Raw genomic sequence first — 144,179 nt, forward strand, 5'->3', positions numbered from 1 at the left:
TATTTGTCAACATTTGGTACCTTGGTGGTTTATGTCTATCTTGCACTCTTAGTTGCATTTTATATCATGGTTGCTACCCAAATATTCCTAATAGTGGAAACTTTGTATTTTGATATTTTTCCTACTACAATAGCACATTCATTTACTGCAATTTTATGGATAGCCATATAGAAATTCGATTTTGAGTAGTTTTTTGAGAGTAGATCTTGTCTTGCACACTCTAAAGCTTTTAGCTTGTGAATAGCAGTGTATTAGCTCAAACTTTCTCTTATTGCACACATTTTGGCTTAATTTTGGGATTGATTTACTATTATTATGGTAGCTTACACTCTCTTTGGTTGGCAAACATAATGGAAGTGTTTCAAATGCATCCAATGATAGTACTATCTTTAACATGGAAAAGTTGGATCATAATAACTTTTAGTATTGGAAGTCTTAGATTTGGCAAGTATTGGTGCAAAAAAGGTGAGGCCTTTAAAGACCAAGGGTATAAAGCCAAAGGATTATAATAGTGATGATTGGGAAGAGCTTGATGAGCTATGCATGTCCACCATTATATTGTCTTTGTCTAAAAAAGTGTACTTCAACATTATTGTGGACTAATGGTGGTGCTTATGATTTATGGAAAAAGATATGTGATATTTATGGAAACCAAAGTCCTCCTTCATAGTTGTATTAGTTGAATAAGCTTGTGGACCTTTGCATAAAGGAGGACACTCCTATGTCCACTCATTTGAATGAGTTTCACTCCATTTTCAACCAACTTATCTCGTAGGAGATTCAATTTCAAGATAATATAAAGTCTTTATTCTTGCTTGTTACACTACCAGAGTCTCAAGATACATTCTGTACTATTATGAGTGGTAATCCTCTTGAAGAGAGTGCTTTGCTTATAGAAGAAGTGAATAGGAAGAATATTCATGTAGTATGTTCTTCTCATGCACTTATAGTTAGAGGTAGACATGATAGTAAATGAACAACTGATGTGGTAGAGACTCACAACCCAATAGGGGTAAGTCTAAGTCTTGCAAGCAATCATGCAGTAAGTCTCACGGTCCTTAGTTCTCTCTACCAGTCATTATTGCAAGCAACATGATCACATAAGGCTACAATGCCATAAATGCACAGTGATACGTGTGAAAAAGGCAAAGAAAAAGTGCAAGATAATGCCAAGTCTTGTGATGATCACAATATTGTTGAGTCCACTCTTAAGATTGAGGAGATAAATGCCTTGGAGTATAGTTTAGATGATTACATACTTGTTGCTTCTTCACTTGATGCTACTTAGCTTGCTTGATGCTCAGTTTGTTTACTCACAGTATTGGCTTCTTGATTTGGGGGCTTTCTTTCATATTACCTCACATCATCATTGGTTTTATATCTGCTGCATTATCATAGGTTCAATTAGACTAGGATAATGTACATCATGTCTTACCTTTGACTAAAACCTTGTCTTAGTTGGATATTTGGATGATGATAGATATCATATATCTTTTGGTGATTTTGCATGGAAGATGACATGTGGCAACCTCATTTTTGCTAAAGATGCAAAGGTTGCAGCCTATATCCCTTGCTTGTATTTGGATCTATTGATCATGTGACCAACCTTTTTCATGTATCTCTTTGGCATCACTGTCTTGGGTATACAACCCTTAAAGGAATGAAAATCCTAATTCATTTGCAATATTTACTACATCATGACTACTCATGTATTGACTCATGTGATCATTGTTTATGTGGTGGTAGGAAGACTCGTAACTTGCATTAAGGGGTTGGCTCTACATGCATGGGTGAGCTGTTGACTCTTGTGCATTCACATGTTTGTAGTCCCATGCCTAGTCAATCATTAGGTGGTGCAATGTATTTTGTTACATTCATTGATGATTATTCAAGTATAAGGTCTAGGCATATCCCATAAAGCAAAAGTTAGAAGTTTTGCGTACATTTTAGTGCTTTCTTGCTATGGTTGATAACAAATCTGGGCATAGGCTTGAACATCTATGATCTGACAATGGGGGTGAATGTGTCTCTAAGGCATTTGAGTAGTTTTGTGATGAGAGAGATATTAAGTGTTAGTTGATTGCCTTGTACACCCCACCCCAGAATGTTGTTGCAAAGTGCATGAATATGACTATTCAAGAAAGAGTCTGCACTATGCTTAGTTAGGTAAGCTTACCACAACATTTCTAGGCTAAGGCGGTTGCTACTATAGTTCATCTAATTAATAGATCCCCATACATTGCTATTTTTAGTGGTAGAGTTGCAAACGAAGTATGGTCTACACGTGTGAGACTTTTTGCCATATTTCCAAAGACAAACACAACAAGCTAAATTCGAAGTCCATTAGATGTATCTTTCTTGGATATGGTGCTGCAAGTGAGATGGGCTATCGCTTTTGGAATCTACATGCTCAAAAGTTTATCTACAGTCATGACATTGTATTTCATGAGGAAAAGATGCATATGAGACCAAAGCAGGTAGTTGAGGTATAGAAGGTGATCTTTTGGTGGGAGTCTCATGTTGTATTACAACCAGCCCCAGCTAGACAGCATGTAGAGCTATTGATGATATAGTTATCCAGGATCTAGCTATTGTACAAGATCATGATATTAGACAAAGAGGATGGATAGTATAGGTCCCACATCTAGTTTTGAGATGCTCTACTAGAACCTCACGTCCTCCTAATCATTTTGAGCCCTCTATGCATTATGTCTTGATGATAGATTCTCATAAGCTCCTTACTTAAGAAGGCTATGCATAGAGTTGATAGTCACTCTTGGGCAAGGCTATGCAAACTGATTTTGATTCACTATAGAAAAGCATCCCTGGTTGCCCTAAGCCAACATACAAGGTCCATTTGGTTAAATAGGGTTTTAAATAGGAAAAGGAAGTTGATTTTGAGGAGATATTTTTCTTAATGGTGGTCAAGATGACAATCCTTCACTTGGTTTTGGTCTTACTTGTGCAGTCAAATCTAGAGATTTATCAAATTAATGTGAAAATAGGTTTCTTTTATGGAAACATGCACGATAACATTTATATGTAGCAAGCTAAGGGCTTGGTGGACAAGGGTAGGGAATACCTAGTGTGCAATTTGAGAAAGATACTCTATGAACTTAAGCAGGTACCTAGGGAATGATACCACAAGTTTTATACTTTAATGCATTCATAGGATTATTCCCATACCTCTATGGATTCGTGTCTTTACATGAAGAATGCTCGTGATGGTAGCCTTGTCATGAAGGACATGGGGCATGCCTCTCACATACTTGGTATGCGAGTACACACAATCACTTTAAGTGACTTCTCTATTTGTCCCAATAAGAGTACATCTATAGAGTACTTGAGTGATTCCATATGTAAGGTGGTAAGCCTATTCCTTGCTCGTTACCTTCTCATGTGAAGGTCAATCAAGCTAATTGTCTCTAGTTAGATTATGAGAATTCTGGAATGGGCAAAACCTCACATGCATGTGTAGTGGATAGCTTGATGTATACCATGATAGCCACTAAACCTAATATAGCATTTGCATTGGGAGTTATGGCTCATTCTATAGAGACACTTGGACGGTAACATTGGGACATCGTGAAGGGTATCATGAGATACCTTATGGGCCTTATAGGTATGTACATTCGTTATGGTGGCTAGGATACTAGAGTTATGGGCTACAAAAACTCAAAATATGCAAGGCATGCATGTAGTAAGAAGTCCACCTCTAGCTATCTTCACTTTAGTTAGAGGTGATGTTTCTTAGATATCCAAGATGTCAAAATGCATGGCATTGTCTACTACTGAGGTTGAGTACATTGCAGCCACCCATTGAGGCTTGTAAGGAGGCCCTATGGTTAGGCTGTTTGGTTTTGTAGACCTTGGTATGACTATGACTCCTACTTATTTGGACTTTGCGAGTGCCATCTAGTTGGCAATAATCCGATCTTTTTTATGTGAAGACAATAGCTCATTATCACTTCATCAATGAGATGATCGAGGACAAGTAGATAGAGCTTGTCAAGATCTTAAGTGATGAGAATCCTATAGATCTGCTCACTAAAAGTCTCCCTTAGAAAGTTGATAGGTGGAGGCTGAGATGACATCTATTTGTTGTACTTATATGTATATATTGTAGATTGTCACTTTTTTCTTCTTTTCTTCTTACTCAAGCACATTCGCCTTTAAGTGGGAGATTGTTGTGGATTAAAGACCACCTATGCCTAGATGCCTACTTTACTTTGTACACAGTGCTTGCACACTTGTACATTGTAAGTGGCAGCTGCCCATCACTATTACCGTATTCTTTATTCTTTGTGTGACAATATAATAAGGAAAGATAGGTCATACATTGTGACTATTGGAGTTTCCACATATTGTTTTGCTATCTTTTACTTGAACCTCCATAGCTCTTACATCCTCTTGCTTCCCTTTGTGCTCTCATCTTTTGCTTCACCTTTCACTTCCTGATAAATACATATTGCTAGGTTATGTATTAAATTGTCACTAATTGCAATGTACATGGTCCATATGAAGTGATTTCAATCAAAGAATTCCTTACATGATGGATGGTTGGTGTATAACTACAAGTACGATTGATTAAACTGGTTAGCCTCTATACAGATATTGAGAGGATGGAAAAATGCATAATGCTAAGGATAACATCTTAGATAACTGATAGATAGTGCCTTACAATCCTTATTTAAGTTTTAATGCTTATGTAAATGTTGAGATATGCTCGATAATTGTATTAGTAAAATATTTGTATAAGTATATATATAAGGGCCAACTATTTGATTTACAAATATGCATGATTCCAAGTTCAATGAAATTGGTCTGCAAATTATTGACAAGATCGAGAGTTACTTGGATGCATGATGTATTTCTGCTTTAGAAGCATCTTGCTAGATATCCAAATACAAACTTCATGATGTGAAATTCAATATTCAATGGTTACAAATACATTTTTCCAAAGAGAATAATGTTTTCTTTCAAGACTTACATAATATTTATGATGTGTTGCAAAATGAAAATGCTCAAAAAATAACTCCCATAGAATGATTTACTTTTGCAACCGTCTACATCTTGAGGCTAATACAGTTTTGTATCAAGACTTTCTAATGGATTGGGCTTGGAATACACAAAAGTGAATGTGGACAAAGAGAAAGCAAGGAAATACAGGTGATCAAATATATTTTATTTCTCTTATGTGTGGAGAAAAAATATTACTTCCATCTACTTCTCATTATATGTAGGGGTATACATTCTTTGAGGCATTGCTGATGCCAGGAGGCATATTTCACAGTGGATTCTGTGAGGTTTTATGGTGGATTCTGTAAACTTTGTTTACTGAGGCTCATACACAAAGTGGATTCTTTGTGTGAGAAGTCAATGGGGACGCCTATCCTTTTCGGGCATTTCATTAATTTAGTGTGTACATGGGTGATTCCATAGCGGGTGATTCCGCAAAATACATATTAAATTAATAAACGTTTATAAGTTTAGAGTGCACACTCATGATAAATTAAGATTAGGATTGATTTCTAACCAACTGATTTATTTATGTAGGTGAAGACTGCTAGGTATTCACTTTTGTCGGTTTAATTATATTATTTTACTAATGATTGTGAATGCTTCAGTTGATGTGTAGAGATAGCAGCAATGGCGGTGGAAAGCATTGGAGGATAGCGTGTATTCGAGTTATCACTTATATTTTGATGGGCGCATACCTTAGGCATGGCACCTATATTTTGTCGCACCTATTTATTAAGGCGTTGGATATTTATTTATTATTTTGTATGTGCATGGGCACACGATTATGATATTTGTATTTGGACATTGTATTGGGTATGCATGACTCTTTGGGCACATGTCCATTAGCTTTATTTCTATTTAGCACTAAAGTAAATTCAAAAGCCAAAAGCGTGCTATTTTGTAATTTGGGCTATTATTTGAGCTTGAAGATGATTAATACATAAAATACATGCTTTGTGGATCGCACCCAATTGGTCTCTTGTTCATGTCATGCATGCTTTCTACCTTGAGTTTTGTGCAAAAAGTAGAGTTCTTTTGTTCTTGGGGACCTTCCGGCGCTCACTACGCGAGCATACAGCATTCGATCTGTGCACCAGTGGTATCAGAGCGAAGCTGAGATCGAGAGCTTCCAATCGCTACCCATCTTGCACGAAGGCGGAGCTCCTGGAACGATCGAGCTCTACAGTCAATTTCATCCCGAACGGTCGATACGGGTGGATTCCTGGCGGTCAAGAACTTCTGTCTACAGCCTCTAATCGCGAAGGACCTAAGGAAGCGGAGGACCATGTCAATATCTCTTTCTCCAAGTCGTTTTTTTCTCAAACAAAACAAAGATAAGCTTCATATCTAATCTTCAAAGTTTAACCTAAAGCTTAAAACTAAGCTTCTAAAAAGCTTAGTGATTGAAATCATCAAATCGACGGCATCAGTAGATCCTGGTCGTGATTTTCGGCGCATAAAAAATGCCCCCCCTAAAATTCGTCGTCTGTTAGCAGACTAGTTAAAAGATTAAGTCCCATAAGCTTTACAATGGCTTAATCACTTAAGTCCTCCTAGTTGAATTACTCTGCAAGTCCAGCAAGTTTCCACAAGTCATTACAGACTAATTCCAATTACTCCTATAAGGGCTGTTCCTGCACAGAAGCACAGAACTGCAAAGTTGTTCCATGGAAGACTTTGTTCGCATACGCAGACTTGCTGAACCAGTTTCAGCACACGCAGAAGGTCATACGTAGATTTTACGAAGACTTCAAATTCCGCAACCGCAAAAGTCGAAGACCGTGAAAGCCAAACAAAAATCTACAAGCCTTGTATACCCGACTTTGAGCTACGCTCATCCCACTAATTGGATTTTGAGAGTGTGAGGTCTTTTGAATTTTTACAGGATGACGGAACAAAATATGGACGATTTAATGGCTGAAGGCGATCTTCCTGAACCTACGATGGAATAAAAATTGGATTTAATTATGATGCAGCTGGATGAAGAACGAAGAGCCCGACAAGCTTTGCAAGTCCAATTGGCCAATTTGCAACGATTGACTACCGACAAAGATGGATCACAACCCAAAGATCTTATTCGACGTACCATCGATGCGACGCTCGAAGCTCAATCCATCCGCAAAGAAACAAAGATAAGTAAAAGAAATTTCAAATTCCGTACTTTCAATGGAACTCGAGATGAAAAGACTGTCCTTGCATTCATCAGTCAGTTTGATGATTACTTTCATGAAGAGACATATGCTGAAAAAGATAAAATTAAATGTGTCACTAATCACTTAGTCGATCGAGCATCTCTTTGGTGGACCATGGTTCGTAAGAGCATAGATTGTCCCACTACATGGGAGAGTTTCAAAAAGAAGTTTATGCAGAATTTCCTTTCTCCTCAATTCCATGAAAAAGCCATAAAGCAATGGGATCTTCTACAGTAAAGAGATCGTGAGCCTATTTCCTAGTACATCGAACATTTTTGGAATGCCTTACTGCAACTACGCATGCTTGAAGACGTACCTGAAGCGACTCACAAGCGCAAGTTTATGTCTGGATTACTTGGACATTACTACGCTGAAGTCAATATGTTCAAGCCTGCAACCCTTGAAGATGCAATTTCTTTGGCTCATGACACTGAAGACAAGATTCGAGGAAGAGACAAACATCCACGACAATTTCAAGCAAATAGTAACTATGGTTCCAAGCAATTCAATTCAAATTTTAGAAGGTTCAATCAAAGTCGTTTTCCTTCATCATTTTTCCGTAAGTCTTGGACAAAACCACCTGCTTTGCCATCAAATACTAATCAAAACCCTAAGCCATCCTCACAGCCAAATCCTAATATTCCTAGACTTCCTGCCATTACCAACAATGTATCTAAAGCCAAACCTATAGTTTGTTACAAATGCCATCAACCTGGACATCTAACAATGAAGAACATGAGGAAATGCCTAACTTTACGGAAGATGAGGACGACATTGCTACTCCTTCAGATACTTTACCAGGTATGCCAACTCCACATTCTTTGTTAACAATGAAATGTTTAATGCATGGAAAATAAAATATTATTTTGCATGATGATGGTAGTACGCATGATTTTATTTCTGCAAAGTTAGTGAAAGAATTGAAATTACAAACTGTTCCTACACATTATCGCATTAAAGTAGCATTCTTAGGCACAATATATAATGGAACACAAGAGGTGCATGACTTAGAAATTAAAATTGATGAATACACTGAACGTAGGAATTTCCTAGTTGTACCTTTACAGTCTAGTGATATTATCCTAGGTATGCCTTGGCGTCATCAGCATAATCCTGACATAGATTATTCCACGCATTCAATTAAAATTCATTTTCAAGAAAAACAAATTACATTGCGTGGTATGCACGCATCCAATAATTTTCCACATCTTACTCATACTCGAGCTAAATGTGCATTACGTAAAAGTAGTAAATCTTATCTAATTTGGGTGAATGAACTTCAAGCTAAAGAAAAACATATGCACCCTAGGCATAAAGAATTCCTTGCTCAATTTAAAGATTGTTTTGCTGAAGATTTACCACCTGGACTACCTCCTTCACGTCGTCCTGAAGATCACAAAATAGATTTAATTCCTGGTACACAACCACCCTGTAAAGCATCATATAGGCATAACCAAATTGAACAAAAAGAAATTCAAAATCAAGTTGAGGAATTATTAAACAGAGGATTAATTAGACCTAGTAGTTCTCCATTTGGCGCACCTGTTTTATTGGTAAAGAAGAAGAATAATACTTATCGCATGTGCATTGATTATCGTGCCTTAAATAAGATTACTGTAAAGAATAGATATCCAATTCCTAGGGTAGATGATCTTATGGATAAACTACAAGGTTCTGCTATATTCAGTAAAATAGATCTGGTTATCATCAAGTGAGATTAGATAAATCTGATATATTCAAAACTGCATTTAGAACACAATTTGGACATTATGAATTTCTTGTGATGCCTTTTGGATTGACTAATGCACCTGCTACATTTAGCCGAATGATGAATCGCATATTTTTGAAATATCAACATTGTATTATAGTATTCTTTGATGATATCTTGGTATTCAGTAAAAATGAGAAAGAGCATTATGAACATCTGTCTTTGGTTTTCAAGTTGTTGAAAGATAATAAATTGTATGCTAATCCAGAAAAGAGTGAGTTCTTTCAAATAGAAATTGAATATTTAGGTCATATTGTGTCATTAGAAGGTATTAAGGTTGACCCTAAGAAGATAGAAGCAATATTAAACTGGCCTATACCCAAAAATGTGCATGAGTTACGTTCTTTTCTTGGTCTTGCTAGTTTTTACAAGAAGTTTGTGCGAAATTTTTCATTACTTGCTTTGCCTTTGACTAAACTTTTAAAGAAAGGTATTGTTTATCATTGGTCTGATAATTAACAAAAATCTTTTGATTTATTGAAACATGCATTAACCCATGCTCCTGTATTACAACTACCTGATTTCAATAGACCATTCTTTTTAGTAGTTACTGACGCTAGCGGATCTGGAATAGGAGCTGTACTTATGCAAGATAATCATCCCATAGCATATTCTAGCTGTAAACTGAAATCATCCGAACTTAAATATTCTACATATGATAAAGAATTGTTAGTTGTTGTACAAGCCTTAAGACAATGGAAACATTACTTAATGGGTTCTGAGTTTATGATTAAGACTGACCAACAAAGCATTAGACATCTCCTTAGTCAACCCCAAATCTCTGATCAACATATCAAATGGGCAGCTTTCATTTAGAGTTTTAATCCCCTTATCCAATATCAACCAGGTAAAGAAAATGTAGTAGCCGATGCTTTAAGTAGAAGACCGACTATTCATAATATTTCAGTCATATCATTTGATTCTTTAACCCCTATGAAAGATACTTATCATCAGGATATTACTTTTCAATCTGATTGGAATAAATTAGTTGGAAATAACTGGATTCCTATTGATTCACTGTCTTACAATGATGGATTCATGTTTTATGAAAAGAGATTATGTGTTACAGTTCCATTTAGATCTTTTGTTTTGAATGAGATTCATTGTCCTCCATATCAAGGTCATAGAGGTATTATATCTAAGTTGCGTACATTGGCTGAAGATTTTTATTGGCCACATATGGACACTGATGTATCTAACTTTGTTTCTGAATGTTTAGTTTGTCAAAGAGTTAAGAGACATAATGGTAAACAATATGCTTTACTAATGCCTTTATCTATTCCATCACGACCATGGGAATAGATTTCTATGGATTTTATTACTGGTTTACCTAATACTAAAGCTAACCATGATATGATTTGGACTGTTGTAGACAGGTTTAGTAAATATGCATATTTCATTCCATGCAAGAAAACTTTAACAGCATCTCAAGCAGCTCAGTTGTTTTTTAAAACTGTTTTCACTAATCATGGTTTACCAAAAGTTATTATTTCTGATCGTGATTCTAGATTCTATAATAATTTTTGGATTACTTTGTTTGCTAACCTAGGAACAAAGATTGATTTTTCATCTGCATTTCATCCTGAAACTAATGGTCAAACAGAAGCTACTACCAGTACTATTTTAGATCTTTTATGTGCTTACACTATTTCAAAACCACATACATGGGATACACATCTACATTTACTTCAGTTTGCATATAACAATACACCATACACAACTACAAAGAAAGCACCGTTTGAAGTGATTTATGGTTATAGATTGCCTACACCTATTGCATCTTTATCAAATAAAATTCAGAGTGCTGATGATATTGCTAACATACACGCTACTATTTTTGATGAGGTTAAAGACATGATTGCCAAAGCCCAGCAATCATATACAAAGCAAGCCAATAAGAAAAGACAGGCCATGAATTTCAAAGTGATGACTATGTTTGGTTAAGAATAGAGAAACGTAGATTACAAAAGTGTAGATAAACACCCAGTTGTGAAATTAGCACCTAGATTCTATGGACCATTTAAAATCATTTACAAAATCAATGACAATGCATTTAAGTTAGAACTACCATCACACTGGAAAATTCACAACACATTTCACATTAGTTTATTACGACCCTTTAGAGGCCAATTACCTGTACACCCTGTTTATGAAAACTCACCTTTGCTAGATGAAGAGACTGAAATCCTTGAGCCTGAAGCTATCATAGATACTGACTTCATGACCACTAGAACTGGCCGTAGATATTCTAGATATTTGGTCAAGTTTAAAAACCATCCTATTGAAGAGGCCCAATGGATGCACGTTAGAGACTTAAATGCTTTTCCCACTCTGTTAGCTCCACATTGAGCTAATAGCAATTGAGGACAATTGCTATTCCACCTTGGGGGTATGATGCCAGGAGGCATATTTCACGGTGGATTCCGTAAGGTTTTACGGTGGATTCCGTAAACTTTGTTTACCGGGGATCATACACAAAGTGGATTCTTTGTGCGAGAAGTCGATGGAGACGCCTATCCTTTTCGGGCGTTTCGTTAATTTAGTGTGTACATGGGTGATTCCATAGCGGGTGATTCCGCAAAATACATATTAAATTAATAAACGTTTATGAGTTTAGAGTGCGCACTCGTGATAAATTAAGGTTAGGATTGATTTCTAACCAATTGATTTATTTATGTAGCTGAAGACTGCTAGGTATTCACTTTTGTTGGTTTAATTATATTATTTTACTAACGATTGTGAATGCTTCAGTTGATGTGTAGAGATAGCAGCAGTGGTGGTGGAAAGCATTGGAGGATAGCGTGTATTCGAGTTATCACTTATATTTTGATGGGTGCATACCTTAGGCATGGCGCCTATATTTTGTCGCGCCTATTTATTAAGGCGTTGGATATTTATTTATTATTTTGTATGTGCATGGGCACACGATTATGATATTTGTATTTGGACATTGTATTGGGTATGCCTGACTCTTTGGGTGCCCGTCCATTAGCTTTATTTCTATTTAGCACTAAAGCAAACTCAAAAGCCAAAAACGTGCTATTTTGTCATTTGGGCTATTATTTGAGCTTGAAGATGATTAATACATAAAATACATGCTTTGTGGAACGCTCACACAAGGCATGGGGGGAGATTGCACCCAATTGGTCTCTTGTTCATGTCGTGCATGCTTTCTACCTTGAGTTTTGTGCAAAAAGTAGAGTTCTTTTGTTCTTGGGGACCTTCCGGCGCTCACTACGTGAGCATACATCATCCGATCTGTGCACCAATTGCAATTAATGATGTTACATAATCAACTTTTAAGGAGGCTTGCATAGTAAATGGAATGTTGGACATAGATGTAGAATGGTAAATGTGCTTAATGAAGCTGTACTAATGCAAATAGATGTAGAATGGTAAATGTGCTTAGTGAAGCTGTACTAATGCAAATAGGTGCTCAATTGAGAACTTTATCTACATCAATGTGGGTATTTTGTTCAGTTGCCCAACGTAGGGCACTTTGGGATGAGTTTTTAGTGCTACTAATAGAAGATATAGCACATTGACTATCTTTGCACACTAAAAAAATGTTAAGATGCAATATGAGGCCAATAATCAAGCTTTGATACATATTCAAGATTTTTTATATCGATATGAACACAAATTAGCAAACTTTCATAAACTACCTAAGGGGATAATGTATAACTATTTAAACCCTTTGGTCCTCGATGAATGAGTTTATGATAGGGTAGAACAAGAGAAAACTTTCTTAGATATAAAAGTTATGTTGAATGATGGACAAAAGAATTCCTTTATGGCAGTAATGAATGCTATTGATAGTAGTTTAGGAAAATCATTTTTCTTAGATGGTCTAGGCCATTCCAAAAAACATTACTAGATAAATGTTTACTTATTACAAAGCTTCACAATCAAGCTCGCATTGCTATAGGTACAATATCCTCTAGTACATTCAAAATACCATTGTAACCAAATAATCATTCTACGTGCAATATACCTATTCAGAGTCACCTTGTAGCATTGTTAAAAGAGGCTAATCTTATTTGTGGGATGAAGCTCCAATGATGTATTGTTACACTTTTGGAGCACTTGGCAGAACTTTAAAGGATATAATGCAGTGTGATATGCCATTTGGTGGTAAGGTTGTTCTACTGGAGATTTTAGGTAAATTCTATAGTTTGCACCAAAGGGTACTTGTAAGGATATTGTTGGTATGACTATAGGTTGTTCCAATTTGTGGTAATATTTCAACTTTAAAGGATATAATGCAGTGTGATATGCCATTTGGTGGTAAGGTTGTTCTGAACTTCTTCCTCTACTTCATGGAATATCTTAACTCCTTTAACCTCATTGAAGGTATTTCTCCTCATATCTAATTATAGATCATGATTGTAGGTTAGTGAATGTGCTATTCTTGCACCTTGAAGCAATGAGGTGGAAATTTTAAACAACCATGTATAGCAATTGATGCGGAAGAGGTTAAACCATACCTTAATATTGATTCTATTGATAAGAAATATGAGAACTTCTTCCTCTGCTTCATGGAATATCTTAACCCCTTTAACCTCGATGAAGGTATTTCTCCTCATATCTTGCTACTTAAAGTAAATGCTTTAATACTATCGATTAAGGATTTGAATCCTTTTAAAGGTTTACTCAATAGCATGAAGTTTATATGCAAGGCTTTTAATAACAAGGTCATTGACACAAAGATAATAATGAGGGTCAATATTGGGGAGAGAGTATTTATTTCAGGAATATCTTTCATCCCAAATGTACTACAACTGCCTTTCTCAATGAAACATTAATCATTCCCTATCGATTTAGTGTTTGCAAAAATGACAATCAAATAGCTAAATATGACAATCAACAAATCTCAAGGGCAAACAATATCATGTTTGGGATTATATCTACAAACCCTAGTCTTTGCTCATTATCAACTCTATGTTGCATTCTCAAGAGTAAAGTCTCCAAACAAATTGAAAGTCTCACTCGATGAGAAAGTGTATCTGGTAAATACTACCATCAACATTGTCTATAAATAAGTTTTATAGAAAGTATTATAACCTCTCATTCTCTTCTTCTACGTAAAGTTATTTGAATATACTACCACAAGTGTAATATTTATTTACTTGCTCTAAGTACTTATTTTTTCTTAGATTATTACTCACATAAAGTTTTGATTTTAGCACCATCAAATGTTTTTCTTTTATTATTTGTTCACATGTGTAAAAAGGGAAGTATTATAAGCTCTCATGCTCTTTCTCAACATGAAGTTACTCGAATAATTTATCATCTTAAGTTTCTAATTTCATGACCGTCAAACTTATTTTCTTTGTATCAAAGAGATATTCAGAATTCATGGGATGCCACGAAGGATAGTAAGTGATTGAGATGATAAATTCATTTCTAAGTTTTGGCAAGCTTTCTTTGAAGCAATTGGAACCCAATTAAATATGAGCATGGCATACCATCCTGAAATGGATGGCTAAACATAGAGAGTAAATCAAGTAGTTGAGGATATGTTAAGAGCCTATTGTGCTAGCGAGCCACATAAGTGGCACCATTACTTGACCTTGGTTGAGTTTTTGTATAATTCTTCACATCAAAGGTCAATTGAAATGAGCCCATTTAAAATTAAAGCTACAAGTTTGTACTTTGGACATAGGGCATCAAAGATTTTTCAATTAAAAATAATTGGAGCAAAGCTTTGGGGTCTCTCAAGGTTGGCTTGTATGTGCATCTACCATCCATTGCTCTTATGGATGCTCGCCCAACAAGATACTAAACAGTTTGTAACGACCAAGAGGGCATATAATGTAAATTTATATGTAAGCCATAGAACCATTGTATGAACCCTCTTGCCCCCATGAGAAGTCTGTGTCAAGATGTGAAGTGCCCTATTTGTTACTTACATCAATGCAAAGCATCGACATAATCATGGAACTCCTTGTTAATCTTCTCAAATTTAATGTGGTAGAGAGTTCCGGTTGCATAAAAGGCTTTACAAGGCTGAAATGTATAGTAAGAAATTTTTTTGAATGCTTTTGTTTCGATTTTCCTTTCACAATGACAACTTTTGCACTAGGATAAGTTAAGGTTCTCTTCCCACGAAGAGTTTTGCACCGACAAAATATATTGTTTTTAAACAGTTAGTGCTTTTTCAAAAACTTAAAGTAGGCCCTAAAAATAGGTTCTTTTTCCCAAGCCCCTTGAAGGCTACAAGCACTTCTTCCTTAAATCTCATTACATTACAACAGTTGGTTGTGGCTGAAGTACATAATTTCACATATCAATATTATTCTCGCATTAAAAAAAATATTGTTTTTGATATTCCCCATGGAAAGTTTCCAAATTTTGTGAGACTGCATGCATTTGAGGAAACTTCACAACTTTGTTTCAAACCTATGCAAAAACACCGCTGTGACGTACGGGAAGGGGAGCCCAATCAGAGGGGGATAGTTTGGGGAGTTTGAGAAGGCGTTCTCACAGTGCCTGTGGGAAGTTGCTCTAAAGTGTGCTTGAGTCATGAGACGAACTCTCCATACAGAGAATTGTTACTAAAAGCCAGTGGACCGTCGTTTTTTTCTTTGGCGCGCCTTAGCCTTGTGTATGTATTATGTGATTGGATCGAGAAATCTCTTTCGTTGGGACCTTGGGGTCAAAAGAATTTTGGACATGCTACCGTTATGACACCACACCACAGGGGAGGGGACCTCTTTAAAGACACCGGATATAAAACGCGTCTTGGCTCTTGCCTACCTCACTTCCAAACTCCCGGGTTTTGAACCGTACTATGCATTATTCCCCATCAGTCATTGTCCATTATCTCACACCGGTAGCGACCCAAAGCTATCGCTTTCTGCACACAGTTTTTGATCTTGTTGCTTCACTATCTGAGACCTCCAACCACTACAGTCTCTCCCTTCCGAGACAGGGATTTCGACAGAACGCGAATCTCTAGCTGCTGGTCATTCCATGTTCAAAGGTGCGCGCCTTAACAGTAGAATTACAAACACTGCATGCTGGTAGATCTGTTTAAGTGTCTTGCTGCTGTTTATATCTTCAAGTTTCTCCCAGGGTCCTTCTTCTTGTTGCAAAACTTTGAAACATGCATTATACGTGTTCTCAGTTTGACGACCTATATCGCTTCCCACACCTCTGTAATTGCCTCTTGATGGCTATCAATGGAATTCGAAAGGCTGGTTGATTGCGTGCTTTGATTTGGAAAAATATTGCTGCAAGGCCGACTCACAGGTTTTTGTACGACAGGATCAAGTGCCTTCAGAATGGGGCATCATGCCGAAGACTTTGTTTCAGAAATGAAAATTCCTGAATACATGCTGGATTCTGCATCGGATCCTCCGCCAGATCCCCACAATCACCACACCCCAAGCTGCCCAGTACTAGTTTTCATCAATTCAAGAAGTGGTGGCCAGCTGGGTTCTCAGCTTCTTAAATCGTACCAAAAAGTCCTCTCCCACAAGCAGGTGCAGAACTGGGGAAATTTTAGGGATGTATCATTGGTTTTTAATATATCATTGAGTGAATTTCTTGACAGTTTTTACCTAGTTCTTGAAATGTGCAATCCCATTATTCTGACTTTCTATAACATGCATTTGTATTGCCCACACCTGTGCACAATTGTTGGCTTTTTGTCACTATCGCAACTCAATATGAATCAAAACTGGTGTTCTGAAGCACCAATAGTGGTACTTGGAATGCTATCTACCAATATTGGAAGAGGTAATGATATGGCAACTCTATGAATTGTATGAACACAAATTATGCACGGGAAAGCTGTATTGAGATGAAGGGAAAGGTTGCTAAAATGGGAAAAACGAACCGCCTTGGAGTCTCCTTTTTGACTATTTTCTCCCGTATACCCACCAGTTATTCTCAGCTTCTTGTATTTCTACTGATTCAGAGGTTGATGAGCAAAAGAGGACTTTTGATGATGAGTCTGGCACGGCACATGTTTAAGTGCTGTGTTTGATATGGAAGCTATCGGTGATGTATGTCATATGCTACTTATGGTCACATTTTAGAGGATTGTATTACACGTGATGGTCACATTACAAAGGATGCCTGTGAATCGTGATTAGATCTCAGCATGATGTGAGTCCATAAGGATGATTGTTCGCTCCGTGATCAGATTGTGATGTTATCTACTTAGCTGATGTTTACTAGTGGTTTGGAGAATATACTACTTGATTCATAGATTTGAACATTAAAGGATGTACAATCTGTCTATTTTAGGGCTTGCACTTAATCTGAATTATGGTGCATTAACCCCTCCCCCCAGAATAGCCCCAAAAAGCTATTAATGCTAATTACCAAAAATAAATGGCTTATTTTTGATAGTATGACAAACGTGTCCTTGATCCTTTATAACTATGAGCTTGTGCTCAGTGCATCATTAATCCACTCATTCTAGCCAGCCAGCCTTCAGCACTCTTACCTTCTACTGCTGCCCACACCCCTTCTGTAGGGTCTCAGTTTGCTGAGCCTTCATAAATGTTGCCACTGCTGTCTATGTGGTCCCTACATGCAGGTGACCTCATTTGGAGTGCTTCTATTGTATCGATTTCATCATCCACACCTGGCCCTGCTGCCCACGTGTTGTCTACATGATTGTGACCTGTTCCAGGTCAGTCTTCATCTGTGTTTTTATTCAGATTGCAGGCCGCCCAGCTGACCGAGTTCTTCCATGGCAGATCTGCCCCTGTGCTTGCTGCATATACTGGTTGCCGAGCACTTAAACATCATCAGGGAGCTGTTGCCCTCACCTACAGCATCTGTATTTGCTGCAGCCGGCCTGTTCAAGTGCATGCACGCGCATTTTCCATGATAGCAGTCTGCCTTGTTGTTTGCCAGCCTTTTGGAGCACTCTTGGATTGCTGACATCATCCTTGTCTCACTCAGGTTTGCATTTTATTGTTTGGCTGTTGCCTACATTGCTTCTGCCTTCTTCAGACATCTTTAGAGATTTTTGGATTGCTGTTGCTGCTTTTGAGGATCTGGATGGAACACAACACATTTTCGGAGCTGACATCAGTGTCTTTGTTGTTCCCTTCAGCTCACCTCATCCTTGGTCCTAGAGACATGGAGGTTTGTGGTCCATTGTAGCATATTCAGCATATAGTTTTGATTCGTTCATTCATTCACTTTCTAAGCTATCTTCATCTTGAGTTCTACTATTCACTTTGTGTTTGCTGCATGTTTCTCTTTCTCTATCCAAGCATTTCTTCACATGGTATTAGAGCTAAGTACATGACTGTTCTGGACAGTCACAAAGATTTGCGTACAGAATTTTCTGTTCTCATTCTAATGGAGAAGTTGATAGGTCATTTGGAAGATGGCATTGGACCTTTGATTTGAACCAAAAAACTTAGCATTTGGACATCGGAGTTAAAAGATATAGACATTTTAGTGACTATAGGTCCAGTGGAAAATACATAAGATACCCAAGCCAGCTTGACATTGAAGAGTAGTGAGAATGCAAAAGAAAAGAATATTTTAGCTACACTCACTAAAGCAGTCACATCTAGGTCCAATTTCTTTGGTGCTGCCTCCTACCCCACGGGAGTAGCATTACACTTCTGAAACACAAAATCCTCTCAATGCCTTTTTAGATATTCCACCAAGAAATTGAACTAACAAGCTAGATTTACTCAAAAATGCCTCTGAACATATGTGACCATGGATTCCTTGCCTCTGGCAAAGACCGCCAAAGTGTCTTCTCATGTGAACTCAGACGAGGATTCAATCTCGCTCTCTATCAAAGAAACAACCCACCATGAACTTGGATGTCAATCCCAGCTCTAAGATTTGAACTTGCTAGACTTCGGTTGATACATCAGAGACGTCCCCTCCTTTGGCCAAGATTGCCAAAGTGTTTTCTCATGTGAGCTCGGATGAGGAGCCAATCCCGTTCTCTATGAAAGAAATAGCCCATCGTGAACCTAGATGTCAATCTCATCTCCAAGATTTGAATCTGCCAAACTTCAGTTGATGCATCAGGGACGTCCCTCTCTAGAAACTTTGCACTTGTATACTTGTATAGATGAGGCTCAATCACCACCCTCTCACACTCCCTCTTTGGTACTGGAGAGTCCTGAGGGATGACTACATTAAACTTGGACTAGAAAGCAGTAGAGGAGGGGGTAGTTAAGCCCTTCCCTTGGTTTGAAGAAGTGGATCTCTTTCACACCTTGGACTTCTCCTTGGTCGGAGGGCGGAGTCAAAGTTTGAGGAAGAGAATGACCTGTCGGAGGAGTTACATCTTGCTACTTCTTCTTCTCCTTCTTCCGTGAGGCTGCTAGCTCCTTGTAGTCCTCTTGCAAGTATCCTTTCTTACCTAAGTGATAACATTGAGCCTTCGACTTCTTTTTCTTGTCACCCCTCTCTGAAGCTTTAAAGGCCTCATTGAAACTTCCATAATTAGATGGAAGCCTCCCAATCGTGGCTCCAAGATTTGAACCTGCTAGACTTCGGTTGATGCATTAGAGACGTCCCTCTCTAGAACTTGTGCACCTCCAAATCTTACCACCCTCTCACACACCCTCTTTGGCACTGGAGAGTCCTGAGGGATGATTGTATCACACTTGGACTAGAAAGCAGTAGAGGAAGAGGTAGTCAAGCCCTTTCCTTGGTTTGAAGAAGTGGACCCATTTTACACCTTGGGCTTCTCCTTGGTCGGAGGAGCGAAGTCAGAGTCTAAGGAAGAGGATGACTTGTTGGAGGAGTCCACATCTTGTTGCTTCTTCTTCTCCTTCTTCCGTGAGGTTGCTAGCTCCTTGCAGTCCCTTTGCAAGTATTCCTTCTTACATAAGTGATAACACTGGGCCTTCGATTTCTTTTTCTTGTTACCCCTCTCTAAAGCTGTAAAGGCCTCATTGGAATCTCCATAATTAGATGGAAGCCTCCCTTGTAAACGCAAAGATGCCTTATTCTCAAGCAACGACAAGGACATATGTGTAAAGCTCACAAGTGTAGAAGATGTTTGCATCCGTAAAGCATTGGCCACTCCATCAAACTCTGGGGGTAGCTTGTAGAGTACTGTTCCCACTAGATGTGGCTGTGGAAGGACATATTGCATGTATTGAAGTTGGTCCTATACTTGTGTAACACCGAGGTCCTATACTTGTGTAACACGGAGTAAAAATAATTGAATGGTGTCCTTTGGCTCAAACTTCATATGTTGAAGTTATCCATAAAGGGTCACGACACATATGGTGGAAGGTGCCTCGTACAACATTTGAAGCTTCGACCATATGTTGGGAGATGTTCTGCAGGAGGTAACTATCAGTAGAACTTCTTTAGAAATACACCAAAGTAGTGCAAAATACGCATGTATTGTCCGAATCCCATGTAAGCACAGCTTCCTTATGGTTGCTCTCATCAAAATCTTCATGAAGAGGAAAATGATGTTGAGGTTGAGGAATAGCGCCCCATATGATGTACCAAATCTGCTTCTGCACAAACCAGGCTTTCATCACAACACTCCATGTAAGATGGCCAGGTCCATGTAACTTATCATTTGTAGAGGTGTGGAGTCGTCGTTTGGAGCTAGATATACTCTTGTGGTTGGATTAGGGATGTGGTGTTGAGCTAAAATATGCATTACTTGCTGATTAGCCTCTTAAACAGCCCCAAAATGCACTACTAAAAAATGCTCTTTTAGAGTAAAAACCTTAAAACATGGAGCGGTTCGAGAGAGTTTAGTGGAAACCCTAAAACGGGAGTGGTTCGAGAGAGTTCAGTGGAAACCCTAATTTTTGGGGTACCCTTCCACATCTATAAATAGACAGGTTGCCACCATTTAGCCTCATTCCGTCTGTGCAGGTTTCTCACTCCATGTGCAGATTTCAGCCATCAGCCTCCTCCCACGTGGTTGTCTAGCCCTCAAGACTGCTGCCACTTTATCTGTGTTTGCTCTTGCTGTTGGCGCCTTCATCCATGCTGACGTCTGTGCAGGTTTCTCACTCCATGTGCAGATTTCAGCCATCAGTCTCCTCCCACGTGGTTGTCTAGCCCTCAAGACTGCTGCCACTCCATCCGTGTTTGCTCCTGCTGTTGGTGCCTTTATCCATGCTAACGTCAACTGTTGGCAACATTATCATTTTTTGCGATCGGATCATCTAGTCATCACCAGCCACATTAGACACTGTTTTAGCTTGCTGTTTACAGCAGACTGTGCGCAGTTTCCAGTCTTCGATTGGCGGTACACTGCTGAGTTTACCAGTCTCCAGCCTCCAGACTGCTGCGTTTTGATGACCAGCCTGCTGCCATTCACTATTCAGCACTCCCACACTCCGACTGGTGGTCATAGACTTGGGATCCATCTCTAGTGGACATCACACTCCAATATTGCTCTGCCCTTGAGCACACTGTACACTCTCACATTCATTTACAGCATTCATTCACTTCAGAGTTGTGTTCTCTCTCTCCCTTCCTCTGTTTGTGTTTGAGTTTCTGTGTTTGAGTTTTGAGTTCTGCATTTAGGTTTTGAGTTTTGAGTTTTGCTTTTAGGGTTTGAGTTTTGCCCTCTGTGTCTGTGTCTGTCTCTTTGTGTTTTTGTTGTGGTTGTACACTCTGTGTCCTCAGTGCAAAGCCTAGCAGGTTTCTTCACATGGTATCAAAGCTGGTGCTCTACTAAAGAGTATCCTGCGGATATTGTGGAGAGCTAGTGTGGGAGCTTTCACTCAACCGCCAAGACCCACGGACCGCTTATTGTTTCAAGCGTTCCAAGCCGAGCACTAATGGCTATCTCTCACATAACCGACGCGCCATCCATATCTACGGGTGTAGTGAGCTTACCTCCGTGCCGTTCGAGTTACCTCCTCTCCTGCGCACTCCAGTAGCTCTACGATCCAAGTGCAAGCTTCAAGCAAGCTCGATCCTCAAGCTCCACGCTCCAAGCTCCATTGCCGCGAGCAAGAGGAGAAGAGAAGAGAAGAGAAGAGAAGAGAAGAGAAGAGAGGAGAAGATGGAGAGCTTCTCCTCCTCGGTCCCTCACCCTCACACACTCACTTCCTCACACTCTCACACTCCCTCTCTCAAGCACAAGCTCAAGCAAGCAAGAAGAAGAAGAAGAAGAAGAAGAGGAGAGCTACTTTTGGCCACACACAAGAATGAGCTTCTCATTCACTTTTCAACTTTATATACAAAACCCTAAATCCCTTTTCGGCGGTCATCCCCTTTTTCCCCTTTTTACATGGTCGGCCATAGCCTAGGCCCTTTTTCCCATTGTCCTTCTATTTTCCTAGCTTCCTTTCCACCGCCCGTCTACATTTACAAATTGCACGGGTGAGAGCCCGGCGCTCTTTTACAAGATTTCAGGGTGCGCCTTTTTATTTTAAAACGCGTCTTTCTCCTTTTGCCTTTGCCTTGGACTTTTAAGGTTGCCCTTGCGCTTTTGGCCTTTTCTCCTTTTCTTTCTTCAGTCGGGCTACCTTTTTCCGCCTTTGCCCTGCATCTTTTCCACTTCTTTTTTGCTTTCTTCGTGTTGGGGTTAACAGCTAGACTGTGTGCAAGGCGCATAATACGACTTGTATCCGAATCACAATGTTCTAGACACCTTCTTCTTTAATTCCTATGATGTCTATTAGGCTTCTCCATCATTGGAGGCCCTGAGACGGCATTATGGACTCGGTGAGGAGGACGACACTCCACCTTCACCAGATTTCATTAACATGATAGAGGAGGACTTTGAGAAGTACTATCGCAACAAGTACAGTGATGTTTATACCCCTCCTACCAGTTTTGCTACCACATTCGGACCGGTTGATGAGGCTGGCCACCTGTCCGATCATGGAGGACATATGGCATTCGGAATGTTTGGCGATCCATCTTCATCATCTCAGCCAGGTTCAATGTCAGGTTTGTACAATTCTTTTGTGTTGCATGAATCAAAACCCTCGCCTGTTTCTTCTTTTGAGGTACAGGATCTGGATAGCTTTGCGTATGTGAATTTCAATAGAGGGGGCTCCCGAAGCAGACATAATTCAAGTATATCTATAGCTTCTATTTCATTTGAGCATATCACACACACTTCTCACTTTCCTCCCATTCCACCCTCTTCTATATCACACCTTGATCACCTCTCATTATCTTTTCAAAACCTTGGATTACATTCCACATCTGCATCACACACCCTGGGGGTTGGATCTTCCATCTCCGTTCCTTGTACCTTTTTCTTCTCCACCCCATTCTCTACCTCTTTGCACCATCGTACTTCATTAGGGGGAATGCCACCCTTTAACACAGTGCCTCTCATCTTTCAGCAAATGAGCACACCTATAACTCCTGGGTCGACTGTGATGGGCATCCCCCTCACTATCCCCAGCTTCACATCTCCCATGACTTCTCATATACAGGGGTTTCCATCCTCAGCTTATGGTGCGTCTTCACACTCTCCTTGGGTTACACCTACGCAGGGAATCCCATCTGCTTTCCATGTGCCCATTCCACCTCCTTGGGTTCATAATGTGACTACCATGTCCATGCCTAGTCAGCCCATCCCTACCTATGGATCCACCTTGCACACTACCCTCATGCCTGGTGGGCACCCTGGGGCCCATTTCCAAGTGTACTCCACTCCCCCATCTTACCTACACTGCACTTTTTCACACTTCCATCTCCGAGCACTACCGCTCATGTTGCAATGGCCAAGAATGCCTTCACGGATAAGACACATTTTAACGGGTCAAATTTCACCACTTGGTCTAATTTCATGCAACAAGTGCTTGAGTCTCAGGGTCTTTGGGACCTCATCATTGGTCTAGAGTCTATACCGAACCCTCGACTAGCTCACCCTGATTACATTCGTCAATGGAGAGCCCGCAATGCCACAACCAATGTTGAGCTAATGTAGGGATTGCTTCCCGAGTTTCACTCTCAGTTGCAGCACTTCCCACTCGCGTCAGAGGGTTGGAGTCACCTTCTTGACTGCTATGCGGCTTGCGATTGTACTTGGCGCATTAATCTCGACTTTGAGCTTCAAGAGTTCTCTATTAAGGAAGGGGATGATTTGAAAGTCAAGCTGGCTGAATATAGGCGGTTACTTGCCGAGTTCGCCGGTATTGGCTCTCCAAAGTCAGATGATGATCAGGTTACATTCTTCTTGAATAAGTTGCCTAAAAAATACTTTAATTTCATTCAATACATTATCTCCCAACCTCAATTGCCAACCTTCTACGAGTTTGAGTGCCAGTTCTTGCGTTACGCGAGGTTGCATAATCAAGTCCACAAGAAATCCTTTCACAGCCTTATTCAGAGTAGAGGGGGTTGGCTGCGTCTTCTTCGGGAGGGAAAACCACTAGTGACAAGAACTTGCAAGATGCGAAGGCAAGCCAATCAAAGAGTGACTCCTCTTTCTCAGATGGAACCAAAGAATCTAGATCTATCTGGTAGCAACTCCCTAAGAAAAATTGGTTTTGAACATTGCCAGAGAGAAGGCCATGTGGACGAAGAGTGTTGCTCCAAGGTCCAAGGTCTTCCACCTAAAAAGCCGTAGCAGACCGTTACGAGTGCACAATCCAGTGGAGCCATGCCTTCCGCTCCTGCTTCATCTGCTCTTTCACCTGCCGTTGCTGCTGGACATGTGGCTCGAGTACAGCCTCAGCTGCCCATCTCTTTCACTACCCTTGAGGGACTGGCTAATTGGTCTGCAGGTTCCGATCCCGTTGCACTTCATGCATCCATCTCACCTTTCTCTCCACCTCATCAGCTGTTCCCTTGGCAAAGCCCTGCTACCGAACATACGCGATGGTGGCCACCTTCTTAGACTAGCATGTCTCTAGGTCCTTTCGGATACCCTAGGTCAGTCTAGCAATCATTTTTTGCACTCTTATTGTTGGGCCCATAGGAATCATTGTCCTTAGCTTTTCCATTCTTTTGACTTCCGTTGCATTTACTCATATACATACACATTCATTGCATTTATTTTGAGTTAGATTTCCTTTCTGTTATGTTTTGCTTTGGAGCATCTCACCACTAACCTCTGTGTTTGTAGATTCTCATCTCTTTTGCAGGGTTTTGTCTTTCAGTGTAGGGCTAACTTGCAGATTGCTTTGATCCTACTTGGGCTAGAGACATGGGGATGCGTGCCGTCACCGTTCCTTTCATGGTTTCATCATCCTAGGAGTGCTTGCTCTTCTTCTAGCATGACGGTTTCCCCTCTCGAGGTGGATCATGTAGCATCTCTCTCGATGCTATCATGGCGATGAACCTTACTCTTCTAGCGGGATGCTTCATCCACTTCATCCACTTTATCTCCTTTTATTTCTTATGGTTCTCGGCACCATATGATGACCGACATCAGGCTCCTCTTTCTTCTTCGGCATCTACATCCAGGCTGAGAGGGGGTTCCTACCCTTCTTGGTATTCTATAGGCTTCAACACTTTGTCTTCAACATTGGCTTTTTTCCCCTGTTGTACCTTACCCTTTGGATCGCATAATTTCATCATCTTTGTAGTAGGGCGCTTGGGCAAGTGAACAATTTCGCCATGAGGGACATTGTCCAAGTGGCACCTGCTGCATGAGTATTCTTCAGCATGTAGCATACTTTGCATCTCATTGTGTAGAGCACCACTTGAGCGGATCCTAAGCTGTTTCCACCGGCGGGAGATGTTACCACACCATCCTCCTTCATCACATGGATACTGTCACGGGGACGTGAAATTTTGAGATGCTTTAATCTTGCTAGTAATATTTGATTAATTTATTAATCAAATGTGCAAGGTTGTTCAGCACATGTGATGCATATGGTAGTTTTTTCATGGGAACGGGCCAAGGACCCTGAGGATGCAGTGGGTGTTAAAGGCAAAAGTTGTGTTAAGTTATGCCAACTAGGTTTTGGTGGTCAGTTGGTGCCAGGTTGGACCCTAGGACAATTGTTTGGCCATTAAGTGTCAATGGTGACACTAGGAACTAGCATTAATTAATTAATTAATGCTAGTCTAAAGGTCAACAAAGGTTGGAAACCACTCCAAGTTGCAAATGGCCTAGCCAATTTCATTACAGATGGGCATGTTTAATTTTGGGCAGGGTCAAAAGGGCTGAAATTAATTTTTAGAATTAATTAATTCTGAAAAATTAATTTAATGGCTGAAATTGCATTAGGAAGGCTGCCACTTGGTCAAACTTTCCCATGCAATTAGAGAGAAGGCTGTTGGAGGGTGGTGGAAGCTGAATTGCAGCCATTCTGAGCTTGGTGGAGGGAGAGGAGGTGATCAAATTTGGCTCTGAGAGGCGGCGACGCGACTGATCGCGCGCCGTGACAGGACAAGGGAAAGCAAGTTTTCTCTTCCGCCTCAAGAGAGGCGGCGGTAGAAGAGGAGGGCTTGCCAGTTGAGCTGGTGTCTTACCCCCCCTTTTGAAGCTGTTGGTGCCATCAAATTTGTCATCAGAGCTACGAATCAAAAGATACATTTCAGCTGATTTTCTCTCTCTCTATAGCATTCTCTCATCTCCTCTAGTCTATGCGCAAGCATTCTCAGTAGTTCTCAGCCATTGGTAGCAGAGTACAGCTAAATTTGGTGGACAACAGAGAGTTTACTGCTGTAAACCCTAAATTATAGCAGTAATTAGGGTTTTGCAGCCACCTTGGGTCCCGTGCCATGAGTCAAAGGCATTGTACACTGAAATCAACACCGGAAATTCGTGGAATTGTGAGGATTTCAGATGCCAGTCCATCTATTGTGAATTTGGGGCAGCATTTGACCAGTTGGGGTTCCATTAGAGCAAGTCCTGGGTGAAAATCAAGGGGCAATTTGCCCGAATGCGTTGCTGATCATTGGAACAGCAAGGGGCTTTTGAATCAGCCAAGGAGATCGTGAAATCTCGGCTTGTAATTTACCCATTAGCAATTGAAATTAAAGAAATACCGAAAGGGGTGCCAGTTTTGGGGCCAACAAGGTGTCCACTGTCCAAGTTTATGAAGGTAAAGTGAGCATTTCAGTTTATGTTCATTTGCTGATTGCTGTAATTAAGTGCTTAATCAGGTTAAGCCACCCTATCCGAGAAGATAGGCTGGTTTCATGGTTCCATTGCTGGGACAATCACTCAATCTCTTGATTTGGTGAGCCCGAGGCACCTGATTGCAAGCCAAAGCTTTGTGCTAGTGCTGATTTTTGTGCTCAGCTGAGAAATTACAGCAACATGTCTTCATACAGTGAGATGGAATCAAGCAGTGATGATGCCTCTCAGTATGGACATTCTCATGGGAATGAAGGAAATGCAATGCCTAATCTTGGACAAGGCTCTCATGATGGACAACAAGTTGAAAATGTTGCTGTTGGGCAAGATGCAAGGCCTTCAAGTTGTCATGAGGTAGATGACCATCAAAGTGAAGAGGAATTTGATGACCAGTTCAAGAATCAGATGAGGACAGCAGCAAATCTCTTTGTTGAATTGGCAAAGGATCCTCAGTTCACCCGATTTTTGAATGCTTTGAAGAAGGACAGCAAGGGCAAGAAGAAGAAGTCAACTTCTACACCTTCAGGACAGCAAGGTGCACCGAAGGTAGTGCCAAATCCTTGACTTGAAGCTCCTAAAGAGGCCAATGAAGCTAAACAGTTGGTACCTATGGGGCAAGGAATGCAAATGCCAGGTCATTATGGAAGTGCCAATCCAATGGATTTTGGACAGCCGGGCATGTATGCTATGATGGGGCAGCTAGGATACTTTGGTGGTAGCACTATTTTTCATGCAATGGTTGGCCAAGGGCTGCATACAGGAATGCATGGCACAAATCCCTATGGTATGCAGCAGCCAATGCATGGTGTGCAAGGCCCATTGTATCCGGGTATGGCTGGAAATGTGCAAAACCCTATGTATGGTAGCATTGGCTTGATGCCTGGGGCATAAAGTGGAATGTTTGGCAATGCATCTGCACCCCCGAATGCTTATGGTGCTCAAGGAATGATTGCTGGTAATCCAAATGCTTCATTTGGGCTTGGTCATGATGTAAATACAGCAAATGCACCCTTTTTGCAGCAGCCAGTGTATGACAACTTGATTCCCAAAGGGGAAGCAAAAGACTATGATGAGGGTGGAAAGGCAGTGAAGTTTGAGTCTTTCGGTGGTGCACAAGATAGGCTGAAAGCTTTGACCTTCATTCAGCAGTTTGATGCAGCCTAATCAGTGGGAAACTTCATCGAATCCTCTAAGATTCGAAAGGCAGCCACTTTCTTGAAGGGGAATGCATTGTAGTGGTGGTCCACGCTCTTGATGCAAGGTAGAGCACCGTCAACATGGGTACAATTCAAGCAAATGTTTGCATCGAATTGGTTGACTAGTACCTTTGAGGTGGACATCATGACAGCTTGGAACAAGCTTGATGCAAAGGAATACAAGAATTTAGAGCCATACAATAAGAAGTTTTGGGATGCATTGCTGCCCGTCACTTCTTATCGTGCCGTACCCCTTCATGAGCAAGTGGAAAAATATGTATGTGGGCTGCCCAAAAGAATCGGGGATTTTTGCATAAAATCCACTGTGTCTAGCATGTCTCAGTTCATAGAGACTGCTGCTATAGCCGATGCTTTGCTGCGTGGAAACGATTCGGGCTTCCAAGGGAGCGGGGAGAAGCTGAATAAAAAGTTGTTTAAGGCTGAGAAAAGGGGCATATTTGAAAATCAGCCTGAAAAAAGGCCAAAACAGCAAAGAAAGGGCTCGAAAACATTGGCACAACGTAGGGAATTGATGGTTGCAAATAAATGCTTTATTTGTGAACAGGAGGGTCATATTGCAAAGAACTATCCTAATAGGCAGCAAGCTGCAAAATCAGAAAATCAAGGAGATCCTAAGGGTAAAAGGCCCAAAACATCAATGGGATTGGTATCTGATGTTGTTAATGATCAGCCCAATGATAATGCTACTGAGTTGTGCAGAGCATGGGGTAAAATTAGGGATCAGCATGCGTTGATCTTCTTTGATAATGATGCAGGAGCCAACTTCATCTCTATTAACATGGCAGCCCGTCTAGGTATCAAAGAGGATAAGATGGGAGCCATGGGAGAAGTTGGAATGGCATGTAAGGGTCATGCAGAACCTGTTACACCACTCATTGGAAAGCTTCTGTTGCACATACAGGGATATGTGGACAGTGAAGAGTTTTACATTGCTCCACTTGAGGGTTGTGATGTGTTGTTTGGTATGCCGTGGTGCCACCGTATGCATGCAGTGATTGATTCGTATGCAAAAGAGATCACTATTTAACATAAGGGAAAGACACGCACACTTGATGTAAAGTTAAAAGGGGAATCTGTCCCTACTGTATCTGCAATTGCTATTTCTAAAGTAATGAAAAATAATCTTTTAGCATATTTGGTTTTTGCTAAGGATAAGGATGATAGTGAGAATGTTGGGAATATGTCTAAATTAGAGAAGGATCGCATGTCATTTTTGAAAATGTATGTTGATTGCTTCTCTCAGTCACTTCCAGGGCAGCTACCACACGTGAAAGACCCGAAGATCATGGCGTAGACCTTATCCTTGGAAGTAGCTCTCCTAATAAACCACCCTATAGAGAGTGCAGCCCAACAGGAGATTATGAGTCAGGTAAATGAGCTGTTAGAAAAAGGGCTGATTCAGCCTAGCTCATCTCCTTTTTGTTCTCCAGTGCTTTTGGTGCAGAAAAAGGATGGTTCATGGCGTACGTGCATTGACTATCGTGCTCTGAACAAGATCACGATAAAGAACCGCTTTCCGATCCCTCGGATTGATAATGTTATGGATAGATTGCAGGGGGCAACAATATTCAGTCGTATAGATTTGAAAAGTGGGTATCATTAGATATACATTAGACCGGAGGATGTGCCTAAGACAGCTTTCAGGACATCTTTTGGGTTATATGAATTTCTTGTCATGCCTTTTGGACTTACGAATGCTCCTGCCACTTTTAATCGGATGATGGATCGCATTTTTCGGCCACATAGATCATTTGTGGGTACTTTTTTTGATGACACGATTGTCTATTTAAAGAATCAGACAGAGCATAAAAAGCACTGGGACATTGTTTTCAATGAGCTATGTAAGCATAGACTGATTATCAATAACAAGAAGAGTGAATTCTTTTTGCATGAAATCCACTTCTTGGGACATATTGTGTCGGCTGATGGTATTCGTATGGACCTTACTAAGGTTGAAGCAATACGTTCATGGCCAACTTTGAAGAACGTTCATGAGATCCGCAGCTTCTTGGGTTTATGTTCTTACTATAGGAAGTATGTACCTGAGTTTGCTGAAATTGCATCTCCATTGTATGCTTTGCAAAAGAAAGTTGTGCTATTTAGATAGATAACGGGTGGAAATTTCAGCATTTGAAAAGTTGAAGGAAAAGATGACTTCAGATCCTGTGCTTGTGTTGCTTGATCTAAGGAAGTCATTTGTGGTTAAGTGTGATGCATGTGGTAACAACATTGGGACTGTCCTTATGCAAGATGACCGAGTTGTGGCTTATGAGAGCTGAATTCTCCACGGTGCAGAGAGGAATTTACAGGTTTATGAGAAAGAGCTCTTGGCTGTAATTCATGCACTGTCTACGTGGAAACATTATTTGTTGGGTGCTGATTTTACAGTGCAGACAGACCATCAGACTTTGAGGTACTTTCTGACGCAAACAAAGTTGTCAGAGAAGCATATGAGATGGGCACATTTTCTCTCTATGTTTTATTTTTAGATTGTACACATTGATGGTAAAAAGAATGTTGTGGCTGATGCACTGTTATGTAAGCCACAAATTTCAACTGTCACTATGGTTTATCACACTGAGTTGGATGCCATGAAAGAGCAATATGTTGCTGATTCGGACTTTGCTAATGTTTATGATCAGCTTTGCAATGGCCAAAGGTATGAGCATTTTATGCTAAGAGATGGATCTCTGACGATGTATAGATGATTGTGGGTCACAAAGCAGTTGAGGCCTAGAGCGATCATTGAAAGTCATACTCCGTATGCAGGACATAGAGGTATTGATGCCACAGTCAAGGCAGTGGAGCATTTTTTTAATTGTCCAGCTTTGAGACATGATGTAGAGCAGTATGTTAGGGCATGCATCATATGTCAGAAGATAAAGCATGATAGGCAAAAGATGCCGGGCTTGTTGCAGCCCTTGACTATTCTAGATAGGCCTTGGTAGAGCATCACTATGGACTTTATCTTTGAGCTTTCTAGGACATCTACAGGGAATGATGGGATATGGACTATTATTTGCAGGTTTAGCAAACAAGCCCATTTCATTCCGGTGAGGAAGAAGATAAAGACTGATCATATGGAACGATTATTTATGTAGCACATTTTTAAGTATCATGGTATGCCTGAGTCGATCATCAGTGATTGAGACCCTCAGATGACTAGTCTATTTTGAAAGGGTTTGTTTGAGAATATGGGTACCACGCTGAAATTCTCATCATTATTCCATTTGCAGACAGATGGTCAGTTTGAGGAAGCAAATTTCATAGTATTGGATCTTTTGAGGTGCTATGTTTCAGACCATAAGACACAGTGGGAGCAGTATTTGCCATTGATTGAGTTTGCATACAACAATAGGGTGCATAGTTCCACTGGCAAGGCTCCATTTGAGGTGGTTGAGGGTGGCAAGAAGGTTCTAGCTATTTTGCACAGCAATATTTGCCATTGGTTGAGTTTGCATACAACAATAGGATGCATAGTTCCACTGGCAAGGCTCCATTTGAGGTGGTTGAGGGTGGCAAGAAGGTTCCACTTATTTTGCACACTAAGGATAAGATCTTTGAGGCTAATCGCTTTGTGGAAAGCTTGGATGCAGCCTATGCAAAGATAAAGTATGCACTTCAGAGATCACATGACAAGTAAAAGCGGGCAGCTGATCGCCATAGACGTGCTTTGCAGTTTGCAAAGGGCGATTATGTATTGTTGCGTTTCGAAAAGGCAAGGCTGAAAAAGATGAAGGGAAGAGAGAGGTTGTATCCGAAGTTAAGCATGAGATACTATGGGCTCTTTTAAGTGTTGAAAAAGATCAGCGATATTGCATATCGGCTGAAATTACCTCCACATTGACGGATACACAATGCCTTTCATGTCAGTTTGTTGAGACCTTTTCGTGGTGATATGCCAAAAGATGTATTTGTTGAAATTCAGCAGAGGTTGAGGAACTAGATGAGATCTTGGTACCCGAGTAGATTTTGGCACATAAGGAAAGGAAGGTTAGAGGTAAAGTTTCCAGAAGATATTTGGTGAAGTTTCAAAACTATTCACCAATGGATGCAAAATGGATGGAAGAGAATGACTTAGCAGACCATCCTCAGTTGTTGCAACTTTATCTCGATGCCTTTCAGTTAGAGCTGACTTTGGATTGGGCTTACTCATGTTCTGCAGAGGGGGGGTCCGGAGCATTGCCTGATGCTCAAGGGGGAGGTAGCACTTCCATTCCACCGGTTTTGGACAGCTCTCGTATGTAGTGGATCTCGGATGTATTCAGCATGCATCCAAGGTACTTTGCTGAGAGCATGTCTGCCATGAGGTCACTACTCGGTGTACTAGTCACTGTGAGATACATGTATATGAGTATGGTTGTCACCGCGGCTCTAAGACTATACTTATGCATGAGTTTTTAGACTAGTTTGGCATGAGTTTTTGCCTCAGTTTTGAGATCAATTTTTGATTAGTTTCAGCTCAGTTTTTGATTAGTTTGAGAACCGTTTATGATCACTTTGGGATTAGTTTTTGCATCAGTTTTTGATAAGTTTTTTTACCATCAGCTTGTGATCAGTTTGGAGTCACATTTGCAGCCATTTGTGATCAGTTCTCATATCAGTCCATGATCAATTTATGATCAGGTCATGCTCAGTTTTTAATGGTTTACAATTGATTCCATGGACAGCCCCATATAAACGAATGTTGTTGACAATTTCAGCCATGGTTTATGTTGAGAATATGCTTTACTGTGGTTTTGAAGTTAGCACGGTTAAGAAACATGAGTTATGGATGCATCCAATGGTTTCTAGCAACAGTTTTGGACTGTTTTTCAGTTTTCTATTATGTTTTGCTGGCTGGAAATTTGCAATAAGTTTTGCGCATATGCAACGGTTCGACAATAGCGGCCAATGTTGTGGTGAATGTCATGCCAAATTGAAATTTCAGTGCTATATACTTTTGCTTTGGCCCAATGCACTGCAATCGAGGACGATTGCAAGGTTTTCAAGGGGGAGGTCACGGGGATGTGAAATTTTGAGATACTTTAATCTTGCTAGTAACATTTGATTAAGTTATTAATCAAATGTGCAAGGTTGTTTAGCACATGTGATGCACATGGCAGTTATTTCATGGGAACGGGCCAAGGACCCCGAGGATGCAGTGGGTGTTAAAGGCAAAAGTTGTGTTAAGTTATGCCAATTGGGTTTTGGTGGTCAGTTGGTGCCAGGTTGGCCCCTAGGACAATTGTTTGGCCATTAAGTGTCAGTGATGACACTAGGGACTAGCATTAATTGATTAATTAATGCTAGTCTAAGGGTCAACAGAGGTTGGGAACCACTCCAAGCTGATCGCGTGCCGCGATAGAACAAGGGGCAGCAAGTTTTCTCTTCCGCCTCAAGAGAGGCGGCGGTGGAAGAGGAGAGCTCGCCAGCTGAGCTGGTGTTTTACCCCCCCTTTTGAAGCTGTTGGTGTACCGTGCCATTAGATTTGTCATCATAGCTACGAATCAAAAGATACATTTCAGCTGATTTTCTCTCTCTCTATAGCATTCTCTCATCTCCTCTAGTCTATGCGCAAGCATTCTCAGTAGTTCTCAGCCATTGGTAGCAGAGTACAGCTAAATTTGGTGGACAACAGAGAGTTTACTGCTGTAAACCCTAAATTATAGCAGTAATTAGGGTTTTGCAGCCACCTTGGTCCCGTGCCATGAGTCAAAGGCATTGTACACTGAAATCAACACCGGAAATTTGTGGAATTGTGAGGATTTCAGATGCCAGTCCATCTATTGTGAATTTGGGGCAGCATTTGACCAGTTGGGGTTCCATTAGAGCAAGTCCTGGGTGAAAATCAAGGGGCAATTTGCCCGAATGCGTTGCTGATCATTGGAACAGCAAGGGGCTTTTGAATCAGCCAAGGAGATCGTGAAATCTCGGCTTGTAATTTACCCATTAGCAATTGAAATTAAAGAAATACCGAAAGAGGTGCTAGTTTTGGGGCTAACAGGGTGTCCATTGTCCAAGTTTATGAAGGTAAAGTGAGCATTTCAGTTTATGTTCATTTGCTGATTGCTGTAATTAAGCGCTTAATCAGACCCTATCCGAGAAGATAGGCTGGTTTCAGATACCTCATCACTTATTTTTCCTCGTCATCAACCCTTTGAGTGGATGGGTTAGCTTATTTTGTTTTATGATGTGTTGGGTGTACTACCCTCCTTGTTTTCTGGGTCACTATTATTTAATCGGCCGCATCCCATAAAATTTACCTCACTTATTCAAAGAAAAAAAAAAGTTCCATGTAGTTCCATCCGCCTTTGTAGGGCTTATGCCTTGTCCTCTCTGGGGTGACTACTTGGATTCCCTTGGTAAGATAACCATCACTTCTGTAGTCTTGGTAGGCCATTGGGTAGTCGACGTGCACCCTTTGTCCGATGCCCTGGTTGCTTTGGGGTGGGACGCCTTAGGGTAAATAAACATCATAGTGGTTGGCCTAACCTTTCAGCTCAGTTTTGGACCTGAGAGGGGGTGTTGAGCTAAAATATGCATTACTTGTTGATTAGCCTCTTAAACAGCCCCAAAACGCACTAGAAAATGCTCTTTTAGAGTAAAAATCCTAAAACAAGGAGTGGTTCGAGAGAGTTCAGTGGAAACCCTAATTTTTGGGGCGCCCTTCCACATCTATAAATAGACAGGTTGCCCCCATTAGCCTCATTCCGTCTGTGCAGGTTTCTCACTCCACGTGCAGATTTCAGCCATCAGTCTCCTCCCATATGGTTGTGCAACCCTCGAGACTGTTGCCACTCCATTCGTGTTTGCTCTTGTTGCTGGCGCCTTCATCCATGCTAACGTCAGCTGCTGGCGACATCATCATCTGCTACGATTTGATCATCCAGTCATCGCTAGCCACATCAGACACTTTTTCAGCCTGCTGTTTACAGCAGCTTGTGCACAGTTCCCAGCCTCCGATTGGTAGTTCATTGTTGCGTTTGCTAGTTTCCAGCCTCCAAACTGTTGTGTTTTGGTGATCAGCCTGCTGCCATTCACTTTTTCAATACTCCTACACTCCGACTGGTGGTCACAGACTTGGGATCTGTCTCCGGTGGACGTCACACTCCGACATTGCTCTGCCCTTGAGCACATTGTACACTCTTACATTCATTTACAGCATTCATTCACTTCTGAGTTGTGTTCTCTCTCTCTCTTCTTGTTTGTCTCTTTGTGTTTCTGTCGTGGTCGTACACTCTGTGTGTCCTCATTGCAAAGCCTAGCAATTTTCTTCACATGTGGCTTATCCATGGCTGATTGGGTACATTTGTGTGTGTAAAGAAATACTCTTGCATAAAAGATATCACAAGTGTGCGACAAAACTAAAGTGATCAATAATAGAACTCAAAGGTAAGGACTAGCTTGGAGATAAGGCAAGAATGAATCAATGCTAAAGGCTGTAAACACACTATGCAAGGGTGAATGCAAAACTTGGAACCTCCATGTCTCAAAATGGACAAGGGTAGAGACGAATTGAAGATTGTATTGTATTTTGAATGCATCTCGAATTGTAACAGGTAGCATCTGTATGCAATCAGCAGCTGCAAACACAGATCAAGATGTTTGGATCAACCCGATTGAAGGTAGTGTCAGCAAGGTCGCTTGCACAAGAGCAAAAATTCTAGGGAAGCAGCTTGGAAACAGTGTGTAGAAGGCTGAAGATGAAGAAAATGATGCAGGCAGCTATAAGAACAGCAAAACACAGCCTCTTGCTGCTGAACTGGGGCTGGCAACTACACAATTAATGACATCAGCTACCTGCCAGGTCTGTACAATTGTAAAAGCAGCCTTCAGGGCTGGTGATTTCTGGCTGGTCGTGCCAAGAGGGTAGCAGAGAAGATGCCTGCAGCAAACTCAGCAGTTTGGCCGGACTGATCACAAGGAGCTGATGGATGGCTGGCTGCACCACGAATTAAGGTATCTGCCAAGAAGGGGTATGGACAGCAGTGAACTGGCACCAACTGATGGAGGATCTCCAAAACAAGGATGAAACAAAGTGGCTGGGCAGCCTCCTATTTATAAATGCGGATCCTCCCAAAGTTTGGGTGTTTGCTTATAGACTCAAGAGATACATCACAATCCAAGCACAAGGGAAGTAGACAGACTAGAGTGGGGCAGAAGAAACTACAGCGTGCTAAGAAAGCAAATCTTGTCTAGGGAGAATATCTGCCAACACAATCAAGTCAAGCTGCCAATGAAAAAGTCCTTTCAAGTGGACTATATGACTTTGCACTTTTGATGAAGCATCAAAGATGAAGGCACTCCTCATAGTCCATATATGACTCTCTCTCTCTCTCTCTCTCTCTCTCTCTCTGTGATTTATCTTTTTATTTGGAAATTGGCACATGATATCTGTTATGATTTATCTAAAAGTGGTTTTAAAGATGCTTGCAAGGTTAGTACTTTTCTCATAATTTGTTTAAATATGCTAACAAATTAGAGTCACGTATGATTTAGGTCTAGGGTTCAAATCATACTTTCATACGTGTTTGCATTTGTTGTTTGATTCGCGTATGAAAAAACTATATATGAAAGTTGATACTTGGAATGTGCGCAACATCTGGTCGTGCAACAAGCAACATGACGTGTGTTGCATCTTGCACTAGAATCAATGGGATGTCATTTGCCCTTGAACACAAAAGCACAGTGAAGTAGGATTTAGGAAAGATTGTGGATTGTCATGGTTTTTGTTTGTTCTATGCTATGGGCTGTGGATGACATTACTCTCTTGTCTTCATGGTGGTTCATAAGAGGTTTCATCCGGGCCATGTCAAAAATGATGTGTATGGTTGCTTTGTGGTGATTGAAATTGTGCTTTATGGAGGTCCTGTGGTTGGTCGGTCTCTATGCTCCGAATGATCCCTTGTCTAGACATGATCTACAGAGTAGATTGACAGCCTCTTTGACACTTGGCAGACTAGGGTTGCTAATAGGAGACTTCAATATGTGCGTGGATTCCTTCGCATCAGTTTATTCCGGCTTGTTTGTAGTGTCATGTCCAGCCAGCTTTGAAGGTGCGTTTTCAACAGTTTGTGGTCACTAAATGATCCAATTTTAGATGCACATAGTTCCACATGGCTATCGTGGGTGGCAGCATTTTACTTGGCAGACTAGGGTTGCTAATGGGAGACTTCAATGTGCATGGATTCCTTCGCATCAGTTTATTCCGGCTTGTTTGTAGTGTCATGTCCAGCCAGCTTTGAAGGTGCATTTTCAACAGTTTGTGGTCACTAAATGATCCCATTTTAGATGCACATAGTTCCACATGGCTATCGTGGGTGGCAGCATTTTCTGCATTATTTATTGTAGGTCAAACAACATTTTTGATTAATTTATGCTTGGTTGGACAGTTTTCAGCATTTTGCCACTTATGGAGGCAGGTCAGCTAATTTAAGTGCGGCTGTGTGACTTTTGGGACCACTAACATTGCTAGATTCAGCTGCATACATTCTCTCTTTCAACAACTGCATTCTCCATCTCGTCTGCCACATTCTAGTGCCCGGACTGATACAGTCCAGCAGTGTGCAGGGGCTGACTGTAGTAGCCTTGTATTCAACATTTTCATTCTGATTAGTGTAGATTTCTTCATTCTCTCTCTCTCTCCCCCCTATATATATTTTCTTTCTTCTTTTACTGTTCATGTACATTCATTATGTTATTGGACAGTTGTATCACCTTGGTCTTTTAGTTGTAACTGTTGATCTCATAGGCTATTTTCAATTTTGGCCGCTTGTATATGCTAATAAAGCATTTCTTCCCTTCTCTCTCTGTATTCTTGATTTGTGTTTTTTCTGCACTTTTACAGAAACCAGCCTGGTTGAATTTGTCTACAATTAGCTGAAGCTGTTTTGGAGCTTTTTGAGCAGTTTTGAGATTGTTTCTAGTAGTTTTGCTGAGGTTTGGGGCTTTTTGGAAAGTTTTGTTGTGAGAGATTTTGTTAGATCAGGTTTTTTTGACAGGATTTGGTATTTGGGATTTGGTATTTGGCAGGCTAATTTTCTCATGCCTTTGCGGAATCTCAGCCAATTTGGTTTAATTTTGGTGGTTAGTGATAAAGAAATAGGGCAAGGGGTGCCAAGCTTGCTAATGTTTCTTCATTTTTTGGTGTAGGCATTAGCTTCATTGTTTTTTTTGGTGCTGAATTTTTGTGTTTAGATTAAGTGCTTGCAAGTAAAGGTTGATTGCCCTTTGATTCACTAAAGGCTGGTTTGACACATTTTCGGCACAAAAATTGGCAAGAACAGCTGGCGAACATGTTGAATGCTAGCAAGCCTGGGGAATGTGATCAGCAGTCAAAATGCAGCATTTATGGCACTGATTTGGGCACAAAATGTCAATGAATGGACTACAAGTTTTTTGACAATAATAACTTATGGCGATCAACAAAGTTGGCACAGAAGCAGGGAACTGAAGGTGGTTGGCGAAATATGGCAATGGCATGTAAGGTAGGATGGACTTGGTCACACATGCACACATACAGCCTTCATTGGCTGGTCAAGGGCCATCTCTATATAGATTCACTTGTCTAGACTCTTGACTTGTTGTGCAAGTACCTAGACAGGCAGGCAAACCATTTATCTAAACTAGTGGAGCAGCTACTTACCTTGAGTTGTCTACCATCTAAGAGTATCGTTTACGAAAGGTTTAAATTGACAAGGTTTTTGATCCCCACTCAAAATTTGAACTGTTAGAAGGCCCAACTCAGAGCAAGGCAGTTACAATGGTGACTTGATCAATCGCTCAATTTCTAGCCTAGCCACCATACACCAGAACTCCAGTCACCTGTCTCACTGTGCCTAACCAGCAACAAGGCTCCTGAGAACTTGCAACTTAAGCTATCCAGGCATGTTATGTGATGTGGGTGTGCACGAGATCGATCTTTAGTATCAGTTTGCTATATCTGCTCCAGAATGAGTCCAGTTCAAACTGCTCCATGATGCTGCCAGTGTTTTGGCCTTTGCAATTTGCAGCCTGCATCTTCACCATTAGGTGTGCATCACAATGCTGTGATACTTCTGATAAAATTATGTGGTTATCCAATTTAAGGCTGGTGTACGGCGTCATGAGAGTATGTTCTGAGAGGAGACACTGATCTTGTTGCAAGTGCACCAAAAGTGGATATATAGGGACAGCCACAGTTTTAATGGGAATGTTATGACCCTCCTACTTGTATGGAAAAAAAGGTTTATGGGACAGGTTGTGTGCATGCAAGGATAATTCTCTCCAGATATTGCAAGATGGTGGCAGCTTTGTGTGGAATAGGGATGACTAGGCAGGATCAGGTTAAGACTGTGCTGGTAGCAATTACGCCACATTGCAACAGGGAAGGGCGGCCGTTTCACAGGGTGGTACTGCTCAGATTAGCACCCTGATTAGTGCAACTACTTGCTGGTTTTATTGACTGCTATGGGGCTGGCTTGTGCTTGTTAAACAGACATCTGGATCCTTTTGTGTTATTTCATGCTCTTCCTGTTGTTGAGCAGCATTGCATCTTAGCCTTGTCCTCGATTACTGTTTTGGTGCATTCCTTGCATGCTGTTTGTCTGTAATTCTCTGAAAACTCCGCTTGTCTGTGGAGAGGGAGGTAGTATGAGAGTGAGCATTTCATTTTACATGCCTTTTACTGTATCAAATGTGAAAGATGTTGCTTTGTTTGAACAATTTCACTTGGTTGATGTTCTCTTTATAAACTTTTTCTCACAAGTGTTTGCACTTTTACATTTCAAATCTTGATTGTGCAATTGTTAACCATTTTTTCTTGTTAGGTATTTGACTTGAGTGAAGATGAACCTGACAAGGTACTACACAGGTTCTTGATTCGCCTGGGGAAGCTTGAAGAAGAAGGTGTCAAATCTGCTGGACGAGTTCGAATGAACTTTAAAATAATTGTATGAAACCTTCTGCCATTTAATATATACTATTTATCTTTCATTTAAGAATGCCTTTTGCCTTTCTTCTGAGGATTGTGTTCCATTTGTTAGGAGGCAGGAGGAGATGGCACTGCAGGATGGATTCTTGGGGTAGTGGGGGACTTAAAGCTTTCCCATCCTCCACCTATTGCTACTGTTCCACTTGGCACTGGCAATAACTTACCCTATTCTTTTGGATGGGTAAGTTATACTGAATGTGCATTCACTTTGACCAGGATTTAAAGAAAAGTATTTGTGTCTTTTCCGGGATAGACCAAAGTTATGATAGGCATGTTGCATGTTTTTTTGTGATTCTGCACAATCAACATTTTGAAATTGATCTAATGTGGTCTTCTAGTACAGATGTGGCATCTTTTGTGGTCAGGATAATTATTTTTGAGGCATGGTTAGGATTGTATTACTGGACTGATTTATGCATCAATATTCTCATAAGTGATTGCTGCAAACTATGGTTTAGACATTTTTCATCTTTGGCTTTCTGTTGTGGTGTGTCTTGTGCTGCTTTTCATTGATAAATTTCAATATGCAGTTATTTAGCCTGTCCTGACCAAGGTGTTCCCATTTGCCATTCTTCCAATTCCTTCTATTCATGCATTGAATTTAGCAACCTCTCTAGAAATTTTGATGCTTCGTCTGTGAGTCTGACTGGATTACATTTCTGACAGGGTAAGAAAAATCCAGGGACAGATGTACAATCTGTAAGAAAGTTCCTCTATGATGTTTATCATGCCAAGCCTATGAACATTGACAGGTATCATGTGCATGACGTTTACAAACAAATCTAAATCATAATTTTCTAAAAGAGCTGTAAATATTTCCCAGAGTTGATAGTCTTTATTTTTGGTTTTATTGTTTGAATATTGAGTGCTATGGTTAATTTACTATTTCTTGTAAACATGAGGCTCCAATTCTGGTTGTGAAGGCTGATTGCTGAAGTTTTACTGTCTCTGGATGCCAATCCCATCCATAGTTGCCACCCTTCATGGCCGGGCCCTGGCCTTCATAAAATTGATAAAGAACCCATCCTTTCTGGCATCAAGTTCCTTTGTTGTAAAAAGTATATACTTTCCTAAGTCCTTGGCATTGTCATTAGGTATCTTGGAAAAGCTGTACCTCTCATGCTTAGCGGGAACAAAAGTTACCATGCTGCAGCAGCTCTGTGCTTTATAAACTATCATATAGCCCATCTCCTGCAGCCTTTAACTTCCTCTATTCTACACATGTGCAGTTGTTCCTTGACCACTGCCCAGTTTGCAGTTGTTCTGTGTCTCCCATTCTCATTTTTGGGATGCATTCATCATCAAACTTGCAGCGGAGGCTAGAAAGGTCATAGAACATTAAAGAGAGAATGTGAGGCACATTCTCAGGAGCCAAGCACAAAGGTGACGCTTTGGTCTCCATATCACAAGGGACTGGACACGGCAAGAGTCAAGATTTGGTTGAGGTTTTCAGGCTCTTTTTGAAGGTATTTGGTTGCCCATTTTCTTGGATATTAACTTTTAAGAACTGGATTTGTAATGCTTGCATTTGAGAGTTGTTATTGCTTCTTGTTTGCTCACTTTTGTTGGTCCTCATGCCATTCAGCTTTTGCCATTTCAGATGGACTTGTACATTCAGTGGGTACATGCCTAACTGAACCAAGGATTGGCTAGTGTCGAGGGCATAGATTTGCAAAAGCTTGGTCTTATCCTAGGAAGGCATATGTTTGTGTGAAATACACTTTCTGGGAAATGAATTTCGAGGACAGCTTGTATTCATTTTCAGTAAGCCCTGAAATTAGAATACACATGCAAATAATCAGTGTTCTTAGATTCTTGAGTCCTTGCACAAGATGACAAATTAGATTGTACCATTACAATTGTTAAATATACCTTGTGTTTTCCTTTGAGTCATTTTGGTGTGAATGCACCCTATCCATGGGCACTTTTTATCCTCTTTCGTGGGAGGGGTTTTTTCCCTGTGTGAACACACTTCAGTGTGTAGGTCAATATAACCTTAGGGTTGTATCTTGTATTCTCATTCTTGTGATTTATTTTAGTGAAGGTACTCTTGCACAGTTCTTTGTGTGTCTTCTCTCACTCTCACTCTCTACTTCACTTCTTGTCTATCGAGCTATCCATTTGATTCAATAGAGGTGTTAGAGCCATTGTGTTGCTGGCCTCAACGCCATTGTTGCATCAGTTCTGTTGCCAGCTCTAATGCATGGAGTTCCTCATAGCATTGTTGCCTGCAGCTGTTGTCACCTTAGGTGTGACATTTTCTGCTGAGTTTTCTCTCTATGCAGCCTGCATGCAGTTTCACGTGCAGTTTTGCACACAGCCCCTTCACATGACCTCTTCAACCTTGCACATAGCCTCTCTCAGCCTTGCCTGCCATTTTCTGCAGATCTTAAAAGAAAAGTTAGAAGGCATAATTTTCGAATTTGGCAATTGTCTGAAATTTTTGCAATCTTTGGTCCATCTTGCATGCATATGCCCATCTCTGCCATTTTTTGCTCCATGTAAAATCTTAGAACCCCTAAAAGTGCAGAAACCCTGACTTTTGAACTCAGGGGTTTTCATAAATTTTTGCAATTTCTGATTTGTCTTGTGTCATCCTCCATTTTCAAGAAAATTTCAATTTCACGTGCTCGGCGCTCAGAAATTTGGGGGTTTTTATTTGACCCACCCAGTTTTTGCAATTTCCTGAAATTTCCACCATAAAATTCGGGGCTTTTGCTGAATTCACCTTCCATTGTGTGGACTTCATCGAATCTGTGTAAACTCAGCAAATTCTCCAATATTCAGGTGCAAATTTGGGGATTTTGACACATTTAAGCTTTGGTGCCCCAAATATTTGTGTGTGCAAATGCCCTAACAACATCTACATCAACAATGGCATTGATTGTAAGCTCTTTTTCATCTCATTTTACTTTAAACCAATTTTTTTTTCATGCACAAGAATTGGGACAATAACTACCTTGTCCATTTTTGGACAACTTTAAGCACTTGCCTCAATTGCATTTGTATATTCAGCATGTGCCAAGATGGCACATAATCAGAATGAGTTGTTTGGGATGCTTTCTGTTGATGACAAGTGGATGAAAGCAACTATTGCACTTGGGCATACATGATGAAACATATATTGGTTGTGAAAAGCCTTTGCGTGGTTTAGGACACACATGATGATGATGGATTATCATCATTGGTACTTTTTGCTGTGGCTTGTACAGACTTGATGTTTGTGATAGGCACCTTGTTCAGATGCTATGATTGTGGATGCTTCCGTCTCATCTATTACTGAATTATGGTATGCTTAGTTTGGGCACTTGGATTTTAACAGCTCGTCTTGGTGTATGATTTGTCTAAAATGTGTATGCCTTGTAAGCATATATGTGAGGGGTATGTGCTTGGCAAAATGCATAGATTCAACTTTTCCAAGGATGGGAGTATGGATGTCACACGGAAATTGCAGCTTGTGCATAGTGATGTATGTGGTCCTATGCGTATTCCTAGTGGATGTGTCTACTTTGTTACCTTCATTGACGACTAGACACGTCACACTTGGGTGGTTGGCTTGAAGTCCAACTTAGATGTATTCTCATGCTTTCAACATTTTATTGCCATGGTTGCAAATTCTAGTGGCTGTAAATTGGTTACTCTCCACATTGACAAAGGGGGGCAATACATATCAAAGGAGTTCGCAACATTTCTTTTTTCTAGGGGCATTATTCATAAGTGCACTAGGCCTTATACATCGCAACAGAATAGTCTTGTTGAGCGCAAGAACATATCTATTATGGAGATGGCTAGATGTATGCCTAAAGGAAAGTCTTTGTTCGATAAGTTTTGGTTGGATGCAATTTATACAGCTTACTATGTGCTGAATCATTCACCTACGGGGGCATTAAAGACTACTAGGCCTTTTGAGGCATCGAATGGTAGAAAGCCAGTGGTTGTACAAATGCGTAGTTTTGGATGTCTTGCCTACACTCATGTTCCGTCTCAAAAGAGACACAAGTTGCAGGACGAAGCGATTGAATGCATTTTTATTGGTTACAATATTGAGAGTAAAGGCTATCGGTTGTATCAATTGGTTATAGGCAAAGTGTCTATTAGTAGAGATGTTGCCTTTCCTGAAAATTCAGAAATGCCTTTGTGTGATTGCAAAAATTAACCAATTGTTGACCCCAAATATGTGTTTGATTCGCTTATGCCATTCTGCTCAATTGCATGCACCATTGCAGCAAATTCAGCAACCACCCATGCTGATTTTCAACTTGATTTTCCCTCCATTGAGGCAACAAGTCATGATTATGCAGAGACCATAGAGAGGGATGCTATTTGGGAAGCAAAGACAATGCCTAGGCCCTAAATGGCTGTTGGATGCCTTACAGGACAAGTCCCTCTTCTTTGATGTACTAGAGCAGCTTCTCGTCAGGCATCAGGGAACTTTACATGTGCTTTATTGGCCACTACTTGTGGTGAAGAGCCTCTTTGTGTTGAGGATGCTTTGGAGGATACACATTGGTTGAATGCTATGCAATTAGAGTTGTAGAGCATTGAAGATAATAGTACTTGGAAGTTATGTGACTTGCCTAAAGGCAAGCATGCATGGGCACTAAGTGGATCTTTAAGCTTAAACATCATGCAAATGATAGCATTGATTGCTACAAAGCTAGACTTGTGGCAAATGGTTATGCTTAGAGGCAAGGCATTGATTATGAAGAGACCTTTGCACCCTTGTCACATATGACAACCCTTTGTATAGTCATTGCTTTGGCTGCACATCATGGCTGGAATGTACATTAGCTTGACATTAAGACAACTTTCTTACATGGTGAGTTGAATGAGGAAGGCTATGTTAGTTAGCCATTGGGGTTTGTAAGGGGGGGCATGGAAAGGAAAGTCCGCCATTTGGGGAAAGCCTTGTATGGGCTGAAGTAGGCACATATGCATGGTACGAGAAGATTCATTCTTACTTGATTGACCTAGGCTTTGAGAATAGCCTAATTGAGAGCACCCTTTATAGTAGATAGGAGGGACATGCTCTCCTTATTCTGATCTTTTATGTTGATGATATGCTCTTGACTAGGGGTGATGAGCAGAAAATTTCAGTGTTTAAGGCTGCTTTACAGCAAGCATTTGCTATGATAGATCTTGGCCACTAAGCACTTGCACTTCTATCTTGGTATTCGGTTTGATACCATTGAAGGAGGTGTTGTTTCGAGGCAGTCCAAGCACATTGGACAGTCATTGCAATGCTTTCAATTTGAAGATTGCAAACTTGTCTCTACTCCAATTGAGTTAGGCTCCCATTTTTCTTAGGATGTTGGTGATCCTTTTGACACCTCTCTTTAGCAGCAGGCAGTTTGATGCTTGATCTATTTGTGCAATACACAACCAAACATTCAGTATGTTGTATCCAAGTTGAGTTGATTTATGAATAGCCTAGGCTCATGGCATTGGCACAAGCAGTTAAGTGTGTCTTCCAATACTTAAAGGCATATGTAGTTTTTGGGGCTGTTTTACCCTTGGAGCACCTCTACTTCCTTACATGCTTTTATAGATAGTGATTGGGTAGGATGTTTTGATACGCGAGTGCACTAGTGGTAACTGTTTCTTACTTGGCGATGCCTGCATGTCTTGGCTTAGCAAGAAGCAACCTATAGTGACCACTTTGAGTTGTGAAGCTGAATACAGGGCAGCTTTTACATCTATAGTTGAGTACGTTTAGCTTAGATGCCTTTTATTAAACCTGCATATTGCACTTCCATCAGCTACATGTACCTATAGTGATAGTTAGAGCGCATTGGCAGTAGCACGAAATCCAGTATTTCATGTAGGAGTAAAGCACATTGAGGTGTATTATCACTATGCTAGAGAGAGACTCCATGTAGGGGAGATTGATTTGGTTTATTTGCTTACACAGGATAATATAGCAGACATATTTGCCATGGCTCTATCTAGAGAAAGTTTGAAGTTTTTTGCGAAGATTTAGGCTTACTTACATTTGGGGATTGCTCTGTTACATCCCTATTTTGTTTGCATCATTCACTTCAAGGGGGTTTGTTAAATACACCTTGTATTTTCCTCTAAGTCTTTTTGGTATGAATACATCCTATCCGTCGAGACTTTTTACTCTCTCACGTGGGAAGGGTTTTTCCCCCCTGTGAACACACTTCAGTTTGCATATAAACCTTAGGGTTGTATCTCGTATTCTCATTCTTGTGATTCATTTTAGTGAAGGTACTGTTGAATGTTTCTTTGTGTGTCTACTCTCACTCTTAGTTTGTACTTTATTTCTCATCTATTGAGTTGTCCTTTTGATCCAACAACAAACTCTTGATGTCATCTAGGATGATACATAGGAAAATCACTATGCCTTTCCATACTATCCAAGTTGATTCTCCACAAAGCAAATGTGCGCCTGTATGTGAGTAGACTATGCAAGGGAGAGATTACAGATTTCTGATATTATCTACGATGATACATAGCAAAGCCCTTCCCTCATGTATGCATGGAATACCATTGTCTCCCTAGATTGGCACTGGAGTCATCTAGAAGACAAGCTGTTGTGGAAATGCAAGTGTGTGTTGAGAACATAATAGGTGTCAAGTCAAGAACCAAGATGTCAAGAGTTTTAGAAATGAAGAAAAAAAATCAAGTTCTAACCACCATCACATGAAAAAGAATGCAAAAGATAAATGAGTATAAATGATTCAATCATTATAGAAATTTCAACTTCAACTAAACATTTGTTCTAAATCGGTTATTATGAGCCATAAAACGTTTCGAGTGTTTATCAAAGATTATGGAAGCTATTCTAGTAAGAATCAATTGAATTCAAGAATGGAAAGATACTTGTGTAAGCAAAAGACATTGATTGGTTTTAAAAATAATTAAACTGCGCATGCCAAAGAACATATAAGGAAAGAGATAGGTTGAGACGTTATGCATTGACTAAATTACAAGAATGCTATGTTAATGAACTTTTAGTCATTAGAATGATTGGTTATAAATTTGGAGATTCAGCAATTGATTGAACTGAATGCATTATATGTGATACATATTCATGCACATGATTAAGTCAATTTCCAAAATCCAACTAAGAGGTATTTTTTTCTTATATATGGATAGTAAATAGGGAGCACTTTTGTAAGGGCTTGGTTCTATAAGGCACTTTGGGGAATGAATCTCATCATTGTACACTTCGGCATGGTTAGGCGGCCTTGGTTTTTCATCTAATATCTAGAGTGGGGATGGTGAGTGCAAGTGAGTGATGTGAGTGGAGAGACAACCTCATTAGGGTTGGGGTGAGTAGGTAAGTAGGTGTTGTGCTGTGATTGAAGGTTTCGACCCCCTATGCTTATGTGAGCTAGAAATTACATTGTTTTGAGTTGTGGACTCCTTGCCCCTAGGTGGAGGTGTTAACATGGATTGTGGCAATGTAATGGCTTGTGATATGAGTGCACAAGGTAGTTCATAGTCTGTTAGGGGAGTGTGGTGCCAAGGCTAGATGCTGCAAGACGTGATAGGTAAGAACATGTCCAAGGGGGATCCATGACACTTGGTATTTGAGCCTAACCGTTGGCATGTGAGGGAGTTGTCTAGTGGCAAGGGGAGGCTAATCCGTGGTTTGAGGATGGAAAATAAGAAGATGGCCAAGGCTTGAAATGGGAATGTAAGATTGATGCTTGGTATGGTGAGAAGTGAGATATTCTTTGAAAGTTGAATGAGTTAGAATGAGAAAAGGATGAATTGAGACAAAAGATCAAGTGGGCAAACATAAAAAGTGAGCCTTTGCAAGGCAAAATCATGATTGGATCAAGTTAACACAATGGATCATGGGGATCCAAGAGGGGCTGAGGATGCAACTATGGATGTTGGATGATCAAATTGAGACATGGTGTGATGAAAAACAGGATTGGGAGAAAATGAGTTATGAGTGTGAGGGAAGAGATTAGAGCAATGTTCGGACTCCATGTGATGATTGACATAATGTTTGATGAATGGAACTTGTATGAAGAGTATGTGAGGATGCTACTATTGTTAGTAGGATTGTTAAGCTCATGTGTGGGTCTATGCATGCCAATTGGCTAGGCACACTAGTCATTATTTAGGCATTATTTTAGTGATCTTTGTATGGCATTTATGGCATTTTATGCCAATTAGCTAGCATTAAATGCTGGCCGACCAGCTGCCATATTTGGCATATTTTAAGCCTATTTATTTTGTGGCTCCTCCTCCTCCCACTCAGTCATCATCATTCTTCAGGTGGTCATTCTATTGGAGAGAGGAGGCGGTGCCAATGCCCATGCAACTAGTGACTCATTGTTGTATGCGTCATTCTCGTGTTTGGTATATGGATTCCATTTCGAGAGCACATTTCTAAGTTCTCTTCCTTTGCAGTGTTCTTCTGTTTTCTTTCTCTTTTGTCTTGTGTACAACAGTTTATTTTAGTACTTGTCTATGCTTCCATTGTTGCACCACTTTTGACATGGTATTAGAGTGTAGGATCTAGGTTCCTGCTGCGATTTTTCTACTGATTACAAGTCTTTCTCCCCCTTCTTGATCATGCCTGTGCTCTTCAGACCAGCAACCTGCATTTTCAGCTTGTGCTTGGATTCCAGCATGCAATTGTCAGTTTGCTGCATCAAATGCTCAGCCAGCTTGCATTTTTCATTTTCTACCCCTAACCATGGCTGGGTGACTGTTTGTATAGGCCGTTTTTGCTGTTTTTGGCAGTTTTTGATTGGTTTTTCTTCATTTTCCAATAGTAGGCCTTCGTTTCTGATCGGATTTTTGGTTCCATTGCATGTTAACTCTCATTTTGAGAAGTCTTTGTTGTTGGTTTGGTTGTATTCCCTCTCCATATACCCTCTTTCCTCTATTTTCTCTTCTTCTCTTCTCCAGATGACTTCTCCATCCACTTCTACAAATGATAAGTGACGTGGACCCAATTATCTTACATGGAGTGCTGTGATAAAAGCTTGGTTTGTGCAGAAGTGGATTTGGTACATTGTTAGTGGAGCTATTCCTTGGTCTCAACGTCCTTTTCCTTTTCACAAAGATTTTGATGAGGACAACCATAAGGAAGCTATGCTTACATGGGATTCAGACGATGCACGTGCATATTCTGCACTGCTTCAGTGTATTTCTTAAGAAGTTCTATTGGCGGTCACTTCTTGCAGGACATCTCCATAAATATTGTCAAAGCTTCAGATGTTGTACGAGGCACCTTCTCCTATGCGTGTCATGACCCTTTATGGAAAACTTTAGTAAATGAAGTTTGAGCTGAAGGATACCATTTAGTCATTTTTGCTCCGTATTACATAGGTATAGGATCAGCTTCGATACATGCACTCTGCCCCTTTAGAGGCACATCTAGTCGGAACGATACTGTATAAGCTTTCCCCAGAGTTTGATGGAGTGACGAATGCTTTGAGGGCATAGACATCCTTTACATCTATGAGCTTTACACAAATGTTATTGATGCTACTTGAGCATGAGGCATCTTTGCGTTTATAGAGGAGGCTTCCGTTTCATGTTGGAGGTTCCAGTGAGGCCTTTACAAGTTTAGAGAGGGGTGACAGGAAGAAGAAGTTGAAGGCTCAGTGTTATCACTGTGGTAAGAAGGGACATTTGTGGAATGACTGTAGGGAGTTAGTAGCCTCATGAAAGAAGGAGAAGAAGAAGAAGCAGGATGTGGACTCCTCCACTGAGTCATCCTCTTTCTCAGACTCCAACTCCGAGCCTTCGGCCATGGGGATGTCTAAGGCGCGGTAGGGATCAATTTCTTTAGACGGAGGGAAGGGCTTGACTACCTCTTTCTCTATTGCTTTCTAGTCGAGGTGATGCAGTCATCCCTCATGACTCTCCAGTGCCAAAGAGGGAGTGTGAGAGGATAGTGAGATGGGGCAGCCGAGCCTCATCTATATAGGTATATAGGTTTCAGCGAGGGATGCTTTTGATGCGTAAATCAAAGTTTGACAGGTTCAAATCTTGGAGCTGGGATTGACATCTAGGTTCACGATAGGCTATTTCTTTTGATAGAGAGTGGGATTGGCTTATAGTTCGAACACACATGAAGGCACACTTTGGCGGTCTTGGCCAAAGGCGGGGAATCCATTTCATATATGTTTAGAGGCATTTTTGATAGTGTGGTCTTGTATGCTACTGCGAGATACATTGTGGATAGACACAAGTATCTGTTATGACTATTATCTATTTTTCGGGACTAGTACAATCAACATCGATATCAAGTTCTCTCTCTGAGGCACCTTGGTGGTGTCACCCACTGCTTGGGTATCCATGGTTCTACTCTGGTGGTTCTATGTTGTATGGATTGTGATGAATCATTCTCATTGAATTGTATTAGATCACCTATGATTTGAGAGAGGGTGCTACATAGTTGTCAGGTACGAAAGATACGATATAGTACGATACGATAAAATACGATACTAAATGGTAGCTTATGACTTTATAAGGTACGGTACGATATTAGTATGAAAAAAAAAGATGATTTTTGAAATAACAAAAGATATAAATCATTAAATGATAGATCGTAAAATACATGTTTAAAGTGGAAATAGCCATTTCATTACAGAATAAGATGAATATATGAGGATGACCATCGCGGTCGCATGGGCCGTGCAAAACATGCGATACAACTATAATCTAGTATATCTGATATAAAAAAAAAAGAGAGACCTATGTCATATGAATCTATGGTGAGGCATCATTATCATCATCATCAGAACCATCTGAATGCTCATCAAGAGAGTTTGAAGATGACTTCTCGGCACTCGATGACGAGACACACTCATACTCATCCTCACTGATGAGGTTACCATCATCATCAAATGATGGCTCCCAAGGTGGTGACTGTGTAGGCAAGGGGGGGATGTCATCATGAGGCACAAGATGTGAGCTACTAGAGCCCCGCCTTACATATGTCTGCAAGCCACTCGAACCACCCCTCCTTGATGATGGAGGGCGTCGAATGACCATACCCTTGCTACCATCTACTCAAACTCCTCGTCTACGAGTATGCTAATTGCGAGTGTCATGAGCATCTGCTACTATAAGCTCTCTATAGAGCTCTACAAAAATCATCTCCTCCTCCTCATCTAGCTCCTTATGTATACTCGAAAGAGTGTCGCCCGTCAACTTGAATGTATCAACATTCACCTACACAATGCAGTGATGCACGTTGTAAAGTATAAACTTCAAAGTTGAAAGTTTAAAAGTTAAAACAACAAATTTTAAATGTTATGGTTAAGTGTTTAAACTTTACCTGCTTCAGACTACCCATGCTCATCATAGCACTCATCCTGCGTAAGTTAGTGCGGCAATAGACTAGCCGCTCGAACTGTTGTGTGCTAAGACGATTGCGAATCTTTGTGTGAATGAGAGAATAGACACTCCAATTTCTCTCACATGCATCCGAAGAGCAATCCTAGGCAAGGACCCTCATGGCTAAGGGCTGAAGGGTCTCCAGTGTGTATCCAAAGTTTTGCCACCAAAATAAAGGCTTCACAAGTGACTCTCTCCTCCAACAAGTGGAAGAAGCAAAAGCCATATACCCTCTCTGATATGCATAGCATCCTTGCTCCTCTAGCACTGCATTGTGGTCATCCACAGGGACCACACGAGTCAAATAAGCAAGCTGGTCCGAATGGAACTCTCTATCATCCATGACTGCCAGTGACTTGTAGGCCAGGTGTACCAATGCAGCAAAACCATGGATCCACGCCCATCTTCTCTCTGCTATCTCTAAAACATGTGCACGTTGTCTTTGTGATCACTGTACAAGCATGTGCCTCCACCAATGCTGCTCTAAAGAAGTGAACGAGAAGGCCCATGGTGGACCCCTCGCAATCACTCATACGTAACACCCTATAAAAGGGAGTCACGACAATGACAACGGTATGGATTTTTTGCCAAAACTGCTCATTAAGGCACAAGCACTGCATGGCTTTGGCCTCCTCTGTCTCATGCTCATCCCACTCATTCCATAGAGTCCATGGATACCACTGTGTGGCGCAAGGTGGTACCGCACCTCTAAAGGCACTCTAGCAATAACCACATGTAAGCAAAGTGAGTTGAAGAAGGCTTCTTCAACTCCGGTGTGCTATCCTGACGATACATCGCAAGCACCTTTTCCTTTACCATGAAGAATGTGACAATTGATGTAGCTTTGCGGACCACCCTCTTCACCCACTTGAGCTTCCCAATGTCCTCCATGAGCAAGTTGAAACAATGACTTGCACATGGAGTCCACACATTCGTAGGGAACTTGGCCTCAAGCAAACGGCCCATGCGCCGACAATTCAATGCATTGTCGGTAACAACTTGCACCACATTTGAGGGGCCCACCTACAACCACAATTTACAAATTACAAGTATACTTATTACTAACAATACTAGTATACTTATTACTGACAATACTAGTATACTTATTACTAACAATACTTGGAAATTGGAGGTTAGAGAGAGAAAGAGTCTAGAGAAAGTTTAAACTTGAGCGTTTCAAGTTTCAAGTTTCAACTTTCAAGATTCAAGAATGAAGAGAGATGAGACCCGGGGGTTGGGGGCCTTGCGGCCTGGGAGGAAAGAGAGAATCGAGATAGATCATAGATACTAGAGAGAAATTAATTTTTAGAATAGGGAGATATATAGTTATTCGTAAATCAAATTTCAATTATGAATCATGATATTATCATAATGAAAGACAATGAAACAAATTTAAAAGGCAAATTGCGATGTATATCTCAATGATAGCTTGTTGAATGTTGCGGTAGATGAATGCGGCCGTTGTTTTTCTCCCGCTCTTGCCGGTATCAATGGCCCGCAAAAAGCAAGTGCCGAGTGGACATGAGATGAGTATGTTGATGATGCCCCATTTTTTACGATCACTCCATCCGTTGGTGAGAATGGAGCAACCATATTTTATCCATGCGGCCCGAATAGGAGCAATGGCTCTATCAATCCTCTCCTTCTTTTCATCAATCTTTTTCGTCCTCATGTCATTGTATGTAACACCCGTCCATCCTTCACATGGACCCACATTGGCAATGGCTTTTATCATTTCCATTGCTCTTGCTTTAGGACATTGAATGCAAGATTGTACTTAATCTCCGTGCGTGCAATTTCAATGTCTGCAAGTCGTTGCCTTTTTCCAAGAAAGGAAACCGATCCACGCACATGACCAGGAGCTTGAGAGAGAGAGGATTGTCTCTCCGGCACTGCATGAGCCTCCACTGAGGCCTCTCTCGCATCGGTTGAAGATACGCTCACATTGGATGCTTCCTTGTTAGTAGGCATAGGAGTTGGTGCCGATAAGCCACTTCCTCCTCCTCTTGTGGATCCCCCTCTCATCTTGGTGAGAATCCTCCGCAATGTTTTGAGGGATCTCCTTACATGGAGCAACTTGTCCCCTCGTCTTGGAAAGATGTTGGAGAAGCCAAGTTGCACCACTTATATAGCGCTTCTCGCAATACTTGCATATCCAATGGTGGGAGTTGGACTTCTTTGTGTCCCTCTCCACATGGATTGCATGCAAATTGAAGGCCTCGTGCTTCTTATGAGTCATGGTGTCGATGACGGATAAAGAGGCCAGAGAGAGAGAGAGAGAGAGAGAGTTATATTAACATCTACGAAAGGCCAAATTGGCCTATGAGACCAAAACATTACATACAAAATGTCTAGGAAATTTTCCAGGTCCCAGTAAAGCAACCATCTAATGCTATGATAAACTAATTGAGTAGGTACAAAATGGTATATAGACTGGGTACAATTCATATGTGTTCCATGAGTGGTGTGGAACTGCTCATGGAGCTTGGTCATCCTAAAATGTCCCACATGAGCCTATCTAACATCGAGAGGCTGAATTGGCAGGGCAGGGCAGGGCCCCCTGGTGGTGGCGTAGTATCCCTTGTATCCTCGACACGTGCCTCTTGTAGGGGCAGGGGCCGGTTGGGCGTGGGCGCCGGGCTTTACTTCTTGCCGTGGCTATGACTAGGGTGGTCCCCCGCAGCCAGGAGGTCAGTGGGGCTGGTTGGGGCTCAGGGGTGGGGATGGTAGTTGGCTCTTGGTAGAATTCTGTGAGCTGGCGTTGAGCGGCTCCCTGTCTCTGCTCCAAGGTTCGGAGGAGGTGGTCTCTGTGGCGCCGTATTTCCAACAGGAAGAGCCCAAGGCATCTTTGATCCTTGAAATCCATCAATCTGGAGAGTGGCCCGAATCCTTCTCTGAACAGGGATGGAAGCATCCCTAGATCTCGTAGTACGTTAGGCACCTGCATATGTAGTGTTCTTCTATCTCCGGCTCGAGCTGGCAGATTTGGCAGATTTGATCTTCTAGGGGGAGGGGGTGGGCCCTGTATCTACCTGTCTCGACCCGTAGCTGGTATGAAGATGTACGGCTTTGTCCAATGGGGCTTCTGACTCCATGGGACAAGTACACGTGTGTCCATGTAGCTTGGGTGGGTAATGAAGCCGTTCGGAGATATGTGCAAGAAGTACTCCCAATAGAAAGCCTTCTTTGTCCCTAGGTCTTCTGTAGGAGTCACCCATGTCTTGGCTGTGTGTAGCTGAATGATGTCCATTCTGATGATACGGTTCACCTCCTCCTGGCTGAGCTCTAGGTGGGGGCAATCTAGGCTGTATTGTAGTGGGGGGAGGTGGTCCATGTGTAGGCCATGTGGCCGTAGCTAGGTCTGTGTTCGGGCATACCGACATTCAGTGTCCCCTTGCAGTGCTAGTTGTTTGGATGACTCTAGCACGAGTTTGGGGTACCGATGCCGGGGCAAGTCCCATAGTCGGTGTAAGAAGGCCATTGTTTGGAAGAGGGCCTCAACTACGAGGGGGTGGTGCCCCCATCTTTGCTCCGATGATCTGGTTGGCACAAAGGGCTTGCTCCGGATCATCCGTGAGATCATAAGTACCAAGGGTCTCTCCAGCTGCTCCCATCCCTCATAGGTGGCCTCCTCTTGAGGCAGTGGCTGGTCCTGTGTGGCCCTCATGTGGTAGAGACTGGATCCCCATATGGGAGCCCCGTACAAGAGTGCTGGTGGACTAGAGTGTCAAATAGCCAGAGCTCTGTACAGGGCTCCGGAATTGTATCTGGGCGCATTGGTTCTCCATGGATCCGAGGGCTGCATAGCCTTGTGTCAATCTATCTTCTGTTGCCTTTCTCAAAGTGAATCTCAGTCCTGAAAATGTAATCCCCAAATGGACGTACCTTTGGACCACTTCCACGGTTTCCCTGTTGTATGTGAAGGGGGGGATTGACCATCGAATCCATTGGGTTGAAGTGTTGAATACCATGACCTTGGTCTTCCCCAGGTTCACGGTGAGGTGTTTATCCTGGCAGAAGGCCCGTAGTGCCTCCAATTGGCACTGTAGCCCTTCAGGCGTGCTGGAGATAAGAACTATGTCATCCACATACAGTAAGATGGGTATCAATATCCCTCCTAGGCTAGATCCCTCCCCTCCCAATCTATCCATGTACTCTGATATCTCATCAATGTAGAGACCAAATAAAGTAGGTGAGAGTGGGTATTCTTGTTTAACTCCAATGGTGCTGGTTATCTCCTTTGACAGCCCCCCCTGGTGTTTGGACTCGGCCCGTGACTGATTCGTATAGTGCCAGTATCCCCCAACGCATTTTGGGCAGAACCTCCAGTTCTTGTAGTCTTTGCACGAGCTTGGCTCGTGGTACTGTGTCGAAGGGCCTTGTGGAAGTCCACGAAGCAGTAGTATACCTGCCTCTAGTGTGCCTTGCCCTCCTCTATAATGGCTCTAAGTGTGAGGATATGGTCAAGAGTGGAGTACCCTCTCCCGAACCCTGCTTGTCCAGTCGCCCGATGCTAGTGTTGCTTTGCCCACTTGCTCAGCTCATGGTCGAGGATGGATCCGTAGAGCTTGGCTAGTACATGACCAACCATGACTGTTCGGTAGTTCGTGGGGGCCATGGGATCTCCAGCCTTCAGGATAGGTATTATGGTGTTGGCCGACCAGCTAGCCGGGAAGCCCTCACATAAGGCTTTGTTGAACATGTGGGCCAGAAGGGGTGCAAGTACGTCCTGGGCATGGGTCAGGTGCTTTGCTACTAAGCCTTCATGGTCTTGGGCTCGGCCATTTTGTAGTCTGTCAATGGCGTCCCAAACCCCCTTTGTGCTAAAGAATGTAGATGACTCGGATCTGCTCGGTGGTGCTCAGGGCAGCGGGGCTTGCTCAAGTATTTGGTACAGTGAGGTCGTATATGCATGCCATGTGTCCGGGGAGGTAATGGGTGTCTGAGCACGGGGCTCCTGGAATGCCTCCCACGCCTCCTTGCTATCCTGTCCCAAGAATAGCTGGTAGAATTCGCGTTCCACTTTGGATAGGTAGGCCCGTTTCTTCCTTCGTACGAGTCGTGCATGTTAATGCGTGTGTACTCCTCGTGCTTCGTCCTATTGGAGATAGGTTTCCTTGCACTCTGCGTCGTACCAACTATTTTGTGGGACATTCTTGTTTGGAGGGGAGGGATGGGGGGGATGTGTGGGGGAAGTACTTGGCCACTGAGGTGTGGAGTGTTCCCGCCAGTTGTGCTGTGATCTCCTCCAAGGGTGAGTGGGGGTTCGTTTCCCGCAAGCTCCAATAGAGGTGGTTGGAATAAGCGCTCGTAGATAACTTGGTGAAGTGGTACCTGGGGAATCTTGGGAGGCTGCTTGTTGGGGGCGTTGGGTTATATCTACAGGCAATGTCAAACTGTAGGTAGGCATGGTCGGCGGCCAATGCGAGCGGGTGGGTTGATATTCTGAAGGACTGGATATCAGGGATAAGTGATAGGGGCCCGAGTATGTAATCCACTATGCTTGCTCTCAGTTTCTGTGTAGGTGCTCTTGGTGCCCCTCCTCGTTTGTTGCAATTAGCCGCATGCTTATGTGGGAAGCATGTGAGGGCGTCCCAATCCTGGCCATTTGTCCAGCCCATTGAGGATGACTAATTTGTGTGCGCCCCCTAGCACCAGTAGGTGGTCGCCATACTCGGTGCATTCAACTGTATCTTGTGATGTACGGTTGAGCCCTCTCTCCTCCGGTGCTATCTTTTTGTATATGTGGTCTTCACTCTTGAAGAAGGGAGTTTGTCTGTGTGTTGTGCGGGCATTGAAGTCTCCGGCCAACATGACATCCCCCAAGTTGGAGTAGTGCATGATGTCCTCGTACAGTGGTAGGTATGGTGACTCCCCCTTCTGTGGCGCGTATGGGGAGTGTGTTGGGGGGAAATAGCACACCACCAAGTAGATGTCTCGAGGGCGATTTGTGTGTATCTGGATCCACATGAACCGGGCCTCCTCATATTTCTGCATGACTTGCACCATGGGCTATAACTCCTCTGTGTACAACACTACGACTCCTCCAAACCCTCGGGTCTCTCCTTTTGTTAGGGCTCTAGGGCCACATGCCGTCTCCCACTTGTATCCCCTCACTTCAGGTAGGTGTGTGCTTGGGCTCTGGTGGGTTTTTGTGTATAGGATGATATCCTTGTCGGTGAAGGTCTCTTGGAATAGTCCTGTGTTTGCTTCATTGCTCCGCTGCAATTTCATACTGCAAACCTTAAGCGGGTCTCATAGGTTGCGCCCCGTCATTGGCGTTTATTTGTGATGATGACACGGCCGCCTTGTTATAGAAATGCTTGAGTCTCGACTCTTGAAACTTGAGTCTTGAAAGTTGAAAGGGAGGGAGACTCCAGAGGCTTGAGGGTTGGGGTAAAGTTGAAAGAGCAAGAGTGAGAGAGAGGGGATGGAAGATGAGAATGGCAAATGGTTTGATAGGCTGCGGGATAGAGGGGATGGGAGATGAGATTTGAGAATGGCAAATGCTTCGATAGGGTGTGGGAAAGAGGGGATGGGAGGTGAGATTCGAGAATGACAAATCACAACTCCATTCAAGAATCAAGATCCAAGAGAGGAAAATGAGAATGGTAAGTGCTTGCTGAATTGGTGTGGAAGCATGGAGTAGAGGAGCACCTTTTGTAGATGAGAGAAGGGTCAAAGTTCAAACAGCCAAAGAGGGGTCAATGGTCAAAGAGAGGGCTGCCAGCTGGAAGGAATCCAAATAGGGCTTGGGGGGTGGGGGGGGGGGGGGGAAGTGCATGGCTGGAAAAGGGGGTGGGATGAGGTATCCAAGGCTTCCCACCCCCCCAAAAAGTGCCACGTAGGTAGGCGGAACGTGCAGGAAACGTGGGACTCGTAGCTTATGTGTGGGTTTGTGCATGCTAGTTGGGCTTGGCACACTAGTCATTATTTAGGCATTATTTTAGTGATTTTTGTATGGCACTTGTGGCATTTTATGCTAGTCGGCCAACATTAAATGCTGGCCGACTAGCTGCCATATTTGGCATATTTTGAGCCTATTTATTATGTGGCTTCTCCTCCTCCCATTCAGTCATCATCATTCTTCAGGTGGTCATTCTACTGGAGAGAGGAGCCGGTGCCAATGCCCATGCAGGCAGTGACTCATTGTTGTATGCGTCATTCGCGTGTTTGGTATATGGATTCTATTTCCCGAGCACATCTCTAAGTTCTTTTCCTTTGTAGTGTTCTTCTATTTTCTCTCTTTTGTCTTGTGTTCAACAATTTATTTCAACACTTGTCTATGCTTCCATTGTTGTGCCACTTTTGACAACTACGACTTACAAAATTCCAAATGTACAATCAAATGTTGAAACAATGAGGAGGTGGCCTCAAACGTGCTCCTAGGTTCCGATCTACAATCGAGATAGGACACATGCTAAACCGATGCCATAGAACATAAAGGGAATGGACATCAAACTCACCTCCCAAGTGTAGAGCCAAACAAGTTCACCCTCCAGCCTAGGCCTAGCGGCATATTGGGTCATGACCATGCCCCAAGAGGTGGGTCCCATATACCACCAGTCTAAATCATCTTAGTGTATAGATGTGCTAGCCAATGAGCCTAAAGTCCAAGAGTGGTGATCATACCATGATATAGACAAATGGGTCTTGAGTTTGAAAATAGGACTTGGCTGCCCTAACCCTAGAGTGTCCCTAGTGCATTTATGCTAGGTCACTTTATTGACTCAAGCTATGTGTGTAATACTTCTCCCCTTACGAATGATTCCTGTTGTGAGTAATATTCTCAAGGACAAAGTGGGAAACACGACTTAAACAAGCATATCGATCGCCAAGTTGCTTGTGCCTCTTCGTGACTTTTTCGCTTGACTAGACATCTGAGATAAATGGTTCAGTGTGATCATTTAGTCCAACACTCAAGAACCAATTCTAGTTTTAGTGGAATCTAACGGGAAGTATCTTTGAGTATTGGACTTCCTCAATTTGGACAATCAATTCACCTTTTTGAAGTTGTTTCTTCAAATGACTTGTATGAACACGAGATGAACTCGAATGTCAGCCAACTAGTAAGATATGCTATCAATCATCTTGGTAATCGGAGGGGTTGGCAATCCCTTAGAGATAAGTCATACCATGTGCCGATAGCCATTGAATTGGAATCCTTTAGGACCTCAAGATACTCGGGGTAAATGGTTCAATGTGATCATTTAGTCCTATACTGAAGAACCAATTTGGGTTCCAACGGAATGTGATGAGAAGTATCTTTGAGTTGTCGACTTCCTCAATGAGGATGATCAATTCACCTTGTCCTGGCTGTTTCTTCCAATGACTCGCATGAACACCTGATGAACTTGGATGTTGGGACATGATCCAATTAGTTAGGGATGTTATCGGTCTTCTTGCTAATTTGGAAGGGTAGGAAATCCCTTAATTTATAGCATGTGCTGGTAGCCATTGAATTGGAGTCCTTTGGGACTTTAAGATAAACCTGCAAGCCTTCTTGGAGATTTGGAGGGGTATGGTTTGGTTAGCATTAAAGGTAGCATGAACTTGGTTTGTTTTAATGTTCTCCTTTGCCATTGTTAGCATTTTCCACATTTTGTGCAGGAAGTTAACTACGAATTGCATCCTTACTCTGAGGCCAATGACAATTGGTGGTTTAGGCTAATAATCCTACATCAATATAAATTTTTTATACTCCATAGCTCAATGCTTAGTACTATTTTAAGCAAACTCAATCTAGGAAAGATAACACTCCAAATCAATGATATTTAGTTAATATTGAAGAAGAGTCTTTACATGAACTTGTGACCCACCTGTGTGATCAACGAGGCTGTCACAAACCAGCACTCTTTTAGCTAATGATGCACCACATGCCTAGCTCTTCAATGGACTAGATTTGCTCCAATTACTATGTCTGCAATTTCTCTCACCAACCTTGACCAATGAGCTTTGAATTTGTCTCTATTATACACTCAAATAAGTGTGTCTTCAAGCATACAGAGCTGCAATCACTCTAATGTTGACCAACACGACAATTAAAAGTGCATCCATGGTCTCTCACTACTGCCACACTGGAATTATAAGGAATTTGCATGAATCTTAGTCCTAAACAATCCGATTCATCCAATGAGGCCTTAGCCCTGATTGTCCAATAATCTTAGAGCTTTGCCCTAATTGATGCCTTTGATTCATTGCCAAATCGAAGTAATTCAGACTTGTAAACCTGCTGTCCATAAACTGAATCTCTGGCATGCATTTGCCCTGACATTGGATACCGAGTTTTATACTTTCAATGGCTGGAAAATCAGACTTGCATGTCTGAGTACATTTTCCCTGATGTCTGCCCTGAATCTTCAATGGTTTGGTGACCCAAAACAAGGGGGGAATTGGGGTTTTTGGTTAGAATGTCTTCAGCAAGCATTTCCACATCCAAAATGACTGATTTCTGCAAGCCCTAGCCAGTGATCTGTTGTAGACAGAAAACCCTAATTCTGATCTGCTGTGAAACAGGACTTACATAGGAACAGTTGTTCATACATGTTTCCAAGTAACCAAGCACATCGTTGTTCTTTCAAGATGTTTCAATGGGAACTGGCTGCTCTGAATTTCCAGAACAGTATATTTTGATACTTTGAATTCTTGCAATCTACAAGCAAGTGCAAGCTTCTAGTAACAATGTATACACCAACAGATTTGGCATTGCCATTTATAACTTAAGCCAATTAGTAACCATTGTGGAATCTTTCTTTCTTTGTTCTGTGCTGGCTTGACCTTGTTCTAGAGTACCTGCAATACTTGCATTATACGAGAATTGAGTTCTGGGTACACTGTTTCTTTAGTACAAGAACAAACAGTGTAATTGCATTTCTTTAGTATCACAATTATTGTGGTACAATTTGTGGAGAGTTGAGTTTTGTTCCAATTGATATGTTATAATGCAAATGGGAAACTCTGCTGCTATTTCTTGTGAACCAGTTAAATTGCCACACTTATTGCATCCTTCTCAAAAGTTATAAAATCAGATAAATGACCTTGAAAAAATTCAATCATTCATGCATTGTGATTCTTTAGTACCAGAAATGGCATTGTGGTTTTGAGAGAGTTCGAGTTGTGGTGCAGTTGGCATGTAGTAATGAAAATGGGGAATTCTGCTGCTACTTCCTTTGAACCAGTTAAATTGCCACACTCGTTGCATCCTTTTAAAAAAGTTCCAGAATCAGATAAACTACATGAGGTATGTTCTGCTATTTCTCTTATATCTTGTTTGATAGAGTATCTGGCTGTTCAGTGTACAGAGAACTTGATTCTATGTTCTAGATAGTAAGATGCTAGTAAATAAGAAGCCAAAACAACACGATTTTCTTGATTCAAGTTGCCCCTTTGTCATCGTCCATGTTTAGGGTCTCACCTTCTTGCTCTTTCCTTCCCTGCACGTCTCCTCCCTTAAAGGTTGTAACCTTCCATGCATTGTGATGATTTCAACCATGTAGGACACTAATCACTGCACAACTGAGAGAGAGAGAAGAGAACCCAAAGCTGGAAATATTCTCTAATCTTGTCTGACAACAGTAAGATGGATGTGTACAATGGTAAATGCTGGTTACAGGGAATCCATGCTGCACTCGCCTTCTTAGACTCTTGTGGAGACACAAACCTCCTGATTGTGGTCCTTGAACCACACATTCACGCATATGCCATCCAAGTCAATCATTGGGGTTTCTTGAAAACAAAGACATGTCGATAGGTGTTGGAATGCTTGCTAAAGATGCACAATCTTGTTATGTGCTCGACTGGAGAAGACCATGAATTCTAATGATCTTTTTGACAACTTGATGGCATGATCCACAATGCTTTACATTGGTCATGATTGCTTTGACCACAAGTGCCCTGCCTTAACGAGGCATTATTTTAACATATGGCCAACTTGATTCAGGTCTGATTGACCAGCCCATCCAATTGCTTGCTTGAACTTGCTATCCAACCAACTGCCACCTGTGATACTGCCCCCTGCCCTGCCCAACCCTCTTGTTGCGCCAATTGCTATGGCATGGATGCACTATATTCTTCTAAATCTAGAACTGCAGTTATCCTCAACAATGCTATACCTGCCTGAATCAATGAACGTGCAACCAGCTCTTGAAGATTGCCTCAAGGCTCTAGCCCACGAAAAGTGGTCTTTGAAGTTCTCCCATTGCCTTCTCTTTGGAAGTGCTCTTTGAATGCTTTTCATTGCTGCCATGAGTCTGGGGACCTTATACAAATGCAAAAATGTTTGATATATCTCCTTCACCTTCTTCACCTGTCAATTTGCAACCATGAGTCCGGGATATAAGCCCTTATACAAAATATGAAGTTCTGTATTCTGTAAACGCACAACTTAGAGAAAAGTGTACCCAAAGGTGGATTTTATACCAATCTAAGGACTCCCGGATTGTTGGAGGAGACTTTAACAACTTGGAGGCCCTAGAGGACCAACAGGGCAGAGGCAGAGGCTACTAGGGTATGGTAGGGGAGGAGCAGGAGGCATGGGAGGTCTTCTTCCTCGCAATAGGAGCATACGACGCATAGAGGGACCCAACTTTCCACAGGAGGGAGAGGTCATTGGACTTCTCTTGGGGATACAGGTGGTTGGGCAGAGTTTTGCTAGAGCGGTTGGACAGGTTCTATGTGGGAGGGGGGGGTGTTCTCACGGAGGCCAGGTAGGGCAGTTGACCGGCACCTCTCTGTCTGCCCGGTCTTCTTGACACTTGATCCCCCAATTTCAGTCCTGGACACATGATCCTGTCGGATCCTTGACTCGATCTATAGGAGGGAGGAGGTGAAGAGGCAGATTGAGCAGCTTTGGACTAGGAAGTGGGAGAGGATCGCAGAGGAGGTTGCAGAGGTCCTAGCCGAGTCGAGCAAGACCTGCTTGGAGGTAGCCCTACAGGCCAGGCAACAGAGCTGGGAGGAGGAGAGAGTACTCCGACGAGACCTAGCAGCCATGCAGAGACTTCTCCATCCCACTCTCCATGCATAAGAGGTGCGTGCATGGGCAGCCCTCACCGGTCTCGAGGATAGGCGCTCGAAGTTTTCCTTCGTACCTCAGTAACTTTTTGGGCACGGAAGGGGGACACGATGTGCAGGGAGTTTTTCCAGGTGCATGAGCCTTACATTTCAGGAGATCAGATTTACAGCCTCCGGGATCAATATGGGAGGATTTGCTCTGGCCAGGATAAGGTGATGGAGATCGCCATAGATTACTATAGACACCTTTTCCAGCAGGAGGCTGTCTTAGTCAGAGGTTAGGGTTGTAGACAGCAGGTTTGGGATCACATCCCGTCCCTCGTCATAAAGGAGATGGGTTGCTCCCTCCTAGACCCCTTCATAGAGAAGGAATTAGAGGAGGAGGCTTTTCATGCAGAGGACGGGCAGAAATGCTTGGGAGAGGTTGATCTTTCCAAGGCCTTCTTTGCTGCCTACTAGGAGGTGGTGAAGGACCCGCTATTGCTAGCCTTTCAGGAGATTTTCAGCTCAGGACGAATGCCAAGGAGTCTATCTACAGGTCTTATCAGTCTCCTCCCCAAAGGGGGAGACCGGTTGGAGCTATCCCAGTGGAGACCGATCACCCTGTTGTCAATAGCTTACAAGGCATTGGCAAAGTTGATTGGTAGGTGACTCCGCCTTGTGCTTCCAAACATCATTCATGACACACAAACAGGCTTTGTCCAGGATAGGAACATCTTAGACAATGTCTTCACCTTCTTTGAGCGACAGAGTGGGCCTAACACAATGGTTAGGGATTGGCGGTACTTCTCCTGGATTTCGAGAAAGCCTATGACAAGGTTGTGTTGGACTTCTTAGAGGGCACCATGGTAAGGTTGGGCTTCCCCCAAGCATGGATCCACGGGGTCTTTGCACTTTACAGATCGGCTACCAGCAGGGTTCTCATAGGTGGCAGGTGAGGGGAGGAGTTTCGGCTGGAGAGATCGATCCTACAGGGTTTCCCTCGGGCCCTGTATCTGTTCCTACTCTTTGCAATGTTGGGTGTAAAGGCCCTTTACGTGCTCTCCCACCAAAGATGTAGAATGCATTTATTTTCCTACCATTGAAGTTTCCCAATCCTTAGCAAATAAAGCTCAATCTGAAATTAGCTTTCCTCCTCGGATAGGGTGGTAAATGACCTGATTAAGCACTATTTACAGCAATTAACAAATTCACAAAACTGAAATGCACACTTTACCATATAATCTTGGACATTGGACAACGTGTTGACCCCCAAATTGGTGCCTCTTTCGGTATTTATTTAACTTAATTGAAGAAGAAGTTGATGTACAATGGGATTCTCCCAATCCCTTTCGGTATTCCAACTTCCCTTGCTATCCGAAATGACCGGTAGTAAGCCTTTAATCTGATTTGCCCCTTGATTTGGGGAGTCAATTGGCCTTCACCCGCTTTGATTTCACAAAACTGAAATGCACACTTTACTATATAACCTTGGAGATTGGACACCCGGTTGGCTCCAAAACTGGCACTCCTTTCAGTATTTATTTAACTTAATTGAAGAAGAAGTTGATGTACAATGTGATTCTCCCAATCCCTTTTGGTATTCAAACTTTTCTTGCTATCCCAAATGACGAGCAAGTCTTCAATCTGATTTACCCCTTGATTCGGGCAGTCAATTGGCCTTCACTTGCTTTGATGGAGATGGAAAATGCCCCAAATTCATTGATTTGTTGGTCCTCCACTTGAATTTGACTAGAAACGGCTTTAGCCCTGTTGAATCTAAGTCTCGTGCTTCCAATTTTTGGCATATGCTTCCTGAGGTTGCTGCTAAATCCTAATTTCTGTTGTAGATTAGGATTTACAGTAGAGAAATCTGAAATTTCTCACCCTTTGGTGATCTCAATGCTGGGATCTCAATGCGCCATCTTTGACCATTAGATTGACGTTAGGTGCCATTAAATGTCACTTGTCTAGTGTCACCAAAATTGACATTTATGACCAAATGAATGACCTAGGCCAACAATTGACACCAAATACCACCAAGTATGTGTGTGACACAACTTATAGCAACTTTTGCCTTTGACATCCAGTGATCTCCTTGGGTGCTGGGCTCGTAGATTTACTCTAACCCTTATAGGCCACTGACAACAAGGTGATCGGTCTCCACTGGGATAGCTCCAACCGGTCTCCCCCTTTGGGGAGGAGACTGATAAGACCTGCCGAAAGACTCCCTGGCATCCGTCCCGAAGTGAATCTCCTGGAAAGCCAACAGTAAGGGGTCCCTCACCACCTACTAGTAGGTAGTGAAGAAGGCCTTAGAGAGGCCATTCTCTCACGAGCTTTTCTGCCCGTTGTCTTGTCTATGGAAGGCTTCCTCTAGTTCCTTCTCTGCGAAGGGGGCTAGGAGGGAGTGTCCCATCTCCTCTGTGACGAGGGACGGGATGTGATCCCAGTCCTGTTGTTTGCATCGTTGACCTCTAGTTGGGGCTGTCTCCTGCTGGAAAAGGCGTATCTATTCTGTGTGGAAGCTGCTGACGAAGAAGAGGAGCTATGAGGTATGTGGATATGCTTTGCTGGAAAATTGGCCAAGTCGAATGGAGGAGTAAGTTGTGAAGCCCACTCCATCACGTTTCTCGATGTGGTAGGCTTGGGAGCTTCATGATGATGTGGTGAATTTGTGTTCAAATTCATCTTGCCCTCCTACCGTTATTGCTTCTTGTGAAGGGCTTTCAAATCAAAGGCCGAGGTTTTGTGGACAGAACCTTGCTCTGATACCATGTGAAGAAATACCTCAACACAGAAACATAAACTAAAGCATACGACAAAGTATAAACTCAAAAGAACACAATTAGGGTTAGGGTAACACAAAGATAATGAACACAATAAATTTGAATGAATGAATGAATATTGAATATACAATGCTCATGCAACAAACAAACCATGTAGGAATGAAAATTGTACCCTAAACTCTCGTGTCTCGAGGATTGAGGCAAAGGTGTTGAGCTCCTGATGGATCCCGAAACGTAGCAAAGGCATCCTCTGAAAGTCAAACACCAGCAAATGTAACCGTAGAAGATTGGATCTAATGTAGACAGGCAGTGAGGGAGAAAGACTAAAAAACGCAAGTATCGAAGGAGAGAGAATAAGTGGGTGACAGTTGGGGATTGAAGGCAACTGTGGAAGGAGTATAGGCGATAGCTGGATGAGAGTGAAACTCAGCAAACGCAAAATCTAGATGATGGTGATAGTGTCTAGATGATGGTGATAACTCTAATAGGCGACATCAGCAATGAATGTAGCTCCAAAGGATTAGGTGACAGCTCTAGGGTGATGGTGACGGCCAATAGGCAGAGATGGAGATTGGAATCAAGCGTTAGATGGTAGCATATAGCAAGGGGAAGGTTTGACCACAATGTCTTTCGCGAATGGGGTGTGGACAACAGAAATATAGCATGTGAAACTTGCATAAACGAGATTGAGACTGAATGGAGGGTAGTTGGCCTATTTATAGAAAGTTTCAAGACCTTGTACCACACACCAAATTAGGGTTGAATTTCATGAAGTATGTTTGGGCCTGCTTAAGAGGCTGATCATGTAATGCTTATTTTAGCTCAACACCCCCTCTCAGGCCCAAAAATTGAGCAAGAAAGGAAGCCCAACCCATAGTTTGAATTTTTTTTTTTTTTTGGAGACATTTTTTACCCCAAGGCATCCCACCCCAAAGCAACCAAGGTATTGGACAAAGGGTGCATGGTGGCTGCCCAATGGCCTACCAAGACTACAGAGGCAATGGTTATCTTACCAAAAGGAGTCTAAGTGGTCACCCCAGAGAGGCCTCATTGTCATACATAGGTGGTTGTAGAAATGGTGCTTTTGCTGCAATACCACCTTGAGCAGTGTTAAACATGGCATTTTGTGGACCAGCCTTGTGTGCACCAAACATATTAGGAGCACCAGATGCATTGCCAAACAATGCATTCCATGCGTTCCTAGCTGCATACCAAATACATTGAGGCCATGCATACTGAAAGAAGCAATACTATGACCAACCGTAGCATGAAACACATATCCACTTCCAAAGCACATGTTGCTGCTCAAAAGGCACAATGTATGCATTATCAAGATTCCCATACATTTGCTGTTCTTGATCCAAAGCAAACATTTGCATTTTCTCATTTGATGCATTAAGTGCATTTTGAGGTGTGCCACCACTACCTTTGGAGATACGTGCTGCCCTTAGGCTTTAGAAGATCACCTCCTTTTTTCCCCTTGCTGTGCCTCGGGGACTACATAAATTCACTAAGATGTGGGTCTTCAGTGAGCTGTAATCAGGTACCCACTTTTGCCATCGAGTGAGCTTTAAGCACCCAAGTCCTCTCTTCTTGCTGATTTTCAGCATGGCAATACATTATATTTCAATTATCTTCTAACTCTCCAAAGAGTGACGGATCATCAAAGTGAGATTCCTAATTGCTAGATGGAGACATTGTTACCGAATTTCATGTGAGCTGAAAACAAATTCAGCAAATTTCTTGCTTGTGGCTTCCAATTAGGTGCCTTGGGCCCACCTACTCGAGATACATGTATCCCAATAATGGAACCATGGAAGCAGTCTTCCTTTTTTTTGATGCACTTTTATTGGCTAGAGTGCTGAAAGGAAAGGGTATCTTTTGTTTCTTTCGTCAATAGGCAAGATTATTATTGACGGAGATGCTATTTTCATTGAACATTCCATTACACCCTTTGTTGGTGGACTATCAAAAAAAAAAAACCCCACTGTTGATGCCTCAGATGTTTATGGTATTTGACTACCTTTGTTCTCTAATGATTCTACAATGGGGAGCCTTTTGAGGCATCACTTCCACCCATTGCAAGTCATTCACAGCCTCAAAAATCAATCTGATTTACAGCAAGAGATTCAGGCTGATATACCCTCAAAGGATCAGCCTACTGCCTATGATGCTTTGGGGCATGCATAAGCTGATATTCAGCAGCCAAAAACATATCCCTAGATGGCTCCTAGAGACCTCAGTGGACAGCAAGCAACCCATTCCATTGGCTGCCTGTACATAGCTGAAGCTTGCCAAGAAAAGGGACATAATTGGCATGCGTGAAAATGCATTTGCAGATGATCTATGGGTGGATGGTATGAAAGTTGAATTGGATTCCATCCATTGGAATGATACTTAGGAGCTATGTGACTTACCACCAAGCAATCATGCTATCAGTACCAAGGGCGTTTTTCAACATGCCACTACCCCTACCTCGCTTAATGCACTGCCTTGCCTGTCACCTCCCTTGTCTCACATGCTTCTACCTACTACATGTTGACCAACACCCAGGTCACATCGGTTGTCAACTTGCCTGACTTGCCTCTTATCTGGCTGGATAAGTTTTTCTCTTAAAATTGAAACTTAATTAAGGTAAGATTTTTCTTGTTAGCAATAGTTCACTCCACATCTTCCTCAATTTTGTTTTCTATTGATCCTCACTTGTAATGCTAGGTTTAGAGCCCTCGTAATGAAATGAAGAGCACACTGCACGCATGCACACATATGTGCATGCACATGTGTGTGTGCGCACACACATACAGAAACACATGCATGTGCATGCGTGCACACAGAGTAATACTTTAAATGGCCAGTCCTCTCCCCGTAGTTGTGATTAATAGAAAAACTATCCTCTGCTCCACTGCCTTTGTGGGTGTTCAAACCTACTTGTGCCAGATGATGTTCCAGGTTGCAGGCAGTGGAGGTTTGTAGCTCGTGGTGTTGGAGGCTGAAGGAGGTTCTAACTTGAATACGGTGGTAGGCTTATTACATGGATATAGAGTGCAGGAGACTGGAATGTGCATGTGTTTGCATGTAGATTAGAGTTTGGAGTGGATTTACTGTGGTGGCCTTTGTCCTCTATGATAGATAATATATCTTGGTGCTACAAATAGGAGAATAATTTCTTGGTTCTGATTCTCTTCTCTTTGAGTTGTGTGTTTTTGTGGACAAGTCTGCTTAGATGACCCATCCTAAGATGCATTGATGAATTTGTACTACAGAGGAAGCTTGGTAATTGTTGGTGTCAAATATTGGATTTCAGTTGATATCATAGGCACCATACATGTTCTAGTATAGTGACTGCTCCAAGTTCATATCCGAGGATTGGGACTTGCTTAGGGCCACAATTGTTGCTACTTGGTTTTCAAGCACTTTGGGAATCTTTCAACTTTGGCATGCTTGTAGGCTGGTGGTTGGAACCATTAAATGGAGGGTGTACTAGATATTGGGGTGTATCCTTAGGCATATTGTCTTAGCTGCTTGTGGGCAAGCAACATAGTGAGCCTTTCACTCAGAAAGCCACTCATAGAGCTATCCTCTTTAGCTTGTTCATGAACCAGTGTGGTATCAAGGGCACTCCATTATTGGGAAAGCCTGTTGATCTTCTGCTCATAATTGTGTGTCATTGAGGTACACTTGGGGTTGGTTTCATACTGTCCAGGGCTGAGAAATTGGAGAGGTTTTAAATGACATTGGTGGAGAGGCAGACTCTGAAAGCTGAATTTTGAAGTTCAGTTTGATATTGAGGGGGAGTTTTCAATGCTGGCAGCCCATCAAATAATGGTGTTGTGTAATGCCAACACCAGGCTATTATGCAGATTAGCTGGGAGAGGCAGACTCTGAAAGCTGAATTTGAAGGTCAGTTTGATTTTTTTGTTCTTCGCATGGCATTGAAGGGGAATTTTCCAATGCTGGCAGACCATCAAATAATGTTGTGTTATGCCAACACCAGGCTATTATGCAGATTAGCTGGGACCATGCTCAAGCAAAAGGGTCTGGCTAACTCTGTTTGAAGTTTGGGTTGAGGTAACTGCTGCTACGGTTCTCATACATGGCTGGTCTTTTACCTTGGTGGTCTGGAGCATGACTCTTTATGCAGACCTTGGGTCTTTGCGGAGTTCACCCATCAGTTGCACATTTCAGTGTCTTTAATGTTGTGATGTGGATGTTCATATTTCAAAGGCCAAGAAGGCAAAGTCGGACTCCTGTGTCGTAACCCTCGGTCTTCATTGGTTATAGTGAGGTGATAAAAGTTTAGAAAATTTAAACTGGATAGAGGTAAGAACATTGCCAGCAGCACCGGTATTGTTTGCCTTGAGAACTCTCCTCCTATCAGTATCACAATCTGTCATGCCTGTACTATATGAAATTTTCCTTACCTGCATATGCAGCAAGTGAACTCTACAGTTTCATCTAATAAAGACAGGTGGATCACTCTCTCCTTACAGAGTGGCCAGGTGACTGTTCTCTTGCATACCCCCTGGATGTTTTATATTGTGTTGTAATGACTAGTTTGTACGTAGTTTCCATCTTAGCCAGAATATTGAATCCTTCTTTGGGGAAATGGGTCTAATTGTCTTAATTTTTTGGCAGGCTGGTTCACAAACATTTCGGGGAGGCTTTTGGAATTACTTTAGCATGGGTATGTTTTGCTTGCTTTCACATATCCTTCTCAGTTATGTGTAAAACATCAAGTATGTGAGTTATTTACTTATTCAATGCCACTATCTTGAGAGGTAAAAAATGTTTGTTTTCAGAAAGGCACTCATACATTAAAAGATCATTATTGTGAGAGTCAATCTTAATGCATTTCAATATTAAGAATACTAGTGCCATGTAGCTGGGGTGGCCCTTGGTTCTTTTGCTTTACGCTTACTTTGAGATAATGTGAAGTTAATAGTTGAAGTACAAATGCTGTGCATTTAGAAGCATAAATATTTTGTAAATTTGATGCTTGTTGCCTCCTAGGATGGCTACAGAGATTAATGATTGCTACATACACAAACATGGTGCTGACTGCAAATTTGTGCTATGTACCTCTGTAATCATTTGAGAGAAAATGCAACCCAGGTGATAAGAATTAGAAAGGCTCAAAGTTCGCATTTATAACCGAGAAGGCAAACTTTGTGTGCACCCTTTCCCCTAGCAGTGTTTTATGCATATATGTCACCAAACAACTCATTTCGTCATGGCCAAAACAGACTAAAAAGAGGAGAGAAGTTAAAAGTAGAGTTAGAAGTGTAACATCCTTGGGCATACACAACTCTCTCAGCAGCAGCTGAGCAGCAAGAGAGGACAAATAAAAGCACCATGAGCAGTACGTGAAAGATGACGCTCCCCTTCGACGACATTTGCTGCTTCCCCTTGCAAGTACTAGGTTGCCGCTTCCCCCTATCTTGCCACCCTACCGCCAGAGCTTTTGGGCCTAGCGCTCATCGCCGTCCCCCTCCCTTGTGTTGCTTTTGGCATTCCACCGCTCTGCCCACCCACCACCATGTGAAGAAATACCCTAACACAGAAACACAAATAACAACATATGACAAAGCACAGATTGATAGAAGAACACAGTTAGGGTTAGGGTAACTCAGAGACAATGAACACAGAGAATGAATGAAGTGATTATATAATGCTCATGCAGGAAACACACTATGTAGTGAATGAATACTGTACCTCAAACTCTTATATCTCAAGGATCAGGGCAGGGGTAATGAGCTAGAGAGTATGTTGTACTTTGAATGGATCTCGAATTGCACAGCAAGGTAGCCTCCGGATGTTGAACACCAGCAAACGCAGCCAAGGAAGGCTGAATCTGATACAGATGGCACTATAGGAGAGAGAGAGAGACTAAAAACATAGGTGAGGAAAGAAAGACTAAAAATGTAGGTGAGGAGAGAGAAATACTAAAAAGGCTGGCTGCATGAGAGAGAACACAACAAATGTAGGCTGCAGGAGAGAGAAATACTAAAAACGCAGGAAAAACCAGCAAAAACAGTTAGCATGTTGAAATTAGCTCTGAACAATGTGTGGTAGGTTGGAAAGAGGCACCAGTCTGTTGTAGACAACAATGGCCAGCTTGGACCGTGATGTCCTCTGCATTTGGGTTGTGGGCAGCAAGCTGAAATACCTGAAATCTGCAAAAACGAAATTAAGGCTTAATGGATGGCAACATACCTATTTATAGAAAGTTTGGGGCCTCCCAGGTGGGTTTGTGCTTATGGGATACTGATACTCTATAGGAATGCATTTCTTTTTAAATAAAGAAGGTTTCTTCCTTACTTAAGCATGGTTTTGGGGGTGTTTAAGCGAAGCTAATGCATTTTTAGCTCAAACCCCCCTTTGAGCAGTGAGGCCCAACAATGATGCCACGAGAAGTAGGCCAACCAAGCCCCCATTAAATTTTTTTCCCTTATCTTTTACCCCAAGGCATCCCACCCCAAAGCAGTCAGAGCATCGGATGAAGGGTGCGGTTCGATTGCCCAGTGGCCTACTAAGACTACAGAGGTGATGGTTATCTTACCAAGGGAGCCCAATATATTGAAAAACCTCCATATGCTGTGTCCGTGATGTGATGATTGGATTGTCCACAAGAGCAATGGCACTTTGGTTGTTGTAATAGACAACGTTAGGAGAGTCACAAGGGAAGTGAAGCGTCGCTAGTAAGCTGCCCAGGCAAATGGCCTCGTTGGTGCCATCAAAGAGAGCCCTATACTCAGCCTCCGCCATGGAAGTTGCTACCATCTCTTGCTTACGGCTAGACCAAGAAATGGGAGTGGTGCCAAAGGTAAAGAGATAGCCGCCATGGGAACACTGAGTGTTAGAATCTCTTGTTCAATCAGAATCAGTGTATCTCAGCAAACATAAACCAGAACCATAGGTGAGGTCATATGAATAAGTACACCGTAAATAACGCAACACACTAAGACATGCAATGCAATGTGATATCGCAGGTGTTGTGAAATATTGATTGAGAATGCTGACTAAGCAAGCTAAGTCTGGCCTAGTATGAATTAACCAAAGAAGTTTCCCTATTTTATCATCAAGCATGTGTGTGTGTACGACACCCGAAGACTCTGAAGTGGGATATGACAGGCCGAGAGCCAAAGAATGCCTCTTACGGGGTTTTGTGAGGAAGAGTCATTGTCGGGCATGGATTGGAGATGTACACCACAGTGTTAGTAGCCTCAATTCAAAGGCAGCTCAAGGAGCGCTGCGGTGAACAACATAGAGCGTGCCATTTCCATGACTCTACTATTGGGCAATGTTAAGTAAAATGATGATGATGAGTAATGACTCGTGAAGGCTCAAGATTTTGGATGAGAGATAGACCTTTTTGGGATTTTGTTTGGTTATTGGACTCTGTCAATCTAGTATCTATTCTTGTCTTGAGAGTTGATTATTATACGACTTTAGTCTTATTTATGAGTTATTTATGGTATAGTATGATTCATTTTGAATTTTGACATTCTATTAGTTTGTTTTGGAATGACAATCATGATGTTGCAACTTGATGAGTCTATATTGTACATGGGCTATTTACATCTTTATTTCAAGTTTCATTGTGTGATATGTATGAATTAAACCATAGTTTAACTTTGACATAAGTGACAAGTCGATAATGGATCATGGATATGTAACGCTTTATTCTCAATTGACTCTCATGTATTATCACTCAAGCTTGGTTGGCCTTTATTTAAGAGAGAGTTTCATAGAGGTTTAGAACCTCTTTCCCTTGTTAAAACTATAAAAAATCCATATATAAAAAAACTTGTGTTTCTTATTTTACCCCCTCTTGAAAGAAGCTTATGAAACACATTTCTGACGTTTCGTTTCGAACTCTTTGTGACGTTTTTGGTTGCTATGCCCACAATGCGTCCAATGTTTGGCGACATTGTTGCAAGCAATTGTCATTGATTGCAATCTTCTCGACATTGATATCGAGGGGGGATTTTAATTTGGCTAATTTAAAAAATAAAAATGATTTAATGAAAAAGTAACAAAATAAAATAGAAAAATGTGGTTGGCATTAGACACTAGCCATGGTCACGCATGTGCTAAGACCTTTCTGTCACTTATTAAATAATTGCGCTTTGTCCTTTGCCCAATTTTAATCCATGGGTTGTACTTATTTCCTTTTGTTTTGATTCTCAAAGGAGTTATGTTTCAAGGGGGGGTATTTCTCCATGACCTACGAGTTTAGCCTAAAAGCTATACCGGCGTATTTGGCCTCTGGTCATGTGCCTAGTGCCTTTGAGCCATGCTATAGGTAAGGCCTTCCCACTTTTTTTTCTCTATGTTTTGTGTCATGGGTTTGGTCACCCATGACACCAAAAAAATGTGGGGGGGGGGGGTAAAAGTTATTATTCATCCCCATTTGTGAACACACATTACTATGTGCAAAAGTGTGTGTTCAGGTGTGAACAAAAAAATAAGACTTAGGCTTTAGCTGCCCTAACCCTAAGTGCTCCTAGTGCATTAATTGTCAGTTACTTTATGACCCAAGGTTGTAACCAATGCTATGGGTGCACATCTAGATGTGCAAGGATGTGACAATAGGTGGCTGTACCATAATGTATTCCCTTAAATGGTATGCTAATAGGTTGCTGCCAAAAATGCTGAAGTTTTAAAGAACTAAATTGTGGCCCCTAGTTCTTTAAAGTGTGCTGGGAAATGTTGTCTCATTAATTTGGCTTGAGCCAGATGACCTGTGTGACCTCGAAAGATGATACTGATATAGGCGTAGTATAAGACATCCCCTTCTCCATCTGCATAGAAAAAATGGAGACTGTTCAACTTTGTTTTAGAAGTACTGAAAGATAGTGTCTAGTCGTGAGCCTTGTCAATTACCATTTTAATGCATACAGGGAAGTGCTTGGTCTAAGCCTATATGCAGTCTGGAACAGAAACGAGTGCAGATTCTTGCTGTATTTTCTGAGCTTTCATATTAACACTTTTAGTTTCAATATGTAACAGGAATGGATGCACAGGTTGCTTATGAATTCCATCAAAAAAGGCAAGAACATCCAGAGCTGTTCAAGAATCAGTTTGTTAATCAGGTTTGTTGGATGTGGAGCTGGAAAAACAGAATAAACCATGATTTGTTTCAGTCCCATTGGTTTTCTTGTTAGAAATTTAAAAACATGAGTCCCGAATGAAGGCAGAGTAAATGCTTGTCTTGACACTGGAGCGTACAATGAAACTTGAAATAGGGTCCCTCAAGCTATATTTCTGTAAAGATGACAATACCTTAGATGACAATTGCAGGGTGCATATGCAATGATTGGTGTCACGCAAGGATGGTTTTTGGCAAATTGCACCCATCCAACTTCCAGGCAAGTTACTTTTAAATACTGATTGGTAGATTACAACTGGGAGGCTCGTGACAAATAAAATCTGAAGTTCAACCAACTAATTGATAAAAGAGATTACTGTTAGCATTGTACATATCATGGGTTCCATGGGAAGTTTGTATGGGCATTTTAGTGGGGCAGGTGCATTGCCACTTACTAGCAGACCTTTGACATTCTAGCTGACTTTTGGCCTATTTGGCAGCTGGCCAACCTGTTCAATTCATGGCTCCGTTTCAGCCTATTTATAGGCTTCTCCTTGTCTATATTCATAATCTTGGCATGCACCATCCTGCTGGAGAGAGAAAATCTGGGAGCATTCAGCTGGTGCATGCTCACAGCCTGTGGGAAATTGTACATCCTCGTGCTTTGGTGCATGGATTCCATTTCCTGAGTTCAATATCTCTGAGTTTATATGTTCTTGTTCCTCCGTTTAGTCCACTATGTATACAACAGTTTCATTGCTTTACTTCTGTTGCTTTATATTTGTCTCACATCATATTAGTAGTCTAAGTCTCTTGGTTTTGGTGCTTTTGCTGTGTTTGACTGCTGTTTGGGGTCTTCTCCACCCTGCCCGAATGCTCTAAAGGTCATGAAACTGTTGTATGTTCACTGCTGTTCATCTTTGGCTGGCTGGGTGCAAACATGCAGTTACTGGGCAGCCTGTTCTCACCTTGTCCAATGCTGATAAACCTGCATTTTCACAGCTATTGTTACATTTATTGTGTAACTTGTTGGGGAACAAGCATAAGAGATGATTGTCCGGGGGCCTTGGGTGCCCGAACGGGGTTAACGGGAGCCTAGGAAGTAAGTGAGTTTAAAAATAGTATAACTCACCTGAAGTGGACGGCTGGCAGGGGAGTCACGATTTGGGGTTCTAGCCAGCAACTTCCTAGACGTGGCGGAGAGTCGAGGAGAACTCTCTCGTGCTTGTTTTCCCTATAGCTGAGTGGGGGCATCAGCAGAAAAGAGTCCTGCATGTAATACTGGTATCAGAGCCGCTTCGACCACGCCCGTGTTGGCGATCATGACGAGAACTGCAGTCGGATCATGTTAATCGTCACTTTCTTTGTTGGCGATCACGACAGGATGGTTTCAAGTCGGGCCACGCCAATCGTCACTGTCCATGTTGGCGATCACGACGGGATGGTTTCAAGTCGGGCCAAGTCCCACTTCTAATCATAATTCTGGTCACAGCCTTGTTCCCACGCAACTTGGCGGGGGTGTTTAATCACACCCTTACCCAACGCTCCTGCCGACAGGCCTTGTTCCCACGTGACCTGCACACGATCAATGCAGATCTGAGGAAAGCTGCACCGTTCTTCGCACCATCTCTATCTTATAGAGGCCATCGGCATCTGTCCTACCTTTGTAATCAAGGAAGTACCTCATCTTTGTACGCAAATTTCTTATATTTGCTTTCTAATTCCAGTCTATAGATGGAGGGGAAAGAGAGAGAGGGGGTAACCGAAGGTTCTAGTTCCGGGGACCACCCTATGGTGGATCCCCATGAAACGGAAATACAAGAAGAATAATGGGAAGAATTTTTTGCTACATGAGAACAATGTGATGATTTAAGTGCTCGTGTGCGTGCAAGCATAGGGGGTTCAAATGGAGTTGCTAACTTAGTATTCACCGAAAGAAAATCCCAATTAGCCTTATTACTAGAAAGGGATAAAGGTAAGGTAGAGACCTCAGATATTCCATCTTCATCGAAAGATCTAGATGTGACTATGCAAGACCCTAGGGAACCCCACCAAAAGCTGAGGGATAACCCAGTGTTAAAAGATATGAAACCCCCTCAGTTTCATGGGGAGGAAAAAGACAGAAATAAAGATACTATCTTTAACTTCCTCAAAAAATGGGAAGATTTGCACAAATTAAAGAATACTCCACCACATCTTCAAGCGCTGGAGGCCATTTTAACCTTGGGGTGGTCAAAGGCATATAAATGGTGGAGAACTTTAAAGGAGGCAAATAAAATACATGAAACTTGGGCTCAATTTGAATCGGTTTTTTTGAAAGAATTCCTTCCTGAAAATGAAATGAAAAGAAATTGGGAAGATTGGGATTTTGCTAGACAAAAGGGAAGACCTTTAATAACATATCTCAAGGAGTATCGTGAGATAATCCTCAAATTGGAAGGAATAGATGAATTTCAAAAGACGAGGATTCATAAGGGGACTAGATAAGGCCTGTAAAAAGGAAGTAAAAAGGAGCTCACCTAAGACACTTGAAGAGGCAATTAAATTCGCATTAATCAATGAAGATAATAAGCGTCCAAGTGCACTCACTAGTCTCAACGACACAAGACTAAGGAATTAGAGACCTCCAAATTTGTAGGCAAATCTTAAAGGAAAATGCCATTCCTTAAGGGTAAGAAACAACCCTTTGAAAAAAAACAATATGTAAGGGCGAAGTTAAGTCAAGATGACTTTGATAAGGCCAAAAAAGAAAGGCTTTGTTTCAACTACCTATCTTTTAACCATGCTTCTTGGAATTGCCCTGAAAGGAAAAAGAGGGAAGATAAAGGAAAGGATAAGGACAAGGGCAAGGGAAAAGAGAAACAAATCCATGTAGTGCAGACCTTTGAATTAAAGGGGCATGAAAAGTATAAATCTTTAGAGGCCTTGTCCAAGGACGTACAACACAGATGTTGTATGTCAACTTCTATGTGGCAACTTACCTTCAGGCCACATGATTTAGTAAGAGTACATGGATTGATAGCTGGAAAGAGGGTTAGAGTCATGATTGATGACGCTGTCACTCACAATTTCATAAGTTATGCACTTGTCAAAAAGTTGAAACTTCCCCAACAAAAGAGTGAGCATCAATATGGTGTTCATATGATGCAAGGTCAGGATAATAAAATATGGGATACAATGGTATCCAATTTGGAAATCGAGATCCAAGGATATAAAGATAAGCTTGATTTCCAGATTATGAATATGGAAAGAACCGATATTGCTTTAGGGAGGGAGTGGCTATGGGGATTAGAACCATCCTTAAAGCGTAGTTATCATTATAATACACTGAAATTTGAAAGGGATAGTAATAATTTTGTGATTCAAGGTGAACATGAAGTATCTGATAACCCTTTGATGTGTTTCCTTGAAGTTCAGAAGTTGATAAAGAAGGAAGCTTGTGAGGTATATATGTTATGGTCCCTCCTTGTGCAGGACACTTTTACTTTTTGTAATTTAAAGCAACAATTTTCTTATGCTTGTGAGTTGAATGTAAATAATGAATTAAGTGGTTTGTTAGATGAATTTAAAGATGTGTTTCCATCTGACTTACCTAGTGGCCTTTCACCAAATAGGAGTGATATAAATCACCCAATTGACATAGATAAGGATACACACCCTGTTTCTAAACCACCTTACAGGCTAAGTGAAACACAGCACCAAGAAGTGAAAAGACAAATTAAGGATTACCTTGATAAAGGGTTTATACAATCCAACAATTCACCTTGGGCTCAGCCAAATTTATTAGTGAAGAAAAAAGATGGTTCTATGCGACTTTGTGTTGATTATAGAGCACTTAATAAAATAACGGTAAAGAATAAATTTCCTATGCCCAGAATGGAAGATCTTTTTGATCAATTACAAGGGGCAAAATTCTTCAGAAAGATTGATTTAAGATCACGCTATCACCAAGTAAGAATTAAGGCCCAGGATATTCCTAAGATGGCATTTCATACTAGATATGAGCATTATGATTTTTTGGTGATGCCTTTTGGTCTCACTAATGCACCAGCTACTTTTATGAAGCTGATGAATAGTGTGTTACCGCCCTATCTAGGACACTTTGTAGTAGTCTTCTTGGATGATATCTTGATCTTTAGTAAATCAAGAGAAGAACATTTGGAACGCTTACGATTAGTATTCCAATTGTTAAGAACCCATTCCCTTTATGTGAAGAAAACTAAATGTGAATTCTTTGTACAAGAGGTCAAATATCTGGGGCATATTATCTCGAAAGAGGGAATCAAGATGGATCCAGAAAAAGTAAGGGCAATTATTGAATGGCCATCTCCAAGGAACCTGGAAGAGTTGTAGATCTTCCTAAGTTTAACTGGATTTTATTGTAGATTCATTCGAGATTATGCCAAGATAGCTGTTCCAATGACGGACTAACTTAAAGGGAAAGAGATGAGCTTTAATTGGGGAATAGACCAAAATGAAAGTTTTCAAAAACTTAAGGTAGCTATTGCTACCGCTCCAGTACTATTAATTGTGGATTCCAATAAACCATTCGTGGTTGAAGCTGATGCTAGTGATAGGGCGGTAGACGCGGTCTTATCACAAGAAGGTCGACCAGTTGCTTTTGAAAGCAAGAAATTCGACCGTGTAAAACGGAATTATTCTATTTATGAGAGGGAGTTGTATGCAATAGTACATGCAATGAAGAAATGGAGGCACTATCTATATGGTGCCAAACTTTTGATCTTGTCAGATCATGAAAGCATTAAGTGGCTTAATGACCAACCGGATCTACAAGGGCGAAAAGGCAGATGGACCGAACTCCTCCAAGAGTTCGACTATGAGATGAGGTATAGAAAATGAAAGTATAATATAGTGGCTGATGCACTGAGTAGAATGCCCATCATAAATGAATTGAGTTTTACTCAATTCACTTCCGATTTGCTTGAATCCTTAAAAGAGAAATGCCAGGTTGATCCGACATATTCCAACATATGGGAAGCAATAGAAAATGGGGATCCAAATGGAAGGGCCTCCACTGAGGAAGGAACATTTGAGGATGTTCAACAAGGAAATGGAGCATTAGGGGTTGCTCAAATGGGATTCAAGTGGAAGAATTTTACCATTGATAATGGTTATTTACTCTGCAAGGGTAGGATATGTGTCCTGAAAGATGAAGAAATAAGGCGCCAGATACTCTTTGAGTGTCATGATACCCCTAGTGCGGGACATCCAGGAGTTAATAAGACTTATAGTCTTATTAAAAGGCAGTTCTATTGGCCTGGAATGAATAAGGACGTCCTTGACTATGTGGTCAAATGTAATAAATGCCAGGTTAATAAAGCTGAAAGATTGAAAATGGGAGGACTTCTCCATCCATTAGAGATTCCTTCGGGAAAATGGGAGAGTATCTCCATGGACTTTATAGTCGCGTTACCCAGGACACAGAGGGGGCACGACTCTGTGTGGGTGATTGTGGATAGGTTAACCAAAATAGCTAGGTTTATTCCAACTTCAACTGATGTTAAAACACTAGAATTGGCTAGATTGTTCATAGAGAACATATACCGATTGTATGGCCTTCTGGCAAATATAGTTTCTGATTGGGATAGAAAGTTTGATAGTCAATTTTGGCGTGCTGTATTTAGGAAATTGGATACTAAACTTAGCATGAGTACGGCTGAGCACTCGCAAACTGATGGACAAACTGAAAGGGTTAACCAAATCCTTGCCAAGCACTCTTCCACCGGATATAGTCCATTTATGTTAATGTATGGGTTTCAGCCTAGAGCTCCTCATGCAGTAGGATTGCATAAGGAAAAGGTTGAGGCAGCAAATGATTTTTTGAGGATATAAATAGTACGTTAAAATTTGCTCAAGAAAATATTAAGAAAGCTCAAGATCGAGCTAGAGCTTATGCAGATCCTCACCGAAGAGTCATCTCCATTGAGGAAGGGGAATTGGTCTATCTTAAGGTGCTTGAACAAACTAAAACCATGAAAACGGGATGATGTCCAAAGCTTTCACCCAGGTATTGTGGTCCTTTCACAATACTGAAGAGGGTGGGGAAACAGGCTTACAAGCTCCAACTACCTGTTGGTAGTAAAACACATCTAGTTTTTCATGTAAGTAAGCTAAGAAAGAAGCTGGGTGATATAGATAATCTAATAATCTTAAATGATAACATTGAGGAGCTATTAGATGACCAATCTATTCCACATGAAGCAGAAAAGAATTTTAAATGTTCATAACAGACGAATAAGGAATACTATTTATCAAGAATATTTGGTCAAATGGAAAGATTGTTCAGAAGAAAGCTCAACATGGGAGCGAGTAAGTACTTTAAGGAAAAGGTTTCCCAATTTACACTTGGACCTTCCAAGTATCGTTTTCGAGGACGAAACCGATTCTTAAAGGGGGAGGAAATGTTACATTTATTGTGTAACTTGTTGGGGAACAAGCGCGAGAGATGACCGTGCGGGGGCCTTGGGCGCTCAAACGGGGTCAAGGGGAGCCTAGGAAGTAAGTGAGTTTAAAAATAATATAACTCACCTGAAGTGGACGGCTGGCAGGGGTGTCACGATTTGGGGTTCTAGCCAGCAACTTCCTAGACGTGGCTGGGTGGAGAGTCGAGGACAACTCTCTCGTGCTCGTTTTCCCTATAGCTGAGTGGGGGCACCAGCAGAAAAGAGTCCCGCATGTAATACCTATGCTTTGGACCCAATCAGCCCTGCCATTGTGTTCAATGGTGCAAACCTGATCAGCCCTGCCATCTTGCAGTCATCAACCTTTTGACTTTCTCTCAGCTTGTGTTCTCAAACTTGATGGTCTTTTCAGCCTGGTTTGCAGTTGAAGGAAGGTTCACACATGTTGTTTGTCATGCCTACATTCACTACACTCACTCCACTTATTGTTCCTCTCTCTTGCATTGTATCGAACTGGTATCTCTTTCTTTAACTGTTGAACTTGTACTTTTGGGCTTATTAACCATAAGTGTCCCATGTTTTCTCTCTGAAACCCTTATCTTTTCTTCATTTAATCTTTCAATGGCTCCTCCATGAGATAATATTGATGACAAGCCCAAAGGTCCTGACTGTTGAACTTGCTGTGCAGTGATAAAAGTTTGGTTTGTCCAGAAACGCCTCCAATATATAGTTCCAAGTTCTGCTTTTCATCATCAGCGATCCTCTCGTCTTCCATCTGGTTGGGACAGAGACAACTTTGAGCAAGCAACCCTAGATTGGGACAGAGATGATGCCAAAGCATACTTGGCAATTCTTTTTTGTATTCTGAAGACAGTCCTACTAGTAGCTACCTCTTGTGGGATATCTCTGGAAATTGGTCAGAGCTCTAGCTTATGTACGAGGATCCATTGACCATGCTGGTCGTTACCCTTTATAGCCAATTGCAAAAATTCAGTTTCGAGTCAATTGATACAATTCAGTCATTTATCCTTTGCAATATGCAGTCAACCCTACCCAAAGCTCACTTGCTGGGGGTTCTCTACAAGCTACCTGCAAAGTTTGATGGTGTGGAATCATGGATAACATCTTACTAGCTCAAACATGTACCACTCTAGTTAGTTTTCAACACAACACATCTATGTTATTGGAGCATGAATTTGCTCAAGAGAAGCTGTCATCTCATTTTGGTGGTCCTCATGAGAGAGCTTTGGTTGCTTTAGAGAGGGGTGAGGTGAAGAAGATGAAGGGACAATGTGTGGAATCATGGATAACATCTTACTAGCTCAAACATGTACCACTCTAGTTAGTTTTCAACACATCACATCTATGTTACTGGAGCATGAATTCGGTCAAGGGAGGCTGTCATCTCATTTTGGCTGTCCTCATGAGAGAGCTTTGGTTGCTTTAGCAAACACATCATATCTATGTTATTGAACCATGAATTTGCTCAAGGGAGGCTGTCATCTGATTTTAGCAATCCTCACGAGAGAGCTTTGGTTGCTTTTGAGAGGGGTGAGGTGAAGAAGATGAAGAGACAATGTGTGGAATCATGGATAACATCTTACTAGCTCAAACATGTACCACACTTGTTAGTTTTTAACTCATCACATCTATGTTAGTGGAGCATGAATTGGCTCAAGGGAGGATGCCATCATTTTGGTGGTCCCCATGAGTGATCTTTGGTTGGTTGCGAGAGGGGTGAGGTGAAGAAGATAAAGGGATGCGAGGCGAAAAAGATAAAGGGACAATGCTACTTTTGTGGCAAGAAGGGGCACCTCTAGAAGGGTTGCAAGAAGTTAGTGGCATTGTGGAAACAAGAGAAGAAGAGCAAGGACTCTTCTCACTCTTTGTTATTCTCCGATTCCGATATAGATTCCCATTGTGCGGTGATGGCTTTGATGACCACAAAATTGGTCTTCTAGTTGAGTGGCCATGACTCTCAATGCCAAAGATGGAGTGTGAGCAAGTGGTGGAGAAGGGGCATGCTAGTCTCATCCATATGCAGATGCGATAAATCTTGAGTGTGGCTTTCTATCTACACAGTCAAATCTAGCAAAATTCAAATCCTAGAGTTGGTTTGCCTTTAAAGTTCATGATAGGAGCTTGGAGGTGAGACATGTAGGAATCGATTAGGCACGAAGATCGAGGTAGACAGTCGTTACGCGTAGTATGTATGCACTTTGACAAGCTCAATGCTCTTGCTGTCAAGTAGATCTCTAATGAAGTGGTACTTCACCTGTATGTGATTTGTCTTTGCATGAAAGATAGGATTCCGTGCTAGCATGATAGCACTCTTGACTATCACAATGGAGAATATGTAACTTTGAGATGCCAAGCTCTCCCACTAGATGTGAAAGCCATAAAGCCTCCTTGCATGCCTTAGTGGCAACCACATACTCTGCCTCTGCAGTAGACAATGCAACACACTTTTGTAGCTTGGAGATCCAAGAGACTTCTCCTCTTGTGAAAGTAAACACGTGCCCAGAAGTGGACTTCCTGCAGTCCGCATGACCAGCATAGTCTGCATCCGTAAAGCCAACAATAGATGCCTTCTGCTTTCCAAAGCAGATGCACAACTCCTTTGTGTCTTTAGGTATCTCATAATACCTTTCACTGCATCTCAATGCTTCTTGCCAGGGGTTGCCATGTATTTGCTAACCACTCCCACTGTAAAGGCAATGTCAGGCCATGTAGCAACCATAGCATACATCAAACTGCCAACAGCTGAAGCATATGGTATCTTGGCCATTTCAGCCTTCTCATCATCAGATGTAGGGCTGTCCTCTGCACTGAGTTTTACATATGGAGGCAATGGAATCCCAATTGTTTTCCCCCCCTCCATATTGAAACGCTACAAAACTTTGGAGATATACTCCTGCTAAGATAGATAGAGTAAGCCTTTCGATCTTTCTCTGAGTATTCACATGCCAAGAATGTGATTTGCATCACCAAGATCCTTCATGTCAAAGCTGCCATGAAGACTTTGCTTCAATGAATCCAAGGCATGAGTATCCCTGCCAGCAATTAGCATGTGATCAACATACAAAACCAAGATAATCAGGCTGCCATCTGCTGTCTTCTTGGTGTACAAGTAGTGATCCACTTGACTTCTATGAAAGCCTTGGGATTGCCTGAATGTATCAAACTTATGATACCATTCTCTTGGTGCTTGTTTCAGCCTATACAAACTCCTTTTGAGTTTACATACCATTTTTTCTTTCCCTTGTTCAACAAACCCTTCAGGCTGCTGCATATATATGTCTTCATGCAGATCACCATGTAAAAACGCAGTCTTTACATCCATTTTTATGAGCTCCATATCTTCAACCGACCAAGGCCAAAATGATTCTCAATGTAGTCGTCTTGACTACAGGAGAGAAAATCTCATCAAATTCAATTCCATGCTCCTGCTTGTACCCCTTTGCAACCAATCTTGCTTTGTACTTGGGTGAGAAACCAGAAGTGACCTTCATCTTGTAAATCCATTTGCATGGAAGGGTTTTCTGCCCTTTAGGCAACTGCACCAAGTCCCAAGTGCCATTTTTTTCAAGAGATTCCATCTCTGACAGCATGGCTTTATACCATTTCTTGCTGTCTTGTCTGTCCATTGCTTCCTTGAAGCAAGACAGTTCACCACAGTCTGTCAACATGACATAATCAGCCACATTAATTGCACCAGGAACAAATTTGTCAGGTTGTCTAGTAGCCCTAGACGATCTCCTAACCCAATGGTCATTGTTTGCTGGCTGTTCTTGCAAATTTCCATTTTTAGCAAGCTGTCCTGGCATTTCAGCTTGCAAAGTAGCATTAACAGCTTGCTGTCCTGGCTGTTCCTGCACATGTAATGGCTCATTTTCATGGGCAATAGCTGGCTGATAATTTCCAGCATCATTTCCTGCATTCACAGGTTCATTTACAGCAGGTATTTGCTGCTGTACAGTGGGCACATTTTACTGTCCTAAAGGTAATTCTCCTCGGAATACTATCCTACGGACCTCCTCAGTCTTTTTGGGCTGTTTGTGCATGCTATCTTCTCGGAAGATAACACCATTGCTGCGTACTACTTTCCTATTCTCGGGATCCCACAATTTATACCCCATTTCACCCTCGTCACCATATCCTAGGAAAATGCATTTACAGGACTTTGGCTGAAGTTTATTGCGTTTTTCTTTACGAATGTGCACAAAATCCTCATAGCCAAACACTTTTAGATGAGCATATGAAGGTGGCTTGCCCGACCACGCTTCTTGGGGAACTCTTCCCTCCTGCTCTCACAAAATGCCTGAAAGGCCTTGGACACATATTTCCCGCCATTGTCAGAGCGAAGACGCTTAAGTGTCTTATCTGTCTGATTTTCAGCCAATGCCAAGAATTTTTTAAACTTGTCAAGCACCTCATCCTTGCTACGAATAGGGTAAACCCATACTTTTCGTGTAGCATCATCGACAAAGGTGACAAAATATTTATTTCTCCCTAAAGATAATCCTGGCATTTGACATACGTCCGAATGCACTAACTCTAGAGGAGAAGATTTCAAAGAAAGAGACTTTTTGTGAGACGTCTGTGCATGTTAGCCATAAATGCAATGATCTCAATGCTCAAAATCAGCATAACGAAGACAAGGCAAGTAACCCAAACGAGAAAGCACTTTCATTTCTGTTTGACTCATGTGTCCCCAACCGGCCATGCCACAAAAAAACGCTTGGCTGCTCGGTCACGGCAACAACATGGTCACGCACACTAGATACATGAAGTGGATACAAAGTATCACTCTTGCAACCTTTGGCATTAGTGGTTGAAGCTTATTGACTATGGAGCTAGTTTTGGTGCAGACAGGGTCAGGACAGCATGCTGTTTTAGAACAGATTTTATTGTGCCTAATTTTCAGAATTAAGGCACTTACATAGGGTCAAAGTACTCTTCAAGAGCTACATTTTGACATGTGGCATGCTTCATTTGGACACTTCTATTAGAAGTTATGGCAGATTTGGTCAAGCAGGGTCTGTTTACACAACAAGCTGTCTACTTCATTTTGAGTTAATCAGTTGAAGATTTTATGGTTCCATATGCTTTGAAAGCATTTCTGATTGTGTATATAGCTGAGGCTTATTTTTGTTCTTTCATCTTAGCCAATAAGTCAGTCATTTCTCATTCATTTTTCCATTTGTAAAGCTGTAAAACAGAGTAGTACTCTATTCAAGCATCATCATCTAGCTGCCCTGTGCTAATCAAGCTCTTCTTGAGCTGAGGTACATGCCGTACATGCTGAAGTGTAAAGACAGAGCCATGCTGAAACTGTAATTGCACACTGCCAATACCTGCAATCTCACATGCATAGTTGTCCCCAAGATGAACAACACCATGTCGACCCCCTGTATTGGCAGAAAACCACTCACGATGAGGGGTGACATGAAAGGAAGCACCTGAATAAAAAATCTAGGTATGCATGTCATCATTTGTATCTGCAACAAGTAAAGCATGTGCACCAAAGTATCATGAGTGACTACATTCACCTCTTCAATTTTTACGCTGCTCTTCTTAGATTGACTGTCCTTCTTCTCTTCCTTGCTATCATCTGTCTTCTTGCCTTTTCCTTTCTCTTTCTTCCATTTGTAGCAGTCACATTTAAAGTGACCCTTCTTTCCACAATGATGGCATTGAACATCTTTGCCACGTGATTTATTGCATCCCTTGCCATCATATTTGCCCTTTTGCTGTAATTTGCCCCTAGTATGCAAAGCACTGGAAGACTTACTGGATGCATTGTTCTGCCGATTCATCTCTTCCATAAGTAGAGCACTCTCTACATCAGCATACAAAAGGATCACATTAGAATTGCTCATAGCAGTCTTGAATGTATCCCAACTCTCTAGTAGAGTGGAAAGCAAGAAAGTAGCCTTAAATTCCTCATTAATCATGAACTTCAAGGCAACCAGCTGGCTGAAAATGGAGTTAAACTCACTCAAGTGAGTAGACATTGTTGTACCCTCTTTCATACGCAAATCCATAAGCTTTTTCAGCCAATACACTTTGCTTCCAGGACTCTTTTGTGCATACAGTTCTTCCAGTCTAGTCCATATAGCATATGCAGAATCCAAACCTTCAATGTTGAAGAGCAAGGCATCAGAAATTGATAGCTCTATGGTTGAGCGTGCAAGCTCATTCAACTCATCCCAATCGTCCTGATCCATGTCCGTGGGCTTTGCCCCTTTGGTTTTGATCGGCTTTGCCTGCTTCTTTTGTAACAGGATATTGTAGCACTGTTTTTGCCAAACTGCAAAATTGTGTGCGCCTTTAAGTTTCTTTATGTGCATCAGATTACCGCTGTCATTGCTGCCAGCCATGATTTTCAGCCCAAATGTTACAAAAAACCAGTAAATGCAGGCCCAAACTGTCACCTGAGTGACCAAGGTACAAACAAGTACCAATCAGTTATAAATGACCACACAGAAGTACAGATTTCAGATCTGTAATTAAATTTTCAGAAGCGCCAAACAAAACAAGTGCTACAGCATTATCCAACTGATTACAGCTGTTCCAAGGGCATGTGCATCACATTACATGAGAAATCCCAAAATTTCAGCTGCAATTTCTGTTGTACATGTACCCATGGGCATAAAATTTGACACGAACGGTCAAAAGCCCCAAAATTTTGTGCTCAAAAGTGTCAAACACACATCTGTATTTCCTCTGTCATGCATAGGACTGTCCAATTTTGCCAAAATAAAGCAATTTCAGCAAAACCCCCAAATTTTACCAAGTGTTGATGTCCAAATTGTGCAGAATTCAACCTGCATGTACATAAAATGACCAAATGTTGCACAAATTTTGCCCAAATTGCAAAAGCCCCAAATTGCACGGGGTCCAATGTGCCTCAATGTCGAGAAATTGGGTTAATTTCAGCCCAATTTGTGCATGTACATGAAAAGCCCCAAATGTCGGGGACAAAATGTCACAAATTCTTGCAATTTTCGAGACAAATTTGCTTGACCTACATCAAATTTCCCAGATCTGGGAAAAGCCCCAAATTTTTGGGCCAAATGTTGAGAAATTTCACTCAGATGAGCAAAATTTCAGCAATTTTGGCGAAATCCCCAATTCAAATGCGCACAATGTCTGCAATTCCGATGCAGATGCCTCAATTTTTCACGAACAGTGCTCAGCCTGGCGAAGCCCCAACTTTCTGGGCCAAAATTGCACTAATTTGACGTTTTGTGCTTGCACGCGCGAACCCTGGTTAGAGGAAGGAGTTTGAGAAAAGGATTTTTTGAAAAAAAAGTTTTAAACGACGGGTCTGTTGACCCGTCAGGCTTGTCTCCCGTCCTCCCCGTCGCGCGCTCCCCTACTGGTCCTATCACCGTCGCGTGCTTGCCTCGCTAGTCCAAGCGTCTGTTGCAGGTCAATTGTAGCCTGCCACGCGACGGCTGCTGCCCACTACTCTGTTCGACTGTGATGCGTGTCGCCTATCGCGTGCCAGTCACCACAAGCCTTGTCACATAGTTGGAGCCTGTTAAGAAGACTGCTAGGGTTTGCACTGAGGACACATAGAGTGTACGACCACGACAGAAACACAAAGACACAGACACAAACACAGAGGGCAAAACTCAAAACCTAAACGCAAAACTCAAAACTCAAATACAAACAGAAGAAGGGAGAGAGAGAATACAACTCTGAAGTGAACGAATTCTGTAAATGAATGTAACAGTGTACAGTGTGCTCAAGGGCGTAGAGCAATTTCGGAGTGTGACATCCACCGAAGACGGATCCCAAGTCTCTGACCACCAGTCGGAGTGTAGGAGTGCTGAATAGTGAATGGCAGCAGGCTGGTCACCAAAACGTAGTAGTTTGGAGGCTAGAAACTGGTAAACGCAGCAGTGTACCACCGATTGGGGACTGGAAACTATGCATGGTCTGCTGTAAACAACAAGCTGAAACACTGTCTGAGAGTGTCAGGGCCTGCAATGCTGAAAACGCAGGCTTGCTGACCCTGGAGATGATGGACAGCAGTCTGGGACAGTTTGGAGCAGTCGCCAGCAGCGGAGCGCTGTCGCCTACAGCAATGGATAGGTTGAAGATGATGTGGCTGCAGTCGATGATGGCTGGACAACAGATGGAGGTGGGCTGCAGGCTGGAAACTGGGCACCAACAACAGCAGAGGGTGTGTGGGCTGGTGTAACCTGCAAAACAAGGATGATAGCTGAATGGGGGACAGCCTGTCTATTTATAGATGTGAAAGGGCGCCCCAAAAATTAGGGTTTCACTAAACTTTCTTGAACCGCTCCCCATTTTAGGGTTTCCACTGAACTCTCTCGAACTGCTTCCCGTTCTAGGGTTTTACTCTAAAAGAGCATTTTTAGTGTGTTTTGGGGCTGTTTAAGAGGCTAATCAGGAAGTAATGCATATTTTAGCTCAATAGAGCATGGCCCTTGCAAACTCTCTATAGCCTGTCAGCTTTCTGCAGCTCACGACTATGATTCTCTTGCTCGCCTTTGAGTTGTCTCTTGCCAGCTCTGGTTATCTACCTCAGCCTAATGATGGTCTGCAGCACCTGCAACACCTTACACTCTGATACTAGTTTGTAGGAATCGATTAGGCACGAAGATGGAGATAGATAGTCGTTACGCGCAGTGAGAGACAGAGAGAGTGCAAAAAAGGAGAGTGGAGAGTGAGCACGTTTGTAGGTACAATGACGAGTGTACCGCTTTAGGTTTTTAGATAGATATATGTATGAAAGTACAATGTGCTAAGGGTGTGTTTACACCCGTGCAGATATAAAAGGCACTATGGCCCTTTATTCCCAACAAGACAAAGAGCGGTCTTTGCACTTAGTGTATTTCCACACAAAGGGACACTTTGGTGGTTTGGCCAAAGGTAGGAAATTCATGGTCATAATGTGGTTCTTGTAAAAATGGTTGTGACAAACATTAAGATTTAGCTATTTCTACTCTTTGTGGTGGCTAGAAATTGGTACAGTCGTGTCACAACTCTATAGAAACAGAATTTGTATCATTTTTCATTAATTTCTCTATATAATGATTTATTAAATTTTTTTTCTTTGCACTAGTTAGATATAAAGAAAAGTGCATTGGAGCTGGCCATTGATGAGTGGTCACAAGTTATGGTGGACCCACGCAGTGGGCTAGAGAAAAGATAGTTCACACTTCCACCTATATGGCCTGATTGGGCGCCTGTGACCAGAACTCACGCATATCGGGGTTATACTTGCACACAGAAATGATTGATGCCTTGAAGTGTGGGCTAGATCCGCCAGAACAGACAGTTACAATCAACAAGATGGCATGATCATGAAATGCTTGTACAATGTGCATGTGTGGGTTGAAAGCTTGAAATACATATTTCTTTGCATAGGAAAGTCACATGAAGATTTTGATACCGTTTTTGCGATGTACATGGAAAAAGCTTATATGACACCCATATTGGGGGGGTCCCTAAATTTTAGGTCGTCCCTAAATTTTAGGAGCCTCGAATTAGTCTAACAATGCTAGTCCTAAAAAATGCTAGTTCTAAAAAATAGGGATGTCATTCTAAAAATTGTAAAATTTGTACTCTGACTGTGCTTACTAAATTTGGTTGTTTCTATTCTTGACAGTTTTCAGCCCAAAAAGGAAGGCCATAGAGAAGAGACAAGTGTCAAGACACTTGTCACACAAGTTTCCAAGTGTCCCACCACTTGTCACATCTCATGACATGTGGCTGGACAGTTGTCTTGTGCCACTCCACTTTTTCCTTTTGTACTAGCTCTTTCCTCTCCTATAAATAAGAGCTCGTTTTTCTTCATTCAACATCATTTTTCTTTACTGTAAACTCATGTACAACACCCACAGATAGCCAGAAACTGACCCCATCCATCCCCATCATCATCCCCTACTTCTCCATTATCAAATTCCTCCATATTTCCTCTTCTATCACTGCTGTTTTACAGGACAACAAGCTTGTAAATTCATTACAACACCTCCTTCTCGAGCTCTTTCTTCCATTTTAGCAACAAGAAGCAAGCCCTATCCATGTACTGCTGATCAACGATGAAGAAAGGCTGATTTCTTCTCTTTCTTCTCTCATACTGTAAAGAAATCAGTTTTTATCATTGCATAATAGATAATGCATGTGTGTTTGTACATCTTTGCATGATCTTGTGAGAGTGAGAATTACTTCTCCTCACTCTCAGGTTGATTGTAACTGAGCTCTTCCCTAAGGGACTTGGGTTGAGCAGAAATACATTCCTTTGGGGGGGGGGGGTTTGCCCATCTTCAACCCTCAATCTTGTCTCCATTACTTTTACATTTTTATGGCTGTAATTTTGTGAGTAATTTTCATTTTCAGCTTTAAGTGTTTATTCTCTTTTATATTAAATCTCGAAAACAAGCGAATATCATAATTGTTAAGCATACTGCGTTGTTCGGGGCGTTTTACAGTGGTATCAGAGCTTTGGCTCGGTCCTCACCCCAACACTGGTAGTGCTTACAATTATAAGTTTGTTTGTTTTCAGCCCTTGCATTGAGTGCTTGAGCATATTTTTCTTAGAGTCTCAATGGATCAGTCAAGTGCTATCCTTCAAGCCATTCAAAGTCTTAGAGAGGAGAATCAACAAATTCGTGAGCAACTTCTCAAACTAGAAAAAGTTGAGAATCCCAAAGAATTCAAGGAAAGAAGTCCATCTGCTTCAAGGAGACAAAGCCATACCAATGAAAGAAGCCGATCAAGAAGTCCAACTACTTCTAAGAGGCAGTCCCATTCTACTTCAAGACAAAGAAAGAGATCGCGTCGAAGCTCATCCTCTTCTTCAAAGTCATCTGACGCCTACTCTGATGGACCCTCTTCTAGTGACAAAGAGTCACACCCTTCTCGTGGAAGACCTCATCATCGTCAAAGGCGTCGACATTCTTCTCCCTCGTCTCCATCTTCATTTCCATCAAGCACTTCATCATCTTCAACCGCAAGATCAGGGCATGGACGAAGGCATAAGAAGAAGAAGAAGACTAAGTCACTATCTCAACTTGAAAAGAAGATCAAGTTTAGTATGTATGATGGTTCCCGAAATCTTGATCTTCTTCTCAAGTTTATTCGTCAATTTCAAATTTTGTATGGTTGTGACAAGTATAAAGAAAAAGAAAAGATTAAGTTTGCAGCTTTACATTTGACCGACTTAGCCCATACTTAGTGAACGGGGTTGGAATATGATCATACTGTCCCAAAATCATTGCGGTTTTTTGTTCGCATGATACAAAGCCGATTTTTTCCTGTTCATTTCAAAAGAGATGTAAAAATGGAATGGGATCGGCTTTGGCAAAGGAAAAATGAGTCACTTGGTGACTGTACCAAGAGATTTTGGGAGCTACTTTTGAAGGTCCAACATTTCAAGAAGATCAGCAGTTCGGAAAAGCTTAGGAAGTTTCAAGGAGGTTTGCATTTTAAACTTCGTACTGCTCTTAATCATTATCATTGTTCTAGTCTCAGGGAACTCATTGACCATACTGAGACATGGGAAATGGAGCACAATGGCAACAAATCATTCCAAAAGAATGATAAGAAAAGAGTAGCTGATGATGAGGAATATTCAGTCCCAAATGAAGGACAAAAAAGCGGCAAAAGCAGCCATCAAATTAAAAGAAGATGAAGCCCTATGCACCTTCTAATGCTCTTCAATTTCGCTCCAATCTATACCCACAAGCAAAGCAACCTTTTGAAGAAGAAAAGCAGTGCTTCATGAAAGAAGGGAAGTGCTTTAAATGTGGATAAACAGGCCACATAGCGAAGCAATGTCCAAACAAAGGACAAAGCAAGGTTTCTGACAAGCCTAAGTCGCCAGTAAAAATCAATGCTATCAGTGATGTAGTTGTAAACACAACTCATACTCCAGAGATGCGCAAATTATTAAAAGCTTGGGGACAGTTGCAAGGTAAGCAAGCACTATTCTTGATAGATCTTGGGGCGAATGAAAATGTCATTTCCTTGCAATTAGCTAAAGAGTTTGGATTAAGGAATGAAGAGATGGACACTTTGGAAGAAGTTCGCCAAGCTTTAAATGCCGATGAAGGTGACACAGTGAAGACTGTGACACCCTACATTGGCAAGCTCAAGTCTTAAATTCAAGGCTACAGTGACGAAGATACCTTCTGTATCGGAGACCTTGATGGTTGCGATGTGATTCTTGGCATGCCCTCGAATCATAGAGTAGATTCAACCATCTTCTCTCAGAAAAAGAAGGTAGAACTCACCAACAAAGGCAAGAAGTACGAGATCCAAGCTGGAGTTTCTGGAGCCACCATACCTATGGTAAGCCATATGCAAGTCTCTAGAGCAATTAAGGATTGTGTTCAATGTCGTTTGCTTTATGTCACTGATGTAAAAGATAATATGAATGCTGAAAACCAAGAGCGACTTGAGCTCTTGGAAAAGTATAAAGATTGTTTTTCGGAAGATCTTCCTTATCAGCTTTCCCTAGAAAGGCCAGAAGACCATCATATTGATATTATTCCGGGCAGTTCTCCTCCTAATATAGCACCATACGGTGTGAGCCGTCCTCAACAAGAAGAAATCAGAAAGCAAGTCGAAGACCTACTCAACTGTGGGCTAATTAGGCCAAGTAGCTCACCATTTTGTTCACCGGTTCTTCTTGTTCAAAAGAAAGATGGCACATTCAAGATGTGCATTGATTATCGAGCCCTCAACAAAATCACAGTGAAGAATCGGTTTCCTATTTCCAGAATTGACGACATTTTGGATCGTCTAGGAGGCTCAAAGGTTTTCAGCCGCATTGATCTAAAGAGTGGTTATCATCAAATAAGAGTAATACCACAAGATGTACACAAAACTGCTTTCCGCACTTCATATGGTCTTTATGAATTCTTGGTGGTTCTTTCGGATTAACCAATGCACCAGCCACCTTTAATCGAATGATGGAGCGCATCTTTAGAGAATATCGACAATATGTCGGTACTTTCTTTGATGATATTCTTATCTTTAGCAAGAATGAAGAGGAGCATCATCAGCACTTGGAGATTGTTCTACAATTACTTCAACAAAATCAACTCTTGGTAAATGGTAAAAAGAGTGAATTTTTCATGCATAAAATAAATTACCTTGGGCATGTCATCTCTTCTGAAGGGATTCGGATGGATTCGAAAAAGATCAGGATAATCCAAGAATGGCCTCATCTTCATGATGTACATGAGGTGCGATCGTTTCTTGGCTTATGCTCTTATTACCGCCGCTTCATCAAGCATTTTGCACATATGGCTTTTCCACTTCATGATCTTACAAAGAAGAAGACCTCTTTCCAATGGAAGGAAAAAGAGAAGGCAACCTTCACAAGGCTGAAAACAGCTCTTACTTCTGGATCTATTCTTATCATTCCAGATTTGGTAAAACCATTCGTGGTGGAAGCAGATGCTTGCGGTGATTATATTGGTGCAGTGCTAAATCAAGAAGGCCATGCCGTAGCCTTTGAAAGCTGCCGTCTAAATGATGTGGAGAAAAGGTATGACATTTATGAAAATGAGCTTTTAGCAGTGGTTCATGCTTTGAAGATATGGAAACATTATCTTTTAGGCAATGAATTCCTTATTAAAACTAATCATTAGAGCTTGAAGTATTTCAAGACTCAAAAGCATTTGCAGGAGAAACATGTAAGATGGGAAAATTTCTTGTCTATGTTTCATTTTCAAATTATGTACACTCCAGGGAAACAAAATGTAGTTGCTGATGCACTTTGTAGAGTGCCTCGCATTGCAACTATTACAGTGGCTCATCATGAAGATTTTCAAACGATGAAGAATACTTATGATGAAGATACTGATTTTGCAGCAATTTGGTCAAATTTACAGCAAGGAGGTTCTCATCCAGATTATTCCATCAAAGACGGTTACCTTCTCATGAACAATCGCCTTTGTGTTACTCTTCCTGTTCGACAAAAGGTGCTTAAAGAAAGTCATGAACCCCTTTATGCAAGGCATAGAGGGAGGGCAGCCACTCTTAAGTGCAATTGAGCACTACTTTTATTGGCCAACATTACGAAGAGATACACATAACTTAATTAAGGCTTGTCTAGTATGCCAAAAATCCAAGTATGATAGGCAGAAGACTCCAGGATTGTTGCAACCTCTTCCAGTGTCCAAAGATCCATAGGAATCTATCACAATGGATTTCATCTCAGGTATTCCAAGAACACCTCAAGGTCATGATATGATTTGGGTCATAATTGATCTATTCAACAAGCAATCACATTTTATTCCATGTCATAAAACATTGAAATCCGCACAAGCTGCAAGACTTTTCATTCAACATATCTTCAGATTACATGGTATGCCTTCTGAGATCATTTCAGATAGAGACTCCAAATTCACAAGTAACTTTTGGCGTGCTTTATTTGAGAATTTGGGAACCACTTTAAAGTTCTCCTTAGCTTTTCATCCTCAAACTGACGGCCAAACAGAGGTGATGAATCTCACTCTTTTGGATATGTTGAAAGCTTATGTTAGTGAACATAAGTCACAATGGGAGAAATATCTTCCATTATTGGAGTTTGCTTACAACAATACAGTGCACTCATCCACAGGGAAAGCTCCAAATGAAATAATACAGGGTAAAGTGATTCCTCCTCCAATTATTCGCACTAAAGATAAGATTTTTGTTGCTGATGAGTTTGCTTCAGATTTAAAAACAGCAATGGATCAAGTTTGAGCCACTATCAAAGTTTCCCAAGAGCGACAAAAGAAGCAAGCAGATAAACGAAGAAGACCTTTGGCTTTTGAAGAAGGTTAATATGTCTTGCTAAAGTTTGATAAAAGCAGGCTCAAACAAGGTTCCGGTCAAAATTTATCTTTTTCAAAGCTCTCCAGTAGATACTTTGGACCCTTCAAAGTGATTGAGAAAATAAATGAAATTTCTTATCGACTTGAGCTTCCTGCTCATTGGAAAATACACAATGCTTTTCATGGAAGTTTGCTAAAACCTTACATAGGACCAGAACCAAAGAAACCCATTACTGAAGATTCCCCAGAAGTTGAAGAAACAGAGCAACTCTTGGAACCTGAACAGATTTTGTTTCACAAGGATCGAACCACGAGAAGTGGCCTTGCGACATGAAAATTTTTACTAAAATTCAAGAATCTACCCACAACAGATGCACAATGGGTAGATGAAAAATTCATGAAGGATTACCCAGACATTCTTCAACCATATCAAGAAGCTTTTCAACTGAGGACAGCTGAATAAAAGCCAGAGGGCTGTCACAACTCTGTAGAAACAGAATTTATATCCTTTTTCATTAATTTGTCTATATAATGATTTATTAAATTTGTTTCCTTTGCACTAATTAGATATAAAGGAAAGTGCATTGGAGCTGGCCACTGATGAGTGGTCACAAGTTATGGTGGACCCATGCGGTGGGTTAGAGAAAAGATAGTTCACACTTCCACCTATATGGCCCGATTGGGCGCCTGTGACCAGAACTCATGCATATTAGGGTTAGACTCGCACACAGAAAGGATTGATACCTTGAAGTGTAGGCTAGATCCGCCAGAATAGACAGTTACAATCAACAAGATGGCATGATCATGAAATGCTTGTACAATGTGCATGTGTGGGCTGAAAGCTTGAAATGCACATTTCTTTGCATAGGAAAGTCACATGTTTTGCGATGTGCACGGAAAAAGCTTTCATATGACACCCATATTGGGGGGGGGGGGGGGGGTCCCTAAATTTTAGGAGGTCCCTAAATTTTAGGAGCCTCGAATTAGCCTAAAAATGCTAGTCCTAAAAAATAGGGATGCCATTCTAAAAATTGTAAATTCTGTACTCTGACTATGCTTACTAAATTTGGTTGTTTTTATTCTTGACAGTATTCAGCCCAAAAAGGAAGGCTATAGAGAAGAGACAAGTGTCAAGACACTTGTCACATAAGTTTCCAAGTGTCCCACCACTTGTCACATCTCATGACATGTGGCTGGACACTTGTCTTGTGCTACTCCACTTTTCCCTTTTGTACTAGCTATTTCCTCTCCTATAAATAAGAGCTCGTTTTTTTTCATTCAGCATCATTTTTCTTTACTGTAAACTCATGTACAGCACCCACAGATAGCCAGAAACTGACCCCATCCATTCCCATCATCATCCCCCACTTCTCCATTATCAAATTCCTCCATATTCCCTCTTCTATCACTGCTGTTTTACAGGACAACAAGCCTGTAAATTCATTACAGTACCTCCTTCTCGAGCTCTTTCTTCCATTTTAGAAACAAGAAGCAAGCCCTATCCATGTATTGCTGATCAACGATGAAGAAAGGCTGATTTCCCCTCTTTCTTCTCTCATACTGTAAAGAAATTAGTTCTTATCATTGCATAATAGATAATGCATGTGTGTTTATACATCTTTGCATGATCTTGTGAGAGTGAGAATTACTTCTCCTCACTCTCAGGTTGATTGTAACTGAGCTCTTCCCTAAGGGACTTGGGTTGAGCAGAAATACATTCCTTCGGGGGGGGGGGGGGGAGGGGGTTCCATCTTCAATCCTCAATCTTGTCTCCATTACTTTTACATTTTCATGGCTGTAATTTTGTGAGTAATTTTCATTTTCAGCTTTAAGTGTTTATTCTCTTTTATATTAAATCTCGAAAACAAGCGAATATTATAATTGTTAAGCATACTATGTTGTTCGGGGCGTTTTACAAGTCGACATCGGCTAGAAAGGCTTGGAGAATGGGATCCTTCACCACCTCCCAATAAGTGGAGAAGAATGCTCTAGATAGTCCATCCTCTCCAAGGTATTTCTGCCCATCCTATGTGTGGAATACCTCAGCTAGTTTCTTTTTCGTGAATAGCTCAAGGATTGCCTGTCCTATCACCTCAGTCACAAGGGATGGGATGCATTGCTACATCAATTGTCTACACATCAAAGCACGCTATATATTACTATCTCCGATTGGAAAAGATGTTTGTAGAAGACTGTAGCAAGCTCCATCACCTCCTCGAGGCGAAAGTGGACCCTCCTATGTTGGTCAAGGAGACTCCAGATCTGGTCTCTTGAGGTACATGGTTGATGCACTTGGAAGAACTTTCTGCACATTGTGTACCCCTTTTGCGCCTAGAATGCTACTGATATGTGGAAGGAGAATTCTGAACACCTATCCTCTTAGCCTGTGAGGGCCACTCACACTCCAAGCTCTTGCATTTGCAAGGTGGGTGTAGCAATATCAGGATGGTTGCTAGGCGCTCTAAAGTGCCCTCTCCTACTATTGTCAAGCTTGGAGGGTTGCCTCCTGGCAGATGCTCTTTGACTCTTCTAAAACTTCTATCACCTCTGCAATCTCCTCACCCCTCACCTACTGCTTGGTCTAGAGCTGCTCAATCTACCTCCTCACCTCCTCTCATCCATAGGTCAAATTTGAGTGTGTGTTGCTGAAGTAGGTGCATCCAATGTGAGAAGGACCAGACACTGATCAGAAAGGGTGGTCTGAGCTAGCTGCCTAACTTGTCCTCCTCTAGAGCACCCTCACTCCCCAACATAAAACTTGTCTTGTGTGACAATCAACTTCCTAGGACGAGATGTTGTTCACGTTCTAGAATGCAAGGTGTAATGTAAACTCATGGATAGAGCTAGTAGTTGCCGAATAGGCACTTGTTTGGCATGGAAGAAGCTGAGGAAGAGGAGGAATTGTGGGACTTGTGCATTCGCTTTGCTATAGGTGTCGGGATGGACTCCATTCCCCCATGGTAGACCTGTGGTGTATAAGGGGGCAAATAGATGCTCCCGGTTACACATCCATGAGTGAAGTTGAGATATGAGACTCTTATCATTTGATAGAATTGGGTGGCTTGGGAAAGTGGCCCCCTTGATCACATCCATCAATAGGATCCAATGGGGAGGGGCTTGGAAGATGATGTTTAGGTGTGGGACCTTTTCCTTGTGCCGCCAGTTGATGTCCATCCAACATCCTGGCTATTGCTGTGCTATTAGTGTTTGTCGTGCATAGAAAGGTGTGCTTTGCTACTTGGTCCCTCACGAGCTCTTCCACCTTAGTTGTCAAATAGGCCCATTTGGTGGTTCAAGTAGGTGGGCTTTGCCATCCTTTGATTTGTAGACCACAAAGATGCCCACCTCTAGGGAAAGTGCTAGCTCTGCCTATCTTGCCACTCTCGTGTATGACCATGGACCACAACAGAACTCCTGAGTTGTAAGGTGTGCTTGACGGGGGAAAGTGCGGGGGGACTAGCATTGCCACAAAACTAGTGGTGGTGTTTTTTTTTTTTGGGGGGGGGGGATGTGTTGAGGGTGGTAGTGTGGGCTGCGTCATCTGGGTGGGGGTGGGGGGTAGGGAGAGCCCTGCTCTCCTACGGGGGCCAATGCCGTGACTACAAAGGGGGCTTTTTGGCGGGGACCTATCTCATAGCCTCTGACCCTTTGCTGGAGGGGCTAGGGCTGCAGGGCCAGCCGTGGCCCATTGTGTCGCCCCCCTCCTTTGGTGTTGCTGAACCCTTTGCTAGAGGGGTTGGGGCTGTGGGACCAGCTGCACATCCTGTTGCCTCCCCCTCTAGCATAGCTATAACCTCGTGAAAACCTCACCATCCACCTGCACAGTGCCGCAGGTTGTCGCTTTCACCTACGAGGACGGAGATTGCTGGTGGGAATGGCCACACTGTCTTGTGGGGCTGCGGGACCATTGCTTCCCCCTTTGGCATAGCTGGACCCTTGTGAAACCTCATCATCCACCTGCGCAGAGCCACACGTTGTGTCGCCTTCAGCTATCAGGACAGATCACTGGTGGAAATGGCAGCACTGTCATGTGGGAAGGCAGCGGCAGCCTGTGCCTGGGGGCAGTAGGCAATGCAGGGGGGGAGGCGGGGTGACAGGACTGCCAGGTGCAGCCCTGGGGGGGGGGGCAGCATTTACCACACCTGAATGCACCAGGTGCAGTGACAGATGGGGCAGAGAAAGGCAGGAAGAGGTGGATGGCAAGTGGCATTCCAGCTGTAGGCTGGTGGCAACAGATGGCGGAAGCCTGGGGGGGCAGCCTGTCACATTCGTGCGCTCAGCTCATCAGACACCCCATGTTGGATGCGCTTTGTTTCCATAGCTCTATATCTGTCACACAATTAGAAGTTCAGTGAATTATTAAGCTAAGCTTTATTTTGTGCCTTTGCAAACTAGTATGGCAGTTGCTTCAAGTATCATTGTAGTTTTAATTCTCATTTTTTGAATTTCAAACAGGAACATCAATCAACTAGGGACTATCTATATTCAGAACGACAATCAATGCAGTTGGAAAAAATTGAATGTTTCAAAGAGGTTTGTCGTAGAGTTGTTGAGCTCAACAGATGCTAGCACTTACTGCACTAAAAGGAAGGGCTAACAACATTTTTCTGCAACAGCATAAGGTCTATTGTGATGCTGAATCTCCCGAGTTTTTCTGGAGGACTGAATCCATGGGGTCAACCTGATGATAGGTCGTCCAAGAAGGTTTTGATCTGGCCTATATTACTTAAGCTTCCTAACTTTTGAACCAGTTGTCCTGGGCATTGCTATTTCATTTGTGTGAAATAAAAGAGAGCCACAAAATAAGTCGGAAGCGTCCAGCTATTGTCCCGATAAATCCACTGCAGCAAAAGAAATTGAGCAGATTTGAGTAATTACTTTGTCAAACAAGGAAAAGTTGTAAAATGTACAGTGCCCAGTTTGGGTTTCCAACAATTAGTAACTGATCTGCTTTCCTAATTTCATTATCATGTACTGTTGTTACTATCAATTCCTTGGATTATTCAACACGTTACTTTTGTTTGCAATGCAGAGAAATTTAACTCCTGCTTACGTGAATGATGGGCTAATTGAACTAGTTGGCTTTCGAGATGGATGGCATGGGCTGGCATTACTTACTCCTAAAGGCCATGGCACACGCCTAGCTCAGGTTTTTTGTAACCTCCTTTCTGCAGCCTGGTTTTTTGTCAACTGTTAGTCATTCTTGTCAATACAAGGATCATGCATTATTTTCAACCCAATCCTGCCCCTGCCAGACAAAGAAAATGAAAATTGGAGGCTGTAATGACCGATGATGGTATGTGTAAGAATAGCGCAATGGGTAGCCTGGTCAACCCTTAATCACTTAACTAAAGAGCAGTATGGGTGGATGAATCAATATTCTAAATATAATGGTTGCTCGTCTTTCAGTTTTGCCTCCATTTCTACCTGTACAGCACATTGATCTGTACATATTTTTTTTCAGGCTCATAAAGTAAGGATAGAATTTCACAAAGGTAATGCAGACCATACATATATGCGCATGGATGGAGAGCCTTGGCTACAACCATTACCTGTGGATGACTCCAAGACAGTTATTGAGATCACACATCTGGGACAGGCTGTGATGCTTACAACAGGAGACTGCATTGCTAAATGTGTCCCGCATGAAGCAGGCACAGTGAATATATCTTTGGATGCTCTTCACAGTCCTGCTTTGAAACTTAGCGAGTCTGATCCTATTGAGTCAATCCAGTCGCTTTCTGATACAGACAGTTCTGATGATGAAAAAGAGGCAAAGAGGAAATTTGGGGCCGCTGATACTTTCAGAATGGATGAATCACGCTAAAACTACTTCTCAGGACTCAAAGATCATGGAAGCCAGTGTAAAGTAGTCTGGATTAGGTGTTTGAAAATTGAGGTTTTGAAATAAGACTGTAATTCTCTTTTTGTAGCTTTCACCCATTGTTTATGTTTTACCAATGTTTCATTATTATTAAAAATTATTCATTTCATCTGTTAAGTCCAGACTGGGAAACTGAAGATGAATGTGTGGAGGAAAATCCATTCACCCATTTTTTTATTTATTTTTATTTTTTTGGAGTGAACCAGAAAAAAACCACCGGAAAAAACAGGTGTCTTGGTATGCTAATGTGAATGCATATGGTGGAAAACAATAGCACAAACAAGGAGTCTTCAACACCCCTCCAAAAACTATATCATCTACATATCTCCTCAGATAGACCAAACTTGAACCCTTTGGAACTCAGAAATCATTCTAAAGTTTAGAATGATTGATAGCCCATGCACCAATCATTCTTAACCAATAGACGACTTATTGAGAGTTTGATATGCTATGAAATAGAGGGAAATAGTTAGCTTTATTTGTTCAACCAATCAATCATGTTAAATATGATATCAATCCACAAGAGAAAAACATAAGCTAATATACATTCCACAACATATTGATGCAATCTACCATGGAGGGTTATTAGCTATGGTTTTTTAAATCCACATGAATGCAAGATCCTCGTCGATGTATCTAAGTAGCGTATCCCTTGATGTAAGATTTGTTGATTGAGATTGTGAAATTTTGCCCTCTTTTCCTTTGGAGTCACCACCCACACATCAAATAAGGTTCTAGGTACGAGGAAAACATGTCAATCAAGGATACATTTTTCTAGTAAATTTCAAAATTATCCATTAGGAAAGATACGCTTCCCTAAGTCACACACACACACACACACACACACACTCTCTCTCTCTCTCTCTCTCACACACACACACACACACACACACACACACACACACACACACACACACACACAAAAGAGGGCGCATAAGATCTTTAGGAGTTCTTCGTTTCCAATTGCTAGCTCAATCTTTGGTACATGCATTGCTGGAGTGTTTGTAGGCATTTGTTGTGAGCTTTTACGGGGGTGTGCTCTTGCAACTTTGCAAACTTGGACCATAATGGCAACAACTCAACCTAGTAGTGTTGAGGTGAAGGTGTTATTTAGAGATTTTCTCAAGCAAGCTCAAGAGTTCTAGGACTACAATATTGATGAATATGGGAAGTGTTGCTTTAGGCAAGGGTTCCATGAGCAAACCGTTTTAACTCGAAAGCCTCATGCCATGGCCTTTTGTGAAGATAAATATATACTTGATGTAGCCAAGAAACAAGCTATCCTTTGTTCTTTGTGTGTCCCTCGTGTAAGGAACTTAATGCAAACCTACCCCAAAGATAGTTGACTAGTAGGAAGAATGTACTTGGGCGAGGTAGTCTAAAGGGGGTGTACACATGACTTTGTGGCTTCTCTTTTCCCATTTGTGCAACTTTGAGAAAATCTACAGTTAGTTAATGTATTGTACACACTTTTTTATGACAATTGGTTTAAAGGGTATTGAACATATATGCGATTGATTTAGTGGTAGCAATATACTACACAATGAAGTTAAGAGAGAGGAATATTTCTCATGATAATTTATATAGTTGTAACCAATATAATTACTCTACCAAAAAAGGAAAGGAAAAGAAGAGACATAAATGAAAATAAGAGAGGGGGGAGAGAGAGAGAAGAGTGGGGGGGAAGAATAAAATAAAATATTAATGACTTAGGCCAAAATTGGCCTTTGAGACAAAACCATGTACAATATTGATTGTCTTTAGACATCAAAGTGTGACATGTTGAAAGATGGTTAGTTATATATTGGAAAAGGAGCTAAGGAGGTGTACAAGAAAAATAGTTCTCATATAGGGATATAATGGGAGGATGAGATAGTACATGTCTAGTTGTGTGATTGAATGATACTAATATATCTAGTTTCATCTTGTCAAGATCGGTGGCTAGAGTATGTCATACATCTAGAATGAAATAGTATGAGGTAGCATTTGGATTGGGTCTTGAACTCGATATCTCATTTCTTTCTAATGTGCATCTGTGTTTGGTACACCTATGTTCATGGTAGATATCTCATTTATCTCTAATTTGGAGCTCGATATCTCAACACTCCCCCTCGGGCTCAATCCCAATTCCTGCACACCAAGCAGGTCTCTGAACTTGCGCAGCTTCTCTACGCCCAATGCCTTCGTAAATATGTCAGCTACTTGATCCTCTGTGCTGACATAAACTAGATCAATAAGACCTAGTAAAACCCTCTCCCGCACATAGTGATAATGCACCTCAATGTGCTTTGTTCTAGCATGATAGACTGGGTTATTTGCCAAGTGTATACTACTCATGTTGTCACAATAAATGACAATTGGCCCATCTATAGGCTGATGCATATCATAAAGTAGCTTATGCAACCAAGCTACCTCACATGCAGCCATTGCTGTACCCCTGTACTCAGCCTCTGTGCTGGACAAGGCAACTGTAGGCTGTTTCTTGTTGCTCCAAGTGACTGCAGCACTCCCAAAAGAGAACACATATCCACTGGTAGATTGTCTATCAGAAATGCTACTAGCCCAATCAGCATCAGTGTATCCATGCAGCTGTATCTGAACCCCAGACTCATAAAATAGTCCATACTGCAATGTGGACTTCACATACCTGAGTATGCGTCTAGCCGCATCCAAATGCGGTTTCCTTGGAGCCTGCATAAACTGACTTACCAATCCAATAGCATAGCTCAAATCTGGCCTGGTAATAGTCATATAAATCAAACTTCCTACTATGCGTCTGTACATAGTAGGGTCTTCCAGAAGCTCACCTGCATCTGCGCTCAGCTTCACATTCTGCTCCAAAGGAACTGAAATAGGCTTACAGCCTGTCATCCCATATTTGGACAGCATGTCCAATCCATACTGCCTCTGCAAGAGCTATATCCCACTTGGTGATCTAATCACCTCAATGCCCAAGAAATAACGCAGCTCTCCCAAATCCTTCATCTCAAACTTCTGCTTCAATAGCATTTTCACATGAAGAATATCTTCATCACTGTCACCTGTCATAATCAAATTAACATAAATGACAAGTAGCATAATACCTTTCTCTGTTTTTCTCACATAAAGTGAGAAATCTGCCTTGGAAATCTGAAAGCCAATAGTGACAAGATATTGTCCTATCTTGTCAGACCATGCTCTAGGTGTTTGCTTCAAGCCATACAAGGCTTTCTTCAACTTGCAAACAAACTCAGAATGAACAGCATGCACATAACCTGGTGGTTGCTCCATATAGACCTCTTCTTGCAAATCACCATGCAAGAAGGCATTCTTTACATCCATCTGATGTAAAGACCATCCTTTTGATGTAGCCATAGCAATGACTGCTCTTATGGTTGCCATCCTTGCAACCGGACTGAATGTTTCTTCATAATCAATGCCATATGTTTGTGCATATCCCTTGACTACTAATCTTGTCTTGTATCTGTTCACAGAACCATATGCATTGTGCTTCACCTTATAAACCCACTTACAACCAATTGCATTCTTATCTTTAGACAAAGGTACCAATTTCCATGTAGCATTTACTTCCAAAGCATCCATTTTTTCATCCATGGCTTTCTCCCATTTTTCTTTTCCCATGGCTTGCTCAAAAGAAGTGGGTTCTAGTTTCTGTATCACTTTGACTATATAGGTATAATGAATGGCTGTAAATCCATCATATTTCAGCCTATCCACAGGATACCTAGCTCTAGTAGACCTGCGCAAAGTAGACTCACTTCTAGGTGCTCTCAAAACATCCCTGGTCTTCCTTATTCCAGGTGTAACAATAGAAGGAATACCCAACTCATCATCAATGCTCTGTTCTGAGCCACTGGATTCACCATCCACATAAGAGTGACCACATAAGAATCTTCCTTTTCGTGATACCTGTATACCATTATCTGCATTGCTTTGAGAAGATTCTCCTGATCTCAATCTGCGTGTCCATGGCAAAGAATGTGAACCACTACTAGAGGACACTCCAGGTCCACTAATATCTTGTGACTGCTGCTGTGAATTCTGTGTAGCATTACCATTTTGTGCATCTACATTATCAATCACATTTACTGGTTTATACCAGCTACTCATCTCATCAGAAACATCTCTGCTCACTGTAAACTTACGAGTAGAAGGGTTATAGCATCTATACCCTTTTTGCTGCAGAGAGTAACCAATAAAGACGCACTTCTCAGCTTTTGGATCCAACTTGGATCTCAACTCATCTGGCACATGTACATAGGCAATGCAACAAAAAATTTTCAAATGAGAAATATCTGATTTCCTACCAGTATACCTCTCCTCTGGAGTCATCCCATATATCGCTGCAGTGGGAGTCCTGTTCATTATATAGACTGTTGTAGCAACTACCTCAGCCCAGTAAAAATCTGGCAAGTCTTTTTCGTTGAGCATGGCACAAGATATCTCTCCAATATGCCTGTTTTTCCTTTCTGCAATTCCATTTTGTTATGGGGTATGAATGCATGAATATTGCTGCTTTATGCCATGCTCCTACAAGAACCTTGCAAACTCATTTGAGAGGTACTCTTCCCCTCCATCTGACCTTAGGCATTTTATTTGCAGGCCTGTTTCTTTTTCAACCATAGCTTTAAGAGTTTTGAAATGCCCAAAAACTTCACTTTTCTTTTTCATAAAATACACCCAAACTTTTCTGCTATAGTCATCAATAAAAGTGACAAAATAATGACAGCCTCCAAGAGATGCAGCTTTAGTATTCCACACATCAGAGTGGATTAATTCCAATGGCTTCTCACTCTCTTGAACATGTCCAGGAAATGGTTTCCTTGTCTGTTCCAAATTGGTAGGCTTCACATACCTTATGCATTTCTGCAACCTTGAATTTAGGCAATCCTGCAACAATATTTTGGGCCTGCATTGATTTAAGTTGCTGTACATTAACATGACCAATACGTTTATGCCAGATATCAATATCTGCAACTACACCGGTCCCATGTGCAAACATTGCTGCACTCAATTCAGACATGTCTGCATCCAACGTAAACATTCTGCCCTTCTTCTTTCCTTTTGCTATCAAGCGACCTTTATTTTTCATATCCTCAACAAAGCATCCATGAGGATTAAATCTGACCTGCAAGCCCTGCTCAACCATTTGACCAATAGAAACCAGATTCTTGGTGATATTCGAGACATGAAATACATCGGACATGTATTTCTTTTTCCCATCCTGCATAGACAAAGGAATTTTTCCAATCTGCACAATAGGATGTGCAGTATCATCACCAGTCTCCATAAATCCTGGTTTTTCAATTTTCCTTGCATCCTCCATCCATTCTGCATGACCTGTCATGTGGTTTGATGCACCTGAGTCAACATACCATACATCGTTGCTTTCTTCTACACTTGTCACAGAATTATTCATGTGCTGCACCATAAACAAATGGTCATTTCTGTCATCACCCTGTCTACTAGAAGATGCATAATTCCCTTGTTGCAGTTTTCCATTCATGATGTCATTCTGCTTTTTATAGCAGTCTTTAGCCATATGACCCATTTTACCACAGTAGTAGCATTCAACATTACTGTTTGCATTTTGGCCTCTTTGCCATCCACCACGATCTCTTTGGCTCCCCCTGCCTCTAGAGTTACCACGTCCTCCTCCATAGGACTAGTTTTCTTGAGTTTGCTGCATATTCTGATTTCTACCACGGCCTCCAAATCGGCCTCCTCTACCTCTGCCTCTACCTCTTCCAGCATTTGAGTAGAAGACAGTTTCTTTTGAAGTTCCTCCTGAAGAAGATGCACCACCATTTCTTTGCTCCTCAGAAATTAGAAGAGCAATCAACTCCTCAAAATCATGAAAACTTTCACGAACTGAAATGGATGTCTGAAACTGTGCATAATCCTTTCCTAGACCATTCAAGGTCACAGAAACTAAATCATCATCTTCCACTGGTGACCCAATGGAAGCAAGTGCATCTGCAATCTTCTTCACCTTCATATGGTAGTCATTGATGCTCATACTTTCTCTTTGCACATTATGCAACTCTTGCTTGAGCTGCATTTTCCTGGCTTGCGTATTTGTGCTATACATTTTTGACAAAGTATCCCATGCCTCCTTTGGCGTACTTGCATCCTTAATATGCACAATCATAGAGTTTGAAATACTGATAGACAGCCAATACATAACTTTCCTGGCTCTCTCATGCCATGCTTTGAATGCCTGCATTTGCTGTTGATTGGGAATATCAGGAAGAACTGGTTCTTCTTCATTTCCTGCAACAAATTCCCAATATCCTTTTCCCATAAGGAATTTCGTCATTCTAAACTTCTATGCTTGGAAGTTGTTCTTGTCAAGATTTTCAGTTACAATCTGTGAAAGAGAATCAGACGCCATTACAGAATACTGTAAAAAATTCTGTCACTGCAGAGAACACAGCTTCAGCCTCACAAGGGCAAATATGCAAAACTGGCGAAAGTGGTATTTAACCACACAGTCACTTCCTAGTGACGATTTTGCATCAACAGGCAACAAGGATGATTCTGTAACTCCCAATGTCTCTGCGCACAGGCATACGATGCAATTTTTACAGTAACTTTTCACCGACCTGTAGAACAGTGGCTGCACAGCATAAAACTGGGCCTTTTCGTGAGTGCGTGCAGAAAACTTCCGCCTCCAAAACAGGCCCCGAAATGGCCTCAAATCAAAAAAACAGGGTCGCCAGGGGCTAAAGCCCTCTCCCGCAACATGTACTGCCCTGTTGCTTCACCGCGAAGGGCGTTCCAACCTGAGACAATGCACTCTTGCAATTTCCGATTGTGCTACTTGCAGAGATCTGTTCCTAAAACAAAAAATGAAAGCAACACTGCTCCTCTTACCAGAACACTGCGAGCTTGGGTTGCTTTCTTGAGCTCCTTACCACGAACAAGGCTCTGATACCATGTCAAGATTGTGGGAGAGAAGGAAGGAGTCTCACTTGTAGCTTTCTAGCTTGCACAATGGGGGAATACGCACAATGGTGGAGGCTGAAAACAGTTTTCCTCTTCTTAGTTGTGGTAGCAAAAAAGAAGTCTAGTACAAGGAAATAGAAGAACCCTATATATGGGTCTCAAACCAAACTCAACTAACTAAGGTGGCATACTAACTGAGCCACGAACTAGAGTAGATAAGGATAGCTATCATGTAGCTATTATTCATGGGCGGTGTACCAACAGCATCTGCAACTGACAAGTCGGTGACATAAATGCACAACGGTCACCCTGGCATATCACGAGTGGAGCTCGATATCTCAACAGTCTCTCCATTTGTGTCCATACGTATGTAGCCAAGCTTGGGGTCCATATAGGTGTACCATATATCATGGCTAGTATGACTAGTGTGTCAAATATGTTGAGATCTTGAGCTCTACATGAGTTTGTATCCACTATGTGCCTTGGTGATATGGCGGGATATTACTCATTGTCATTAGTAATTCTGTAGCTAGACTATACCCATGTTGTCCATCCTTGGTTATGGCACATTCATTGTATCATCTCTTCTTTCTTAACGGGTTTACACTTAGTGACTGTGTGTACGTACATTGTGGTACTTTCAATTAGCCTTTTCTCATGTTGTAGACTTAGTTCTTTTGAGTGGAAGAAGAAGAAGAAGAAGAAGAAGAAGATTTTAGCCTTATCGCTTTGTGTGCTTAAGTTTCCATTACTTTTGTATGTATACTCTTGGTTTATTCACCTCTCTCCCCTCTCATCTATTTTCATTATATTATAGTTATTCCACAGATGTGCTGAGCTTGATTGAAGGTTGAGATGAAGGCATTGGAGCACAAAAGCAAGCTAGCAAGCAACGGGTAAGAAGCTCTTCTCTCTTGCTTGATTTGCCTTGGATTATAACCATAGGAGGCTCTTGAGGCTAGCAAGGGGTTGTAGTCTCTGATTGTAGTTAAACTTGGTTAACACACACACACACACACACACACACACACACACACACACACACACACATTGGAGCATAAAAGCAAGCAAGCAAGCAACGGGTAAGAAGCTCTTCTACCTTGCTTGATTTGCCTTGGGTTATAATCATAGGAGACTCTTGAGACTAGCAAGGGGTTGTAGTCTCTGATTGTAGTGAAACTTGGTTAACACGAATAACTATAACTATAACTATAACTATAACTATAACTATAACTATAACTATAACTATATACATATATATATGTATGTATAGCACATAAGCCTTTTAGGGCTTGTCTCACTATCGTTTTTGGTATTCGAGGTTATTTCAGCCTTTGTTTTGATTCTGCACAAGTGGTCCTAATTGACAATAGTTTTGGGTATATTAAAGTTTCGATTGTGTTGGCTGTTTACAAGAGATGTGTAGTCCAGAGTCTTTAGGCTATGTGGAGACAAGGGATTATACAACTCATCTCATTACTCTTGTTGGAAATATTCATTTGAGTATGTAGGATGGTAAAACTAAGTACTTGGTTGATGTGCTATGTATACCAAATATTACAAAAAATTTAGTTTTTATTGGTTAAATGATAGAGTAGGGATTGTAAGTTCGGTTTACATCTGATGATTGTTATGTAGAAGATCCTAAAAATGATTGCAAATTGTTTGCAAAAGGGAAACGTGTTGGTAGATTATTTACTCTTGATGTAAGTCTTCCTAAAATGAATACTAACATGTTTGCACAAGATTCAAGTTGTTGTGGCTAAATTTTTATATAAGAGGATTTATTATATTAGATTGTTTATTCTTTATGTAAGTCTATCTAAAATGGATGCTACCATGTTTGCACAAGATTCAAGTATTGTGGCTAAATTTTTGTATAAGAAAATTGGTCATGTGAATATGCAGTGCAATCAAGACAAATTGTGGATGGGTTACCTAAGTTTAGAGTTGATGGATGCATAAAGTATGTGAACTTGGAAAGTAAGTAAGATGTTTTTTCACATGAAAAGCATGTATGCAAGAAGCCACTTGAATTGATACTTTTTGATGTGTGGGATACTACACAGAATGTAACTTTGAGTGATTGCAAGTAGTATGTCGATGATGATTATACTCACAAAGTATGGATTTACTTTATGTGTGAGAAAAGTGAGATGTCCACTCACTTTAAAAGCCTTAAGGCTTTGATTGAGAAGGAGACATGATTGCATATTAAATGCCTAAGGTTAGATGGAGGGGGAGAATATCTCTCTAATGATTTTCTAATAGAAAAATGGTATGCGAAGATTATATATATATATATATATATATATACTCCATAAAAAAATAGAGTTCCTGAGCGAAAAAACACGTTGCAGAGGTGGCTCATGCATTGATGTCAGAAAGAAACTTGCCTCATTACTATTGGGCTAAAGTAATTGCTATTGATGTATATATAATGACACCTAGTATTGTTGTACATGGTATAACACCCAAAGAGAAGTTTATAGGTAGAAAGACAAATATGTCCCATTTGAAAGTATTTGGATGTGTTGCTTATGTGCATATTTCTAATGAGTTGTGCAATAAATTGGACAAAAAAAAAGAATATTTGTGGGATATTCTCTTGAGAACAAGGGATATAGATGTTATAACCATATTACATGTGAGTTGAGAGTTGAGAAGGATGTTATTTTTTATGAAATGAGTAGTTGGTATAGTAATGTGTAGAATGGAATTGGAGCTGATGAGCATGAGAGTATGGCTATGTAGAAAACATATAAGCAACCATCACAGACATTGAGTGGACTAGAAGAAGAGTCTCCTAGTCATGGTTTTGTTGATAGACCTTGGAGTAGTACGCCACATATTACTCCACCAAAGATATTAAGAAATGGTACAGAGAAAGTTAGAGACTCGCCTATTATGAGATATGTATCATTAGGTTTCTCTCATGTTGATGTTGATTCAGATGACTCTGAGCAAAGCTTGGATAAAGAGTTTGAGATTCCATCTATTAAAACACTTGGTATATGGAAGACACAAGAGGATGCTAAAGAAACTAGTAGTGATCCAAGTCTAGGAAAGTTAAGTAGAGTAAGAAAGCCAATTCAACAAAATTGATATATGATAGCTATGTAGCTCATCACTATCCATACATGGCTAAGGTTGTGTAGGATGTGGAATCCACTTGTTTTGAGGATGTAGTGGATAATGAATATTGAGATCATGTTATGGATGAAGAAATGGTTGTACTTAAGGAGAGTGACACATGGGGGTTGGTGCCTTTACCTAAAGGCAAGAAAGCTATTGGCTACAAATGGGATTACAAGGTCAGAATCATAAGTCGGATGGATCTATTGAGCACTATAAAGCATGATTGGTTTCCAAAGGGCATGTGCAAACTCATGGTATTGATTATGAGGAGACTTTTACTCTAGTGGCTAAAATGGCCATTGCAAGGATGGTCATAGTAATGGTTGCATTAAAAGGTTGGATCATGCATCAAATGGATGTTAAGGATTCCTTTTTGTGGAAGGAATTGTTAGAGGAAGTCTATGTAGAGCAACCACCTGATTATGTGGATGAGAGTCATCTATATTATGTATGCAAGCTTTTTAAGGCCTTGTATGGGCTAAAGCAAGCACCCAAAGCATGGGATGACAGGATTGTAGAATACCTTATCAGCATTAGATTCAGTAGAGCACATGCTAATTACTCACTTTATGCATATGAGAGTGATGTAAGTATTGTGATCATTACTATATATGTGGATGATTTGATCATTGTGGGTGATAGTGAGGCAGATACTAATTATGTGAAGAGTCTCCTCAAGACTAAATTTGAGATGAAGGATTTAGGAGAGCTGTGCTATTTTCTTGGCATAGAGATAATCAAGACTATAGAGGGTATATGGTTATCACAATGACTATATGCGTTGGATATGTTAAGGAAGTATGATATAGTTGATTGCATGCCTATTTCTATGCCTTGGGATGTTAATGCTAATATTAGTACACATGAGGATGACGTGATTAAGGATGTCACTATGTATCAGAAGATTGTGGGTAGCCTTATCTATTTGATGATCACTAGACGAGATAGAAACTACACATTTTGTTTTGAGAGTCAGTTTATGCAACTTACAAAGAAGCCACATTTGGATGCAGTGTAACACACATTACGCTATGAAAAGTCCATAGTGGACTATGACTTATTCTATTTTGCATGTGTACCATTGGACTTGCATGGTTATATAGATGCCAATTGGGTTGGTAGTATTTTAGATAGGAGATCTACCAATGGTTTTATGTTTTCCTTTGATAGTGCTATTTTTACTTGGAGTACCAAGAAACAACTGACAATTGCCTTGTCTAGTGCAAATGTGTTGCAATTGTAGCATGTGAGGTAGCTTGGCTACGCAAGCTACTTGGTGATTTAGGGATGTAGGTGGACAAGAAGGTTATCATCTATAGTGATAACCTTAATACCATTCAATTGGCTAGGAACCCAGTGGATCATGCACATACACAATACATAGAGGTCCATTACCATTTCATTTGGGAGTGGGTTTTGGCAAATGATATTGACTTGGAATAGAGGATCAAGTTGTTGAGATTTTACCAAGACCTTGGGAGTTGGGAAGCTTCAATGCTTCACAACTGTGTGATGAGTTCATGAGCTCATGTTGAGCTCGAGGGGGAGTGTTGGGAGTTGTACTCACCAAGCTAGCATAGAACTCCTCCAACCACAATTTTCGAGGCATCTTTGCACATGGAAAGTGATTGACCAGTCTAGGGCTTGTAGGATAGGTGTAGTGATCAGAGCTTGTTTTAGGGTCTCATAGGAAGCCATGCACTCGTCAGTCCACTCCCAAACTACTTATAGCTTGTATAAGGGTTGAGTGATAGTAGTGTAGTTAAGCATGAAGCGACGATAGTAGTCAGTGTGTCCAAGAAAACACTCTTCTCCCTTGGTGTTTGTGGGTGGTGGCAAGTTTACAATAGCCTTTATCTTAGCACTATCTATTGCAATACCATTTATGGATATAATGTGACTCAAAATGATGCCATGCTTAACCCAAAATTAGCATTTTAGTGGATTTAGGGACAATTGGTACTGTCGACATCTTTTAAAGACAAGTCAAAGTTTCTCAAGGTGTGCTTTCCAACTAGAATGAATGCATAAGGCATCGATGAACACCTCAAGCCACTTCTAAAGCATGTCCTTGAAGATGGTACACATGAGTCTTTGGAATGTAGCTAGTACATTAGTCGGCATAAATGGCATAACTATGCAGGTAAGGACTCCCCATAGTTACTAAAGCAATTTTAGGTTTGTCATTAGGATGAACCTAGACCTGGTTGTACCTTGAAAATCTGTCTAGGAAGGTATAAGCTTCTTGCCCTGCTACCCTCTCAATCATGTGATTAGTGTATGGTAGGGGGTAGTGATCTCGCATTGTTGCTACATTCAACTTTTTATAGTTAGTATATACTCAAATCTTGTTTTTTTTCTTGAGTGCGACCTCAATTGGAGATACCCAATTAGTATATTCGATTTTGTAAATGAATCCTACTTTCTAGAGTTTCTCGATTTCCTCCTTGACGTGATGTGCATAGTGAGGATTCATAGGATAAGGCCTTTGCTTCACTGGTTTGGCATTAGGTTTGAGTGGAATGGTATGAGTGAGGACTTGTGGTGGAACTCCTTTTAGGTTAGTGTAGTTCCATGCAGACACGTCGTGATACTCCTTGAGCAGCTCTATAAACCGTGCCTCATCCTCCTTACTAAGGTCCTCAGCAATGTACACAAGCTTAGGTTTTTTGCCTACCTCTATAATATATACCCCTTTTACTCTTGTTGGTCCCTCAATAGGCTCATCAAATGTGCCTTTGCGCTTAGTTCCAAGCAAGACCACTACTCTATCACTTCTTTTAAACTTAGTGAAGCAAGGTGGAAAATCCAGTGGTTTCTTCTAACTTCGTGAGTCTGATGTATCCTTCTGTAGATTTCTCTTCAAGTGTCTCCTTCATAGATGGACTAGAAGTTTAGTTTTGGATCCCTACCATCTTCTTCCTCAGAGTCGAAACTGGTTGTAGTATCAATATCCCGATCGTGTTCAACTATAGCAAGATCCTTGTCATCTTCTTTCTCAGAGTTGGAAATAGTTGTAGTATCAAGATCCCAATTGTGTTTGGCTAGCAAGATCTCCGAGTCAAGTTTTTCATCACGGGATTGAGGCTCATAGTCAAGAACTTTGAGATAGGTCAGCCATTGCAATTTAGTTGCAGCCCTTACGAGCCCTGCATTAATGAGTAGTGTCTCAGGTTGCAATGGCTTAGGATTTAAGTAAATTTGCTCAATGGTATAATTGTCAGTGTCATAATCAACTGAATCAAAGTCTGAGCATCTTCCAAGTCACTAATCCCTTAGTGTCTATGCCTTGCTTGCACATGAGTGTGATGAAGAGTTTGTTGTGGAAATCAAGCAAGACTTGGTGCAATTTAGTCCACTGCCAATTAGTGCTAGCTAGAAGCTCCTAAAAAATCATAGGATTTGTGTCTAGGTATCCATGGAAATAAGGTCTCCACTGACTCAAGATCTTCCTCAACTCAAGCCTATCTTTTGGAGTTGGGTAACCCAAGAAGGTGTTAGGTGTACAGCCAAGGATCATAATTTAGATGGGCACTGAGGGAATTCCTATGGAAGGTTCAAGTGTAAGGATGGTGGACTCAAGTGCGTCTTTCTAGCTTAGACATTGATGTGCAGATCGATATTCCAATTCCTTTGAGAATTGTAGCTCTAAGGTGGCGAGAATGTGGATCCAATCCTTCTCATCCTAAGGGGAAGGAATATATTTGGTCAAGGGTTGTGTGGTGGAAGGACTTACAGAGTCTCCTTTCAACAATGTTGAAATGGCATTGAGGTCAACCAGGGTTGTTTTCCAGGATTCCATTTCAATGCGGACTACTTGCTTGCGATTTCCTAGGAAGACTAGACTGTTGCCTCAATCTTTGATTAGACATGCATTGTGCATCCATGAGCAATAGGCCATAGTCCACGCCTTTCATGATAAGAAAGTTAACCTTAAACATGACTCCAACAATTTTGACTAGCCAGTGATGAAGAATGCCCAAGGGGCAGAATTTAAATCCATCTGCAACCGTTATATTAAAGTGGACTGGTTCTATATGGGTAGGTTGCCCCAAGCTTGAAGTACACTATGGTTAACTATGCTCACACCGGCGGTTGTATCCACAATTCCACAATGAGTGGTATCTTTGAGGATCTCCACGGGGAGGAGGGCATGCCTCTTGGCACCTTCCCAAAATGTGTTGACTCCCAAGGCACTTAAGGTCGGGTGTATATCCTTGGTGAAGTTGGAAGTGTGGTACGATTAGCAATTATTTAGGCCTTCAACCCAAGCTTTCAATCCTTGCCACATTGTTGGGATAGCTTTGAGTAAACTCCTAGGTGAGATTTTAACTTGGGTTGATGCTATTGCAGCTCTTAGGGATGGCTTAATGTGTTCATAAAGATATTGTGATTGATTTGTCTTAGGGAAAAGAGATATCACATGTTCCCTTGTCTACTCCTTGATGGGTTTTGTGGTACATTGAGAGGTGATTTTTAGAGCCATATTTTGAAGCGAAAAAGAGCGAGGAAGGCCATAAAAGACCAAATTTTCATGCAAAATGAAATGATTGCGGATCAATGAGCTGGAGTTTTCCTAGATGGAGTTCAATGCCAGGAACCCGACGCAAGTCTCGGTTCATCGATTGAAGTTTGTTTGTACAAGGTTTGGCGTTATAAAGCAACTATGTGATTTGGGAGCCAGAAAGTGCATGATGGAGGCTATGTTTATAGATTTTAACGTTATGAAGCCAACCAGCCAGATGGATCTCGAATAGTCCAAAACGAAAAAAACCACTTTGTTAAAGTGTGAACACAAGGATATGAACCAGTTTTTTTGTGGTTAAAGTTTAATGAACTTGGTTTAGTGGAGAATCCAAAGGACATCATCTTTCATGAAACGTGGGGGGGGGGGAGGGAAAGGAGTGCCATATTTTTTTTTTTTGCACCCCCAAAATCATTAAAAAATTCATTTTCTTGATCGGTGGAGATGTAGGGAATGCTTTAGGCCATGAGCTCCTCAACTTTCTCACCTTCCATTGCCAAAAATGTATGAAAAATTGATGCATTCTATGAAAAGATTTGATTTTAGTCTTTCTCTCTCTCCTCTCTCCTCTCTCCTCTTGTTGTATGTTCTCATGGATTAGTGTATGAGAGAAGGGGGTGGGCTAAGATGAATGATATTGATCGTATGATAATGCGGGAGTGCAAAGGGACGTAAATCGAGGTTGGGGGGATCGTCAATGGATGTTGAAGAGCATCAGCAAGCCTCAAATTTTTGAAATACGTATGTCATAAGGTACACTTTCATGAGTAAGTCATCGATTTTATCGTTTTATGATAAATTTTGGTTGGAAATGATTGTATTTGGTTGCCAATGTTCTGATTTATCAGCTATGTTGAAGTAATCAAGAAAAATGAGTCGTACAATAATTTTATACTAAACATGCAAAACCCGAGACTATACGGTTTAAGGGGAATTATGCCGTTTTTGGGTTTTTGTCATGCATATGTTGTTCCTATGGGTTGAAACATGACAAGAAAATCATTCTAAATATCAATCAAGCTAAATGAGTAAATCAATAAATATTAGTAATTATCTATAAATAAATAACAAAAAAGAAAAAGTAGAAAAATAAGATTTTTCACATTCAAAAAATAAGAAAAAATAAGATTTATATTTACGAATGTATGGTAGAGCTGAAGCATGAGGTTTAGCTGGAGTTCAACCCTATCTCTTTGTTAAAGTGAATTTTTATTACTTTGGCAAAATAAAAATACATGAAAAATAGGCCTTAAACCTATCAACGAATGCTAAGTCTAAACCGTAGGGAGAAGGGGATTGTTGAGTGTTCAAAATATGCTGAATTCTGATGTTTCATGATGCATGTTATATAGGGTTCATTGTTTTCTAAAATTAAAAGGGTCTAGTAGCACGAGGAAGCTCGGTACTAGCCTTAAGCAACGCAACAATTGCGTATTAGAAGAAAAGCATGAAAAGAATACTTTTTTCACTTTCATGATGTTGATTGTTAATGAATAAACTTGTTTGAGCATGATGGTCATACACAATTGCATTGCACACACCATATGGTATTATATCTTGGATGCATAACACGTTTGTATGACTGATGACCTACGTGGAGAGTGCAAGGTACCCTAAGCCATAGGGTTAGAGATTCGGTTCTTTGGGGGATATTTGGTGAGGTTTATCTATTATCTCTAGATCGATCAATTAAACGAGGGGAGTTTGTTTCAAATGTGTTCTGTGTGTTCACGGCTAAGGGGTGTTTCCTTTGTGTGCTTACATGGTGTATAAAATCAAGATGTTTAGGGACTCCCTTTGAGAAGTGTGGGAAAGAACATTCGTTGGATTACAAATCGTATAAACACAAAGTTCTTAGACACTCCTCCTGGCCGCAAGGTGGTGTGGGGTGATTTGAGGTGAGTAGTAGAGGCTTTTCTACCTAGTGCTATAGAGCCAGTGTTGGGGTTTTTTAAGGTCCTGACACATGGTGCATTTGTTGGGTGCCGCTAATAAGTGGTGGTTTCTGAATCTTGGTCAATAGGGACCAGTTTATTAGTGTATGCCAAAAGGTAGTGAGACGGATTCAAAAGACTGTTAAGCTGAGCTTGAGAAGTAAGAAAGAGCTGAATGGGCTAGACGGTGGGCCAAAATTATTAGAAGATATTCTCCGCAAAGGAGTGGTCTAATATCCTTACAAGAGAGAGGTCTTAGTAACCCTAGCCACATGCATAGTTCATTATTAGGAGGAGGAAGTTCTAGCACTTTTTCTCTTCCAATTGGTTAGTCCACTTTGAGTGGAGTAATAGTTCCCATCGTTCAAACTCATTTAGCCAATCCGGTTGTTACTATGGCACAACCCATTGCAATCCTAGCACAAATGCCGGACTTGCCAACCTTAGGGTTTCCTCTACCCATTTTTAATGGGTAAGTAGATGAAGATGCGGAATTTCATATCAATGAATTCCAAAATTTAATGTTTAACTGTTAAATTCAAGATGAAGGATACTTGATGACGTTTTTTAATATGACTTTGAAAGAACGAGTTGCAGTATGGTATCATAGCCTTGAAGCTAGAACTATAACTACGATTGACTTCTTCTTTGTGGTGTTTTGAAGAGAGTTTGCCCTTGAAAGGGGAGGTTAGTATTATTGGCTACATGTCCTCAATGTAACACGTTAAGAGCTTCACGAGAATGTTCATGGCTATGCCAAGAAACTAAAGGAAGTATTCCATAAGTTGCAAACCTATATTCCTAGTCTAGTTTCTGCTCAATTTCAATACTTTTTGAATAGGCTAGACTTTAACATTCAAGTGCAGTTGAGTAATGTTGCTCTAGCCAACATTGATACGGCTATTACATGAGCAGAGGAGGTAGAATCATGATTATAGGCAGCCTATACCTCTAGGGCAAAGTGGAATCCGAGTCTAGATGTTTGAAATACCTTGGCATTAATGAATGGTCAAGGGATACCCATGAGTACTCCCAATGGGAGAGGAAGCATGATTCAAAATGTGCCCATGTTGTCAGCTCCTCCCAGTGTGACCATGCCTATGGCTAGTCAAATGGCTCCATCAAATGTTGGAAGCCAAACAATAATCCTAATGTTGTTCCACAGAGTCAATATCCAATCCCTACTCAAGTGGTTAGACCAATGGAAAGACAAGTAGACGATCACAGCTATGAGTCAAGTGCCTCGAATATCCTTAGCAAAGTAAAGGATATGATGAAGTACTATATTGATATAATCATCAAACAATATAGGCAAATAGCTGTTGATGTAAATTTACTTAAGAGAAGCAACATAATTTGATAGGGAGTCGATGCCCTGAAGAGGGTGCCCGGTTAAGATTAAGTTGTAAGTGGTATGGTGGCCAACATTTCCCAAGGAATTGTCCAAAAGCTAAATGTGACATGCAGAAAGTCTGCCCACTTAGCTAGTATTGTTGGAGCAAGATTAGCTCTCTCTGGCAAGGAGGTAAATAGCCAAGTCCAGTTAATTTTCGAGCATCCAGCAAGATGAGGGACCAAAACAAATATTGTAAAAGGGAAAACTATTGTTGAGGAGTTGCCTAGTGGCAGTAGAGTTAGTCTTATAGAAGCTATTTGTGTCTATGGCACTAAAGCTTCTAATTTGCGAGTCGTTACAAGAGGTCAAAAGGGTAAAGTGGCCAATAAATTCAAGGTAAAACCTATTGAGGGAAACCCTAAGCAACATAATAAGGGGATACAAGTCCTTAACCTTGATATGGAAGGCAAACCTTTAAAAGCCATTGATGGTAAAGCCGACCATAAGAAGAATAAGGAAGTGCCAAAGAAGAAGGCAAAAGCCTGGAAAGAGGCACCAAAGTTTGTTCAAAGACCAAAGGAGAGAATGGTTTGGCGAGAAAAGAGAGCTTTTGCTAGCTATCATGAATTTGATTTATCGAGTTCTCTCTTTGTGAAGTGAAGCCGATGTAAACCTCCTGCAGTTGATTAAGTTGTCTCCAGGAGTGTGTAAAGAATTTAAGAAGATTCTTCATATTGGGTATATCGTTGAGCCCTTGGGAATATTACGAGTAGGAGATGATTGGTTTGAAAATGCTAAAAAGCATTGTTTAAGGATAGCATCATATGTTGATGGAATATTAGTGGATCATATTATTGTAGACACAGGATCCTCCATCAACATTATGAGTTTGGAATTGATGGAGAGGTTGGGATTAATAATAAAAAAATATGTTGTAGAGGCAATCGACTGCCAAGACCCACGGACCGCTTATTATTCAAGCGTTCCAAGCCGAGCACTAATGGCTACCTCTCACATAGCCGATGCGCTATCCATCTCTACAAGTGTAGTGAGATTATCTCCATGCCAGATCAAGTTGCCTCCTCTTGTGATCACTTCGGTAGCTCCATGATCCAAGTGCAAGATGCAAGCGAGCTTCATCCTTAAGCTCCACTCTCCAAGCTCAATTGCTGCGAGCAAGAGAAGAGAAGAGAAGAGAAAAGAAGAGAAGATGGAGTGCTTCTCCACCACGGTCCCTCACCCTCCCACCCTCACTCCCTCATACTCTCACACTCCCTCTCTCAAGCACAAGCTCAAGCAAGCAAGCAAGAAGAAGAAGAAGAAGAAGAAGAAGAAGAAGAAGAGAGCTACTTTTGGTCACACACAAGAATGAGTTTCTCATTCACTTTTCAACTTTATATACAAAACCCTAAATCCCTTTTGGGCGGCGGTTATCCCCTTATCCCCTTTTTTACATGGCCGGACGTGGCCTTTTATTACATGGCCATGGATTAGGCCCTTTTTCCCATTGTCCTCCTATCTTCCTAGCTGCCTTTCCACTGCCCGTCTACCTTTACAATTTGCACGGGTGAGAGCCCGGTACTCTTAAAATAAATCCTGGTGCGCCTTGCACTCTTTTACAAAAGTATTGACTTGTGCTTTTTCTTGTGCACCTTTCTCCTTGATTTGGGACTATACTGCACTTCTTATGTTTTCGGATTCTTCTTTGGCGCATCTTCGTCTTCCATTTCACTTTTACCTTAGCCTTGTCTTCTTTTTTAGATTTTTCGGATTTTCCACCTTGTTCGTTTGAGGGTTAACAGATGCCTCCATAATTCTCTGAATGGTTGATGACAATTTGAGACAATCTAAAGATTGCATAACTAAAGTCCATGTGACTGTTGCCAATGTGGAATGCATTCTAGACTTTCGGATCTTATAGGCAGACTATTGGGTTGATATACCTACTCGTTGGTTGATCTTTGGTAGAGGTGCCAAACGTGTAGTAGGGTATATCGTTGAGCCAATGGAGGCTCAAGAGAGGATATGAGACGTGGTTGTAATTGAGTTAGACCTTGGTATAATGAATGATTCATGGCTAATCAAATTAGGGTCCATGCTCAGTTTGGAAGAAAGGAAGGACTATGTGTCCTTGATTCAGGAATTCCATGTCATCTTTGCTTGGAGTTACAAGGAGCTGAAAGGTATTCCTACCAGCCTAGTTGTTCATACCATTCCATTAAAGGAGTGTAGCCACCTTGTGTGTCAAAAAGTAAGGCGTATGCCTTTCGAATTAAAGAACGGGCTATTTGAAGAATTAACAAAATTACGGAAAGCTTGCATGATATTTTTGATTGAACACATAGAGTGGTGTTCACTAGTTGTTATTAGGAAGAAGAAGAATAATAATCAGATTCGGCTTTACATAGGCTTTAGAGAGCTTAATAAGAAGATGGTTAAGGATTACTATCTGTTGCCCTTCATTGATTAGATTTTAGATCAATTAGAGCAAATAGAAAAATCTATTGGTTTATGGATTCCTTTGCTGGATACAACCAAATGGCTATTGTGGAGGAAGAACACCAAATGGCTGTTGAAAATGATGTTTATCACTATCTTCGGTATCTTTGTGCATCATGTGATGGCCTTTGGTTTATGTAATGTGCCTAGTTCTTGGCAATGAATAGCTGATAAGACGTTTGGTGATATATCTCTAGAGGAGTTAAAAGTCTTTATCGATGATTTGGGGGCAGCCACCATGATGGAAATATAATTGATCATTTTAAGGAAATGTTTTTAGTGTTGTAGACAATTCTACATTGCTCTTAATCCACGAAAGTGCATTTTTGGGGTTCCCTATGGATTGTTGTTGGGCCATGTGGTTAGTTTGGCTGGAATTGCGAGACTGACCCAGAAAAGATAAAGGTTATTGTTGCTATGAGCCTGCTACGTATTCCAAAAGAGGTACACAGCTTTCTATCATCGGTGGGATATTATCAGAGATTTATCAATGCAGTCGTAGAAAGAGCATTACCATTGATGAATTTGTTATCCTTTAACAATCTATTTGAGTGGAATGAAGCCTATCAAGTATTCTTCAAGGATATGAATGAGGAATCACCGAAAGCACCGATCCTAAAAGCATCCAGAAGAGGTGAAGTTTTCTATATATTTTCAACAGTCACAATGCATAGTATCAGATGCGCTACTTAGACCAAATTTGGGAAGAGAAATAATATAATCCAATTGCCTTTGCTAGCAGAAAATTGAGGATATATGAAGTCAATTATACTTACATGGAGAAATTATGCCTTGGAATAATGTTTGCGACGAATAAATTTAGGCATTATATTCTCTATGAGAAGGTAGTATTTTTTACAAAGGCGGAAGGACTTAAACTGTTGATCAACAAGTTGTAGCTACCTAACTATTCAGAAAAATGGTTAATTACTTTTGCAGGAGTTCAATTATGAGATTAAGAGTAAGCCATCGAAGCTATAGAGGGTATTGTGGAATGTCAGTTGTATGCTAGCTTCATCATGCATTATATGGATTGAAGCAAGCCTCTCGTGCTTGGTATATTTAGATTGATCAGTTCCTCACATCTAAAGGTTTTGTTGCATGTTTTGCTGACCCAAATCTTTACATCAAAAGGGAGGACAAATATTTTATTATTCTTGCTCTATATGTTGATGATACTATTCTTGTGTTAAATAATATTTCTTTCTTAGATGCTATGAAGAAGCATTTATCGAGTGCATTTGAAATGGTGGATCTTGGTGAGATACATTCTTGTTTGGGTATTCAAGTTCAACGACACCGACAACAAGGCATTCTTCTTCTTCGCAAGAAAAAGTTTATTAATGATCTAAAAGCACCAATCATGTTAAAAACTATATCAATCATGTCACAAAGTTTATCAGAACCTTTATTAATATACTACTCATATATATAATATGATAATAAAGACACACCTATACATATTTTTAAAAATTTTATATGAATACATACACACCCTAACCCTATGTTAAAGCATTAAAACACAAAAGAAAATCATGTTAAACGCCACACAATACAACTAGGTTGACACCCTGTTGACATGTGCAACCGCATGGTTGGTTGTGAACGCTTTGGAGAAGGATGCTTAAGTTTTTGTTGCTAAGAAATGGAAGGTGAACATTAAAAAATTTCTTTCAAATTGTGAATTGTTTGAGAGCATATTTTTAAAACCCATTTTTGAAGAAAAAAAGTGGCTCGGGAGGCCTAAAAGACCAAATTTTCATGCAAAATGAAATGGTTGTGGATGAATGAGTTGAAGTTTTCCTACATGGAGTTTGATACCAGGAACCCAATGAAACCATTACAGATCGATGAGCTTGAGTTTCCTAGATGGACTTTGATGCCAAGAACCCAACGCAAGTCTCGGTTCATCAATCGAAGTCCATTTCACTCCCCATTTAATCCCCACAAGGTTTCACGTTATAAAGCAGTTATGTGATCCAAGAGCCAGAAAATGCATAACGAAGGTCAAGTTTATAGATTTCAACGCCATGAAGCTGACCGTCCACTAGCCTATTCATGAATCAAAGTTTGTTTAGGCCTTTGTTTGGTGAAAAACCACTTTGCACAGTGTGAAAACTTGAAGTTGGAACAAGCTTTTTTAAGGCTTAAAGCATTAAGCCTCAATTAAAAGGCAAAATGAAAAGTCATGAATCAGGGGAGAGGGTTTGGCGCCCCCAATTTTGTAACAAAAAATCATTTTTATACTTGTTGGAATCAAGGGAATGCAGCAAGACACTGAATTTTGATGCTCTTAAACATTTTAAACTGATTAAAAAATGACCAAGTAAATGGGAAGATCTGATTTTAGTCTTTCTATCTCCTCTCTCCTCTTATTGTGTGTTTCCATGATTGATTGTATGAAAGAAGGGGTAGATCCAGGATGGAAGGATCATCAACGACTATTGGGAAGCATCATCGGGCCTCGAATTACAAGATATGTATGTCATAAGGCGTGATTTCATGAGTAAGTCATATATTCTATTGTTTTATGATATACTTTGGTTGAAAATGGTTGCATTTGGTTTCCAATGCTCAGATTTATTGGAAATTTTAAAGAAATCAAGAAAAATTAGCCATCTAATAATTTATTTGTAAACACACAAAACCCTCAACATTGTGATTTAAGAAAAATGATGCATTTTTTGGGGATTTTGCCGTGTGTATAGTGTTCATATGTGATGAAATATGATAGAAAAATAATTCTCAGCATAAGACCAATCAGTCTAAATCAATAAATTAGAAAATATAGTTAATTATCCATAAATAAATTTAAAAAAAGATAAAATAGTTGTTTATATCCAAAAAATTGGAAAAAAATAATATTTATGTTCGTTGAATGTATGGTGGGGATGAGGTATGAGGTTTAGGCTTAGATGAGCCCTATCTCTATGTTGGAGTGGGTTTTTATTGCTTTCATAAAGAAAAAATAAATTAAAAATACGCCCTAAATGTACCACCGAATGCACAATCTCAAGTGGTAGGGAGAAGGGGGATGTTAAGTGCTTAAAATAAGCTAAATTATGATTTTCTCTGATGTATGGCATATAGGATATGCATGTGTTAAAATTAAGAGGGTCTAGTAGCATGAGAATGCTCGATACTGACCCCAAGCAACATAGCAACAATCGCGGTTTAGAAGAAATGTATGAAAATAACTGCTTTTGCACCTTCACAATGCTAGTTGTTGTTAATGATTAAATTTGTTTGAGCACTGTAGTCATACACAATTGCATTGCATGCACCATATGGTATCATCATGAATGAATCAATCCCATGAGATAATAGATAGTCCTCACTAAGTATTCCCCAAAGAACGAACCACTAGACCTATAGCTTAGGGTACCTCACACTCAACCTAGGCCGTCGCTCATGAAAAAAATTGCTATGGAGTATGTATTGAATGTGCTTTATGTGTTCACGCCACATCTTGGGTCCAATCCCCAAGGTGTAGTGAGAGTTGTAGTGGGGCCGTGGAATCAATTGCCAAGGGGTGCTCCCTTTGTTTGTACTTACATGGTGTATAAAACAATATATGTAGGGACTCCATCTGAGAAGTGTGGAAAGGGATATCCATTGGATTACAATCCATATAAACACAAAGTTCTGTATTCAAGGTTAAGGTAGTATATCCCTTAGACGCTCCTGGCCATGAAGCCATGTGGGGTGGTTTGAGGTATGTAGTAGAGGCTTAGCTAGTGCCATAGAGCCAGTGTCGACCTATTTTAAGTCTCATTAGGTGGTGCATTTGTCAGGAGTCGCTAATAAGTGGCAATTTCTGAATCTCAGTCAATAGGGACCGGTTTATTAGTGTATGCCAAAAGGCAATGAGATAGATCCAAAAGACTATCAAGCCAAGCTAGCAAGAAAGAGCCAAATGCGCTAGACGATGGGCTGAAATTATTAGGAGATATTCTCCACAAAGGAGTGATTCGATATCCCTACAAGGGAAGGGTCTTAGTAACCCTAGCCCCATGCATAGTCAGTTAGGAGGAGGAAGTTCTGGTACTTCCTCTCTTCTAGTCAGTCAGCCCACTTTGAGTGGAGTAATAGTTCCCATTGTTCAAACTCCTTTAGCAAATGTGATTGTTATAATGACACAACCCATTGCAATTCCAGTAGGAATGCAAGACTTGCCAACCTTAGGATTTCCTCTACCCATTTTTAATAGGTTACTAGAGGAAGATGCAGAACTTCATATTATTGAATTCCAAAAGTTAATGTTTAACTGTTGAATCTAAGATAAAGGATACTTGATGATGTTATTTAATATCACAGCCTAGAGACTAGAACCATAAGTATGATTGATGTATTTTTTGCAACCTTTCAAAGAGAGTTTTCCCCTAAAAGAGGAGGTCAATATACTGGCTATGTGTTCTCAATGTAGCACATTAAGAACCTCAGAAGAATGTTTGAGGCTATGCCAAGAAACTAAAGGAAGTACTTTGCTAGTTGCAAACCTATATTCCTATTCCAGCTATTACTCAGTTGCAATACTTTTTGCATAACATTCAAGTGCAGTTGAGTAGTGTTGCTCTTGTTGACTTTGATATGTCTATTACACGAGCAAAGGAGGTAGACTTGCAATTACAAGCGACCTGTACATCTAGGGCACATTGAAATGCAAGTCTAGGTGTTGAAAATACTTTAGCATTGTCAAATGAAGGTCAAGGGATGCCCACGAGTACTTCTAATGGGAGAGGAAGCATGATTTTAAAATGTACACATGTTGCCAGATCCTCCTAGTGTGACCATGCCTATGGCTAGTCAGATGGCTCCACCAAGTGTTAGAGGCCAAACAATAAATCCTAATGTTGTTCCAGGAAATAAATAGCCAATTCATACTCAAGTGGTTAGGCAAATGGAATGACATGTAGACAATCGCAAACTATGAGTCAAGTGCCTCGAATGTCCTTCGTGAAGTTAAGGATATGATGAAGCACTATACTTACATGGTCACCGAACAATATAGGCAAATAGTTGTTGATGTCAATTTGCTTAAGAGAAGCAACAAAATTTGATAGGGAATTGACGCCATGAAGATGGTGCCCCCTCAAGATTCAAATGTAAGTGGTGTGGCAACCAGCACTTCCCTAGGAATTGTTCAAATGTTAAATGTTATATATGTGGGAAGTTCGGCCACTTAGCTAGTACGTGTTAGTGCAAGATTAGTTCTCTCTAGAAAGGAAGTAAACAACCAGGTCCAGTCAACCATCGAGCACAAGGAAATAATCTCCAGCAAGATGAGGGACCGAATCAAATATTGTAAAGAGGGAAAGCTATTGTAGAGGAGCTGCCTATAGTGGCAATGGAGTTAGCCTTATTAAAGGTCTTTGTGTCAAGGGCAGTGAAGCTCCTAATCTACGGGTTGTTACAAGAGGTCAAAAGGGTAAAGACATTGACAAAGACAAGGTAAAACTTGTTGAGGGAAACCCTAAGCAAGATGATAAGGGGATGCAAGTCCTTGCCCCCGATATGGAAGATGGACCTCTAAAAGCCCTTGATGGTAAAGCTGGCATCAAGAAGGCTAAGGAATTGCCAAAGAAGAAGGCAAAACCCAATGGGAAGAATCATTCTTTAACTTGAGCATCCGCATATTTAGAGCGATATTACTACCAAGGTCGAGTGATATGGTGGAATAAAGGTTATCAGGTTATTGAGTGACAAGATGGATCTTTCATGTGGGATATTAAGGTCTACTACCACCATTGTCAAAGGATTCTTACGAGTATTCCTATCAAGTTCAACGAGGAAGAAGGGATTGTATTTGTCATATATCCTCTCTCTTGACTTGACTTTGATTGTCATAAGTATGAGTGAGCTAATTGGTATGGCATGGCCTATCAATGAAGACTAGGTCTATACTTTGTATTTTGATAGAGCTTCTAGAGCGCCCCCTAAGCATGCGAGTGTTGGTGTGGTCATTAAAGACCCCTGACATAGGGTTGTTATGAAAATGGGAGTATATTTAGGACACTATTTTATTAATAATATGGAAAAATACAAGGCCTTGATAATGGGGGTGAATGCAGCCCAATGTGGTGGTATCTGTCAGTTATTGGTGAAAGATGACTCGTAGTTAGTGATCAACCAGTAGAATGGGACCTATAGTGTACGGGATTCCATCCTACAGATGTATTGTCGTGTAGCCTTGGATATGTTGCATATTTTTGAGATGGTAACTTGTTAGTTATTTCCTTGACAATGAAATCACTTTGCAGATTCCCTGGTCAATTATGCTTTTTTTGAAGATGTCTTTTTCAATTGTGATCTGGGGAGCCCTTACAGTTACCTTCTAACATTAGCCTAAGACTACTTTGGGGTCTTCTTGTTGATACGTCCTATTTTGGCCACCACTGATGGTGCCTAGTTTGGGTTATGATTCAGGTCGCAATTGAGCACATTCCTATTCTATCATGGATGAATATGATTTTTTATCATTATATTTGTCAAACACCCCTTGCTATTTATGTAGGGGGTTAGCCAATAACCTGATGCATTTAGTGTAGGATTTGTAAAGCCCTTATCCTTGGTCTATCTTGTGCGTCAGTAGAGTTATGTTAGGACCAAGGGTTTGTTTAAGCATTAGATTGCTGAATGGTAGTTACATGGATTATTTCATTAGGCCAAGAGGACCAGTCATTCTGTGTAGTGAAATGTGACATTTTTTTAGGCCAAGAGGGCTATGTGTTTGTTTAGTGTGGATGTGGTTAATAGGTTTTCTTTTAGTGCTGTGCTATACAAATTTAGTGGGACCTAGAGGGAGCCACTTGCTGCACAAAAGTTTCTTGTGGCCAAGTCTAGGTGATGTTCATTTTTTAAGAGTACTTTCCTTTTCTGCTATATGTATTCATATACTTGGGGAGAAGTAATTTTTTGTTAGGGATTGGAAATCAAGGCATAGTTGTCTACCTCCTATAAAGACATTTTTAGGCATTAAAATACCTATTTTTAGAATCCAGTCATAGTGACCCTATTCTTCTAGCCCGTTAGACAACTATTCTAGGAGTCCCTATTAGTGTGAGGCAGTTAGAGAAGCCTTCCAAAATAAAAAGAAGAGAAAATTTTGAATATATATGAAAAAAATTTAAAGGTGTGTAAAAAGGGATTCTAACCCCTAAAATGGAAAATAAAAATCTCAAAAGGATTTGATTATCGCCTTACGAAGGTTTAGTAGGTTCCTGGGGATGAGTGACCCAAGGCCGATGCCTTGTCTTATTAGGGATGACATCTAGCTGGCAAAGAAATTCTAAGGAAGGTTGGAGCGAAAAAAAAGTGCCACCTCGCGAAGGCTTGGTAGGTTCTTGGGTACTAAGTCAAGAGACCTAGGCCAATGCTCTATTCTCCTTGGGTCACTACGCTTAGCTCCCTTATTTTTACATGCCCGAGTATGGAAACTTTGAAAGAAAAATGTGTCAATGAAAGAAAATTTATGATGGCCAAGCTATAGAAGTCCTCACCTCTAGTAGAAGTTCTTGGTTCTATTGTCCTAAGTTGGGTTAGTAGTTAGGCCACCACCTAGGATGACTTCTTTGGAGGTTCTTTTTAGCCAGTTTGTGTTGGAGCAATTGGTTAGTGACTTGGTCTAGATTTTTGTCAGATTATCTTGGGCCTATCCCTTGAGGATTTTCATGCCTTGATTTTGTCAAAGGTTAGGGTGAGAGCTATTCTTATACTTTGTTGAGTATTAATTTTTGTAGCAACTTGATACTTTTTATTGTTGTTGTTTGTGTAGATCAATTCGTGGGATTCAACTGGTTGAGTCGCCTTATCTCATGGTCGCCAATGAGAGAAGATTTTAAAATCCCATTTTTCAAGTGAAAAAGTGGCCCGAGAGGTATAAAAGACCAAAATTTCATGCAAAATGAAACGGTTGCCGATGGATGAGCTCGAGTTTTCCTAGATGGAGTTTGATGCCAACAACCCAATAAAACCATTACACATCGATGATTGGCATTCTCCTAGATGGATTTAGATGCCAGGAACGCAAATCAAGTCTCGGTTCGTCGATCGAAATTTGTTTAACCCTCCATTTAATCCCCGTAAGGTTTCTCATTATGAAGCAGCTATGTAATCAGGGAGTCGAGAAGTGTGTAACAGAAGCTATGTTTATGGATTTCAATGCTACAAAGTTGATGGTCCAGTCCATTCGTGAATTGGAGTTAGTTTGGGCCTTTGTTCAGTGAAAAACCACTTTGCGTAGTGTGAAAACTCAAAGTTGAAACTGGTTTTTTAAAGGCTCAAATCCTTAAGCCTCAATTAAGAGGCAAAATGAAAAGTCACGAATCATTGGGGGAGGGGGGGGGGATGGGGGGGCGACGTTTTTTTCGACGCCTCCAATTTTGCATTTAAATTTTTTTTAAATGTCTATTGGAATCAAGGGAAGCAAGAAGGCAGTAAGACACTAAATTTTGATGCTGTCCAATGCTTTAAACAAAAAAAAAAAGACTGAGTATGGAAATATATGATTTTAGTCTGTGAAAGATATGATTTTAGTATGTCAATGGGCCTCCAATTATGAGATATGTACGTCATAAGGCGTGATTTCATGAGAGTGAATCATAGATTCTATTGTTTTATGATAAATTTTGGTTGGAAATGGTTGCATTTGGTTGCCAATGCTCTGATTTATTAGAAATGTTAAAGAAATCAAGACAAAATTATCATCTAATAATTTATTTGTAAACACCTAAAACCCACAACATTGCAGTTTAAGGAAAATTATGCGCTTTTGGGGGTCTTGTCACATGTGTATAGTATTCATATGGGATGAAATATGATAGAAAATGTTGCTAGGCGGTGGCACCTACGCAAAGGGATGAGCACCTTAAATGGTTCTCCTTTGTGCGTACGTTGGCGGGATGAGCACCTTAGATGGTTCTCCGTCAATGCGGGGCACGTTCCTAAGAATTGTCTTAGGCGGAAGGTTGATGGGGATGCCTATTCTTTCCAGGCGTCGATGCAAGTGTGAACGTGGGTGGTACCATTTTATCCACACGAGTATTAACATCTTTGTGAACTAATTATTGTATGGAATTTCAAATTAATTGATTTATGTGGCTAGCTACAATTATTCAGTTGGTTATTATTCTAACATGATTTTCTGAATTTTTTGGCAGTTAATGTGTAGAGCAAGGAGAATTGGAAAAGTGCGCCATGTGCAAGCATTCTAAAGATTATTTCCTCAAGAATTTATTTGGTAGTTATTGGATTATTGTATTAGACACATCACTATTTCTTATAAAGCGTGCGCATAGCCTCTATGTAAATATTTATTAGCAAAATAGATTTTTAGAAGATATGTCCAATAAAATATTAATGGTTCTAGAGAGTTGTGGGATGCAGAACTGATAGTATCCATTAATTCAGATTACTCTATCTCTTTTTCAATTTACTCAAACTCTTTATGCAAAGAGTGATTGTAAAGGGTCTAAATCTTGGGCAAAGAAGATTTCATAATATTATTATAAATACGGCATGAAGGGAGTTGCCCACTTCATGTCGGGGGGAGATTAAACCCAATCTTGAGTCGTTCATATTACTTTACATTTTCTTTTAGTCTATTTTTAATTTCTCATGAGTCCTATGCAATTTTATGAGTAAAAGAGAGAAAGAGGGAGCTTCTTCCATTCTCTATGTGCAAACCATCCATCTGTTGTTGGCACCTACGCAAAGGGATGAGCGCCTTAAATGGTTCTCCTTTGTGTGTACATTGGCGGGATGAGCGGCTTAAATGGTTCTCCATCAATGCGCGGCACGTTCCTAAGAATTGTCTTAGGCGGAAGGTCGATGGGGATGCCTATCCTTTCCAGGTGTCAATGCAAGTGTGAACGTGGGTGGTACCATTTTATCCACACGAGTATTAACGTCTTTGTGAACTAATTATTATATGGAATTCCAAATTAATTGATTTACGTGGCTAGCTGCAATTATTCAGTTGGTTATTATTCTAACATGATTTTCTAAATTTTTTGGCAGATGTGTAGAGCAAGGAGAATTGGAAAGGTGCGCCATGCGCAAGCATTCTAAAGATTATTCCCTCAAGAATTTATTTGGCAGTTATTGAATTATTGTATTAGATGCACCACTATTTCTTATAAAGCGTGCGCATAGCCTCTATGTAAATATTTATTAGCAAAATAGATTTTTAGAAGATATGTCTAATAAAATATTAATGGTTCTAGAGAGTTGTGGGATGCACAACTGCTAGCATCCATTAATTCAGATTACTCTATCTCTTTTTCAGTTTACTCAAACTCTTTATGCAAAGAGTGATTGTAAAGGGCCTAAATCTTGGGCAAAGAAGATTTCATAATATTATTATAAATACCGCATGAAGGGAGTTGCCCACTTCATGTCGGGGGGAGATTGAACCCAATCTTGGGTTGTTCATCTTACTTTACCTTTTCTTTTAGTCTATTTTCAATTTCTCATGAGTCGTATGCAATTTTATGAGTAAAAGAGAGAAAGAGGGAGCTTCTTCCATTCGCTATGTGCAAACCACGTATCCGTTGTTCGCAACAGAAAAATAATTCTTAGTTAATATCAATTAGTCTAAATCAATAAATTAAAAAAATTAGTAATGATCCATAAATCAATAGTAAAAAATAAAAAATAATAAAAAATAGAAAAAAATCATATTTATGTTCGTGAATGTATGGTGGGGATGAGGTATGAGGTTTAGTCTCATTTTATGTTAGAGTGGATTTTTATTACTTTTATTTAAAACAAATACATAAAAATACACCCTAAACATACCAACCGAATGCACACTCTTAAGCGGTAGGGAGAAGGGGGATGTTAAGTGCTTAAAATATACTGAATTCTGATATTTCTTTGATGCACGGCATATAGGATACGTTTGTGTTAAAATTAAGAGGGTCTAGTAACATGAGAATACTCGATGCTGGCCTTAAGTAACATAGCAATCACGGTTTAGAAGAAGGGCATGAAAAGAACTATTTTTGCACCTTCACAATACTGGTTGTTAATGATTAAACTTGTTTGAGCACTATAGTCATACACAATTACATTGCACACACCATATGGTATCATCCTAGATGCATAGCAATTGTTTTCATCAATGATGACCTACTTTAAGTGTGAGATACTCTAAGCTGTAGGGTTGGTGGTTCGTTCTTTGGGGAATACTCAATGAGGACAATCGATTATCTCTTGGATCGATTCATTAAAAGAGTGGAGTATGTATTGAATGTGCTTTATGTGTTCATGGCGCATCTTAGAGCCAATCCCCAGGGTGTAGGAGATCTGTAGTGGGTCCACAGCAATCAACTGAGGGTGCTCTCTTTGTTTATGCTTACTTGGTGTATAACACTAATATGCATAGGGGATCCCTCTAAGGAGTGTGGAAAGGGATATACATTGGATTACAATCCATACAAAAACAAAGTTTTGCATTCAAGGTTAGGATAGTTCTTGGCTGTGAGGCCATGTGGGGTGGTTTGAGGTGTGTAGTAGAGACTCGACTAGTGTCTTAGAGCCAGTGTCAGACCCATTTTAGGTCCCGACAATTGTCTATAAAGAGCAAGATCAAATTAAGGTAAGGTATTTTATTCATAGATATTGGAAAAATAACAACTCTATTGAAGGTTGTTGAATATTTGATTGGAGTTCAAGGAGCAACGAATGCACCTGAAAAATTTTAAAAATTAAAAGTCATGGATGAAGTACAAAGTGTAGTAATTGTGCTTATTTCTCTAATGTAGAGAGATCCAAAATATATCATGTACAATATATTGCTATGCTAAATCAGGTTTCTTCTCTTCAAAAAATGATATGTTTTACATTTCACAATGTGCCCATATAGGTTGTTGTAGCATGTAGTAGTTGCATTTTTTCTCAAAATTGTATATTCTAGTAGGTTCTTAGTCTTTTCTACGCTATTACCTATTGCTTTGATGGCAAACTCAATTTTTTTTTCAAACGGTTGGTAGATTGGATGTCTTTTTTCTTTTTTTTTTTGAATGGTTTTTTGTGTTGTTGGTGTCTTTTTTCAATGTTTGTCATGTGACCTATGTAGACCTTTCCATTTTGTTTGTATTTAATGTTCTAGATGAAGTGATTGCTCTTGTCTCCTTATGTTGTTGCATTTGGATTGACTGATAGGTGTTGCTTGGAGTTGGTGTTGGTGTCAAGATTGTGGGAGAGAAGGAAGGAGTCTCACTTGTAGCTTTCTTGCTTGCACAATGGGGGAATACACACACAGGTGGAGGCTGAAAATAGTTTTCCTCTTCTTAGTTGTGTAAGCCAAAAAGAACTCTAGTACATAGAAATAGAAGAACCCTATATATGGGTCTCAAAACCAAACTCAACTAACTAAGGTGGCATACTAATTGAGCCACGAACTAGAGTAGATAAGGATAGTTGTCATCTAACTATTATTCATGGGCGGTGTACCAACCGCAGCTGCAACTAACAAGTCGGTGACATAAATGCACAACGGTCACCCTAGCATATCACGCGTGGAGCTCGATATCTCAACACTCCCCCTCGAGCTCAATCCCAATTCCTGCACACCAAGCAGGTGTCTGAACTTGCGCAGCTTCTCTGCGCCCAATGCCTTCGTGAAAATGTCAGCTACCTGATCCTCTATGCTGACATAAACTAGATCAATAAGACCTAGTAAAACCCTCTCCCGCACATAGTGATAATGCATCTCAATGTGCTTTGTTCTAGCATGATAGACTGGGTTATTTGCCAAGTGTATACGACTCATGTTGTCACAACAAATGACAACTGGCCCATCCGTAGGCTGATGCATATCATAAAGTAGCTTATGCAACCAAGCTACCTCACATGCAGCCATTGCTGCACCCCTGTACTCAGCTTCTGTACTTGACAAGGCAACTGTAGGCTATTTCTTGCTGCTCCAAGTGACTGCAACACTTCCAAAAGAGAACACATATCCACTGGTAGATCGTCTATCAGAAATACTACCAGCCCAATCAGCATCAGTGTATCCATGCAATTGTATCTGAATCCTAGTCTCATAAAATAGTCCATACTGCAATGTGGACTTCACATACCTGAGTATGCGTCTAGCCGCATCCAAATGCAGTTTCCTTAGAGCCTGCATAAACTGACTTACCAATCCAACAGCATAGCTCAAATCTGGCTTGGTAATAGTCATATAAATCAAACTTCCTACTATGCGTCTGTACATAGTAGGGTCTTCTAGAAGCTCACCTGCATCTGCGCTCAGCTTCACATTCTGCTCCAAAGGAACTGAAATAGGCTTACAGCCTGTCATCCCATATTTGGACAGCATGTCCAATCCATACTACCTCTGCAAGAGCCATATCCCACTTGGTGATCTAATCACCTCAATGCCCAAGAAATAACGCAGCTCTCCCAAATCCTTCATCTCAAAATTCTGCTTCAATAGCATTTTCACATGAAGGATATCTTCATCACTATCACCTGTGATAATCAAATCATCAACATAAATGACAAGCATCATAATACATTTCTCTGTTTTTCTTACATAAATCACCATGCAAGAAGGCATTCTTTACATCCATCTGATGTAAAGACCATCCTTTTGATGCAGCCATAGCAATGACTGCTCTTATGGTTGCCATCCTTGCAACCGGACTGAATGTTTCTTCATAATCAATGCCATATGTTTGTGCATACCCCTTGACTACTAATCGTGTCTTGTATCTGTTCACAGAACCATCTGCATTGTGCTTCACCTTATAAACCCACTTACAACCAATTGCATTCTTATCTTTAGGCAAAGGTACCAATTCCCATGTAGCATTTACTTCCAAAGTATCCATTTCTTCATCCATGGCTTTCTCCCATTTTTCTTTTCCCATGGCTTGCTCAAAAGAAGTGGGTTCTAGTTCCTGTATCACTTTGACTATATAGGCATAATGAATGGCTGTAAATCCATCATATTTCAGCCTATCCACAGGATACCTAGCTCTAGTAGACCTGCGCAAAGTAGACTCACTTCTAGGTGCTCTCAAAACATCCCTGGTCTTCCTTATTCCAGGTGTAACAATAGAAGGAATACCCAACTCATCATCAATGCTCTGTTCTGAGCCACTGGATTCACCATCCACATAAGAGTGACCTGCATTCACATCAAACATGGGCTGATCTACCTTCTCTTTTCCTTTTCGTGATACCTGCATACCATTATCTGCATTGCTTTGAGAAGATTCTCCTGATCTCAATCTGCGTGTCCATGGCAAAGAATGTGAACCACTACTAGAGGACACTCCAGGTCCACTAATATCTTGTGACTGCTGCTGTGAATTCTGTGTAGCATTACCATTTTGTGCATCTACATTATCAATCACATTTACTGGTTTATACCAGCTACTCATCTCATAAAAAAAAACATCTGTGCTCACTGTAAACTTACGAGTAGAAGGGTTATAGCATCTATACCCTTTCTGTGCAGAGAGTAACCAATAAAGATGCACTTCTCAGCTTTTGGATCCAACTTGGATCTCAACTCATCTGGCACATGAACATAGGCAATGCAACCGAAAATTTTCAAATGAGAAATATCTGGTTTCCTACCAATATACCTCTCCTCTGGAGTCATGCCATGTATTGCTGCAGTGGGAGTCCTGTTCATTATGTAGACTGCTGTAGCAACTACCTCAGCCCAGTAAAAATCTGGCAGGTCTTTTTCATTGAGCATGGCACGAGATACCTCTCCAATATGCATGTTTTTTCTTTTTGCAATTCCATTTTGCTGTGGGGTATGACTACATGAATATTGCTGCTTTATGCCATGCTCCTGCAAGAACCTTGCAAACTCATTTGAGAGGTACTCTCCCCCTCCATTTGACCTTAGGCATTTGATTTGCAGGCCTGTTTCTTTTTCAACTATAGCTTTAAGAGTTTTGAAATGCCCAAAGACTTCACTTTTCTTTTTCATAAAATACACCCAACCTTTTTTGCTATAGTCATCAATAAAAGTGACAAAATAATGATAGCCTCCAATAGATGCAGCTTTAGTAGTCCACAGATCAGAGTGGATTAATTCCAATGGCTTCTTACTCTCTTAAACATGTCTAGGAAATGGTTTCCTTGCCTATTTTCCAAATTGACAGGCTTCACATACCTTATGCATTTCTGCAACCTTGAATTTAGACAATCCTGCAACAATATTTTGGGCCTACATTGATTTAAGTCGCTGTACATTAACATGACCAATGCGTTTATGCCAGATATCAATATCTGCAACTACACCGGTCCCATGTGCAAACATTGCTCCACTCAATTCAGGCATGTCTGCATCCAACATAAACATTTTGGCCTTCTTCTTTCCTTTTGCTATCAAGCGACCTTTATTTTTCATATCCTCAACAAAGCATCCATGAGGATTAAATCTGACCTGTAAGCCCTGCTCAACCATTTGACCAACAGAAACCAGATTCTTGGTGATATTCGGGATATGAAATACATCTGACATGTATTTCTTTTTTCCATCCTGCATAGACAAATGAATTTTTCCAATCTGCACAATAGGATGTGCAGTATCATCACCAGTCTCCACAAATCCTAGTTTTTCCATTTTCCTTGCATCCTGCATTCATTCTGCATGACTTGTCATGTGGTTTGATGCACCTGAGTCAACATACCACACTTCGTTGCTTTCTTCTGCACTTGTCACAGAATTGTTCATGTGCTGTATCATAAACAAATGCTCATTTCTATCATCACCCTGTCTACTAGAAGATGCATAATTCCCTTGTTGTAATTTTCCATTCATGATGTCATTCTGCTTTTTATAGCAGTCTTTAGCCATATGACCCATTTTACCATAGTAGTAGCATTCAACATTGCTGTTTGCATTTTGGCCTCTTTGCCATCCACCACGACCTCTTTGGCTCCCCCTGCCTCTAGAGTTACCACGTCCTCCTCCATAGGACTGGTTTTCTTGAGTTTGCTGCATATTCTGATTTCTACCACGGCCTCCAGATCGGCCTCCTCTACCTCTGCCTCTACCTCTTTCAGCATTTGAGTAGAAGATAGTTTCTTTTGAAGTTCCTTCTGAAGAAGATGCACCACCATTTCTTTACTCCTCAAAAATTAGAAGAGTAATCAACTCCTCAAAATCAGGAAATCTTTCACGGACGGAAATGGATGTTCGAAACTGTGCATAATCCTTTCTAGACCATTCAAGGTCACAGAAACTAAATCATCATCTTCCACTGGCGACCCAATGGAAGCAAGTGCATCTGCAATCTTCTTCACCTTCATGTGGTAGTCATTGATGCTCATACTTTCTCTTTGCACATTGTGTAACTCTTGCTTGAGCTGCATTTTCTTGGCTTGCGTATTTGTGCTATACATTTTTGACAAAGTATCCCATGCCTCCTTTGGTGTACTTGCATCCTGAATATGCACAATCATAGATTCTGAAATACTAATAGACAGCTACTACATAACTTTTCTGGCTCTCTCATGCCAACCTTTAAATGCCTGCATTTGTTGTTGACTGGGAACATCAGGAAGAACTGGTTCTTCTTCATTTCCTGCAACAAATTTCCAATATCCTTTTCCCGTAAGGAAATTCGTTATTCTAAACTTCCATGCTTGGAACTTGTTTTTGTCAAGCTTTTTAGTGACAATCTGTGAAAGAGAATCAGACGCCATTACAGAACATTGCAAAGAATTCTGTCACTGCAAAAGACACAGCTTCAGCCTCACAAGGGCAAATCTGTAAAACTGTTGAAAGTGGTATTCGACCACACAGTCACTTCCTAGTGACGATTTTGCATCAATAGGCAACAAGGATGATTCTGTACCTCCTAATGTCTGTGCACACAGGCATACGATACAATTTATACGGTAACTTTTCATCGACCTGTAGAACAGTGGTCGCACAGCATAAAACATGGCCTTTTCCTAAGTGCGTGCAGAAAACTTCTGCCTCCAAAACAGGCCCCGAAATGGCCTCAAATGAAAAAAACAGAGCAACCATGGGCTAAAGCCCTCTCCCGCAGCATATACTGCCCTCTTGCTACACCGCGAAGGGTGTCTCAATTTGAGATAATGCACTCTTGCACTTTCCAGCTGTGCTACCTGCAGAGACTTGCTCCCAAAACAGAAAAATGAAAGCAACACTGGTCCTCTTACTAGAACACCGCGAACTTGGTTTGCTTTCTTGAGCTCCTTACCACGAACAAGGCTCTGATACCATGTCAAGATTGTGGGAGAGAAGGAAGGAGTCTCACTTGTAGCTTTCTTGCTTGCACAATGGGGGAATACACACACAGGTGGAGGCTGAAAACAGTTTTCCTCTTCTTAGTTGTGTAAGCCAAAAAGAACTCTAGTACATAGAAATAGAAGAACCCTATATATGGGTCTCAAAACCAAACTCAACTAACTAAGGTGGCATACTAACTGAGCCACGAACTAGAGTAGATAAGGATAGCTATCATCTAGCTATTATTCATAGGTGGTGTACCAACCGCATATGCAACTAACAAGTCAGTGACATAAATGCACAATGGTCACCCTGGCATATCACGAGTGGAGCTCGATATCTCAACAGTTGGATCATGTATTGTGCTTGAGTCTTATGAAGAAACCAAGAGCACACACACAAAACAAAGGATACTTGAGCACATAGAGAGATAGGACTAAAATCTTCTTTTTCTTCTTTCTTCTTCTTTCACACAAAAGAACCAAGTCTACAACATGATAAAATACTAATATGAAAGTACCACATCATATGTACATGCGATCACTAAGTGTGAACCCGTTAGGAAAGAAGAGGTGGCATAATGAATGTGGCATAACCAAGGATGACTACACATGTATGGTCCAACTGTAGAATCACTAGTGTATCCTCATGTTTTCAATCACCTAATATACCAATGAATAATATTATGCCACATCACCAAGGCACACAATGGATGCCAGCTCATGTAGATCTTGACATCTCAACATACCACAAGTGTGCCTCACCTCTATCAACTTTGGTTTGGCAATCATGGCCTTGTTAGCTTCACTTATTCCTACCGCATTAAAATAATCTTCAAGTATTTTGATCTAGACTTCAACATTAGTCTCAATATTGGATGCTTTTCCTATAATTTAGGTATCTTTTAACTTGATTCAAGTGGAATTTCCTTTCTTGGAGATTAACACCCATATTGTTGAAAGGTGCTTGATAACTAAGACCAGATCATTTAGGCTATTTCTTTGAGATAGTTATAAATCTTTTACTTCTGACTTATGAGTCAAAAGGTTAAGGGACCACATATTTATCTTATTACTAACGTTCTTTTTTTGCTCTGATACCATGTGCAATGTGCTAGACTAAGGAACTCTCACTAGCATGATTTAGTGGTCCATCAAGAGACTTTTCCTAAGTGATGCCACTGGGTACTCCTTGGAATAACTTGGGGGTTTATCACACAAGCTGTCTTGAGTTCATTTGGCAATAGAAGGTTTTGGCCATAGCCTACAAGGATTGTCATGAATCTGGATTTCTAATTACATGCTAAGGTTACCTAACAACTTATCTATAGCATCGGTCTTTGAGCCACCATATTTGCGAGTCAACTCAAATTGAAGCAAATCAATGCTATACTTGGTTCATAGTGACTGAGAGACAAGGGAGAGTGATATACATCAACCCCTCTACCTGTAGGATATAGCCTCAACTCTAGTCTCCTAAAATGGCATTGATCAAGATCTAAGATGATATACTGGGTAGTTAAGTATTTCCTAGTCCTAGTGCCTTGAGGAAAAACTCTCGGCTCACTGAGACCACCCATCCATAGGACATACCTATCAAGGATCTCACCTACCAATTTCCTCAAGGGTGTGATATAGTTATCTAACTATCTTAACATATTTATGTTTGACATACAGTGACATATTTCTTAATTAACTATCAAACCACCAGTTCCTTCACAACACAAAGATAATGTCAAACAATCCTCAAAAGCAATTTTTAAAAAAATACTTATCATGTGCCTTCTCTAAGGTGCAATGCCAACTTGGCATTTTGTCCCTTAATCTGGGACTCTTATCCAAATCTTAGGTACGCAATCCACCAATTTTCCCTTACCTAGTATTCAGGCCTTCTAGGAAGTCCATCTTGGGCTCGTAGGGGTTAGGATGGTCCTTGATAGACCCAAGGGATTTATGACTGGAGGCCCCATAGCACCCTTGCCGCCTCCTAGCTTAACATCCTTCCTGTAGAGAGGCATCTCACATCTAGGGGTAGTCTTAGCCTATAGTGCGGTCATACCAGCCCCTTAGTGATGGGCTCCCACCACTAACTTTGGGGAGGTTTAGTGTGTAACTTGAAATCTGCCTATGTATTAGGGGAGTTTTGAGGTCTCGAAAATGCCTTTTAGGAGATAAAAAGAGAGTGCTCTAGACCAATAGGAGCAAAGCTTTCGTAACAAAACTTCTATTTAAAAAAAGACAAAAAATATTTTACAAAAAGTGATATATATATATATATATATATATATTACAGATTTATATTATCAATATCTATTTTAAGCTTCTTATATTCGTGATTATGACATTCTTTGCATTAATAATATACAGTCTCGACCACTTTTATTTAATGATATGTCTGGATTATTGATAATGACAAGTTTAATCTAAATTCAAATTAATAAAAAGCTTGGCACATATTTTTTTCCCTCCTTTATTTTGTCCCTATCGTGTTTTTCCCTCCTTTGTGGTAGCCTACTCTCTCTCTCTATCTCTCTCTCTTTGTGCTATGGATATAGAAATTCGACTTTCAACAAGGCGTCCAAGCTCCCAAATCACATCCATATCAATATTTAACTCATTCCAAAAAGATAGAAGATGGATTCCTATAATCATTAGCAAAGGCATTTGAATCACCATGTAATAGGCAAAACGTGAAAAAAAGCGAAGATATGAGAGCTCAGTCATTTCTTCTTGGAAGGGTAGAATCTGAGATTTCAAGTTTGGATTAAATAAGAATAGCATAAAAGAGGTACTAGTGCAACATGTGTTTATGCATAGAGAGCTATATTTGGACCTGGAACTTCAAATCTTCCAATGTATAGACTAAATTGTAAGAATTTGATTCTTAAAGTCTTTCTTTTCTTGAACTTGGTTTAAGGTTTTCCATTATAACATTTGTTTGTTTGTCTTGTAGATGTCTATCCCTTTGATCTTGAGGAATGGCAACCGATCGAGTCTATTGTTGATGTTATTGATGTGATGCATGGTTCGATAATGTACAAAGGTAGAAAGAAGGCAGAGCTTGCAGAGAATGGAATATTCTTGTATGATCATTCTTATATTGTCCCCATATAGCACAGCCAATGGGGATCAATATCCCCCCTTCCTTTGCCCAATTTTCAAGCTTTGAGCGGCCTTTGCCAAGTCCAACTACTAGTGAGGGCTATAGATGTAAAATATTTTCTGAGATACAGAGAGCATTAAAACCTAATATCTCAAGTAGGCTAAGCAAAGTTACTTTGTTCATGCCTATTGATATATTTGTTGACTTCTTTTCTAATGTTGAGATAAGAAGATCAATGGCCATGCTTTCAGTGAAGAGACTAACATATGATCATGTCATACAATTTGTTGATGAGGGATGGGACACTAGGACAGAAGGAAAAATTATATGTAAGATAGATCAAGACTCTATAGCTTATAAATATATGATTGCTACTCAAAATTTCATCCTTAGCTTTTATTATAGTAGATGGCATTATGTTGGTGGTAGTCTGGTTGCTTTAGACCAAAATCGTGATAATTTTAGCAAAGATCCTATAGTGGATCTTGATGTTTGGTTTAATGAGGACATTATTACAATCCCAAAGGTCGGATCATCATATACGCTACATCAAGTGAGGATGGATTTACAGAATGAAGATATTGAACTACCATGCTCATTTGTGTTCCAACTTAATAACAAATGAGTAAGTTTTTATATCATATTATATCCACTTAGGTGTATATTTGATTTCACTTCTTGATTATTAAACATTTGCAACATATTTTTTGCAGATATCAACAATGAGAGAGAATAATATGCAATGCAAGGATATTGAAGAAAAGATATCTTTACTATCAATATATGTACAAATTTTGTGGCAAATTTTTATCATCCATCTCTATGACTTATACACACAAGGGCTTACAAGCAATGAGACAAAGCTACTTCTTTTTTTGAGAACTTTTCTAAGAGAAGGGATATCTTTTCTAGGAGTCATTTTGCCTTTCTTTGATGCTTTGGTTGCCTTGGGTGTTGAAGGCATAGCTTCACTTGCTGCAGTTACATGCACATCCTCTCCTTCAG

At 40.9% G+C, this 144,179-nt stretch overlaps 1 protein-coding gene and 1 pseudogene across 2 annotated transcripts; both read left to right on the forward strand.

Moving 5' to 3' along the window:
- The first annotated feature begins 15,727 nt into the window (after positions 1-15,727).
- Positions 15,728-102,567, forward strand: LOC148038461 (diacylglycerol kinase 1-like). 2 transcript variants are annotated; one of them, XM_087672345.1, is made up of 13 exons: positions 15,728-15,967; positions 16,252-16,469; positions 39,969-40,091; positions 40,185-40,313; positions 40,799-40,884; positions 61,595-61,709; positions 70,885-70,933; positions 75,262-75,344; positions 75,553-75,620; positions 101,028-101,105; positions 101,189-101,276; positions 101,605-101,721; positions 102,037-102,567. In XM_087672345.1, the coding sequence occupies exons 1-13, from the start codon at positions 15,958-15,960 to the stop codon at positions 102,397-102,399; spliced, it is 1,527 nt and encodes a 508-aa protein (XP_087528471.1). In that variant the 5' UTR covers positions 15,728-15,957; the 3' UTR covers positions 102,400-102,567. The 2 variants fall into 2 exon arrangements, with proteins under 2 accessions (XP_087528471.1, XP_087528473.1); XM_087672347.1 differs by lacking the exon at positions 16,252-16,469 and having other exon boundaries at positions 15,729-15,967.
- Positions 27,908-36,034, forward strand: LOC148038462 (uncharacterized; annotated as a pseudogene).
- Positions 102,568-144,179: the final 41,612 nt, after the last annotated feature.

The sequence above is a fragment of the Lygodium microphyllum genome, chromosome 3, assembly GCF_053477565.2.
Source record: "Lygodium microphyllum isolate KBCC chromosome 3, Lygodium_microphyllum_v1.1.10, whole genome shotgun sequence".
In the NCBI taxonomy this organism is placed as follows: Eukaryota; Viridiplantae; Streptophyta; class Polypodiopsida; order Schizaeales; family Lygodiaceae; genus Lygodium; species Lygodium microphyllum.

Excerpts from the sequence above, each read along its gene's own strand:
- LOC148038461 (XM_087672345.1), top strand. Across the intron at positions 61,710-70,884 it reads AATCAGATAAACTACATGAG|GCTGGTTCACAAACATTTCG; the intron begins GTATGTTCTGCT and ends ATTTTTTGGCAG. Across the intron at positions 75,621-101,027 it reads TGCACCCATCCAACTTCCAG|GAACATCAATCAACTAGGGA; the intron begins GCAAGTTACTTT and ends AATTTCAAACAG.